The 122,244-nt window shown below is 39.5% G+C and overlaps 3 protein-coding genes across 4 annotated transcripts; 2 read left to right on the top strand and 1 right to left on the bottom strand.

Moving 5' to 3' along the window:
• The first annotated feature begins 18,670 nt into the window (after window positions 1-18,670).
• vsig8b (V-set and immunoglobulin domain containing 8b) lies at window positions 18,671-29,377 on the top strand. The gene is made up of 8 exons (XM_028457731.1): window positions 18,671-19,338; window positions 19,600-19,675; window positions 20,946-21,106; window positions 21,279-21,480; window positions 21,712-21,861; window positions 21,949-22,071; window positions 28,547-28,685; window positions 28,776-29,377. The coding sequence occupies exons 2-8, from the start codon at window positions 19,606-19,608 to the stop codon at window positions 28,999-29,001; spliced, it is 1,071 nt and encodes a 356-aa protein (XP_028313532.1). The 5' UTR covers window positions 18,671-19,338; window positions 19,600-19,605; the 3' UTR covers window positions 29,002-29,377.
• Window positions 29,378-49,850: 20,473 nt separating this feature from the next.
• tas2r202 (taste receptor, type 2, member 202) lies at window positions 49,851-51,374 on the top strand. The gene is made up of 2 exons (XM_028457053.1): window positions 49,851-49,929; window positions 50,290-51,374. The coding sequence occupies exon 2, from the start codon at window positions 50,397-50,399 to the stop codon at window positions 51,372-51,374; it is 978 nt and encodes a 325-aa protein (XP_028312854.1). The 5' UTR covers window positions 49,851-49,929; window positions 50,290-50,396.
• A 4,501-nt stretch (window positions 51,375-55,875) lies between these two features.
• On the bottom strand, window positions 55,876-112,771 carry dock5 (dedicator of cytokinesis 5). Of its 2 annotated transcripts, XM_028456827.1 has the most exons (51): window positions 112,418-112,771; window positions 98,715-98,798; window positions 98,480-98,520; window positions 96,306-96,361; window positions 95,949-96,045; window positions 95,670-95,818; window positions 95,398-95,533; window positions 95,128-95,285; window positions 93,179-93,260; window positions 92,774-92,903; window positions 92,043-92,115; window positions 87,614-87,756; window positions 87,344-87,469; window positions 87,089-87,213; window positions 86,455-86,553; window positions 86,165-86,237; window positions 85,962-86,065; window positions 85,543-85,723; window positions 85,270-85,367; window positions 84,894-84,983; window positions 83,812-83,912; window positions 82,699-82,833; window positions 82,510-82,621; window positions 82,126-82,196; window positions 81,831-81,937; window positions 80,232-80,368; window positions 79,311-79,406; window positions 79,052-79,150; window positions 77,377-77,547; window positions 77,154-77,254; window positions 77,006-77,064; window positions 76,625-76,779; window positions 76,413-76,498; window positions 75,998-76,154; window positions 75,844-75,884; window positions 75,672-75,762; window positions 75,430-75,549; window positions 72,742-72,831; window positions 72,255-72,359; window positions 71,851-71,992; window positions 70,887-70,968; window positions 70,708-70,792; window positions 70,463-70,549; window positions 64,967-65,143; window positions 63,231-63,314; window positions 63,016-63,153; window positions 62,639-62,811; window positions 62,396-62,519; window positions 57,491-57,650; window positions 57,190-57,308; window positions 55,876-57,064 (listed from the first exon to the last, which is right to left on the bottom strand). In XM_028456827.1, the coding sequence occupies exons 1-51, from the start codon at window positions 112,458-112,460 to the stop codon at window positions 56,963-56,965; spliced, it is 5,595 nt and encodes a 1,864-aa protein (XP_028312628.1). In that variant the 5' UTR covers window positions 112,461-112,771; the 3' UTR covers window positions 55,876-56,962. The 2 variants fall into 2 exon arrangements, with proteins under 2 accessions (XP_028312628.1, XP_028312629.1); XM_028456828.1 differs by lacking the exons at window positions 92,043-92,115; window positions 92,774-92,903; window positions 93,179-93,260; ... (6 more) ...; window positions 98,715-98,798; window positions 112,418-112,771 and adding an exon at window positions 89,877-89,976.
• Between the last annotated feature and the right edge of the window lie 9,473 nt (window positions 112,772-122,244).

The raw sequence follows: 122,244 nt of genomic DNA, 5'->3' as shown, positions 1-122,244 counted from the left end.
AATAAGTCATAATACAGTATGAACCCCAAACAGAAAAAATATGTTTAACTCTGGTGAAACTGACAGTGAACGTTTCTGGATAGGGTTAGAGAGAAAACGATAAAAAAAAAAAAAACAGGGCAAGCGGTGACACTCGGCTTGTCTGGAAGAAGGTGGAAATTACGTGTGTGGAGAATGATGGGGGGATAGACTTGGAGGAAGGCCAAAATACAGTAAGAAAACAATTCAACTCTGACCCAGATAGCAAAATAATAATAATTTTGCCACAAAAAGCCCGGTCTCAGTGTTGTTTTAGTAGTTTTTTAGAAGGAAACTAATGTTGAGGTGTCCCTAAAGCAGAAACAAAATTGCTTCAAATTCACTATTAGGTTTTTTCAGAAAAAGCCGTTTTTCTCAGTTTTTTGTCACAAACTGGCAATTTGTGTGAAACTTGCCTTGATTCAACTGCTGATTACGGAAGAACGAAACAAGCTAGAAACAAAATATTTTTTTCTGATGAAAGTAAAGGGTCAAATCTTTCAGAATCTGGTTTTAGGTGTCAGATTGTCATAGGAAAAAATATTCTGTGGGTCTTGAAAAATCAGTGAAAATAATCTAAAACGCCTGGCAATTAGGGGTTGGCTGCTCTGAAAATGGCTGGCAGTGAATGATATTAATATTAATATTAACCTAACCACTAGGAACGAGTGTATCATATTGTGTCATGTTTTTCCTGCAGCCTGTGCCTTCTCCACGCCCCCTAAAAGGGCTCTCTTTTCTGTTTCTGGTGTCTTGTTGTTGGAGCTGGCGGTTCCTGATCGATGGTTCGCAGCTCAACTACTCTGAAACACTCGGATGGACTGATCAGTGGTCCACTGCTCAACTAGTCTGGGACATTCAGATGGACTATCCTTCTATCCTATCCTGTTTGCCCTTCTGTTCACCTACCACAACCAGTCATAGCAGATGGCTGCCACCTCTGAACCTGGTTTCCGCTGGAGATCTCTTCTCATAAAATAGAGATTTTTCTTCCCACTGTCGCTAAATGCTTGTTCATATGGATCTTGTTGGGTTCTTTTTCTTACTATGGACTTTATATTTTGTTAAGCGCACTGAGATTACTTTGTTGTAATTTGCGCAATACAAATAAAGTTGAGTTGAGTATATTCAAAATGTTCTGAAAAAGCTGTTTAGGAAAAAAAAATACAATTCATCAACTAGACATTGTAGAGTCCATGGGAGGTCCATAGTCTTGAAAAGTTGAAGTAGCATTGCTGTACAGGATGTACTTGAGTATACTGCAGGGCAATTTCCATCATTGACTTTTGCGCTTGCACTGTGGAATTAATCACAGAAAATTATTGATTAAATATAATCTTTTTGCATTAGCATGCATCAATCTGATTGTTTCCCATTATGATGATTTTTTTTTAATTTATTTAAAATGTATATTCAGTATGGATCTGTCAAAGATATTGTCTTCTAGAAGATGAGTTCTAAAGAGACAGCGTGGGCTTGCTGGGTATGGTTTCTCACACATGATTATGAGAGATCTTTACCAAACCTGGATATGCAAATATTAACAATAACAGACATTTAACTAGCTCATCAAAGCCTCTGTTACTTTGTTACAAGTCCGACCTTCCCTACAGCTACAACTTGGACTAAGGCTGACTTCTGTTTACGTTTTGGTTTTCTGGTCTGCATGAAAACATATGAAATACAGTTGTTGTTCCAAATCCTGTACCACAGTCTGAAAAGTCAATCATTCATGAAAGCATCACTGGTGTAGGTTGTCAGAGAATGCTATCAGGCCAAGCAGTTTCTGACAAACCCTGCTTTGTGGGGAAAGGCATTGCTATGTTGAAGGATTGACTTGAATCCAAGACTGATAAAACAGAATATTTGAAAGCCAGTAGCTATAGAATTGCGCAATCTGTCTGGGTACCCATGTGTTTCTTTTTGTGAGTATGAATGATTTAAGGAATTAGTAAACCTTCATGGGTGACCTGCTATGACGTTTTGTCACATGATAGAGTTCAGACATTAAAGCATTATGTTGTTTGAATCTGCACAAAAAGAATATATTCAGTAAGAAACCAAAAAGGCTAAAGCTTTTTCATTTTAATCAGTGCTCACTCTGCACTACAAGCAATCTTTAAGGGAGTACTTTATACGCTAAACCCAAATATTCCTGTAAGTGTAAATGACAGCCTAAATTAGAGCAAACCCCAAATAGCTCCTGGTGGGCTTGCTTTGCATCGTTTGTTGCCAATGAAGTGAGTCTGTGATAAATGCAACATTTGTTTGAGGCAGTTTCAAACACTTTGAGGTTGTTGTGGAGACTCATTTTAAGAAATTTGCTATAAAGAGATGATGAAATGAAATGTCTTTTTTTTACCTAAATGCTGGAATTTGTGACAGCTCCTAAAAGGAGATGTAGCAAGTGAAGGGTTAAAGTTTTATGTAATGATCACAATATCAGGAATTAAAAAAAGCCATAATGTGTCTTTGAGGAAATTACTCCTTAAACTGTTTAAAATGTTTCAATGCAAACTGATACATTTAAAATATGTTCAATGTGTTTAATGGAAAACCAACATACTGTAGTCTGAGCTTGTGGCGCTACATCCAAAATTCCAAAAACGTGAAGACAAAAGACACAAAGGGGAGTAGTAAAAAGTTGGAAGAGAACCTTTAAAGGCCATTCCCAAATGAACCCAGCCAACACTTCAGCTACCCAATCAGGAGCAAACACTCAAGACATTCATACACAAACACTCATGAGAGATCATCAGAGAAAATTTAATAGAAGCATTCATTAACACACACATAAATAGTATTATTATTGTGTATAATTGGATACAATCAATAATTTTTTTCTGAATGTCACTGAATCTATATAGATGTTTCTTCGTGTATTTAATGGAGTATTGGAATTTACACCATTTTTTACCCAAACAGTTTTTCAATGCATAAAAGAGAATTTGTTTATTACATCAAGGCTTTTTGACTTTGTCAGGAACCTCTATTTCAACAAAATAAAAAATAAAAAAAAGTTTTAACTAAATTATAAAATGCGCTGGTTGAAATGATAACCTTTTTGTTGTTAGGGTTGGTTTCAACCCAGTTATAATAATAATAAGAATATAGCCCCTCATTTTTGTTGCGCGTCGGGGAGATATTTGCTCCACACACACAGGCACGCACACATCCACACAGATGTCCCTTGCTTTTATAGGTAGATAGATAGATAACAGAAAGCTAACACAAGAGGAAGGTTAATCGTTTCTCATTTTAATCAAGTTTCCTAGTGTACCGGTTGTGTTATATAACATTACAATAATTTAAGAAACGGTTTTGGCTTTACATGGATAAATGTTAAATAGGTTGTCTCACTGAAAATTCAGATTTTATTGTATTGCTTCCAGAAGTTGTATATTGATTGGTGCACTTCAGCTACCATAACGTATTTTTGGTTTGAGTTTAAATTCATTTGTTCATACCAAATGACAAAAGTATTTTCTGAGAGCTGTGGTTTGTAAATGTCAAAGTGGGTGCAGTTCTGTTCTCGATTGCACACACAGGAGAGCTCTTCATCCTCCAACTATTTATCTTATGTTATGATTCTCACTCTGCTCTAATTTATGGCCTGTTACCCACAGTTAAAACGACAAACAGCTATTGTTTTGGGGGGAAAATGGCAGAATCCATTCAACTGAGGAGCAGTTCTGCAGAGATATTAAAAATATTTTTAAATGAATGAAGAGACAATGAATGATAGGCAAAGCATACCTCGCCTTCAGACTTTTTCACACTTCTCTGTTGGTGGGCTCCTTCTTTTAAAGGATCTTTTTCTCCCGGGACAGATTTTTTTTTCTTACTTAAGAAGGAAAAGCCAGCGTTAGCTATCAGAACAATTCATCAGATATGTGTCAGAAATATGAGCTGCTCTAGAAGAGGGCTGGATGAGAGATCTGAGGTACTTTATCTGAGAAATACAGTTTCTGTCTTTGTCCCGTGAGCAAGGCTTAGGGGACTGTGAACTTCAAGGACGCTCGGTATGTGCCAGACTTAATTTGGTTTAGCACAAGAAGCCCAACTTATTGGATTATGGAGTCCAATGTATGTTCACATAGCTGCCGGTTATGTGTTAACTGTGTGCGTGAATGTGTATATGTTTGGTGTGTATGTGGGGGTAGCTTGTGAAGTGAGGGGGGGATGGAGAAGTAAATACATGCTGGATTTTACATTACTTAAACACATCATATGCAGAATTCTCTATCACAGAGTCCTGCCTTTTTAAGTTCTGAGGTGAGAAGTTGAAGATGTGGGGTGGTATACAGCAAAGCAGGAGCATCACGGTCTTCTTTCTGTTTCATGTGGGCTTCACTGGACCTGTCCAATTTCAGTCTCAGAAAGTGTTATGTGTGCATGGCAGGGATAACGTTCTGGCACACATCTTTTGTTGGGTGCAATGCTGATGGCGCTGCATAATTGCACAAACGTGAACAGACTCGCCATTGAAGTGATTTACTGCCGTACTTTCTGCATCCTTGGTGCCTATTCAGAGCCACAACCTTGCACACCCTTCACTTATTCAAGCCTCATCAGTGCACGGTGCTGTACTGTCTCTCTCTCTCTCTCTCTCTCTGTGTGTGCAAGAAAAATACAAAATAAAACTCTAATTGCCATGTTTCTGGCTGCAATAGTTTCAATATCATTAGTAGAGGAGAGTGATAGCATATTAGGCAGGCAATGGGATGTTGCCCTGCTGAGTCCAGCATCACCCAACACATTTGATGTGTAGCATCATAAAGGCTACCCTAAAATACAGTTCCAGACCACAGGAGGAAAATCTCTCACCAAGGGCCAAATTAGACCAAGGAATTCTCTCAATTTTTAAAGCACATGCGAACGAGTTGGCCTTTAACCTCTTAAAGGGGGCCTTCACATCCATAACCTGAAACTAAAAAGTGCAATACAATCTTTTGTCTCTTAGACTTTTAGAAGAAACAGTAATAATTCATTAAAACTGTTTTATGTTGTGGACAGACTGAAAAATCCAGAAGTCTTAAACCTGATATATGGTTCTGTGTAAAAATCAGCGCTCTACGTAGGCATAGACCATAACCTGTTAATACCAATTAATTTTTTTGGGGGGACTGATTTATTAGGGTTCTGCTGTTGCTCCCATAGAAATGTGCAAAAGGTCACTACGCATGATGTTATATGTTGGGGTACATCTCTCCCCATGCAATCAGGAGTGCGTCTGATCTACACACAATCCATTCAATATGTTTGCCTCTGATGAATATAATGTGGGAAGACAAGCTATGTGGAGTGCAAAATATTCTGGGGAGTAAGAGCAAGTACATTGTGTAGCATGCACAATCGGACTCTTTTTTAGCGCAGTTGAGAGGCAGGTCTTAATAGTGACAGCATAATGAAGAGTAATGGCTGCATTAATTATTGCAATAGTGCAATAGACAGCTGAAACAATATTTTACTTGGTGATTCAAGCACCAAATTTGGCATACATATGCTTCACAACCTACTCTTCAAAAAGTACGCTTTCCACCTGAAGAAACAAAATGGCCTCTGTTTTATATTTGATCTGGATCTTGATTGTATAGCCCCATTTTCAAGATTTATACATCAAAATATATGTTTTTGAGCATGAGAAATCCAATTCTGCCTTTAGAAAATTGAAATAGTTAAAAATTATTACTAAATAATTTAAATTAAAGCAAAAAAAAATTGTCTGTCGGGGATGTTTCTAATGGGATATCTAAGGTATTTTACCACCCCATGCAGGACATGTTTCAGGACTGTAATAATGTGCATAATGCATTTATAATAGTAGAAGATGTAGTAAGGCTTATCTGAGATAGACCAGAGCATTCAAAATCGAATTAAACTTTACTGATACACAGGACAAGCTACATTTCTATTCAATGTACAATTCAACATGATTAAAATGACAAGTTTGTTTGAGTCAACTTCCTGTTGATGCACAGGTTGCAGGTTGGAATAAATGTTGTTTTAGTCCTCACATTTACAGACACACAACTGTGTGCATTTGAGACTGAAGCGATAGCATTGGCATCATCCTCGGCATTCAGTCTTAAAACCGCATTTTGTCAACTGCTGACAACTCTGGGCAATTGGTGGAGGAGGGGTTCAGAGACAACGAGTCTCTATGGGCAGTAGGTTGATTGCCTGAAAGAGTAGTATAGTTGCGGCCAACTATCAAAATTACACTCATAACGGGTGGGGGTAGACTTCAATCCTCTTTTGTTTCTGTCTGCGCTTCCTCCAGTCAGTTTTAGTACCACAACTCAATGGATTACAAGTGGACATTTTGTTTTATACAGTTAAAGGCCGAGGAGCCATCCTTCTACAACCCAACCATATCAAATATCAAAGCACATTGAGATATGAGATACAATTAAGTTCAAGCATCGTGCTCTTCACCTAGTTTGATCGTTCATCCAGTGCTATTAAGTCCTGTGCGATCTGCACACCATCCAGGTAACTGAAGCCCCATTAGCCTTGGCTCGGCTCTCCCGCGCTGATACATCCTGTCAATTCAGGTGCGGCTATCTAACTACAATACTACATCTAACAAAACTTCTAGTTGAGATATATACAGTGCTTAGTAGATAGCATTTGGGACACTAAACTATGCAACAAACTACAGAAGAGTATACCAATACGACAGTTAGTATACTACAAAGCTCTCAAGTCTCACACATTGGGCATGAGACACACACATTTCAACCTGTTCACACGCTCACAAGCCACACTAAGTATATCTCATGCAGAGAAATTACTCGGATAATAGTGATGTGTTGGTCGCTAACAAAACAGCTCTAAGAGCTGGCTCTTTGACAACGGGAGCCATCTCTTGATCAATGTGTGTGTGTTATCTCTCTATGTGCTAAGCAAAGGGAGGAGCACAGGGAGTACTACAGTTTTTGTCCCGCAGCAATCAGTCAAAGTAGAGGAGATGCCATCGTGGAGCATAAGGTTCAAAACTAAACCAAAATTTTGAAAACTAAACAAAAAAAAAACAACCCACCTCCCGCCCAAAAAAAATAAAATAAAAATAATTTAAAAAAACAAATAAATTACAAAATAAAAATTTCAACTAATGGATGTTTTAGCTCGCAATTCCACCCCACATAACAGTATTTTAATTAAATTTGATATTCTAATATTTTACAATACAGAACAAAATTGTAATGTGGGTCTAAAGCAGACATAGTGAACATGAGAAACTCGGTTTAATATATTGCAGCCCCCAAAGTAAATGTACAAAATTATGAAGAAATACACAAAAGAGCGAGAATACATTAAAAAAATACAAAATTGCAGGAAAATACAGTAAAAGACAAAATAAAAACACAGAAAATACTCCAAAAGCACACAAAACTACTCCAAAAATGAACAAAATGACAACAGTAATACGCAAAAATACCCAGAAAAATATAAAACATTACAGAAAATGACAAGAAAAGTACACAAAAAGACAAGAAAAACACAAAAATTTACCCACAGTACTAACAAACAAGCAAAACAACAATAAAAATACACAAAGATTACTCCAAAAAACAAAAACTAGCAGCACAAATGCACAATGTGACTGCAAAAAACATATTTTACAGGAAAAATACACAAAAGGACAACAGAAATGCATAAAATGCCTCTCAACGAGTAAGTCAACAAACACACAGAATGACAGAAAAACACGAAATTGCTACAAAAACATTTTGTTCTTTCCTGTATTAATGCTCAGATTGGTCATTATTCTAAACTAGTACAGTGCCCATCGGAAGTATGCATTCATGTGGGAGCATAAGGGGTATATTTGTGTGTGCAAAATGTGGGTGCATTTTTCCTGGTTTAATTCTATGGGACATGTGCATGATAATTGTGTTTGTGGTTTTGTTTTGTTTTTTACTCACTTTTATATGTCTTTGCTTGGTGTATTTTTCTGTAATGTATGTTTTTTGGAGTCATGTGTATTTTTGTATCTTTCTGTTGTGTTTTTGTGCATTTTTTTTGTATTTTTATTGTTTTTGTTGCCATTGTAGTGTGATTCAGGAGTCATTTTGTGTATTTTTTGTGTAAATATTTAGTTTTGTGTATTTTTTGTATAAATATTTAGTTTTGTGTATTTTGAGCCATTTTCATATTTTTGTTGTATTTTTCTGTAATGTATGTTTTTTTAAGTATTCATTATGTGTATTTTTTATCTTTCAGTTGTTTTTCTGTGCATTTTTTGCATAATTGTTGTTTTTTGTTGTCATTGTAGTGTGATTCTGGAGTCATTTCGTGTATTTTAGTTTTTTTTTTGGTGTAGTTTTGTGCATTTCTGTTGTCATTTTAGTGTATCTTTGTATGAGTATTTAGTTTAGTGTATTTTGAGTCATTTTCATGTTTTTGTCATCGTTTGGTGTATTTTTCTGTAATGTATGTTTTTGGAATCATTTTGTGTGTTTTTGGTATCATTTTGTGTGTTTTTGGAATCATTTTGTGTGTTTTTGGAGCCTTTTTTTGTACATTTTTGTGCATTTCTGTTGTCGTTTTATGTACTTCCTGTATTAATATAGTTTAGTTTTTATTTTTACGTCATTTGTGTATTTTTTTGTGTAATTATTGTTTTTTGTTGCCTTAAGTAGTGTGATTTTGGAGTCATTTTGTATCTTTTTTTAGTGTAGTTTTTTGCATTTCTATTGTCTTTTGTGTATTTTTTGTGTAAATATTTATATTTGTGTATTTTGAGTCATTTTCATATTGTTGTTGTTGTTTGGTGTGTGTGTGCGTGCGTGCGTGCGTGCGTGCGTGTGTGTGTGTGTGTTTGGGAGGGGTGAATCCATTCTAAATTAATGCACACCAGTCCATCCACATGTACCTGCCTGCCAAACTTTCACTAAACTTATCTATTTACAGTAGTTAGGTGTAGTGGCAGGTTGTGTCGTGAGTGAAGCTGCAGTAATCAGGTGACCTTCACTATGTAGCACCATCTATGTAACATGTAAACACTTAGATCTGACTCAGAGTGTAATACCACAGTCACTACCACCCTATGGATGGGTGTCGTGACACAGACTGTAACCGGAATAAATAGTGGTCCTTTATACACACAACACACATACCTGCACGCATGTCACGTAGACGGTGATCGATAGTGAAGCGCACCTGATCGATGTGTGTGTGAGACTCTCTACCTGGGACTCTAATCTCCTCCGTTGGTTCTCTCTCACACACACACGCTGCTGAGAAATGTGCAGCTTTCAACACAGCAGCCATTGCTCAATAACTTCCGGGTAAATAGCGAACGGTCAAACTAACATGAAAATAAACGTTTTGAAACGTCATCACCAAATAAGGAACAGTAAAAAAAAAAAGTATGTTTCCTCAAAAGAGAAGTCCACAGGAGCTCTGGCACACAGTGAAAGTGAGCTGTGTAGTGAAATAGATATAGATGGTGCGCTAGCGCTCCCTCACACCCTGAGGTCAAAAGCTGAATAGGTTTCTTTTCTGTGCCGTCCAGAAGTGAAATAAAATTTAAATAAACAGTTTTAAAATGACCAAACTACTCCAAAATAACAGATGCACAAACTCAGGGTATTTGGAAGCCGTTGACAAAGTTGCAGGTCGAACAGGCACCGCGTCGGGGAGATATTCGCTCCACACACACACACACACACACACACACACACACACACACACACACACACACACACACACACACACACACACACACACACACACGGACCTTCCTTGAATTATAGATAGACTAGTACAGTGCCCGTTGAAAGTATGCATTTATGTGGGAGCGTAAGTAGAGTTGTCAATTATGGCCAAATGAGTATGTGTTTGAAGGTTGGATGTAAAAGAGGTGTACATAGTCTGTACTCTGTAGTGTTATAAAGGGGTTTATTTGCGGTAAGTAAATAGCGTGTGCGATTTTCCTGGTTTAATTTTATGGGGCATGTGCATGATATATGTGTTTGTTGTTTTTTTTTATACTCATTTTTATATTTTTTTGTTTGATGTATTTTTATGTAATGTACGTTTTTGGAGTCATTATGTGTGTTTTTGTATCTTTCTGTTGTCTTTTTGTGCATTTTTTATGTAATTATTGTTTTTTGTTGCCATTGTAGTGATTCTGGAATCATTTTGTGTATTTTTTTAATCTTTTTTGGTGTCGTTTTGTGCATTTCTATTGTTATTTTGTGTATTTTTGTATAAATATTTAGTTTTGTGTATTTTGTAGTTTTGTGTCATTTTCATATGTTTGTTTTTGTTTGGTGTATTTTTCTGTAATGTATGTTTTTTGGAGTAATTTTGTGTGTTTTTGGAGCCTACCTCTGCTTTCTGTGACGTGTCTTGTGATAACTTGTGTTATGAATTGGCGCTATACAAAAAAAGATTGATTGATTAGTGAAGTTATTTTTAGACGTAATGGCCTCTTTCAATGGCAAAATAAAAAACAAGAATCAAAAGAAGAAAGTTCATTTGTAGTTTACTTACTTTTCATCTCTCCCATGAGGTTATTCTTCTCCTGCATCGTCCATTACAATTAGATGCAAATGGCCAATTAATCAAATTAGGCAATGACGTCATTTCTCCTGTGCTGAAGGCCTCAAAACCTGCCACTAATACTTACATTAAACAACACTAACCATAAACACACACACACGCACGCACACACACACACGATAAGCACCCCTGCACTAAGAAATGTTAAATGCTAAATAAATAGTTTTTATTTGTATTTATGTGTGTTTTATCATATTTGAGTACCCTAACTGCCACTGCAGCCAAAGTCTCACGCTGAACTTAATTCAAAACTTGAGAGCCCTGATACTACAACTACAGCTAGTGCACTACAAGCCGATACGAATCGCATGCTGAGTCTCACAGCAGTGATGTCACCAGCGTGCCCTGGTTGTTCTTTGACATCACTTTTATATAGAAAACATTACTGAGAAAGCTTGACAAGAGCATGATATGACCGTGAATGTTACCCTGCAACTTGATGCAATATTGATGATTAGAAAGTTAGGTCGAAAACATTACATTTTGAGCTTTGTAATAGCCGCCATCTTGAAAACTGGCAGCCATATTTGAATTTAATTGATACTATTGAGTTCTTTCCCTCAGAATACACTCATTCCAATAAATGTTCATTTATTGGAGTTTTACACTGAACATTTTATGAAACGGCCATTTTGGATTTTGAGGTGGAAAGGTACTTTTCTTGAAATATATGTTCTGGACATCATTTATGCCAAATTTGGTGCTTGTATCACCAAATGAAAGAGTATTATGGAATATTAACTTAATCTGCTGCACCCTGTAGAGTGCAAAGTGCAGACTACTTTCTTAGTTGCAGCAACTCAATATCAATGTCATCAATAGGATGGTTTCTGGCCTTTGCCAAACAGCTTTTTTTGGGAAGATTTGAGGAATGGGACTGGGACGGACGGACATTAGAACTAGGGGTCGTTCATCAGCCCAATTTCCCGATTCGATTATTAAAGTCTCGATTCCACTACAAACCGATTTTTGATTATTAACGGAAGGGGTGGAAAGTAATGAATTACATTTACTCTCGTTACTGTAATTGCTTAGCTTTTTTGTGTACTTTTTAAAATCTGTAATTTTACTTTTACTTAAGTACATTTTGTTTCAGGTAACAGTACTTTGCTACATTTGAAATAGATTCCGTTACAGAGTCAAATGAATCCTGCACGCGGACGGGAGTCTGTTACATTTGTGCTATTGAACGTACCCTAGAGCTGTTGTTAGGATCAGTGTGTATATGTCTATGGCCTGCTCTGTTGATTAACGTGACGTCACTCACATTGGTCAGAGGTATGTTAGCAAGTTAACTTTGTTTTTGTAGCTGTGTTTATATAGACTTAGGTTGTCTTGGACTCAGAGCGGAGCGTTTTTGTGTCCCCCGAAGTTTTCTTAATGCCCCCCCAATTAATACTGCCTGGTGCCGACTCTGGTCTCCTGTGCGCCTGGTCCTCCAGCAGTGCCAGATAAGCCACTGTACTTCTTTACGCATTGTGTGTGTTTCTTTTTATAACAGCTACAGATTTGTAGTCAATTGATCAGCAGTTTTGCGCAATGATCATGTGATTTTAATTACAACTATTAATATTAATATGAAACTGTATTTGTATGCGCGCGCACATCACCCTGGGCATCAGTATAATTTTTTTCTCCTTCGGCTCATTCCACCTAGAATGTTTTATAGACTTTATAAAACATACTGTATGCATTTCTTGTTTTCAGTGGTGATTTATTGGATGCTCTGACACATTGGATGTATTGACACAAGCACTTACCTCATCGAATTGACATTTATTTTATTTAATTTATCCAGGTTAGCCACACCATGTCTTGTTCTCATGCACGTTATTTTGAAATGGTGTTCTCTGATAAATTATAATAATAGAAAAAGAACCTAGTTTGATCTGTATACACGTCTTTTTATATTTTTTATGGGAGAGATGCCAGTAGCTTTACTTTTACTTGAAGTACTTTTTTTTTGTTTCTTTTTACCTTGTCTGCACATGCTGTCAAAGGTCAACACTACAAGAAGTGCTATCATTATGAGACAGCATTGCATGTTTTGTTATTGCAATAAAAAAAATTTATTTATTTTATTGCTTAGTTGTGACCATCACCCCCCCTCCCTAATCTTTTATTATAGGGAGGCTATAAAAAGGGAGAGCAGTGTTACACCTCAAGGTAGGAAATAGAAAGGGTGGGGAACAATAGATATTTTCACAGTGAGGGTGAGATGTGAAGTTGTAGAACATATTGTGCTTATTATGTTGTGTAATCAAGCCAGTATAGTGACAAGTGTGAAGCTTAGCTATAAAGTTGGTGGCTGTGGACAGGGGGAATGAGTGAGTGGTAGTACCTAAAGCAGGTATTTGGGATTAATGTGTCTAAAGTTAAACCCACATCCCAAAGCGTGCCAGTGCATTGTATGTATGTACAAAAACCGCTACCGAAAACCCAGGAACTGCCCCGATGCAGCCAGGCCAGCAGAAAGAGCGGGGGCCAGGGAGCCCCAGGCCACCCCCGCACGGCCGAGCAGCCCCCCAGACGCCCCCAAGATCCCAGGCCAAGAGGCAGCCACCGCCCCCCACACACACATCTGAGGAAGCCCCAAGTAGCCGAGCACCCAGCGCATCCCGCCACCGACCCACCCACCCCCACCCACCCACACCCAAGCACCCAACCCCCCAAGGGGAGGCCCCAGAGAGCCAGCAGGGACAGGACCCCAGGCCAGAAGGACCCGGAATGGAAGCAGCACCGGGAGCAGCACTCCCAGGGACGACGACCATGCCCATAGTCGCCGAGGGCACCAAGGGGATGCTGCAAGTCGCCGCGCCGGCCCCCAGGCGCACCTACCGAGCACCCCAGAGCGCGTCAGATCTCCTTTCCTTGATGCCATCGGCGCAATGAGCCCTAGACAGTAAAATTTAATCAAAGTAACAGTACTTTTACTTAAGTAGTTTTTTGTACTCTTTCCACCCCTTAACGGTTACCAATTTTGTTTTTTATTATTGCTGATTATTGATCTTCCATTTAACATTGTTTGATTTTTGAGTAGCCTAACAGCACCTTCAACATTGTATAGTGTTACTGAAATATCTAAATTAACAGGAATCAATTTGAAAAAATGTCATAATCAATTTTTGGACATTTAAGAATAGTCAATATTAAAAACATAAATAATATTTTTTTATCACCCCTTATTAGAATCCTTACAGACTTTAAAAATGCATAAAGGCCATAATAAGTCTGGAAAATTTTACATTATGTTAAGTCCATTTGAGTAACAGCAATTACATTTATTTTTTAGTCTATATATATCACCTCCGATTCACATTTAATTTTGTGCTTCAGACCACTCAGCTGTCTTACATTTTCCATGTTTACACTTTAAAATGCTCATTTGCTAACCGACTTGCACAGCAATCTTAGTAAATTATGGGCCAAGGTCTGAAAGAATTATTACATTTTAAAAGAACTTTACATCCATATGGAGATTATATGGAGATTATATTTTGAAATATTTGTGATACCCCCACCTACCGGCCAATGAGAGCTGGTTATGGGGACCAACAGACCCCCGCAACCCTGAAAACAGGAAGAAGCGGGTCTGAAAATGGATGGATGTACATCTGTAATATTTATACGAAAGAAAACTGGTGGTCCCTTGGGATTAACTTTTATCGTGAATTTTCTCACTATTTGTGTAGTGTGTACAGATGTGCCCTTTCCTCACGAGGTTACTAACAGAGATAAAGGAACACAAATGCTGTGAGGAAACTTGCCATTAATCTCTTTAATACTGTCCTCCAGCCTGGCACACAGAGTGCATTCAGGGTATGTACACTCCTGCAAAAAGAGAGCAAACTCACCACTTTCTCAGCATCAGAAGGTAACAGTTGGAGGACTGACATAGATATACAATCTAAAGCTTCTCTGCCTTCTTCTTAAACTGGAACCACCCAGGCCACAGCACACACATTTATGATAGGCAGGGTTCTTTAAAATGTGTTTACTCTAATGTACAAGAAAGCCCTTTTGTCATATTTATTCAGGTTCATCAGTCATGCATAAAGTGTGTTGAGTGCTTAGAAACTCCATCTCTGTCTTTGTAGCATTCCACCTTACAAAGACAAATGTATGTCCCTAACTGCCTCCCTAACATTGACACACCGTGAGTCACACTGCTGTGTGCTATTTCAGGATAGCTGCTAGCAAAACTGGTGTTTCTCAAGCATTCTCCTCCCCCTTCCTGCTTTGGTCGTGTTTTTTGCTTAGTTGAACATCTGTCAAAACACTAATGTGTGTTGCCCCGTAGTGTGATCAGAACACTTTAGTCAAACCTGGGAAGACAATTTTTTTGGAAACAGATTTAAATTAAAAACCCGAAACAGTTGTTTGATCAATTATCAGTCATTTTTGAACCAATAATTAGTGAACAATTTGTGGACAAAAAGGTTTCTATAAGAATTCCCCATCCGCCAGTCCACATGGTCTGCTGCTAAGGTAATAGTGATCCAGGGCATTTCTCTCCATTTGATCATTTACGTCAGATTGTCAAACAGTCTTTGAAACCCAGATTTCCTGCTCAGGAACGGCTCGTTGCGCCAGGGGGTGGAGACATAGCAATTAAGCACCTGCTGCGATGCATTGCCTCACACTAACTGACATGTGAAACATCACACATCGACATGTTCATGCACAGATTGCTAGGTGTGGTGTCGCTTGTGCTACATGCAGCACAGGTGTCACACCTCACAGGCACCAAAAAGTGGGGGATGGTGGTGTAGATCTCAAATGTACTACCTGATCAGCATTTTTAATTTGTTCATCACTTAATGAACATGAATAGCAGAATTACTTCAACCCAGCATTTTGGTGTCCTAAGGGAACTTTGCACTTTCAAGCGATCAATACTGAATCATTTCCGCAGCTCATTTAATGCTCACAGAATATGTAAATTGATAGTCTTTAGTTCATCAACTACAGGGAGATTTTGTGTTTAATGAAATGATGCAAATCACAAGGACACATCATTCTGTTGTTTTAAATTAGATCTGAACATGTCAGTTCAAGTAATAATAATTCATGAATCATAAAAAGGTCAAACTGCTTGTTATTTGTCATTTCAAGCTTAATTATCCAGTAAAAGTTTTATCTACCATCTGCAAACCACAACAGTGGTTGGGAGTGCTGGGAGTGGAACGGGTGTGTTCAAAGAATGATCGGAAGGAAAGCAAAAATGTTTGGCTCAATTTGTTCACCTGTTCGTCTCCTGACCTCATTGCAGCTGAATCATGTTTATTCAGGTACATTCAAGTTGAAAACAGTTGCACATTCAGCCCCACCCATTCTTGAATAACAACTTGCATTGTAAGCTTTGTTTTTTTTTTTTAAATCCCAAGACAACAAGGTTTTTTAAACTAAGTAAAATACTTTCAATGAAGTACAGATGGATACTGTACAGCACATAGGGGTCTATTCTCCTGTCAGGACTTAAAGCTGATATCCGGAGGATGAAAAGAGAGACAGAAAATTAAAAAGAGAACTTCTCAATGTCCCTTCCTAAACAGCTCCATTTCCTCCCCCTGCCTCTGCCAGTCTACCAGAAGCCACGCCTCTACTTTTGTGCATGCACATAGCGGAACATAACAAGATTGCATCGGGTCGCATTGATATAGATCTATGGGTCATCGTTATTCTTTTGGCGATAGACTTTTCTGAGGTAAGAGCTTTGCTGCTCAGAGTGATACCTGTTTGCTGTTCTGACGCCTTGTTTCTGTGCACAGTTTACATGCGGGCATCACTTTGATTGACGGTCTCCGCTACAGGAAGTCAAAGCCTATTGGCTGGGCGATCGTGGCTCAATTTTCAATTTGTAGAAGGCTTTATATAGGACAAAGGCGGGACTTACATACATTGACGTATATGAATGACTACCGGCAGTCGACCATAGTAAAAAACTAGTGAGGCATTTTTTCGCATTTCAAAAGAATGATACATAAACATAGATTTCTCAGAAACTCTTTAAACTTTAAGCACTTTTTTATGCGCCTGCAGTTATGCGCTTCTCTCCTGCGCATAATCCGGTCCAGGCTCCTGACACGCCCACCACGCGTAAATAGACTAAAAGCACGTAGTCTGTCAAAGAAGGCGGTCTGAAGCAAATGAGGCGGACGGAGGCATGATGTCATTTTTTTGGGGATATCAAGAAATCATGTAACATGGATTTTTCACAACACTTGTAAATGTCAATGATAAAGCACACTTTTAATTTGAAATGCCTTCATTGATAAACAATGTAACAGGTTGATTTGATAAGATTATTGATCAGATTATTGTAGTGTGAGAGGATCGGCCGCATTCTTCTATGCGAGGCGCAGTTAAAATCTCTCCTTTTTTCCCCTTATACTAATGACAGATTAACGTTTTTTTGTGTGAAAAGTCTGATTTTATTACATTCTTCCATTCCAGAAATTATCTGTGCATCAATCAACATCTGTCATCAATATGGTACCTGCTTAAAGCGTGATGCGCTGGATGTTTGAGGAAATACTCCCGCAGAGCGTCCTCCTTTAATACATGCTTCCTACATAATACGCATTTATAAATTCTTTAATGCCTTATGGAGATGATGTGAGCGAGTCTGAACTGAAGATCTGCCTCATTTAAATACGTGTGGGAACAGTTTCTGGTATCAATCCTCTCATGCGCATTTCACCAACCTCTGCATATTACAACTTGTTTCACTTATTATGTACTCGGTAGTGGCTCAAACTGTGGCTTTACGTTGTACATAGTATGAAAATAGTTGGACAGAAGTTTGCATCTGTCAGAGTTGTAATTAATTGAGCAGCAGCAGCCAAGGTGCACCTCGGGTGCGCACAGCTATCAGCTCCACGATGCACGACGTACCGTCTCCGCAGAAAAAAGGTATGGATAAAATATAATGAAATGAAACACATTTTGTCGCGTCTAGAACTGGTAAATGTGAACATATTAGAAATGCTGATGGTCAATCATTTGGCATGCTTGTGTGACTCCCCCTACTCCCATGACAGCGTGACAGTGTTACTTTGGATAGATTCTTTCCGGGACTCTGCAATACGAGTCTCATGAGTCCACGTGGCTTAAAATGTATGACTTACACGCATGGGAGAATAAACCCCATAGAGAATGCACAGACTGAACATATGTGCTGTTGCCAGTTGCAGCTTGCCCACTTGCAACTAGCAAGTTAAAGTTGTAGTATGGCAAGTTGTCATCATCCCTAATCTGTGAGATCTGGCAAGTCCATGTCAGACTAGCCCAGCGGGTCCTGTGGATGTTTCATGAGCTCAAAGGTCAGCTTGGTGATTGGTTGCATTGAGCTGCTCGAGACCGATGATTTTGATGGTGTGAGGCCAGGAGTCAAAATCTGTCACCCGTTAAGTTGTATGAGCACTGGGGAGACGTTTCATGTCAGTGTGTGTGGTCAACAACAGCCATTGAAAAGAGAACATACATTAACAGCATACACATTGATGTATAACAGTGATTCCAAACCAGGGGTGCTTCGATGCATTTATTAGTTAACAAATACATTTATTAGTCAAGTTATTAATATTTTCTCTTGAACTGTAGACATACATTTTATTTACATTTTAGGCTTAAATGTCAGGAAAACCTCTTACTTTGCTGTGTAACCGCTGTACCAAAAGCCACGATGGGGACTTCTGCTGGAACTTCTGCCATTGCATTTTCCCTATTCTCAGATCATGAACGCGCATAGACTTTTGACAAGCAGCTCGAGCAGCCAATAGTAATCGCTCTGTTGGTACTGTAGAAAGATTTCTGACTGGCTGAAGTACAGCGTCAAGCTCCTGGATTTCTAAACTTCATTTACAGGGCCAGGAGAAGGAAAGGAGAAAACTTTGGATTGCAATATGCTCAAAGATGATTATGGATTTTTGACCAAATGAAGCTAAGAAAAACCTTACATACTGCAGCTTTAAAATTACAAATTTCCATCCATCCATCAATTTTATGCTTGATCCTTTTTAGGATCGTGGGGAGCCAGAATGTCAGGACAACAATAATGTTCACATTCTTAGTTGCTGTATACACCAGAAAGAATGAAGGTGAACCTGCTGACACATTTAAACTGAATACAACAAACATCTACTGATAACTGAACGGTGTGCTATTTCATGAGTATTTAAAGCGATCTATAGTTCACTTTCCAAACAAAATCTTAACTTGCCATGTGGTATGTAGATTAGATGCCTTAAGTGCCCAATATGACAAGTGACCTTTGAAAGTTAGTGTTGATCCTGATAAGTCCTGGTTTTTAGTTAACTGATGTCATATTTGTTGATCTGTAGAAAAAGCAGCACAGCAACATTGTTGTTGAACTACTCAACACAGGCAGGTAATTATTAACCTGAATCAGCAGCAGCTACTGTGTCAGTTTTGCAATCACAGAATCTCAAAGAACAGGGTGACAAAAAAGTTCAAATCATTCTTATTTTCATTTATTATTAACAAATATATATATATATAGATAATTAAATCAGTAAATATTGTTATAAATTTGAAACAAAACAAAGCAATGAGAGGAAACTGACAGGTTCAGAAGTTAAGGAGTGGCCAATAGATGCACTATGGACAGAGAGGGTGTGGTCAAACTAACTGCTGCTGAGTTTCACCTGAGCAGAAAATAAGCAAACCACACCAGTGCTGACAGAGGAGGACCCTGAGTCTGGATTGTTTCCTCATTCTCAGGTACGTTACAGCTCCTGTATTTCCCTTACTTTATTTGTAGAGATGTTTCCTCTTGTGTGTGCTAAAAATACAAACCATGATATAAAATAATAGCCATACATAAAAGAGCAAATAAATCAGCTTAAAGCCTGTCCTTCACAGTTGGGCTTCATTTTAAGAATAACTACACCAAAGAGAAATAGAGACAACTGTACAGAGAGATCTTTGCACTTGAGATGAATTAGAGACAAAATATATAAACATCTTCTTTTTGCTCTCCAGGATATAATGGAGCCTCTATTCACAAGCATGTGGCAAAAAGTTGTTTTGATGTTTGTGATAATCCAGCTGAAGACAGGTGAGTCTGATTTTATACCTAAAAGTGCATAAAGTAACTCTGACGAGCCTTTGATGTCTATTTTCTGCCTGCTGATAGATCATTTCACTGAAGCCTACATAATCAGCCTGTGAATAAATCTGAGCTGCTAGAGCTGTTTAAAGTAGTTTGCTCTGTGATTCCCACACAGCTGATGAAGTTACATTTCAGACAGGCATTGAACCACAAGCACATACTGTGGGTGGCTGTTGCACCTTGCATTGCATTCATACCACCTACATCACATATACCTACAGCTGTTTGCAGACGGGACAATGGGGAGAAATCAGCTTTATTTGAATATAGAGATATAGGTTGAAAGTGAAATCAAGCAGCAGGTGAATAGCACTTCTCCTACTCTAATACTCTGCTTCACAGACTTCACATTGCGTCACAGTTTTAAAAGATCATGAGGTGCTAAAAGGCTTCATTAAATCTTCAAATGCACTCAGGGAGGGTCTGATTCAAGCTTTTTGTTTGGACCAATTAGATGTTATTCCCAGCTTTTTCATACCAAGCAACAAGATTTGGCCTACGAAAAATTTAGCTGAGCTGTCTCCTCTAATGGGAAACGCATCATCTGCAGATCAGTGTTTTGCCTCAGGGGCTTTGACAGTGTAAATACTTGACTGACTAATTTAGGCTTTTTTCAGTCTCCCCTCATCACATCTCCTGCTTACATGCTCTCATAAATACTCAGTTTTGTTTCTTCGTCATGTTCTTGTGAATATAATGATGGGTGATTGTCAAAGTTTGGTTTGCAAATAAGTCATCACACATCCAACTAGTGATAAAGGCAATCAGGATTAATTACTTAAAGTTGTGAAAAAACATCATGCCATGCAGTGCTAACTGACAGCCCACTCTACACATCAGGCAATAAGAAACAAATCAAATCCACAGCTTAAAATGATGAGTCAGCCGGCTGTGCACCACATGTCAGATGTTTTCATATTTGTTCCTGTGCTCAAGTTTTGTCATCGCTTCCAAATATGTCATAATTTTTTATTTTTTTTTAACTTCGAATAGTAAGCTTTAAATACCACGTTTATGTTTTTGTGCATTCCAGCTTCAGAAATGCACTTCCAAAGACTAATTTTCAACATCAGTGCTTTTACTAAATAATTTCTATCATTAAATGTAATTACATCTGCTGTATTATTTTATAGCTTGACTGATGTTGTCAAAATCAGAGGAAGGGCATATTAAGAAAATTGACAAATCTGACTTTCATTTACTGGACTTTCAACAGAGGCAATGGAGGTGACATCATCAGGGCCAAAAACCATCCAAAAAGCTCAGGGGGAGACAGTGATCTTGGGATGCACTTACAGCCCCGGCTCCCAGGACACAGGAGAGCTGGACATCGAGTGGACCAATCTGAGCCCGGATATGACACAGAAAGACAAACTGGTGTGTTGATTACATGGTTTTAAAAAAGGGAGAAAAAAGTAAGATTGCTGGAAAACCTTTCATTGGCAGTATGGTGGATGACTCAAGCAGACTTTGGGAAGTTATTAATTACCTCTAATGGGAAAAAGCACTTTAAAGAAAATCATCACTCAATATCAAGTTTGCTTCTCAGATTTTATCTTATTCAGGTGGGCAGACACATAACTACGCAGACTACAGCCTCTCCAATAGGCTCACTTTCATAACAAATCCCGGTCAAGGTGATGCCTCCATCTCCATCTCCAACCTGAAGTCCACGGACACAGCCACTTACCAGTGCAAAGTCAAGAAGACGCCGGGTATCGACTCCAGAAAAGTCACTGTAGTGGTGCTGGGTGAGGAGGAATTTCCTTTTACTGGTTTTACCTGTTTAATTTTTTCAAGGCACATCTTATGAATGTAGCTTTTGTTCATGAGGAATTTCTCCGCCCATCTTCTTGAGTCTAGGTTCACAAAGTTTCTCTTTAGCCATCCACAATGATTAGGTCTCAATCTTGTTCACTTTGCTTGATTACATAGACAATTAAATGAAAACCTTTGTGCCCAATGTTATTTTACTTTGTTAGTTCCTCCCTCTCGGCCAAAATGTTGGGTTGAAGGTGGCGAAGAGAAAGGCACCACAGTTTCCCTCCGCTGTAATTCTGCTCAGGGATCAATTCCACTCTCTTATGTGTGGCGGAGAGAAGGAGGCTCAATTCCAGCCACTGCAACCCAAGGTGGGGACTTAATTTCACAAATTTTTATCAGCAACTTTACATTAATTTCTTTAACGCTTGGACTAATAGCTTACATCTGACATTAAGACCCACAGACAGGGGAGCTACTGATAAAGAACCACACAGACGGCAATGTTGGAACTTATGTGTGTGAGGTGAAAAACCCTGTCTCCAAAGCAGAGTGTAAATACTCCCTGCACGCATACAACCGTAAGTCTGTGATATTATCCTCTGATTTTACTCTCAATGTTTATTCTTTACATCATGAGGACACATTTTTGTTTCGCTGATGTGTTTCCTGGAGCTGACTGTGGAATGGTTCCCTGTCATGGCCTTTTCAAGGATAGAATGTTTTCGAAAACTGTTTAAATGTTTGTTTGTTTCTCTTTACATCATTATAAAGACAGGCTTCATCACCATGAAAACTGTTGCTGTGTTATCCTTCATATCTGTGTTACTCATAAACCAACTGTCTTTTAAAGGAGATGGGAAGAAAGGAAACAAGAGAAAATTCTTTGACATAAGAACTTTTGTGAACGATTACTTTAGTAGTTTAATATGTAGCCAGACCTGGATGTTTAATCCTTTTTTCAAGCAGTAGTGCCTCTGCAGTCTGAAATCTGTAAGAACACTGCACTCTCATGCTGTTTTAAAGCATAAATGGTATATGTGCCAAACTCAAAGGATACAGGACCAAATTTGACCCATTAGAACCATAGGTGGAGTTTGAGATTCTGACCGGGGGGGCAGCAAAAAAAAAACAAAAAGACACACACATATATATATATAGAACGTCTCAAGTTTCATTTCTCCAATAAGGAATGAAAACAAATGTACCAATCTAACTATTTTTTTATTATTATTTTTTATTTCTGTAACATAAGTTTCTAAAGCTGTATTATTGACCTGCCAAAATAAATCCAAAATGCAGCTTGAAAAGTTCAGCCCCCACTGTAATTTAAAGAATGAGAAGGTAAAGTTGATCAAATTAAGCAGTTGTTATTTATTATGTTCATACAAAGCTGGATACATGTGCTTTAATATGTGAAATACACTTTAACATGGAGGGACAGACTTATGGGTCTATAGATCACCCGCGGTGTCCGCCATGTTGTAAACAAACAAAGCCGTGGGTACGTTAAACGTAGACTGCCACTTTATGGATACGCAGCGCCCCTTATTGGCCAGTTAAGGTCACGTGATAGGTGCACCACGTAACTTAACTCACTCAGTGCCATTGACGAGATAACTCATCATTTCAAATCCAAACGCTCAGTGCCATTCACGAGATAACTCATCATTTGCCTTTTTTGCACCGTCTGCTCACGCCCAGGACGCGGCTCATGACCATGGGGGACAGGGCTTTCGAAGCTGCCGCTCCTCGTCTGTGGAACGCCCTTCCTGACCACCTTAGGTCCCCACAGACGGTGGATGCTTTTAAAAAAGGACTAAAGACCTTCCTTTTTAAAAAAGCCTACAGCTAATTTTAACTTGTCCTGCTTTTATTGTTGTATTGTATTTTTATCCTGTTTTACTATGTAGCACTTTGAGATTTTATTTGAAATGTAAAGTGCATTATAAATAAAATTCATTATTATTATTTTCACGGAGATTACTAGAAAACACCCTGGCGGAATTCCCTCATCAATATCTAAGCTGTGGGGTGATGTAGTGACCAACTGTGCCCTGAAGATGGCAGCAGTACACCTTTAGATGAGAGATTAGCCACTGATGCTACCCAGCAAAGCAGGAAGAAGCAGGAAAAAGGGAGATTATTGCGCTACAGAGTGATATTGTGACGTATCCAGCAGCTCACAGCTCCACATACTAACACAGAACGTGTGTGGACCTGAGTAGATTATTGATAATGTTGTGATCGTGAGATAAAACCATCAACTAACCGGGCCAAACATGTCATCCCTGCGTGTCGGGAGGAGGGAGGTGTGGAGGGAGGTACAAAATACCCCCAGCCTGTGAGCCAGATAGCAAAATAATAGGTGACATGTAGGAGGTTGCAGCGCACCTTTGGATGAGAGATCATCCATGCTCAGCAGAGCTCAGAGGGAGAGAAGAAAGGCGTTTATGAAACAGAAAATGGCGCTACGTACGAGAGTTGACATTCCCAGCAGCGCGCACACGACCAGAGCATGTGTGGAACTCATGGATAGTGTGGCAATGGTGAGATAAAACAATAAAAAAAAAATGGGGCAAGCAGTGACACTCTGTATGTCGGGGAGGAAGAGGAAGTTACGTGTGTGCAGACTGACGGGAGAGAAAGCTGGAGGAAGGCCAAAATACAGTAAGAAATACATTCAACTCTGAACCAGATAGACAAATAATTATTTTGCCATCAAAAGCCCGGTCTCAGTGTTTTGGTTTTTTTTTATATATAAGCCAAAAATAGCTTTAAAGTCACTGACAGGGTTTTTTTTACAAAAAAGCTTTTTTCTCAGCTTTTTGCTCTGAAACTGAAGATTTGTGTAATACTTCCTCAATTCAACAGCTGATTACAAAAGAACGAAACGAGCCAGAAACAATTTTTTTTGATGAAAGTAGAGGCTTTCAGAAGCTGGTGTCAGTTTTCAAATAGTCATAGTAGAAAATGTTCTGTGGGTCTTTAAAATCAGTCAAAATGCTCAAAAACGGCTGGCACTGAGGGGGGTAGAAAATCTGAAAATGGCTGGCACTGAATGAGTTAAAGTCCCGTAATTTGTATTTCCGCTCATATTTATTTTTAGCTACCCCGCTAACCCTTTTATTTTAGTTCTAACCCTAACTGAATTTGTTCAAGTAATCTGGTTGAAGAACATATAAAAGATTTATGTAATATTTCATAGCACATCCCCAACAAAAGGAAAACTGAAAGCAATGGAGAAAAATTTCCAGATCGTCACACACTCACACTTGAGCAGTGGTTCTCAACTGGTCTCACCCTGGGACCCACATTTGGCCACGGTCATTAAATCACAACTAATTTCTTTTAGAATTCAACAAACCAAATTTAGTTTTTCAAAAATAGCTGTTGAAAACACACGAATAATATTTTTTAAAACACAAATCTATATATTTTCTTGTGCAACATGCATTTCACAGCATGCTCGTCGAAAGAGTAGTTATTTTCAAAATAAAAGTCAAGTCCAACATAAGAGAAATTAAGTATTTATTTTTGACCAGCTGTCCGGGACCCACCCAGTACCGGTCTGCGACCCACCAGTTGAGAATGACTGCACTGGAGTACATACAAAGTGTGGTGTACACTGCTCAAACACAAACATGCCATATTGTGTGCGCAATTACTCGCAGAAAGCTAAAATATGCAGTTTACACTAACAGATTTGATACTTATGTTGTGAGAACCTCCCCACACACTACAAGCATCCATTCACAATTGCTGAGCCAGAAACTGTTTTAATTTGTCTGATATTGTGACCACAATTGTCACTGGAAACACGTCCACGCTCTGCGTGAAACCCTGACATTTCTATTGATTTAGAAAACCTCACCGCCACCCCAGGTAGAATGTTAAAAGTTGTAATGTCTGTGTAAAATGGGACATTTGTTGACATTGTGTTACTTACGGTCATGGAATTTAAAAGTTAACCTTGAGAATTTGCATTTTTTTTCCCCTGGGTACACTAGCTTCCTCACATACTGTTAGGTTAACTGTAGCTTATATATTACCTGTAGATGCAGGAAGAAGCCGTTATGGTTGGATCATAGTCAATCACTTGCAAATCACAAGCATTACCAGCAATAGTGACACAGAGGCTGTAAAACAGTGGTTCCATTCATAGGCATTGGGAGAAGGCGGACAATTACTTAACCAGGCTGATTTAAGTTTACCAGCTTCGGGTTTTGCCAACTTTTCATCATAATAACTAGCTTTTCCCAAAAAGCCTGCTTTGAAAATTGATTTTTAGTTGCATATAAGACAAACCAACCCCAACTCGTCCTCCAGCCATTGTGTACAGATCGATGCAAATATGTCTTTCTTGTAAAAACCATGGCAATATGTTTTCATCTGAACATTTAATCAGAGATGTAAGAATGGTGGCATTATTGCAGGCCAGGCGCAGGCCCTGACAGGCAAATGTGAAACCTGATGGGTTAAAGCAGGGGTCTGCAACCTTTACTCTCAAAGGAGCCATTTTGCCTCATCTCACCTGGATTAAAGTCCTCCTGGAGCCAGAAAAAAACCTTCTCAATGAAGACAATACAGTGAATGAAATTTTATACAGTTAAAATGACATAGAATGTTTGATTTCATGATTTGATTTACATTGATCATGTAAATGGCAACTTAAAAACAGATTAAAATAAAATGAAATAAATTAACATCAAGAAATAACAACTAAACAGTATCTTGCATCTTCAAATTCTTACCCATCTCAGTTTACATGAACACAATGTTACATAAAGATTATTTTTAGTTAATGTATTTAAAGGGCTACAAAAAGTAACTTGAAGTTTGATAACACATGATCATGTGATCAACATGTGCTAATTTCTCATTTCTTGCCACACATAAAACATGCATATTTAACCAGCACATTGGTGGTTAAATGAATCTGTCCCCACACAATTAAAATCTCTATTTTCTTCCAGAATAGTGTTTTTGTTGGTTTAGTTTCTTACCAGGGATTTAAAACTTAAGATTAGCCACAGGTGCAGGAAAGTTGATGGTCTGTAGATGTTGCAGGAGGTGAAGTAGGAATGTGCCGAGTCATTGCACAATGTGATTTATTTTTAGGTTAACAAATTGTTATATCTTTATTTTATTTGTCATTAATCAATAATAGCCTCTGTAGGAAAATAACAACTCTTTATTTCAATAGGTTTTTTTTAAAGCTATAGGGAGCCATTGCAAAAGAGTCAAAGAGCCACATGAGGCTCCAGAGCCGCAGGTTGCAGACCCCTGGGTTAAAGAGTGACTTAATCCCCAGATTTTGGCTGACCTGCCACGAGGGGAAAATTTAAAAAATTTGTTTATGGGCAAGGCTCCTGCAGCAGTTATGACAAGCCCAGTCTATACTATAAAATCTCCAAAAAACAATCTGTTATGCTACTTACTCAATACTCACTATGCCCATCTATTCACAATTATCTCAGTCAAACCTGCTCACCTCAGATTGTAGAGTCCTTATAGGAGGGGCGGAGCCAACAGTGCTTGTACTTTGACTTAAATGTTGAGAGTTGGACCAGGATCAATGAACTTCATACCCAAATGCATATGTATTGAGCGGAAAAAATTTGGTTTGGGTGTTACTTTAAAAAAAAAAAAAAAAACAGTTCCACTTCTAATTTAACAGTTTTTTTTTGCTGTTTAAGATACATCTGCCCTCACTACTGATCCTGAAGGCTCTGGGCAGATTAAATTGTCCCTGGCAACACATAGAGGCTAAAACATCTAACATTCATATGTACGTACTGGAAGAGTTGCAGCCCAAAAAAGCTTTCCCAAATTAATAAAATAGATAATGGGGAAAAGAATAATTCAGCTTCATGGAAAAAATATTATGATCTTGGCCGTAACTGTAGATCAGATATTTTAAGTTTTTAGGCCAGCAAAGACACCCTTCCTGGGTTCTGAGCACCCACCACTGTCAAAACATAAACATATTCACTCGTGTTTCAATGTAGATTCAATAATGATGAAAAAAGGATACATAAGGGACAGTGTGGGCAAAGGAAAAAGGAACAGGAATGTAAATATGTCTACAGACGGCCAATCATTGTTTAAATTAAATTAAAGTGAAGAATATCCTGAGACAGTACCCATTTTATCAATGGGAAAAAAACACAATTCACCAGCCATTAGACATTGTTCATCCACAAACTCACAACTGTCCTATGCTAGTGAAGACAATGGAGACAGAGTAGGAAAGAGTACACAAAATTGAATTGTTTACATCAAATGGGGGAAAACATGCATTTTCATTACTGAAGAAAATAACCTTTTTTCCTCTCCACATCAACACAAATGTACATTCTTCATAATGTTATTGTGGTGTAACTGACTTTTTTTTGGGTGCTGATTGGCTAAAATCTCCAGTAGTTAATGCCCACATATTAAAGAACAATATGTGTTGATATAAATATACTCTAAAGACATTCCTTACAGGAATTAGTGATAAAGTTTTAGACTTATCATCTGAAGTGCATTGATGTGATGGTTTGTGTATTGCTTAAAAATGAAGATGAAAGACTAAGATTTGTCATGCAAGGTGAGTTTTCTAAACCTTTGATACACTTCAGACAAAATACCGCTCAGCACTTTTAAAGTCGATGGCTTACGCTCAGCGTTGCAGTAGACATTTGAAAATGTTTATCCATGGAAAGGAAAAAGAAGACGGATAAGCCACAGAAAGCAAAGGAAAGAGAAAATTATTTATAAAATACAACAAGTCTAAGTTAAATCTTAATATTGGAAACAGGTTAAATTTAACAGACCAAAAAAGTATCAAGATAGTCAGTTTTGAATATGGAGACTTTTATTCCAGGTGTCAAACAGCCTCACATTTTTCCACCAACAAAGGATTTCTTAGCTAATCTTTTCATCTTGGTACAGATAACACTACTTGAATACAAAATCATATTTATGAACTTCCATTCAGAGGCTGTAGGTAATAAAGGTAAAAGAGTGCTGCATTTGTTTGATCTGCAAGCACCTTGTTCTCTTTTCCAGCCACTAATAAAGTGGGAGTCATCGTGGGAGCAGTGATTGGTGCCCTCTTGGGGCTCCTCCTCCTCCTACTTCTTATCTGGCTTCTTATCTGCTGCTGCCACAAGCGTCGCTATGAGAAGGAGGTGGCTAATGAAATAAGGTATTATCATAGAACTGAAAATCATTTCATGCTTCTATGAAGCAATCTCACGTCAATTTTTTTTTCTTTCTGACCACTATTTTCAATCAGGGAGGATGTGCAGGCTCCTGAAAGCCGCCCGGCCAGTCGACAGTCCAGCCTTCGCTCGATTATGGGATACCGCACTCACCATGGGGTTCACTACAGCTCAGTGAGGAATAACCTGTCCAGCATCAGGGAGCCTGGAAACAGCTTCAGAAGTGGAAGTCAGGGGCCAATAACCCCAGACAAACCCACCACGCTTAATTATGACCACCGCTATGGATACCCTGTGTAACATGCCCAAACCAGACAGAACTTATTTTTTTAAAGAACAAAACATAACTTTCTGGTAAACACTGAAGGATATTCTATGTCAAGTTTGTGATAAATGGTGCAAAGTAATATTTAAAGGAAGAACAAAGGGAGTGCTGGTATTACAACTTCTGCAGACTACTGTCTAACCTCAAAGGTTGCCAGAGAAAAAAAACAAGAGCTGATGCATTGTAGCACATCTGTGCCATTAACAAGAACAAGGTCTCATCCAAAGTATTATCACTCCAATTTTTCTCAAACTGTATTTACCAGTATATTGTAAATAGAAAGAAGCTGTGCTTTGTTGAAGTATTTCTATATTTTCAGTAGTCCTTGTGTATGGGATGATTTATTGCTGTTTTAAACATGTTAAATCATTTTATCATTTCTAATTTCTAATTCAATTTACATTTTTTTTTCAGCAAAGCAAAAAGGATTTAGCAATAAATCTTTTGTGCTTGCTAACAAAAGCAGTTTTGTGCTTTCGTTTCTTGATTTCACTTTGTGTTATTTTAGGGTAGGGTTAGGGTAACCCTTATCTAGTGTCCTTGAGTGGTGAAATAGGTACTTTTAAATAAAATGCTTTGATATTAACAAGAACATATGTTTAGGTTGTTGACAAATTCTTCAGATGTGAATTTCAATTAAGCAACAAGAGCAGTCAGAGGGCAAACCTGCGCAAAGCAAATGTCTTATTTGCCAAATATCTGCAGTTATTTGGATCAGTGATCCTGATCATGGTCCCATGATTCTTCACACTTTAAAGGCTTGGAAGAAATTTCTATCCACATTAACAATATAGTAGGTTGAAATGTATGGGCATCCCCATTTTTTTGAACAATCACAATAACGTGCTACTCAGATTTGATTCAGATTAACTTTGAGGAACCAACCAGACATAACTAAGTCAAACTTCATAAAAATCTGTTATTTAAAAATTAAGATTTTCTTTTTTTTACATTTTTCAAACTGATTTGCATATTGATTCAGAGCTCCAACATGTAATGTACATTGTGTAAAGTCTATCTTAAGTTATAATTTTGTCAAAATCCATTAAGTACTTTTGATGTAATCCTGCTAACAAACAAACACCGGTGAAAGTATTACCTTCTTGGCGGAGGTAATTAGGTTATCCTCTATTAATCACCTGAGTAAAATTTGTCTCAGTTTTTTAACTCATTTTCCCTGAGGGGTAATGGTGGGCTTCCACTTCGGTTGAGCCTGGGAGCAAGTTTGGCAGTTAAAGGTCTTGCTCAGGGACCCAACACAGACCTCTAGTCCTCCAGACCTAACCTCTGACCACTAGAGCTCCACTTCCCTTTCACAAGAATGCCTGTGTGAGGTGTGGAGGACGTTGCACATCCCCACTGGTTCGCAAATACTATATCTGGTATGATAGTTGTGCCTGGCACACACCAGGTTGGGGGCCACTGTACTATATAATAAGTTAATGAATGAGAAGTTTCTGTCTCCGTGTTTATTTACTTTTTTCGCTTAACAATAGACCAATTGCATAACTGCCATGTTGGATTTTGACTGGCGCAAGGTATTGTGGGTGGTGTGTGTTCCGGGACGCGGTCAAGACAGGAAACCTCTGAAGAGTGAAGATGCCGGGATCACTTGTTTTCCTCTCAAACCAAGTGCACCAAAACCACCACGGAGGAAAATCCACAGGATTGTACCAGCACCTTTAGTCACTGCTCCTCAAAGTAAGTAGCATGTGTATCATGTAACTATACTAACTTTTGTTCGCATTGTTGCCTGCCCTACAACAGTACACAAAAGGTTTTCACAAGAAGTTGTCAGTCTTATGCTGTGTTCCAGGCAACTGGGGACTGAGATATTTCCCATCTCCCACTAAGGAAATACCAGTTTCAGCAGCCTTCCAAGGCATTTTTACAACTGGCGAAATACCATTGTACTCGTATGTAAACAAAAATGGCTAATGCTAATGTTACATGTTGTAGTGTAACTCCTATCAGAAGTGGGAGCAGTCCATCAGCTCACAGTTCACATGGGGAAAAAACTGTTATAATTATTATTTTTATTGTGTTAGAATCACTTCTATTATGCACTGTTGTTTAATATTATGAATGTAATCTGGTTGAGAGGATCAGAAGACATTAAAAAATGCCTGACATTTCTTTTTCTTATGGGTTTACCATCCCTTCCACTTAATCTTACCTACAGTCTGCCAGGATCTTTGGATGAACAAAATACTCAATAAGGACAATGTGATCACAGCAATGCAAGAGCAAATTGAGATTTTAGAAAGTGAGTTGAAAGAGACAAAGACACAGCTGCAATCCTCTGAGGAAGACGCTTCCTCAGAGGATTGAAAATCTGTCACTAAAATGGCCCAGGCATGTACTCAACATGCCCGGCAAGTTATGGCTTCAAAAACCTTAAGTATTCTTAGTATTAAGTCACAGCCTGCAAAGATGATATTCTACACTGGTTTTGATTCATACAAATAATTCCATATCCTGTACTGCTTTCTGGAACCTCACTTCAAACACCTCATCTGCTGAGGTTCAAAGCAGTACACAAAGGAAGGGGCAAATACCAGACACTGTCTCTTGAGGATGAGTTACTACTGGTCCTTACAAGGTTACGGACCGGAATAGTACATGAGCTTTTGTTTTTAGTTGTTTTTATCAAATCTAATCATTTTCTCATCTTCCATTCATTAACAGTATCTAAGATCTTCAGGACGTATGTGGACTTGATGCACAGGCGGTTTAAGCAGCTGCCTATGTGGCCTTCCCGCTCGTAACTTCAGAAGAACATGTCTGAAAGCTTCCGTCTCTCATATCCCTCCACTAGAGTGATTCTGGACTGCACTGAACTTTTCATTGAAACCCTTTCACATTTTCGTGTCCAATCTGAAACATTTTCCTCTTACAAAAATCACAACACAGCCAAAGGTCTAATAGGCATAAGTCCAAATGGTTTTGTCAGCTTTGTGTCAGACCTTGCCCCTGGCAAGATGTTGGACAACGACATCACAGAAAACAGTGGATTGATTGACCTGCTAGAGGAGGGGGACTCTGTGATTTCTCATTGATGAATAACTAGCAAAGTAACTGGTCAGCCTGAATATCCCACCATTTATGGGTGGGAAAAGTCAGTTATCAGCCAAAGAAGAGGAAGAAACCAGATGGATTGCATCTGTGCAAATACATGTGGAAAGGGCCGTCAAAATGGTGAAACATTTTATATTTTGAAATACATTTTCCCTAACTCAATGGCAAATGACATGAACAAGATATGGCTTATATGTTATATTGTTAACTTAACCAATATTCCTATAGCAGCTAATTAATGATTTGTCCATCTTGTTATAGGGGAGTAAGGAGTCCCACATAAAACTGTAAAGGACTTTTTACATGTTAGCCTATGTTCATTTTTAAACTGAGTTGAATAAACAATGCTGCAATGAATTATTTGTATTAATATTTGTCACCACGTGCAGAACAGAAAGTGTTTTATTTCAGAATCAATGATTTATTGTCAGTGCACACAGTTCACAAACTGGGAATACTTTGGCTTTATGGTGCAATAACAAACAGTAAAATAACAGCATGCATAAAGAATCAGAATCAGAGAATCAGAATCTTTTATTGGCATTGTAGTGAACAGGAAAATCACAAACTAGGAATTTGCTATGGCATTTATGGTGCAAAAATAAATAATAAATTAGTAATATATAGATATAAGGCATGCATAAAAATCTTAATAAAATTCTAAAATATATACACACAAGAGACATATTACAGTGCAGGTTATCAAGTAATAAAGTGTCCCGAGTTATGAAAATATAAAGTTAAAAAAACTCAAATTAAAATATATACAGCATGCATGTAAAATATATACACAACGAAAGTCTTAACGGTGTAAGAGTGATGCAGGTTATCAAAATGACATGAGTTAAAGTGACCCGACATGTAAAGTGACATTGTACAGTCCGCCAAACAATTCTTTTCAGTTTTCTTTGTTTTTGCCGTACTTGTATTGTCTAGATTGAGGATCTATCTGTCCTTTCTGAACTCTTTTAGTAAAAAGCTTTACAACATAGATGTTGGCAAGCTTACACAGTATATTCTCATACACTTTAGGCTTAAAGTTCACACGCGTCACCAAAATATCACAAACATTCTGAGAATCCACTTTGTAATACACTATAAAGTCACACCATTGCTGTTTTGTGACTCACATTTGTGTCTGCATTTGGTCGTAGTAATCGTGGCTCGTGTTTATATGCCCGTCAGAGGTTTTATAGAATGACTATCGTTGGGTTGGCAGTTCTATGACAGTCCTTGGAAGTTCAGTCTGGAATGGGTTGACATATGGGCACTTCATTTCAATAATTCCTGTTCCAGCACTTCCCTCCACTCTACCATCTATGCTGGCAGCCAGCCATGGGCAAACCTCATCAACTCTGAGCCCTATTTCAATGACAGATACCTCACACTGTCCTTTCCCCTTGTATTGTCTGTAGGCCTCCCTGGCTTCAGTTTCCTACGCACGATCTGCCCAACAACCAATGCTGTAATCCTCCGTTTAAAAACAGAGCCATGAGTAAATCATATGCACCAACTATAAACATGACAATCATAATTATCCGGCATGTACATTGTGTCTAATATGGTGTAGAGCTGCAGCTATTGCTTATTTTATTAATCAAGTTATCTATTACAATTTATTAATCGAGTAATCTATTAACTTTACTTTCCACAAACAATCTTATGGGCTTTATGAAATAATATGAGCAAATACATCACTGAAGGAAATAACATTTGGCCTTTAGTGCGGTGTGGCACCACACTGGAACTATTAGTGCCACTATTAGTTTTGTGCGCTCTAGTTTCACCTAATTTTAGTAAATATCAATCAATCAATCAATCTTTATTTGTATAGCGCCAAATCATAACCAATGGTATCTCAAGGCACTTTACAGTAGAGCAGTCTTAAGGATGGACTCTTCATTTTATGGATACACACATATGCATATATACGTATATACACATACATATGTATCCCACACCCAACATGAATTCATCATGGCGGCAAGGAAAACCTTCTGTTAAGCAGCAGGAACCTTGTGTGGATCCCATTCCTATGATGAACAGCCATCCACGTTATGCTGTGTTGGGTGTGTGCAGAGGAAAGGGTGGAGACAGAGTTGTTGAGTCTCTGTAACTCCACACTAAGGATCCCACGGACCTGCAAGACAAAAGCCAGAAAGAGTACAGGAGCAAACACACAAGGGAAGAAGCAGACATAGAGGGAGTGTTTGAAAGAGGAATGGGACCCTCTCCGGTCCCTCTCTAACCTAAATGACCTCTCTCTTAACGCCCTCTCCAACCTCTCTCCAACCGAGCATGCCAGACCCCCCCCCCCGGCAGTCTATGCCTATTGCATCTTAATTATGAGCTATGAGCTGGTTCCTAACTAAAAGCTTTATCAAAGAGGAATGTTTTGAGCCTAACCTTAAAGGTAGAGAGGGTGTCTGCCCCCCGAACCGTGGTTGGTAGATGGTTCCAGAGAAGTGGGGCCTGATAACTGAAAGCTCTTCCTCCTATACTACTTTTAGAGACAAATGGAACAACGAGTAGTCCAGCATTTTGAGAGCGTAGTGCTCTGAGGGGATTGTATGGCACTACAAGCTCCTTGAGATAGACTGGTGCCTGTCCATTTAGGGCTTTATAAGTGAGAAGAAGAATCTTGAATTCTATTCTATATTTTATGGGAAGCCAATGCAGAGAGGCTAATACAGGAGTAATGTGATCTCTTCTCCTAGTTTTAGTCAGTACACGTGCTGCAGCATTTTGAACCAGCTGAAGTGTCTTAAGCGAAATACAATAATTCACCGAATAATCGAGACAATGAAATTGTAATCAAATAATTTGATTGACTCATTTTATCTACTATCATGTATAAAAAAAGCTCACCAGTTTGATGTTTGAACCCTTCTGGATTTGAAGATTGCCCTCTGGTTGCTGCTTCTATAGCATGCCTTTCTTCATAGGACAGTGGTGTCTGTGCTGCTGCATACTTTTGGCACATGTCCACAAATACTAGGCTTTCGACATCACAGATCTGCTCCCTCTGTCAAACAACAAACAATGATACAGGCATTATAGGCGAGTGTCTCAAATGTTTAGTATTGGTTCTCCAGCAGGGTTGGACAAGTTACTTAAAAGTTGTATTATATAATATACAGTATACTCAGTTACTTAAAAAAAAAAAAAATGTTACAGTAACTAGTTACACAAGAAATTAGTTACTCCCAACACTGTTCTCCAATCCAGATATCATACATATTCACTTTGTGTGCGATATCACATTTTTTTGCTCAAAATAAGGTTTACATTGCTACTTAGATTTGCACATTTGCAATAAAACGTATGTGATTTCTGAATCTTACCTGTAAAGTGTTATAACAAGGAGCCAAACCCTGGGGGATCACTGTAGAAGACAATGGTTCTGTAGAGATAAGATTTGGTGCCTGTCATTTTCTTTGGCAGGTTCAGTAACACTTGGTTAATGATATGGGGATACATCGTTTATATCATCCTGAAGTAAAAGAAGTTGAATTACTTCTAAGAGGTAACATTGTTCTGAAAGGACGGAGTTTCTAAGACATATCCACAATTCTACTTTTGGGTAGTTGCATACTAAAATACTTAGATAATCCTGGGGATGCTGGGTGTTCTCAACTTTGTTGCGTTTTACTGGGTGCGTACTTCACAAACACAAGACTGTCAAAAGTATTTGAAACCACAGGGGCTTTTCCGTTCTTCACACCCCATCCGTGGCTGCCCAGTGCAGGCGACTACCTCAGGTATTTCCTCAATACTGCATTAAGGTGATAAAGACTTGCAGCAACATCTTTGCACTTGCCCAGTGCACCTGCCTTACATGTGCAGCTACCTTTGCTGATTTTTCCAGCTAAATCCAATGAAGTCAATGGTGACTTTGTATCTATCCTTGCTATAACTTGCACCTACAATGGATTTGACTTGATGTGGAGGTTTGTTTTACAAACATGTTCTACACCTTGTCACATTTAAACATTATGTATCCAGCTGATCTATGTTTGTCAGTAGCACCACCAGTGTTGGGAACGTTACTTTAAAAAAGTAATTAGTTATAGTTACTCACTACTTGTTCCAAAAAGTAACTGCATTAGTAACTAAATTACTCTATAATAAAAGTAACTAATTACCAAGGAAAGAAACTATCTGTGTTACTGTTAAAAAAAAAAAGTTGCTATATGTCAAAGAATTCAGATTTTTAGATGCGTGTCGTTGTGAGGTGCTTCATTAAATTTGAGTTGCTTACAACGGATGTCGACGAAGTCTTCACTTCTGGACATAATGTACACTTCAGACTGCTCCACGCTCGCCATCTCTGCCACTTCATCAAATCTGTAGTGGTTGTGTGCGTGTGTGTGTGTGTGTCGCGTGTGTGTGTGTGTCTCGCACGCGCGCGTGTGTGTGTGTCACGTGTGTGTGTGTGTGTGTGTGTGTCTCGCGCGTGTGTGTGTGTGTGTGTGTGTGTCGCGTGTGCTGGCATGTTGCCTTAGCCAATCATAATCGCTCACCTTGTTTTTAACCCACCTCCTCACAACAGCTGAGTAAGAAGCCAGGGATGCTTTCGGATAAAAGTTTGTTCAATCAATACATGTAACGCACCGCATTTAACGTTCAGTAATGATAACGGCGTTGTAACGGTGGAAAAAGTAATTAGTTAGATTACCCCGTTACTGAAAAACAAACGCCGTTACCTAACGCCGTTATTCCAAACACTGAGCACCACCAACATCTCCATAAATCATATTTTGGCAAAAGTTGGTTGGTAAACCTTTCAAAATCTTGCTCCATCCAGTCTCAAGTGTTGGTGCTATTGAGACTTCTTTATCTGGAAGTGATGGCACATGGTGAGGATCTGCAGTGTACGCCTTGCACCTGTAAAGAATTAGAAAAAACATTAAGAAGGAGAATAATTTTGAGAGGACAATAATCTAGGTGAGTATAATTCATTATAACCCAAATATGACTTACTATGAATAAATAATAATGCATCAGTTTTTTATAGCGCTTTATCATAGACACTCAAAGTCGCTTTACAGAATTAAGGCATTATTCTTTCACTCCACACTTAGTGGTGGTAAACTACTATTGTAGCCACAGCTGCCCTGGGGCAGACTGACGGAAGCGAGGCTGCCATAGTGCGCCATCGGCCCCTCCGACCACCACCAACACTCACTCACACACTACATTCATACTAGGCAATGTAGGTGATCCTCCATAAATTGATATTATACAAGAAATGCATTTACTGATTGGCTCAATGATCTGTTAAGAAAAACCTTTGTAAATACTTTGTCCCAAAAGTGGTCAGGTATATAATATATCTGCCCCCTTATTAAATATACATTTGAATCACTAATGCACTAAATGTGGGGGTGTGTGTGGGTATGGGCAGACTAAATAGTTAAAGTAAGTGATCTTTATTTATATAGCGCCTTTCACACTGTCACAAAGCACTTTACACCTTTCTGACTCTTATGTATTTTTTTCCGATGAAAAAATATTTAATAGCGGATAGTTTAATCCCTGTACTTGAGGCTGCACAGATGTAGGTAGATAACATGCGTAGCAACTCACCTCTGGATCAAGACCTTTTCTCCCCTTTAAACTGCCATTTCTACATCTCAGACACCTCTTCAACTCTGTGACTGTTGCGGCCTCAAATGATGTGGAAATTACAGCTCCTGGTACATTTTCTGGTTTTAAGAAGGGACCTATGGTATCTGCTTTCTCCATATCGTTACATGACGTATCACGGTGTTGGCATACAGACGCATTTGGCGCAAGCTTCTTCTGGACATGCGAAGTGAGTTATGCAATCGGTCTATTTGTGGGTTTCAGAATCCCTCCCACAAATACGTCTGCACTGCATCGCTTTATAGCAATTGATAGAATATGATCAATCAATCAATCTTTTATTTGTATAGCGCCAAATCATAACCAATGGTATCTCAAGACACTTTACAGTAGAGCAGTCTTAAGGACGGACTCTTCATTTTATGGATACACACATATGCATATATACGTATATACACATACAGTGAAGAAAATAAGTATTTGAACACCCTGCTATTTTGCAAGTTCTCCCACTTAGAAATCATGAAGGGGTCTGGAATTTTCATGGAAGGTGCATGTCCACTGTATGAGAGATAACCTAAAAAGAAAAATCCAGAAATCACAGTCAAAAAATCATAGATTGTGATTTCTGGATTGTGTCTGCCCCCCAAACCGTGGTTGGTAGATGGTTCCAGAGAAGTGGGGCCTGATAACTGAAAGCTCTTCCTCCTATACTACTTATGGTGGAATCATAGAGTAATTCCAATCAATTATAGAGTAATTCCACCCAGGAACTTTCAAGAATCCACTTATTAAAGCCTACCTTCTTCGGAAACTTGAAACCCAACCTGGCAATTCAGCTTCTGTTGACTTTCCTATCTGGGCTCCACTGATTGTTACTTTTCTCATTTACACCCATGTCTTATTTCTCCAGTAAAGGGCAATTAAGATATATTATTATATTCAAGGTTTACTGATTTATTTTTTCTATAGGCTTTATACAGTTACATGAAAAATATTTTAGAGATAATCTCAAAAGGTGGACTAATAAGCATCTGACTTAAGACTGTGATGAAAGGCAGACATAACCCTGACTGTCCAGAATAATGCTGGACGTTTGTTCACCCTACCAACATTCTAAGTGAGGAGAGTGCATTGGCATACAGTAAGTCCAAGGTCCCACTTTATTTGGTGGGAAAGTAAACAAGCAACTGGTAATTGGGGAGGACAGAGTCCAGATGATGACTGAAGTCCCCACTGATGAAAATTTGTGTAGTAAGATGTTGTGTCTATACTGTGGATGATCAAAATTTGCTCAACGTTTTGTGCACTGCACAACTGAGAATATAATACTAACATTGGTTCTAATGCTGGTTCTTCGCAGTGTTTTTAGCAACAGCTAACAAAAAAAGAAATTGCTTTGGGGCAGATTTATGCACATATTTTTAGGGAAAAACAAATAAAAAAGGCAGTGCTCCATAAGGTAGAATGGGTTGTCTTGCAATTAAAACATGAGCCATTAAATTTCCAGCTTTATAATATTTGGCACCTTTCATATGAATGTGATGCATACACACAGAAACAATTTAGCTGTATGATGTACTTAAGGACTAGATGTATCGTGGAAGGCATATTTTTTATTGAAGTATATATTACAATTATATATGCAAAAGAAAGAAATTTGGTGTGTTGTGTTGTATTTGCTTCCTTAGTGCTGGTTTTTGATGTGGTTTACTGGCAACCTTTCTGTAGTGCAACCCACTGCATACCAGAGTATTTAATTAAATGCAATCTATTAATACTTCTGTAATTAGGGGTAGCAATAATATAGTAAAATTTTCTAAAGCACAATATTGTTCAGTATTTATATACTGGGGCCTTGTCCACATGTAGCTCGGTATTTTTTATAAACATATATCCACCCTCCTCCATTTAAAAAAAAATTACATCCACACATTATCTTTTTTTAAAAAAATCCATCCACACAAAACCACATAAATGTGCTATCCACAAATGAATGGACATCACTCTGTGTTGTTGGAAGCTTTATATATTGGGGTCCCAAATGCACCCAACTGCACACCTCCCAAACAATGTTTGAGACCTGGTCCATGTAAGAGGCCTGTCTGGTGTGAGCCCGGCCCGTCCATACAGCAGGCCACAGGAGAGGGTAGATGGCAAAGACGACACGCAGCACTGTGGGCCTCAGGGACGCGCCGAGCAGCACAGCCGGAAACCCACCCCGTGGCACCCCTCAAACCACACCAGCCCCGCTGAGCAGGGCGGCACCCCTCACTCCCCAGGCACAGCTGGGAAACCAGCCACACCACCCTGTGTTCCAGCGGGCAACCTCCACTACATGCTGGCCGCGAGCGTCCTGGTCCATCGCAACAGAGAGCGACCACGCAACAGAGAAACCCACGCCCGCACCAGGACCAGCACAAACCCACATGGCCCTATGATACAACACCGTCCACAGGGAGGCAACCCCAGTCTACCGAGGAGAGAGGACGCCATCAACTGCCCAAGCAGAGTCATACCACCCGAAAGCCGCCAGCACAGTCCCTGTGACGTTTGGAAACTTAAAACTCTGGTTAACAATGTCCACACACAAACGCAAAACCGGAGTTTTTCCAAATCTTCACTTTGGGCGGAGTTTTCCAAAAGCCACGTTTTTAATGACTTTATCCTGCATTTTTTTGTGGATGTGTAACTGGCTACTGGACTTTCTGACGGGGAGACCACAGGCAGTAAGGGTAGGCAGCAACACATCCAGCACCATCATCCTGAACACAGGGGCCCCCCAAGGATGTGTGATGAGCCCCCTCCTCTTTACCCTGCTGACCCACGACTGCTCACCAAGGCACAGCTCCAACCTCCTTATTCAATTTGCGGATGACATAACCGTGGTGGGTCTCATCAACAACGGTGATGAGACCAACTACAGGAGCAAAGTGAGGCACCTGGCTGGGTGATGTAGTGACAACAATCTCCTTCTGAATGTGGAGAAGACCAAGGAGATTGTTGTGGACTTCAGGAGAGCACACACCCAGCACCCTCCTCTGGACATCAACAATGCTGCTGTGGAGAGGGTGAGCAGCACCAAGTTCCTGGGTGTGCACATCACGAAGGACCCCTCCTGGACCACCAACATCACCTTACTATCCAAGAAGGCTCAACAGCGCCTTTTTTTTTTTTTTTTTCACTTGTCTGCACATGCTGTCAAAGGTCAACACCACAGGAAGTGCAATCATTATGAGACAGCAATGCATATTTTGTTATTGCAATAAAATACATTGATTTATTTTATTGCTTAATTGTGACCATCACCAGCCCTCCCTAAGGAAGGGTAAGAAATCTTTTATTATAGGGAGGATATAAAAAGGGAGAGCAGTGTTACACCTAAGTGGAGGGGGAGGGGGAAGGGGAGGGGAAAGGGAGCAGGGAGGAGAGACTCAAGACAGGAAATAGAAAAGGTGGGGAAGAAGAGACTGTTTTGCAGTGAGGGTGAGATGTGAGGTTGTAGAATATATTGTGCTTATTATGTTGTGTAATCAGAATCAGAATCAGAATCTTTTATTGACCAGGTACAGTTTAGAACAATACGAGGAATTTGACTAGGTAGTTGCAGTGAAAGGAGACACATCAACACACCGGAGCAGCCATTTGCGGCGCCCACATATTTAGGTGAAAAAGGGATCAATAACAGGAGGAGAGGAGGGGTGAGGGGAAAAAAAAAACTGCCAGTTTGAAACTGATTTCCCTAAACAGAGAAAGCAGTGTGAAACCAGGAAAAAAACCGCCTCTGCAAACATAAATGTAAGCATGACACAGTCAAACAACTCGAGACAAGGCATGTAGGAAGGGTTGGGTGGGAGGTTGGCTGGGGGAGGGGGTCAGGTGGGAAGAACAACAGGAGTCCAGCCGTTTGGGGACATGGGCGTGCTGCCAGTCGGCGCTGCAACCACGCCTCCATGCAGCTGCGGTTGGGAGGTGGGGAAAGATGGCCGACGAGGCATTTGAAGTTGAAGACCTGTAGCTGCGTTACTGACAACCAGATGACGTGTGGAAAAGTTCAGCATCAACAGTTCCAGGAGGAATGTAGGGAAGGAGCGGGGGGAGGGAGTGGGGGTAAGAGCCGCCGTCTGCAGAAACTTCCTGGTGATAAGAGTTGAGACAACCTTGGCTTTAGCCTTGGCTAGCTGGGGAGCTGAAAGGGAGATAAGCAATGTGATTTGATACAGGCTATGTTAATTTCCAATAGCCTTCTGTCCTGGGTCTCTCTGCTGTAATCCAATGAATGGCCTAGTTTCCACTTCCAAGCCGGGCCTCAAACTTCTCCCAGTTGTTATCCATAACGCGTAGACGATCCAAAAGCAGCTCTTGCTTGCTTTTGATATCGATCAACACATGAGTCTGAGTGTTCAGAGCCCTGCTACATCCTTCAGAAATCACTGGCAGCTTTTCCAAAACAGTCGCCAGCGTAGTACGGACTTTTCGATAGATTAGGAAGCCACCAGCTCCGATCAGCAGCATGCCTACTATCATTATTCCAATCATGTAGATGTCCTCCACGTCTTCCACGGAAAGGATGGACAGACACACAACTCGCCACTTGTTCCAAGGGTCAAGTGTGTATCCAGCCGCAAACGTCCCGCTTGGACATGCGAGGTCACCACCCCTGGTTCTTTGCGTCGAAAAAATCTGATCGATAGCACTGAGAGACCAACTAATTAATTCCATTATTCCGGTTTTGGATGAGTTGCAGAGAGAGGCTCTTGTTAGTTTCACAAGACCTGACAAAGCAGCAGCTGGGAGAGAGATAAGACGGAAGGGAGGGAGAAACAGAGAGTGCGACTGACCTCGTCGAGAGAAGCAAGTATGGTGACAAGTGTGAAGCTTAGCTATAATGGTGGTGGCTGTGAACAGGAATGAGTGAATGGTAGTACCTAAAGCAGGTATTTGGGATTAACGTGTCTAAGGTTAAGCCCAGTATGAGTTTTATCCCACATCCCAAGGCGTGCCAGTGCATCGTATACCAGTATACTGTATGTGCAAAAAAAAAAAAAAAACGCTACTGCAAGCCCAGGAACTGCCCTGGGCCCGCAGATGCAGCCAGGCCAGCAGAAAGAGCGGAGGCCAGGGAGCCCCAGGCAACCCCCCCGCGGCCGAGCAACCCCCCAGATGCCCCCAAGATCCCAGGCCGAGAGGCAGCCACCGCCAGAAGGACCCGGAACAGAAGCAGCACCGAGAGCAGCGCCCCCAGGGACGACAACCACGCCCATAGTCGCCGAGGGCACCAAGGGGATGCTGCAAGCCGCCCCGCCGTCCCCCAGGCGCACCGACCAGGCACCCCAGAGCGCGCCAGATCGCCTTTCCTTGATGCGTCCTTGGGCGTAGGTGGCGGCCCCATCCACCCCCAGCCCCACCATCCAGCCCCCCAAGGGTTGGGTATGTGAGTGTGGTGCAACAAGTGGGTGAGCCAGACCAGCTGGGAGTGAGTGATGTGAAGTGTCCATGTAGGAGGCCTGTCTGGTAGGAGCCCGGCCCGTCCGCACGGCGGGCCACCGGAGAGGGCAGACGGCGCAGACGGGCACACAGCACCGCGGGCCCCAGAGACGCGCCGAGCAGCACAACCGGAGACCCCCCGCGGCAGCCCCCCCGAACCGCGGCGGCCATACGGAGCATGGCGGGACCCCCCCCCAGGCGGAGCCAGGCACCAGCCACATCCCCCAGCAGTCCAGGAGGCGACCCCCGCCGCCAGCCGGCCCAGAGCGGCCCGCCCCGCCAAAGCAGGCGGCGACCGCGCAGGAGAGAGGCCAGCTCCCACACCAGGGCCAGCACAGGCCCGCACGACACCACAACATAGCACCCTCCACAGGTGGGCGGCCCCGGCCCCCCCGACGAGAGAGGACGCCACCAACCACCCAAGCAGGGCCACCCTGCCAGCCACGGACCGATAGGTAGGCGAACCCATGCCCCCCCAGCCAGGCACCGCAACCCCACATCAATGTCGCCAGCAGAGCCCCCCCCCACCCACGGAGACCACCCCCAATCACCCCCCCCGCGCCGACATGAGACACCGCCGACGCCAGCACAGCCCGGAGGACAGCAGGCCCCAGCCAACAGCCCCACCCCGCCCAAAGCGGCGCGGCACCTCGCCGAACCGCAGCCTGTCCCCGGGCAGACGGTGGGAGAGCGCACCCCGAGACACCGAACCCAGAGACCCACCCCCGGGGCACCCCCGCCCAGACACGGCACCCATGGGGCCCGGTGCCCCCAGCCAGCAGACCAACCACCCCCACACACACCCACCTAGCACGGCCCAGAGGAGGCCCCAGCGTGGGCGAGGCCCCACAACTCACCCTTCCCTCCCCCCGAAGCTACACAAGCCGGCCCCTGCGGTCCCCCAAGTGAGCCCCCGAGGAGGACGGGGAGGGGGCGGCCCGGCCCACCACGCCAGCGGCACGCTCCCCGCCACCCAACAACCCAGGACGCAATGCCGCCCCCAAGAGCAGCCGCATCACGGACCCCCCGGTCCCGAAGCCACGAATCCCACCACCCCAGGCCCCCAGACGAGCCAACCCCAGACGAGCGTCTTTACTCAACAGCGCCTTTACTTCCTCCACAAACTGAGAAGGGCCAGAGCCCCCACCCCATCATGTACACCTTGTACAGAGAAACCATTGAGAGCATCCTTTCCAGCTGCATCTCTGTGTGGTAGTTGGTTCCTCTCTCACTTCCCTCCAGGACATTTACAGCACCCATCTCACCCACAAAGCCCCACCCATCCACTTTCAAATCTCTACAGGTCTAGTACATGTGGTGGATTTGACAATAAAGATGACTTTGACTTTGACTTAACTCTTTTTCAGCACTTACAGACTTTTATTAAACAGGTGTTAGACAAAGGGCCTTTATTAGGTGGCTGTGGTGGGATAAGGAAGCCAGCTTATAATTGGAGGGTAACAGGTTTGAATCCAAAGTGAGCCATCACTGTGGGATGTTGGGTAAGTCCCTCAACTCAAACTGCTCCCTGGGTGCTATATAGGACATCCCGCGTGACGTCACGCCATTTGGAGCAGCCATTTTGACGGTCTACAGGTAGTCGCTTTCATGCCGGAGCGATATTGTGCTATTGGATGCTATCAGATTTGTGATCCTACTAAAATCTTAATACCATATCCCAAATAAAAGCAATGAACAGGCAAAACATTGATGGCGGTGGCTTCTAACTCAACACAGCAGCTTTGCAGTCTTCATTTTGGATCAGGTAAGTGGTCCCCTCAAAGGCTAATGAATGATTTCACTGTGAGTTGGGGATTTAATGTTATAAATTCACTGTTACCACAGAAATCTGCAATGTTTGTGTGTAGTATCAAACATTCAACATAACGTTAGCTTGTCGTTAGTTGGACACATCAGGCTTTCTGTTTTCCAATTTTTTTAAAATTTTAAAGTTAATTTAAACATAAAACCAATTGTTAATCAAACGTTTAGCTGTCGCCCTTTATGATAAAAAAAAGATTGTGCATTTTGTCACGATTCTAACAGTGTATGGTTGACTACTTTTTTTTTACATTTTTCTTTTTTTTGTAGCAGTGGAAAAAAACTAGCAACATTAGCTAGAAACAGAATGAAGAGTAGAGAAGAGAGCCGTGAAACAGCTCAGTAAGCTACAGAGTCACTACTGGTAAGTTGGTGGATGTTTTGGTCATTGAATTTTCTGTTCAGAAAAGGAAATTGAAAAACAAAATACAAGTGGTTATTTGACCCGTTTTTTAAATTCAAGGCATATTTCTTCATCAGGGTCAAAAAGGGATAAACAAACAATTAAAAATCGGTTGATTTTTTATTCTAAAACCAAACCAAAACTTATCTTCCTCTTGTAATTAGCTTTTTCAGATGATAAACAGTGCGACGACATGACGTTGTTGTTGACCTTCAAAATGGCTCACACTCGGCTAGGGCTCATGTGACTGGGAGGACCCTATACCAGTGGCTGCCCACTGTTCTTCAGGGATGGGTTAAAAGCAGAGGACTCATTTTGTGTATGTACCTGTATGTGATAATAAAGGCTGATATATATATATATATACCAGGCACTCTTTCTCCATGGTGTCTGACACTAGCTCCACATGACAGATACTAACATGCAGATCACTCTGGTATCTGGTGTCCTGATCACACCTGCTCTATGTTGCAGGGAATCAATCAATCAATCAATCAATCTTTATTTGTATAGCGCCAAATCATAACCAATGGTATCTCAAGGCACTTTACAGTAGAGCAGTCTTAAGGACGGACTCTTCATTTTATGGATACACACATATGCATATATACGTATATACACATACATATGTATCCCACACCCAACATGAATTCATCATGGCGGCAAGGAAAACCTTCTGTTAAGCAGCAGGAACCTTGTGTGGATCCCATTCCTATGATGAACAGCCATCCACGTTATGCTGTGTTGGGTGTGTGCAGAGGAGAGGGTGGAGACAGAGCCGCTGAGTCTCTGTAACTCCACACTAAGGATCCCACGGACCTGCAAGACAAAAGCCAGAAGGAGTACAGGAGCAAACACACAAGGGAAGGAATGGCTTGAAAAGGAAAGCTACCAGTAGTCTGCAGGACGCAGACAGGACACTCTTTCAAAAAAAAAAGTGAACAGTACAAACTGACCAAAAAAAAAAAAAAAAACACCAGCAAACTGAAACTGTATGTGTGCAGAAGTCCTGAACCTTACCTGATCTGCAGCATTGCTACAACTGCATTTCTACATAATACTGGTACAGTTGCTACTGAAATGTATTTGAGTACAAAGTAGTGATTGACTCTCGGCCAATGGTTACTACAATTACATTTTTCTATTGGCGGAAAATAGTTATTTGTGACGTTTTGGTGACTTCTTACAATTGTTGGCTCCACCCTTTCGATAAAAACTAACACCAGTCGACTTTGTAAACCGATGAGTAGGTTGAATTGTGAGAAATGTGAAGAGATGTACTGTGAGTATTGAGTAGGTAGTTAGCATAGCATCAATAGTTTTTTGGAGATTTTATGATATAGACTTAAATGCTCCTGGAACCCTGCCCAAAACTAAGGAATTCCTTAATTTCACACTTGTGGCAGGTGAGCCAAAACCTGGAAGTTAGTTACTCTTCAAGTGGGAAACTTACACAATACTAAACAATGGGTAATAATGATATGAATGATCTGCATATTTTTCTATCCATGAATTGTGACATAGCAATTGGCCATATTTCACCCTGATTCCTGTGTGCCTTTCAAAGTCTCTATTAAAGCTGCAGAAGGTAGAATCGTGATGCTCTCCATGCCCCCCTCCCCTCCTGGACAAAACTCATGCATGCCCGCACATGCACACTGTCAAACTTTTAGTGACTGTTTTCTCCATAGAGACTAGTAACAAATGTAGTAAGCAAATCATGTAAAAAAAAAAAAACATTAAAACATCAAGTGATTTTTGATTGAATGAATGTCTTAGCAGCAGACTCAAGATCCAGAGAAATACACTATTTCATACAAAAATAATCAATTAAGAACAGTTAAAATGAGCATTAGATTAAACAAGGCATTTGCTTAATTTACTATGTATTTATGCTGATATAACCTACAAGTGCAATTCAGCTACTAGCACTGTTCATACCACTGCTAGTAGCTGAATAAAAGTTTTCAGTCTCCCTTTTTCCTCTTGATTTGCTGTGTAACTACTGTGCCAAAAGCCGCATTACAGACTTCTTCTGGAAGACATTGCATGGGGCCGTCCCTACAATCAGATTGTGAACACGCATTGACTTTTGATGAGCAGCTCGAGCAGCCAATAGTAGCGCTTAAAACAGCTCATTGATCGCCCTGTTGGTAGAAAGATCTCTGATTGGCTTAAGTCCAGCGTCATGCTCCTGTATTTCTAAAGCTCATTTACAGAGCTAGGAGAAGGAGCAGAGATTCACTGTCCACTCATTACAATATGCAATACAATATAATAAGATGATTATGGATTTTAATAAACTTACCTACTGCAGCTATAAGCCAGCAGGTAAACCAGTTGTGAGTAGGGTTGGGTACTGAAACGTGGTGCCAATATGGCACCAGTTCTGTCATAAACAGTACTAACCAGGCCGAATAAGATCGAACATTTCGGTGCCTCACCAGATTTAGAAGGCACAATTTTGCATTTACACAGGAATGCAACAGATAGGCTAGCTAAAGATTGAACATAGGCTAGCTTAGGGGTCTGCTGCGACCTGTGGCTCTGGAGCCTCATGTGGCTCTTTGACTCTTTTGCAATGGCTCCCTATAGCTATAAAAAATATATTGAAATAAAGAGTTGTTTTTTATAGAGGCTATTAATGATTAATGACAAATAAAAGCATGATATAACAATATTTATCTCTAGTATTATATTGTTTGATACAGTATTGTTTCATTTGATATTATTTAAATGTTGTTTATTTATTTTTTCCATATGTTACTTGGATATGGGTTCAATTTGGCCCTGAAAATAAAAAGGATATTGTTTTTTGACAGTGTTTTTTAAGTACCTATTTAGAATCAGAATCAACTATTGGCCAAGTAATGTATGTTATACACACGAGGAATTTGACTTGGTGAACTGTGCACTCTCTAATAATGTAAACATTAAATAAAAACAATCAACTAGAAAAAATATAAACATAGATATAAACAGTAGTTAGACTAATATGTGCAAAACTAAATAAAATAATATAACAAGATAACAATAACAAGACAATAATAATAATAATAATAATAATAATAATAATATAAAATTGCAGGAGTAGTAGTAGTAGTAGTAGTAGTAGTAGTGCAGTGATGAGTAGTGCAGGTGAACATTTACATTAAATAGTATACGTTTATGTACATGAACATTCACAGTGACAGTTTGTTCCAGGGTTGTTATGTTTAGTTCCAGGGTTATTACACAGCAACAGGTCTGACACTCTTTGACTGTTTAGCATTAATCAGAGTGACAGCCTGGGGAAGAAACTGTTTTTGTGGCGGGTTGTTTTGGCGTACTGTATTTACGCACCGGAACTGTTTAAAAAATAGAGTATGCACCTGTATTGCATAAAAAACCCAACCGATACCCAACCCTAGTTGTCAAACTATGGGCAGCTGAAAAGATGACCTCCAGATAATCTGGACTCAGATATAGCACGGTGTCTCAGCCTCATCTTTCTTCAAAACACAAGCATGATCACATCTTTAGTATAAGTTGAATTGATACGAGCCGCTTATTGAGAGACAGGCTGAGCCGACTGTCCCTATCACACACACGCACGCACGCACACGCACACACACACACACACACACACATACATACACACACACTTTCTTCCATTGGCTTCTACTGATTTCTAAGACCGCACACAGACAACATACCATCTCTGTCATGTTTGACTTTTTGTCATGTGTTTGCTATCCATGAAGACAAACTGAATACTTTCACTATCTGTGGATTCATGTTAATGCCTCTCTGTCTGCTCAACCACATTCTTCAGCAAGTGTGTCTCCATCAGGACTTTTTGGGTGCAAGAAGACGTGTGTCATCTGATTCATGCATTAGGGTCACAATATTTGAATACAAAAACTATTCTGGCAACCTTATGTGGAAAACCAGATAATTTATGTTAAATATTGGATTTACTTAGTTTAGGCTTAAACTAATCTGCATTTAAAAACACCTTTGAGTTTTGTTTTGGGGTAAAAATGTTTTCTTAGACCAAAATAAATTTGGCTCAGAAGATAAGATTTTAGAGGTTAAAGAGAATAGAGATTAAAAAAAACAACAAAAAAAACAACAACAACAAGGAAATGTCTTCAAAGAGATAACATGTTACATAGGCAAAGCTCCTGAAGGTGACGGGAAGGTGATTGGCTTTTCTTATCAACCCAACATGAGGTTCAGTTTGTAAATTTGTGGCAGACCTGCAGGAAATTTCATTTGCATGCGGGAACTCCGGTATCGTCCGTTCAAGTCACTAGATTTCCTTAATGAGTGCATTTCCCCCCTATTCTGTGTCGATGCAAATAAAACCACCATCACCACAACCTGTGGTCAGATGGGATGCAAATCATACACAGAACTCCAATAAAAATCCCAGTGCAGGAGTGTTTAATCCTTCACCTTGGCGTCTGCATCCTGGAAATGACTAAAGGCAAGGATTGATGGTAAATAAACCAAACAAACGATTCTTCACCCGGAGCCAAAGGTATTGCATCAGACGAACATATTGTGATGACAAGAATACAAGTAGTGAGAGAATAATCCTCAGTAGAAATGTGAATGATAAAATGCCTCCTCTAACTTGAGGCAGCTGTGCTTGAGGTGAAAAGGCATAAAAAAAGATATCTTCCACTTTCTCTGACACATGATTGCTTGACTTTTACAAAGATTCTTAATCATTTTAACTTGGCTTATCTGTAACTCTTCTCTGTATTTTCAAAGCTTAATATGAGATTCTCTTTTTCACAGGCACTCACTGGTAAACTGTCACGTTAATGAGTAATTGCCTTTGTGTTGTGTGCATGCACATTTTTCACCTTGTTGTCATATTTGTCTTTGTTTACAGCAAAAATAAAACCCTTCAGAGCTCCATAAAGACTGCTGAAATGAGCACAGAGGAATAAAGTTACACTCGTAAAAAGTTATCTCTGCAGATGTGTTGAAGACTGGATTATGATAGGCTTGAATAAAGTGGCTGTGTGGGTAATGACAGGTCAGCAGGCTGTCCTCACCATCTTCTTTAATGTCTATATATTTTTGATGAGCTTGTGGAACTACAAGCAAAAAAAGAAGAGGAGCCCCAGTGAGACCATCATTGTGGCTCTGTCCATGGCCAACATGGCTCACCAGCTGGTCTGCTACTTTTGGATGACCATGGATGAAACAGACACAGAATGTCGCATCAACCAGGTGTTTTACGGCTTCATCCTTGCACTTATCTACAGTATGAAGTTCACCGTCATGTGGGACACTGGCTTCCTCACTTTCTACTACAGCACAAAGCTTGTCAACACACCCAATCACTGCTACACCCAAATACAGGCTTTTATCCTCAAACATGTGACCTTAGCAGTCGTGCTCATCCCTCTGTGTGGCTTGGGCATCTGCACGCCCATGCTCGTCGTCTTTCACTCTGATAACTATACCAGAACAAACGCTGACTGTGGGGTTTTGTTCCCCGATACCACCCCAGGCCTGGTGTACGAGGTCATGTATCTGCTCCTTGCTGACGTCCTGCCCGGACTGCTCATGGTGAAATGCTGCATCTCCATCTCTGTCCACTTGGCCATTCATCTCCGTAACATGAAAGCTAGCACCAACGGAGCCCACGGCCCAAAGCTGGGCTCTCAGATGAGAGTGATCCAGATGGCTTTGTCTCTAGTAGCCATCTTCATCATTTTCCTTGTGGTTGATCTGTATGTTAACTATGAGATAGTGGTGAATCATGAGAATGCCATTGTGCTCACATTCTTCTTTACATCTGTCTACACGACTGTTGCTGCCATGGTGCTGATCTATGGTAAAAAGACTCTTTGGAAGGCACTGATCCACGAATACAACGTCTGTCTGGATGGACATTCATGTCTGTCCTGTTTGAAAGTACCGCAGCAAAAGTCCAAACCCAGCAATTCTGCAAAAGCAAAAAACTGAAAATTTATTCAGAGGTAAACTGCTTTGTTCTTTTCTGTTAAAAAAAAAATGGAATAAGTAACTTGGTCCCAGTTGCTTTACTATACTATATTACATTTACTAAGACAATCAATGGTATAATATTTGAATAATTGCCTGTAAAATGTATTTATATAAAAACTTGCTAGGCAGCATATGTATAATAAGAGCACAAAGCATATTAATTAAAACATGATGCACAACGTGGTGGTGATTTTTCTTCCGATCATGCCTCTGCATCATCTCATCTGTGTGTGTGTGTGTGTGTGTGTGTGTGTGTGTGTGCGTGTGTGTGTGTGTGTGTGTGTGTGTGTGTGTGCGTGTGTGTGTGTGTGTGTGTGTGTGTGTGTGTGTGTGTGTGCGTAAACTAGAGACTGGGTGTTTCTGAAAAAGGCATTCACGCCCCACAAATCAACTCTGAGTAAATATCGGATTAAGAATAGAAGACTTCTTTGCTATGCTACATTAGTTTACACCCTCTGGCTCCTCCTGGTGAGGTTCAAAGCAGAGCTACAATACAGCTAATCCTGCTGCACCGCTCTGATCCCTCCAGCAAAGTGAAGTGGACAAAGTAAAAAATGGCTACATTTTACTTTGATGCAGGGAGTTTGAACCAAAGATCCTGCTTCCTTCTTTGAAGCCTTGCTTCCTTGTGGAGGATTCAAAATGACTGGGACAGCTCAACAGGACAAACAGCAAATTGAAAAGGTATCTTTCGTACAACTTTTTCCACCTGACCCAGGGTGAGTGCAGGTATGGCATGTGACCCTGTTAATTTGTCGATATGATTCAGCACATTCAATTATCTTGGTCTAATTAACACCCTCAGTCAGGTGCGTGTTTACTGGTAACTGGGAGGCAAATATAAGGGTGACACAGGGATATGCAAGGGGAAAGGTTTGCAAGGTTATCCCAAAACAGTTTTTTCAAAGTGGAGCAGTGACAGGTCACCAGTTAGTCCTTTCACACCTAACCCTGCACGGATTATGAGCTTGGAATATAGCGGGTTAAAGGCCTCAAGGGTTCGATAATGGCTATGGCATGCTTACCTACGCTTACCTATGTGTGCCTTCTTCACAACTTTGTCTGAAAAACATTAACTGTGAATAATTTTAGCATTCCTTAGACCCTTTCTTCCCTATTCATTAGTAAATGAATATCTTGAATATCTAATCATAGTTTTTGTCATGATGTCATCATGTTTTTGACATTATGGTCATTTCAATTGAAGTGGTCTGTTTCTGGAGAAGCAGAACTGATTAAGAGTAGTGTTCAACACAGACACAGAGAATAAAAAAACGTAATCCTAATCAGTTAAATGCATATTTGGGAAAGTAGAAGACGTGTTTTCTTTGTAAATTGCAGTCATTTTGTATTTTTTGAGAGAGGACATGGGTAATTCTGGTGAAATAGGGAGACAAAGCAAACTCCACTTCGATTCTCAATCCATGAGCTTCTCGCTGAGAGACTACATTACCGACCTCCTGATTGGCCCTCGGTGGTAAATATGCTATTTTAAAGGGGACATGCTATGAAAAATCCACTTTTGCAGTGTTTTTGAACACTTATGAGGTAACTTGAGTTTCCACCGACACACAAAATGTGAAATAAACCCATCAAGTCCTTTGTTTGTGGTCTGTGTAAGGGTGTAATCATACTGCCAGCTCGGGCCGTCCCAAGCTCACAGCAGGAATCCACCCTCCCTGGCCCTTTTCTGGCAAGGTAGAACGGACGTGATCACCAGCTCAACTTGGTTCCCACAAACAAACACGTCAACATGTTCATTTACAACACACATATGGCATTACATCATCATTAAGCAACTTTGGCTTTGTTGTTGACCGTACATGCTGTTAATTTCTCATCTTCTGTTGCGTAGGGTAACTATACGTCTAGATTTACCTGGACACGTGCTCTTTTCACAGCTGGATTATAAGAACGGACTGGGTTTCCCAGGGCCCCAGAACGCAACATTAAAAATGACCGTAACTCTGCTCATATTTGATCGGAGAAATAACATCAGTTCATGAAAGATTGCTCTTTACAGCCAGTGTCAGTACATTTAATTTTACTCACATGTGATTGAAACATTAAAGATGCTGCTTTGTTTTGCCAAAATCAACACGAGGAAAAGAGAGAGAACCAAAGTCTGAGTGAGAAAGAAAGATAAATTAAAAGAGACCAAACAACGATGGATTTAATTGAAAATGAAGACTCTTGGATGATAAAAACCACCATGAATAGAGGTTCAAAGGGATTTGAAAACAAAGAAGCAAACTGAGCCTATGAAGGTAAGATCAGTTCAATTTCTGGATCAATGAATGCTTGTCCTTGTGTATATTAATATAAGATTAAATGGTGTAGAGTATATTTATCTCCATCACTTTCAGTTTTTCTTTTGCTGAACATCCAATGTAATGACAATATCTAACTCCTCTTTCATTTCTTCTTCTTTAAGTCCATGCAGAGTGGACACACCCCTTAATTAAAACCATGAGCTGACCCTAGTTTCCATCATCTGGTCTAGACCCATCACTTCCACAGACAACAGACAGAATTTCACTTATTGAGAGACTTAAGGAAGAATTATTTGATGTTTCAAGGACATATTTTTGTAATGCATAATAAAGGTCATGGTCATGGTCCCCCGTACCCATTACAAGACCAGAGGAGATCGCTCCTTCCAGGCGGTCGCGCCAACGCTCTGGAACGATCTTCCGTTTTCCTTGCGTTTGCTTGATTCCGTTGATGCTTTTAAGAGCCAACTGAAAACCTATTTGTTTCAGAAAGCATTTTAAAATTCCAGTGATAAAGGGATTTTATGACCATCATATTTTTGTGACTGTAACTGTAATTTGTATTGTATTGTATGCACTGTATGTATTGTGAAGCACTTTGTGACTCCTGTCTGTAAAAGGTGCTATATAAATAAATATTACTTACTTACTTGAGTCACCACTAATTTCAGATTGTTTTTAAGTCTTGGTATAAAGAGACTTTAACAGAACAACAATGATGTGCAGGGAGAAACAGTTTTATTAAATACAAAGCAAACAACATGTAAACAGAAAAACAAAGGTAGAAATAGTGTATTTAAATTGTGAAATTAGTGAGTTGGTAAAATGTTGAGGTGCACAAATCATTTGTGGGCAGCAATCATGCTCACAAATGCATTCAAATCAGTCTTTTGATTAGGACCCATTATTCAGAATAGAAGCACTGTCCGACTACTCTATTTTCCTTTGACAAACCCAGCTTAGTTAGGTGGTTTTGTTTACCTGTATCCAACAGTGATAATTTTTAAATAACAGTCATTTGTTCTTACTGGTTTGCTATTTCATCTATGGTTTTCATGCTATTCAAATTAACTTTCTGTGCTGCACTGCAACAAGGACAAAGTCATGAGTTCTTTTTGATGAGAAGACAGTAGGTAAGAAAGAAAATCCCAGTTTGAAATATTCAATATCAAGAAAAAGTAGGGGGTGTCACAGTTTTCCAAAACGTTTTTGTGTTCAGCAGACATCAGTGTATTCATAGCATCTTCCTTTAAAGAAATGGAAGAAGAAGAAAAAACAAGTTTGACTATAAAATGTAATGCTTTATCAAAGATTGTAATGTTGAAAATCAAAGACCGGCATCAAAAGCACTGATTTTATTTCATCATCACTCTGAAGGCACAGAACTTGATTTTTTTTTTTGAAAAAGTAAACGCAGCAAAAAAACATTGCATTTAAAATGAACTGCATACATGCTGTGTCAGAAAGAACTATTAGAATAAATCATACAAATGTATTTAAGGAAAAAAGCAATAACTTAAAATCTCAAAAATATATACTGTATATACCTACATCTTAAAATGTATGCACGTACCGTTCAGCATTTAGATTTCAGGTAACAGCTTAACAACTGTAAAATTGTACTTTTTAACTTTCTTATTGAGAAAATATAAGGCATATTTGTGTAATGAACAAATGGCTGGAGATTGACTTAGTATCTTTGAGAAGACCAGTTTTGCTCTTTTGAAAGGGTGTTTCTTAAATCTTTTATGACCGGGTTCACTTCACTCATAAAACCAATGCTAAATGGCCTGCCTAAAAGCTAAATATCATTGACAAATTTATACTGATGGAAATGTTACAGAAGGTTAGCGATTAGCTTAGCGTAGTTTCTTTGAGAAAGCTGGGTTCACACAGCAGTGCTTTTTTTAGACTTCAGGTCCACACAATCAACTCTGATGAGCTACTTAAAAAAACTAATTATAGAATTAAAAACTTTAAAGAAGTTAGAATTTTCACTAGTGATTTTACAAACACAACTGATGTTACCAACAGTTTGAGAACCATGATTAAAAGTGATGTAAGGTGATGAGGAAAATACGGCAAGGAAATCTGTGTTGGCTATTTGGATGTATGATTGTATTCTTGGCCTGTTTGTGTTGTATTTTACCTTTTATCAAATAAATTGAACAGCTACGAATCATACAGCCTTTTTTTCTTTGTATATTTAATGTACCGTAATTGTTTGCTTTATTATTCAGGTAGTATATTTACAGTTTTAACCTTTTTTTTTGAGGTTGCAATTAGTGTGGGTTTTTATTGAGGTGAGTGGGTGCTGCATCGTCTCTGGGCTGTAAATTGTTAGATCTGGCAACCCTGGACACAGCATATTAAACTAATTGGAATTGGCACTAATTAGTGTGCGGTTGTACCTTGACCTGTTAGCGCCAGCTTTATATTCACAGCACAATTACTACAAAACCATCACATCTTTCAACAAGAAAGCTAAAAGCTAACATTTTCACAATGTCAAACCATTTTCTTAGTAAAAGGAATAACCCTCCCATTTACATGATCAGCAGGAGGTTTGGAAGCATTGGTTAAAATATTCAGCTAAACATAAACAATCTGCAACACATTCAATGATGCCATCCAGTGTTTTGAGACATTGTAGTTTAGGAAACAGAAAATCCCTGACTTAAAAAACATCTCTATACACATTAACAATAAAAGGTGTTCAAAACACATTATGAACCACATGGTAAAACCTAGTATTGGCAAAGTTGTTTTGTGCTGAAACACAGTACACTATGGCGGCACACAGCGGTCAGCCTCTTGGAATGAAAACCTGTTTGGATGTAGGTAAGCTAATCAAATAACTAACTAAGCAACATTAATTATTAAAACCTGGTCCTGTATATTTATGGAATGACGATAAAAAGCAACGGGAAATAGTTTAATCACTTTCCAGTGTGTCTCCATGCACACATTAAACAACTTTTCATAGAAGCTCATGAAATCCATGGCTGTGCTAAAAATCACATTTTATGTGTAATAGGAGTACCCCCTTGTTACAGTGTCAGTACATGTATGCGGTCCAGCAGCACAATAATCAACAGTTAAAAAAAATGCACAAAGTTTGGGAATCAAAAAAGATTTGCATCACCAAAAAATAAACTTGTGACAGTCTTGTATAGCTGTGTTACTCCTATGATGTTTCAAGTGAAACTGTGCTTTCATATGATTGAAAAAAATTAGTCCAACTTTCGATGCTCGTAGGCGTGTCCCATAGCCCTACTGTGGGGGATGTTCATACATGGGGAACATTGACTTTCGAGCTTTGGGAGGCGGCGGAGGAGGCTTGCTTTCAATTTTCATTGGTAGCGGGGGAGTGAACTGTGGGAGAACAAGAAACGTTTCTGTTAGGACTTCAAATGAAACTAAAAACAGAATATTTTGGCATTTACACACTAATAAATATGCATTGGAGGGGGGAAGCTGCTTTTCTTCAGCACACACACCTCGAAAGGGATTCCTGGGTTGTCAATCTCGTGCGGGTGTTTCTTTGGTGGCATGGGTGGTGGAGTCCCTGGGGAGTCAACAGTATTGACATCATTGTCACTGAGAAGTGATGAATAGCCTAGAAGAAATAAAATAAAAATATTTTTCGATAGATTTGTCAATAAATAGAAATGCAGTTGTATGTATGACCATATTAGGAGCTTTCACAAGGTTGGTAGACATGGATTTTTTCTCTTTTTGGTGTGAAAGGATACACTTTAGGAGAATAAAAAGCATGTTATGATGTGGTCAGGTACATACTGGAGCTGCGTGGAGTGTATGGTGTGTGTGGGGACCCAGGAAGTCGGCTGAGAGGGTTGGACAGGCTGAACTGCGATGAAACACCCTGGAACAGTGAGAGGGTGAGCCGTCTGTCTCCTAACTGTAAACTTTTGGGTCTCTGATGTTTCTCTGGAGGATTCTGGAATAAAAGCAAAGGCACAAAAATGAAACACCTAAAAAAAAAAAAAAAAAATCTTTTTTTAACCCCTAAACTACAGTTCTCCTCAGTATTTATCATCTAGTCTGTCAGAATGGGACACAAAGAAAAGCACCAGCTGGAGGCCAGCAGCAGGACTTGAACATTTTATCTCCTCACTGTGAGGCAGCCATACACTGCTCAACAATTGGCCCTAAGAAGAAAAAAAAAAATGCAATTCAACACTTTTTAACAGGATTTTTGTTAGAGACCCAAGGTCATTTTTTAAAATAAAATCAAAAAAAGGTATGTGTGTGCGTGTGTGTGTGTGGAGCGAATATCTCCCCAACGCGGTACGAGTTCAACCTGAAACTTAGTCAATGGGTTTCAAATAGTGTGTGCACCTGTTATTTTTTAAGTAATTTGATGTAGCAAAACGTTCAAAACGTAAATTTTACGATTACGGCCATCTCAATAATGAGCGCAGTATTGAGCGCGCTACTTCCGGTTCCGGGTTCATGATGTCACTGTATCGCAGTTTGTTTGGGTTAAACAAAAAAAAAAAGAGTCAATCTTAAAAACGTTTTTGTACTGATAAAAGTTATTTAAGTTAATATTTCATGGTTATTTAAAATTTTCCCAGTGATCCCAAACTTCCTTTAAGTCGCGGGTCACGAAGTCCACTTCCTCAAAAAAGTACACTTCCTTTTCCGTCTCCATCTTTGTGCCTGCCATGCTGTCGTTGCGTCTCAAAAACGTGAGCTCTCTGATTAAGTCATTTGAAACCGTCAGCCACTGGTGAGTCTTTTACCGACAAGTTTCTTATTGTTTAAACAATATAACTGTCTGTGTAATTGCTCACGCGCTGCACATGGAAGTTAAGCCCTGAGCACTCAGTTCGAAGATAAAAAATTATTTTTGTTTTTAAAAAAAGGCAGCCAAATTGTAGATAATAATTTAATTTACTTACTCACTCATGTAGTTTGGAGCTATACATTTTGTTTTGCGCAATTTATCTGTTTTTCTGATTGGCGCTACAATCACTATGGAGATTTGTTATCAGCGTCTCAAACATTTCACGGGAACACACACACACGGTATTTATTTATAATAAAAATATTCTAAATGAGTCAAATAAATAAAAAACTAAACAATATTTATACAAAAAAAGCACAAAAAGACAACTGAAAGAAAAAAAAATACACTAATGATGACTCCAAAAATCATACATTACAAAAAATACAACAAAAATACGAAAATGGCTCAAAATACACAAAACTAAATATTTACAGAAAAAATACACAAAGTGACTCCAGAATCACACTACAATGGCAACAAAAACAATAATTATACAAAATAAATGCACAAAAACACAACAGAAAGATAAAAAAAATACACGACTCCAAAAAACTAAAAAAAAATGTAAAAATTAAAAAAAACAACACATTTTGTTCAAAAAAATGCAAAAAAAAAACACAACAGAAAGATACACAAATACACATTGTGACACATTTATCATGCACATGTCCCATAGAATTAAACCAGGAAAATTGCACCCACATTTTGTACCGGCAAATAAACCCCTTTATAACACTACAGAGTACAGAGTATGTACAACTCTTTTACATCCAACCTTCAAACACATACTCATTTGGCCATAATTGACAACTCTACTTCCAACGGGCACTGTACCAGTCAGGTAAAATAAATCTTTTTTTATTTTTTTACACAAAAGGTTTAAGGCAACCTTTGCTAACATTGAATAAAAAGCCCTTGACAACACTGGCAGTGTCGGAATCTCCTCCTTGTGTGTGTATTGCAATTTTTTGTCGTTTCGTCCCGATAATGCATCCAATTTCTATTAGTGCTGAACGATTTTGGAAAATCTAATTGCGATTTTTTTTTCCTCAATATTGCAATTGCGATTTATTCTTTCAAGGGCCTCTTGTCATGTATTTTTCAATGAACGCAAGCAATAAATCAATCTGTTTCATAATAAACAATTTCAGATTTATTTAAACTTTAAATAATTATAAAATGTACATTTTAAAGATTACAACAATAAAACAAACAAATCTGTGGCTTTACCTCTTCAACATTAGGGATGGGTATACTACTACTCTTATCGATACCTTACTTTTTTTAAATCAATGGAAAAACACAAAATACATTTTTTAACATTTTTAACAATATGGCACACAAAATAAATGAAAAATACAAAATAAATAGTTCTAAATAAAACACCATGAATGTATAAATAACATTTTTATATTAACAAAACACTAAACCAACTATCTAAACAATACAAATATTCAAATCAAGCATATCAAACATAACTTAACTGAAAAATTGTGCAAAAGGAGAATTATGGGGAGTGGTGGCCTAGTGGTTAAGGACGCTGGGCTTGTAATCGGAGGGTTGCCGTCACTGTGGGATGTTGAGCAAGTCCCTTAACCCTGAACTGCTCCCCAGGCGCCGCAAAATAGCTGCCCACTGCTCCTCAGGGATGGGTTAAATGCAGAGGACAAATTCCATTAATGTACTAACATTACATGGCCAATTAAAGGCGAAAGCCCCGATTTAATCTTTATTGAGCTGTGCGGCTGCACTGGCTCCTGACAACAAAGCTAACTATTTTGATTTATCCCTGTTTTACCATATTAACTCACAACGTTTTAGCTGTAAGAAAATGTATAATCGTAAGTCACTACACCAACTAAACGTTGCCGGCAGCCGAGACACGATAGCGGCCAATGTGAGGGAAAACCTACGCAGCCCAGGAACGCTACGGCGATACGACCCAGTGGGTTTTCCTGCTAGTACTCGCCGCCACTAAAGCAGACGGAGGCGCCGCGACAGTCTTCAGCTGGCACGGAAGACTATCACCTAGGCTAAAGGCAAACCCCTCATGGCGCACACACACATCTCATCTGGTTTTGCAGCGACACACACTTTTCTGACTCAAAATCACAATAGCCGCTTAAATAGCCATGTGTTTTACTGTAGTGTGCAGTTTTTTAACTGAAAACAATAATAAATGTGTAAATAGCTTCTACAGACGCGCCTACTCATGAAGTGAGGAGCACTCTCTACAATAGCTCCTCCCATCAGTCAGCTCCACATGCGGGTTCTTAAGGAGGACTGACAGGCAGACTGAGGCTTGAGGATTAACGGCACCTTAAAATACCGGTGACGGGGCCGAAAAGGATGTAGAATGACGATCAAAAAAAAAAAAAAAAAATCGTAGCCTTTGCGATTAGAAAATCGCGTTTTATGATATCGCGAGAATATCGCAAATGTGATTAATCGTTCAGCCTTATTTTCTATCAGCTCTGTTTTTAATGAGATTTAAGTAAATGCTTTGGGCCAACAGATTCCAAACTAATTACATTGATTCTTTCCTTTAGATTTTAAGAAACATTCTTTATTTAATATGATACCACAGCACATTGCAGTACGTATGTGAGGTCCCAGTATGTGATCACAGTCTGAGGATGATTGTAGCTTACACGTAAATGCTTACCATTAACATTAGTCTTGGCCTTTTTTTTTTTAATGGTGTCATTATTAACCCATAAGCTAAAAGTTCTGCTTGGGTTACCATGCAGTCTGTGGCGCTAATTACAAGCATCGGTCCAAACTGCTTTAATGTAGCCAGAAGATCTTTCTATTTGTTTCTAAATTTAGCTTTTTTAAATTGTTCTTTTGGTCAGAATTTGGAAAGAGGGAGTCCCAGGTGTAATTTGTTTTGTTTTTAAGTAATAATAAGAGGTGAAAAAACAGCAACCAATATTTAACATAACATTATTTAAACCTAGTGATGCATGCAATGTCTAATTACACCGTATCCCAAAGCATCCTTTGGAATTAAGAAGATGACATTCAGTCATCCTTGTCACAACCACAGCGGTACTACATGGCCTTGAGACAAACTTAGTCATGTATGTGTTTTTTTTTGTATCCTTGTGAACTTTTGCTTGACTGATTCACATTTTTCCTCTGGCTTTAGGACCACGTTTGCTCACCAACTCATCCACTGCCCCTCTTGGACTACTCCTTAAAATAAAATATTGTTTTCAAATGCACCTTCCAGTCTCAGAGTCTGTGCACATGTCCTCAGGGCTAATCTAAAATGTTTAGAAGTTCACTAAATGTTTGCCTCTCCCATCCCAGACACAGATGGTCTTCTGCAGGCCTTTTAACAATGAAATCACTGATGCCTTGCTTTCTCATGAATCCATCAGTCCAATGTCTTCTGAAGTCCGACACATACGTACATTTTCCCTCCTCACACTGGATATTCTGTTTTTTATGGATTTCTCTGTGGATCTTAGAGAGGACTGTGGGTAAAAATCCCTTTAACTCAGCAGTTTATAAACACTTACAGCAGTTTGTCGGAATTTAACAACCAGGTCATGTTTAAAGGCAGTTCAATCATCTTTCAACCCTTGATGAAATGCTCATTGAACAAGTTTGCCTAATGTTATGGAGCATGTATAAAGCCTGTTGCATCAGGACTACGCATCAGGACGACATGACACCACATTATTGTGGCTGGCTGATGGATTTGGATCCCATCCTCCACCAATGACAGAAAGGCTTTTTTAAATATTTGGCTTGGTGCCTAAAATTCAAAAGAGCCCACATCTTTGATTTGGGCTGAATAATCATCCTCCTAATGACAGATGTATTTATATTTTGAATTTTTAAATGTAAAACGTGTCAATTTTCTAAGCACGGGTTTGTACCTCATCAACGTCTGACTGCCTTTCCAGGAGAACCTGAGATTTGCTCACACTCCACTCCTTCCTGTTCTTTCGAGCAATCCTGTTATCCTCTTCTGAGCGTGAAATAACTGAAGTCCTGCGATCTCTGGGAAGGGATTACAAAAGGTCAGAGGCTAAAGAAAGGACACGGTAATAAACAGACTGAAACAAGAGTTCCCAGTGGTTAGAAGACAAAAGAAGCTAAAGTGCGGTGCAGGGACTGACTCTTGTGATGAAAGGCAGGAGGGTCCGTCTGAAGACACAGAGCCGCTGGAGAGGCCAGAGGAACCATTGGAGAGGGTAGAGACAGTCGACATGCGGCGGAGGGTGGAGGACAGGATGTATGGCATCACCACTGACCCAACACGACTCTTTTTCCCCTCAGTGAGGGAACAGGGCTGGGAAATAAGAATGACATTAAGCAAAATCTAAGAACCTTGGAGCACAATGATAGGCAAAACACAAGTCAAAATAGAGTGGCTGAACAAAGATTGATCGTCTTGAACTGGCATAATGTATTCTCTGCTTTGAATGAGAGGCGTTTGATGGAAGGCCAATAGCTTAAGCTGGTAACATTAAACTATGTGTTGCTGCCAACGCACCAAGGTTATAACACCGTAATGCTTCTCCACTTTATCCCGGAGGTCCTGGAAGCAGGTAACCAGACGATTATGTAAAGGCTTCAGCTGCTCGGTCGCCTTCTCCCCGTGGATGCGGATCCCATCTGCCAAGAGTGGGATCTGGAGGGCAAGTTGATCATTTTAGTGTGGAAAGAAAAAGCTTGATGTTTGTGTCAGTAATGGCAGAAGGACTTTACCTGCAGGGCGATTAGGTGTTTAAGGACGTCAATGCGCTCTTGATCTTTTGGGTGCTCCAGCATGTATGTATCAGTGAAGAATGCCTACAGATGATAAATCATTAGAGCAACTTTTTTATGAACAGACATTATAAATGAGCGGTTAGAAAGGTCAACCAGATACATAATTAGATGCCAAATAAATATGACTAGAAAATTTGCATTTCCTGAGGCAAATGCAAGTGAGGACGCAGGTGCTGGCTGCCGCATTATTTTGCATAACAACAGAATTCTGAACTTTGACGTAGATCGAACTTTTAGCTGCTTATACTTAATCCTGAAAGTACAAAAAGTAAGAAATAGTAGATCCGGTCAGAGTCCGTGTGTGATCATGGTTTCACACGTCAACCTCTGAAAAATCATTGAGGACGGTCACGGTATTCCGTTTTCCAGTCACTTCTACAGTTCAAGGGAGAATGAGGTGACTTTTTGCAAACGTTATTGTGTTCAATATTGAACACTTCATTGTGTTCAACATCAAACCAAATAATGTGTTGACAGGATTGTGTTTTAAATTGTGCTCAAAATCTTTACAGTGCATGCGCCAAGAAGATAACCTTGCCTATAGCTGCGCTGATCGCCATCCCTCTTGGAATGTTTATCTGATAATCAGGTGATGTTTTTAAGTAGCGACCGTTTAAGAAAATATTTTCGTTGCAGGCCGGAACAAACTGAATGCTGCATTAATTCACTCCGGTCTGTCAGAAGGGAAGTTTTGTCTTTTAGGCTACATTTTGGGTTTAACGCAGCATTTAAGGACTCGGTATTGATGAGAGACGTTAGCCATATAATGTTGGAGTTCAGGGGAAATTTCCGGCTCCAGAATGGCTTTGGATTGGGTGACTGTGTCCATTCTCATCAATGTTGATCTGGGTAAATGGATAAGAGTTAGAATTGTATGCTGACTCTAGTAGTTCTAAATGATGCAAAATTGGTATAAACAAGAGCACTTCAGCGCTCGTTCTGTACCGTGCTCTGTGAATCCTGATAAAGTTTTATAAACTTCAATCTTGAGCTTTGATATTGTTGTGATTTGATGTACGTTCTCAACCGATCCTTACTGTACTGGATACAGGGTTGATCATGGTATCGGTACTGGGTATGAGGTTTGATCACGCTATCGGTGTTGGGAATGAGATTTGACCGCTCTATTGATGTTGAAAACCAGCCCTGTACGGTATCGGTGCTGGGAGCGAGGCCCGGTATCGGCCCTGTATCGCTGCAAAACCGATACCAAAATGTGACATCGATGTTGCACGTCCAATGCTAGTCTTTTTTTTACTCTGTGGAACAGAGTCATTTGACTGAATTCTCAGGAACGTTGTAGGTGCTATTCAGCACTGAGACATTCCACGGGCCTGGCTGTAGTTCATCCAAACTTGTTTAATCAAGACTCACTATTACATGTACCTATGAAAATCATTTTTTTAATAGCAAGATCTTAAGGTAACAAAAACAATGGAGCCAGGAGAAGACTAACAACATTTTTGTATCGAACACTCACTTTGTACAAACATACACTAATTTGCACTTAAATAATGTATAAACATTAAAAACAGCCACTGCTTCAGGTTGTGTTGTGGATTAAAGGAAAGAAAATACCTTTATGACTTCAAATATTATAAAAACACAACTATGCAAAGCCTACATAAAGAACGACAGCAAAATAACATTTCTGACATTGAAACTAAACAAACCTTTTCATAGTTGGAAAAGCCACCCATGACTGCAGGATCAACAATACCACTGAGCATCATGGAGAGCGGGTTGATGGACAGTGAGCGATCACAGGCCTGCTGTTGCACCAGGTTGCTCAGCTTCTCATTGGCCATTTCCATGGTTTCTATGGCGTTCTCTAAAGGACTGATCTCTACCTGCACATTAAGGAATACATGAAAAACAGATCAGAAAATAACCGAATGTAGAAAAAAGTCAGTGACCTTTCCATATTGTGATTGCATCTCTATCCATCACACAGTTAAAAAATTGATCCAGTCACGATACATTTGCCATACAAAGTTACATACATCCATCAGATTAAAGATGTTGGAGGATTTTTTTACCAACATACTTCATACCTATATATATATATATATATAGATATATATATATAGATATATATATATATATATATATACACACAGTATATACACACTATAGTGTAGAACATTAGACAACAACTTTATAACAATTAAAAGTGGGAAAATAATTCTATATGCTAAAAAAGCCAAGTGAGTAAAACTCAAACCCTTAGAAGGTCTGAATTAACAATCAAAACGCAGAATAATAATGAACTCAAACTTTGTCAATGCAGCAGCTTTACTCCCCACATCTATCACTGAGTAACTATTCACTCTTGACCTTCACCCAGAGGTCACCAGCTGCGTACTTCCTTTCTTGGACATCTTTTATTAGATATTGTCAACTGCAGTTTAGGAACACTCCACGAGTTTTGTGATGCTCTGACCCATCACGGATCATAATAATAATAGTCATGAATCATGATGATAGGCCAAAGACAGTAATATCCTAAAACATTATTTGACTGATCTACTGTGCTCTGGTCATTGGGTTACCTTCCTGCTAATATTGACGAATTACAACTCATTTGCAATTCTGCTATTAGTTTACTCACTTATATATAACGAAGAGGATATATATAATAGCCCCTGTATTACCCTAATTAAATTCGCTGCTTGCATCTTTTACGATTGATTTAAAGACTATTTAACCTTTTTATCATAATTAAATGGAGATGAAGGTTCATTTATCTCAGAGTGACTAAAAGGATGTATTACTTATCCCACTTTAAGGCCAGCAAGAGGTATTGCATTAAAAGTCCCCACTTAATAATATGACGAATCAGCTTTTTTTAATGCACTATATTGTTAAATCTATATTGTTGTTTTCACATTCAATCAATAATAATGGGCAAGTTAAAACTGCTTCATTTTGTTTTACCTTCCCTATATACTCCTGACAAAAATCCTAAAACTAGGGGAAAAAAAACAAGTATTATAATTTCAAATCTGTTTGTGTGTAAAATGTAATGTCCTACTTAGTGATCATCCTGATGGCTCCCAACATCCCTGCTATAACACTGAGGCTGCACTGGAGAGTTTTTTTCTGGTGGCACTGAGGAAGATCGTGATTGCGGGTGCTCTTTCACTTCAATGTGACAGTGAAACTTTAGGTTATGTAAAGGGTCAAACCACAGCCTCTCTCTGACTGAAAGCCCTCATCAGAGCAGTGCTAACTGACTCTTTCAGAAGTACGATGGTGCAGATCACAACATCCACCAGACAAAGAAGTTATTTTTAAAGGTCCAGTCTTATGCTATTTTTGACCCATCTCCATTTGTTCTAAGAACCCCAACAACATAGTGTTTGAAGTTTATTTTCCTAAACTCGCCTGTTTTCCGGGGTTTTAGCCTTCTTAAAAGTCACTTTCATGACGCTTCTAAAAACAGTTTTGGGGCCTTCATGCATATGCATGTAGATGCAGACTTCATGCCTCACTCCTGGGCCCCATTCCACAAAGACGGGTTTTAATGTAAATTGCAGTGGAGTGCACAGACATTTTGGGGGCAGGTGCTGAGTGAAAAATAAGGGCACTTTATGCAGCATGTAGAACTGAGATTTAAACCTTACATTTGAACTGGTACAGTTTCACACTATAGCACTCTCACATACGGTACAGCTGCTACATCATGCTTTTCTTGTTCTCCCTCATTTTGGTCATCAGACAGCACTTCTGATTCTGTAACTGTGCATAGACTTGGTGGTGCTATGGACTCTGCTTTATCTATAGATGAATCTGGAGATTCATCTATCTCAACTTCTTTGCTGGTAGATGGCCTACTGCGTATCTGCTGTAGCTTCCTAGAATAGAATAATAATAGTTTTAGTAATAGCCTATTTTTAAGGTTGAATATAGCCTATTAAGGTACAATACAAGATTACTGCAAGTCTTGTAACATAGAAATAACTTATTGGTACAAAATAATATAATTAGCTAAAATAGCTTAATGCCTACTTTAGTCCAGCCAAATCACTTAGTGTGGTTAAAATAAAATGTGGACAGTTTTTAAAATATTTCAGTAAAATTAGAGGAACAGTTCAACTTTAAAATCTGAGCTTTAAAATGCTGTAAACGGTGAACATGACTCTTGACTCTGACCTTTCATCTTCATCTTCTGCTGCAATTGGTGAAAAAAAGGAACCAACAATATGAATAAGACTGTTTGGTTATATTTCAACAAGGCACAGGGCTACTTTTTTTGCAGGCAATTGGGAATGGCCTGTTTGTCATTTAGCAAATAAATTACTGCAAGTGTTAATTATGTAGCCTAATGTAAACCTACACAATAGCCTACTAAATATTCATGATAAGTAAGTATACTGATAGATGCACATGCTGTAGGATACCAATGACAAACTCTACCGGTGGTCATCATCATCATCATGCCGCATCTATTATTGATCTTGGGTAACATCTAGCTTGTTAAGCAGATGAACAGTCGGCTAATTTATGCCCAGCTGTGTGGCGTTGAGATAAGCTACTTCACAACAGAGACAAATAAATGCAAGTCATAGCTTGGCAACTGAGGTTTAGGGGGCAAACAACACACTCGACTTGGTTCATTTATGCGTTACCAGGCTGGTGGGCAGTGGAGGAGGTGTGTTTGGGCTGTCGCTGTTCACTGACTGCTGCTACAGCAACGCACCTCCGTTTGTGTCTGCTCTGCGCGTTCACGTTGACAGAGGTGTGTGCGGATGGGGTGGGGGTGGAGGAATTATTAATTGGGGCATTATAATCACATGCTTTTAATCGACGAGCACTTACAGATGATCATGTCAGCATGGGCCACAAAAAAAAAAAAAAAAGAACTTTCAAAAGGGCACTTGCTTGGTCCAGAGGGCAAAAGGCAGGTGCTTTAGCACCACCTAGTGTCTACCTGTGCACGCCACTGGTGAATTGTCAAGTTTTTTTTTATTGTTTACGGCTTGCGTCCACAAAGCAACAACGATTTAGAAGCCGAATACAATAACCTCTGAAAACGGGGTCTGTGAACGCCACCCGCTGGGTCACCGTGCGGACGTCTACGCATACTCTGCAAACGATGCATGCGTGAGCCCCCACAACATCAGTAACAATGGCAACAAAGCAGCAGCTCTACCTTGTTGTTGGTCCACAAGCATATCTCCTGTCTTATCTTTGTCTTCATCTTCTTCCTCATTTCTTTTGTATGTCTTGTTTTTTAGTCAGTTTTAAGCGCATCTTTGGTATTTATGGCAAAGTGGACGCCACAAGGCGTATTACTGACCTTCACTGGTCTTTATTTTAACAACTAGATCCTCCCATACATTCCAGTGTCATGAAGAAACTGCAGCACAGCCTTGAAAATTATCTGGTGATTCTCATTGTGACAAAATTATGAAAAAGAAGAAAAAACCTCCACTCCTAATCCAGAAATGCGTGCAAATAGATGCTGCCTTTCTCTCTGTATCTTCTTCCCTGTTTCGATGTATTTCTGTGGCAGCAATACAGCGTCACATAGAGGTCTGGTATGTTTATTACTGCGTTTTCCACATTTTCGTGTGGACGCACATATAATTATTCGTTTTAGGGGAAAGCGTTTTTGTTTTGTCTCCATGTGAACGGGGCCTTAGAGAGAGTGATCAGTGATCACCATAATGGTCGTCTTTTGCTATCCACACACTCTTATTATCATTTTCAGCCAAAAAACTGAACATTACAGTAAAACACATGGTTATTTATGGGGCTATAGTGATTGTGAGTCCGACAAACGCTGAACAAACGAGTCTGTCAGCTGTTTCAAACACTCACCAGAGCTCCTATATCACTTTCTTGTCATCCTCACCTATTCTGACCACTGAAATAGTCCATTAAAGATGATAGTCCACTTTTTGTTCAATCCTTGCATCGCATTGGGTCACAAAGACATCAGATCATGTCAAAGGCAATACGAAGCAGGGTAACGCAACTAAAAGTGGAACTTATCTATATACTGGATTATCTATATACTGAATGTAAATATGTCACCTGTGGATAAAGGGACTAGTGGTTAAGGGAGCAGGCTTGTAATAGTAAGCTCACTGGTTTGAATCTCCCTGGTCCATCACTATGGGATGTTGATCAGTCCTTAACCACAAGGCTGCTAACTGCTCCCCGGGCGCGACGCCGTGGCTGCCCACTGCTCCTCGGGGATGGGTTACATTTCGTGTATGTAGCTTTACATACACGAAATGTATGTATAGCTACAGTAAAGTATAATGTATATTCTATATCAAACCGCAGTGTTTGTTTTACCTGTGAGGTAGTTTGAGAGGGAGGAGCTCACTTTCTTATAGGGTAGAAGGAGAGAGGATTGTGAGTAGTTATGACGTTACAACGTGAGAAAAATCCAACTCGCCCGTTTGGGCTGACTTTTTACAAAATGCGGAATAGCAAGAGAGGGGGGAAATAGAACTTTTTCAACTTTGGCCCTCTGAATAGGGCTAAAATAATGTATATCACTGTAGCAAAACCATTATAAAGTCAATTTTTCATAATACTGTCCCTTTAAGGGAATATTGTTGCACTCCTGGACCTTCCCCCAGATTAAAAATCTCAGTGAAAAACAAATAGGAATAGAAAAATGGCAACAAGTGACATTGAATGCCTTTAATGAAGCTATTTTTACCACATGGAGCACTACTTTCATTAAGCATGACTTTCTCTAGTTATCAACAAGAATGGGAAGATTAATAACCAAGTCCTATTTTTACACTCTTAGTCCTGTTTTGACTTGTTAGTGCTATTATCAAAACTTTTGGACAGCTAAAGAATGAAAGAAAAATTCCTACATCTTTTACAATTACAAGCTCTATACACCATACAGCCCACTTACAATCAACTAGTGCAAAATTAAAATACTTAATACAACTTTCCAATTGGTTTTAAGATATTGCTCAGGAGTGTATATTATTAATGCACATCATCAACCACTTTTCAGTTCTTTTTTGTTGTTTTAGTTCATTTTTATGATCCATCCCTTCTCTTTGTATCTTTTATGGATATTTTGATTCTCTTGAGTTTTTAAGTGCTTTGAGCTCCATTTTATGCTTAAAAGTTGCTGTAAAAAATAAAGTCACAATTTTTTATTAGAAATTATACAGCTGCTATCTTACCACTGAGACAGATTTTACTTCAAACCATTTGAGAATCCCTGGGAAGCGATAGGCCGTGATGTAAGTAGTTCTCTCGATCCACATGGTCTGTGGGGCAGAATAAATACACATTAAACAACAAAGGTAAGCAATAAATTCAGTGTCAGTATGAGGTATGACATTCACACACATTATCTTCATTTGATAAAAAGTAATTTGACTGTATCTTTACAAATGAGTTAAAAATAAATTTAAAAGCTGCTTACTGCAAATTCATTGTCCGGGTCTTTTTCACCTTTCCTAAATGGACGGGAATACTGGAACTGGTCCACTTCATTGGTTCTGTAATAGCTGTGTGAAACCAAGATAAGACGTATTTAACGTAACCATAAACCATAAATATTGAAAAGAAATGAAATCTTCCTTTAAGTGTACAGTTTCTTACTTTAAGATCTGCTCAGGAACCCCCTTGTCTTTAAACTGGCAGGGCACAGTAAGCACAGGTTTGACAGTAAAGCATTGGATGTCTGAGGAGTTCAGATAAGGACAAGACATTGATGTGTGGAACATAGCTTAATATAAGCTTTACTGAGTGAGGCTTTTCTTAAAAATGAAATTATATATATATATATATATATTTCTGTAATATAGAGCTGATCCTCCTTTTGCAGTAATATCAGTTTGCACTCTTCTTGGAAGGTTTTCTATAAGATGTTGGAATCATTTTCTAGATAATTTGTGAGGTCAGGCACTGATGTTGGAAGAGAAGGTCTGGCCTGTAAACTCAATTCATCCCAAAGGTGCTGGATGGGGTCAGGGCTGTGTGGGCTTTACGTCTTTATGACCCTGGCTTTGTGCACATTCATAACATTGTAGAATGTCTTGATATGCTGAAGCAAGAAGAACTTCACTGGAGAAAAGAGGCCTAAACCCTGAAAAATCAGTGTTGCCAAATATGTTTGTCCATGATATGTAGATCCAGTAGAGGATTTTTATAAAAAAAAAAAAGTCCAAAAACAGTATGCAACTGACTTTGTATTCAACAATTTTAGAAAAACACAATTTTTTTTTACATTCTTATAAGATTTTGTTGGCATTTTTTTCTCTCCAGAAACACATTGTATTGAAAAAAATTCAATATCCTTTTTGCTTTTTCTTTTTTAATGAACTACAGTTTAAATTTTAGGGCAATATTATTTGCTTACAGTATTTGTAAATATCAACCCTAAAATCTCACAAAATATTTTCATGAATGAATGTTCAATGAATCACAAATATGAAACTAATTTTAAGCCCCATAAATGTAATCTGATGACACACCTCAGTGTCACATTAGGTCTAAACACGCACGCACACTCGTCGTTGCAGTTGTTAAATCTAAAAACCTTTACTGTCGTATGTGAGGATACACTGTCCACCAGAGTTACTGATGTTGTCTCCAGGGGGTGCTGTGCTGGTCATCCGGACAGCATTTGGGAACTGCGAGAGCAGCTTTAAACTGAAGTCTTCTAACCACTCATACTCTTTGCCACGGTAGATGAACATTTTGTTCTGCAGAGGAAAGATTGCATCATATAAACAAAAAGATTAAATGTCAAAAACAGTGGAAAAATGATGATCAATCTGGTTTACCAACATTCAAGGTCGCCATGCAGGCATAAAGATGTAACTGGGTTTTATTTGTTATCATCATAAAGCCAGAAGCCTTTACTGCATATTTCTCAAAAACATTTTTCAAAAGGACATTGTAAGTATGAGTTTTAGCACATCAGGGTTTCACCAAGTTCCTTTAAACAGAAAATCATGTTCTTACCCGCAGAAAGGAGGGAAATCCAAGGCCATAATATCCAACAGCAAAGTACTCCGGCTGTGGCCGCATCGCATGCATTATGTTTTCATAGAACTGGGCTTGTTTTATCTGAAGCAAAGGACAAAGTTTATAAGAACGTCGCTTTGTATGCACAGTGGGCTGCAATTAGCCTGTAGGACATTATAAAATGAATAATTAATGACAAACTTTAAAAGGGTATTTGAAAGAAATTTAATTTACAGTACCATTCAAATGAATGAGTAACACAGTCAGTCTTTACTAATAGCTTTTCAATATCACATTTAAACCACATTCCATCAGCAGATGCTTAGATGCAGCACTCAACCAGCCAGACTTCATCAGCCAAAATGAGATGAGTATGAATGAAGCACAAACAAAGAAAACATTTTCATTTCATTTGTTGTCATCATTTCTTCAAGAATGATTGTTTGGTTTGCAGATTCAATCTTTGTTCAATGATTCCTCTTACCAGCAACTGGCTCAGCTCCATGAAATCAAATATGTGGCCCTCGTGCATCTTGGCCAGTTGTTTTCCCAGCTCAATGGCTTTCTCCCACATCTAAGAAAACATGTGCATTATTCAAGTATTTCACAAATGGGGGTACGTGTAACCCTAGGGGTAAACGATGGCACTACAGGAGGTACGGAGTGGAAAATTAAGAGAAAAAAATTAGAAAAATATGGAGATTTTAAAACGTCTATTACTGGTTACAAAAGATTATCTATATATTAAAGCAATGAATCTCTGTGTGTGTGTGTGTGTGTGTGTGTGTGTGTGTGTGTGTGTGTGTGTGTGTGTGTGTGTGTGTGTGTGTGTGTGTGTGTGTGTGTGTGTGTGTGTGTGCGCGCACGCGTGTGCGCATGTGTGTGTGTGAACGTGTGTCTGTACCTCAAATATCTCGGGTGTTCAAGGACAGACAGAGCTCATACTTGCTACATAGCTGCAGCTTGGCTCACAGCTGTGAGACGTGGGATTTGTTTGGACTGAAATAGTCCACTCAATGAACAATTTCATTAAAAAAATCATCCTTTGCCGGAGCCTTTAGTCACGTGGCGCACTACAGCCAATCACTGCACACCGTAGTCACGTGTGTGCACTGCAGCCGAGCGCGCACCCGAGCCAGCAAATACTGCAAGTGTTTGTGCGTGCATGCATCAATTTGACTGTTTATAAACCTTTTTAGCAGCTTGCACATTGTCCCAGTGTGTGCATCCAGGCACCGTGGGCGAAGACACACTCGCACACGCACACACACGGTATTTATAATACAATATACTAAATGAGTAAAATAAAACAAAAAAACTAAACAATATTTATACAAAAAGTACACAAAACAACAACAGAAATGCACAATGACATACAAAAAGACACACAAAATTACAACAAAAACAGACAAAATAACAGTAAATATATACAAAAAGGCTCCAAAAATACACAAAATGATTCCGAAACATATACATAACAGAAAAATACACAATACAACAACAAAAATATGATAATGAGTAAAAAACTAAAAACTAAATATTTATACAAAAAATACACAAAATGACAACAGAAATGCACAAAGCTAGAAAAAAAAAAAATGACTGAAATGAAAACACAGAAATGGCAACAAGAAACAATAATTATAGAAAAAGCACAAAAAAAAACAAAAGAAAGATACAAAAATACACATAATGACTCCAATAAACATACATTACAGAAAAACACACCAAATGACAAAAATATAAAAATTAGCTAAAAAAGAAAACTACAAACAAATTTATCATGTGCATGTCCCATAGAATTAAACCAGGGAAACCACACATGCTATTTTACTTTGAACCTGCAAATATACCCCTTTATAACACTACAGAGTACAGAGTATGTAATATTAATAATAAATAATAATGTATACTTTATTCATCACCGTAGTAAAATTTTGTCTCTATATTTTATCCATTTCCCCCGAGGGGCAGCAGTGGGCTGCCATTGCAGGCGCACTGGGGATCAGTTGGATGTACACCTCTTTGTACATCCAACCTTTAAACACATACTCATTTGGCCATAATTGATAACTCTACTTAAGGTCCCACATGAATACACAATGTGCTTATGTCAAGCCAAAAGTGTTTGTTTTGCCTGCATTCAGATCTACAGGCCCTCTCTGCCTTCTAAGCTCTGAGGCTTTAGAGAAAATCTACGTGAAGAGACACAGGAGGGTTACAGTCAAGGTTCCAAGCAAACAGGTGATAAAACAAAAGAAGCTTTTCACATGAACTGAAGCAGAAGTATGTCAGTAGCTGCAGTCAACACACTATCAAAAGGAAAGGAGCCTGGAACACATAGGGAAATGCTTTGTGCTAACCTTTTATGATTGTCTTTAAAGGTTGATTGTTGTTTTTTGTATTGTGGGTATTACACCTTTTAATAATTAAAATAATAGATTTCATAAATACATTAAATAATTCTCAGACACAGTTGTCCTGGGGAAACCTAATGGAAGTAGTATAGAAAACTTGCGCTAATGTGTTAAAATGTTGATCATTTCAAAACATCATCCACCAGAACTCCAAATGTACATATTTTTAATGAACGTTGAAATCTTACTTTGCAAGTATATGTTTACAACACAGTTTACAGTCAAACATTTTAATACAATGTAAGCTCAATTTTTGGTAAATCAAAAATCTGTGTGGATCATTTGTGTAAGAGTCAAATTGTGTCAGTTAAGCAAAAATTGAGGGAGAAGATAAGTTTAATATGTTTTACAGTTCATAATAAAAACAGAATGATATATTTCATAATTTACAATAGGTTTAAATGAACAAAAGCTTCTTGGGGCTACATTTTAATGAATGTTGTCAATCTGCAGCACATATGGTTGACTTGTTACAGATTTTCAAAATGTTGAACTTTAGCAATACTAGTGTATTGGTGATAATCTGTGGCATGGGACTGGACCTTTGTGTGAGTGTGAGTGTGAGTGTGAGTGTGAGTGTGAGAGAGAGAGAGAGAGAGAGAGAGAGAGAAAGAGAAAAAAAGAAAATGAATAGGCCCCTACTTAAATATTGTTTTGCATGTCAGTTTTAACCAGAACCAAACATTGCAATTACCTTTGACCAAAACGGTACCTCTGTTGGGTTCATGCTCTCATAGAGAATGGCTAATGCTCACCTTTCCCTTGTCCAAGTAGCAGATGATCTCTTGAATGAGCCTTTCTTTGAGCTCTTGTTGGGTCCAGACATGCTGTCCGTCTCGAGGTATGAGATGAGGCGCACAGGGTTTGTCGGACCACTGGGGTGAAAAATGGTCATAAATTAATACAGAATGAATGTGTAAAAGCTTGGTTTTATTGGTAGAGGTTAACCAGTTTAAATGTAAAGTAAATTATTTCTGCTCTTTAACGTGTCAAAGACCTCCAGTAATTCAGCATGTAGCAGGAGAGTGTAGGCCGCCTCTGTGTAATTTTCACAGTCAAGGTGTAAATCTCGCAGCTTGTACAGGTACCTGGTTAAAAGAGCAGAGCAGTTAGTGGCCGTCAGCCAATAATCCAGAAATCCGTTGGCATAATGTCTCCATCTTTATTACCGAATGTAAATGTCCTCTCGCTTCTTCTCTTTGTAAAAATTCTGCAGAAAACAAGACATAATTGGTTCTTCCTGAAAGGATATTTTCTGATGATGCAATTTGAATGACGTTCAGTGCCCACACAGTCTTTGGAAATTAATGGTGCAAAGCATACCAGCACATTGACAGTGCAGCTCATGCGATGCTCTGGACTTTCATCATGTGTTATGGTGCGATAAGCCAGGAGGTTTTCCAGCAGGCTGCTCAGCAGCAGGGCCAGCTCCTCTCCGGACTGGGACAGGTACCTGTGGCGTCTGCAGTGTTCCAGTAATCTGCCACCAAAAAACAACAATCCATCACAAAACAATGTTTTTGTTTGATCAGGACAAAATCTGAAATAGACTTAAGCATTTAGTATCTTTTGAGAGGTAGCACATTCATCAGGCTTCACTGAGTTTTTTGGTGAGAAGTTTATTGCATCTGTTTTGCCCCCTAGTATTTGCAAAGCTTTATCAAAAGACAACCAGAGGAGTGTTTTTTCATTTCTAAAGCAGATCACAATAAGCTGAATATTTTATGCCCGATCTTACATTTTCTCCAGCAAGATCTTGTACTGTTCATCCCCACGGCCTCCTTCAACTTCTTCATCCAATTTTGTTATCAGTTCATTCTCAAACTGCAAAAATGACAAGAGGATTTGAAATCAACTGCTTGTGCCTTTAACAAAATTCCTTATTGTAATGCTAAGCCAAAGGCGTAAACTTCACATGAACTGAAACCAGAAGAAAAAAAACATTTTTACTGTTTCAAATGTGCGTCCAGGGCTGAAGTTGTGCTCGCACTGCATCATATCAAAGAAGATTGGGATGGTAGCTTTACGCAGCTCTGGCTCAGGCACTAATGTGACCTCCAGAATGGGTCCGACCATGGTGGGGATGAACCTCATTTTGTGTGGGCCTGAGGGACAGCAAACATCTCAACAATATTACACTATGCTTTGAGAAAGCAATAAGCCTTATCTTCGTATCTGAACAAACAATAGACAAAAATGTAATAACAGTTAAAAAAAAACCTGGAGACTGGACGATGAATAATATTTTCTTGGCATTCCCTTTTGCATCACTGGCAGGTGATGAATAAACAAACCCACTATGGTTTTAGCAACATAAGAAAAAATACTCACCAAGGTTGTACCACATGTCCCTCATCTTAAATCCAATAGTCTTTCTCATATCTCCATATCTGTAGAACATTTATAAAAAAAAAGACCAGTTCAACTAAGGGATCTCTTGATTAAAATGCACTTCTTTAAAGGATTAAAATGAACCTACTTGTTCAGTATCTTGTTTCGTTTCTCTTGAGAGAAGGACTCCAGCTGGAGTGTCTTGTGAGTGAGAAACGCCACGGTCAAATGAAAGTAGTTATTCCACAGCTGCGAGGAAGGCAGGGCTTTCAAATATTAATACAGTAATTACCTTTTCATAGACCTTGATTTAAGTTTGGCATTTAAGAAGAAATGTAACCCCTAGTGAGGCAGCCGAGGACAAGCCATACCTGTATTTCGAAATGTGCCTGATCCAAAAAGTACATGTTCAAGACCTCCGAGTACTGGTTGATGGCCCTCAGAAAGACCTGCATCTGCACCAAGTTCATGATTATCCAGTCAGCGGGAAAGACATTTCCCATCAGGTCCTTAAACATGATGAATGTCTCCATGAGGAAGTCCTTCAATTCGAAAAAAAAAAAAATGGCACAAAAACTATTATCTATTATCTATTTATCTTAAAATATACAATTTTACATCCTATAATCTAATCTCAAAAGAGTTTTATATGATTTCAGTTATATTATTTACTTGATTATCTTGTACAATTTTATCTAATACAGTATCAGCCAATTTCATCCAATTATCTTGCATTTTCTATATTTTATCCTATTTTCTGTCCCCTTATAATATATAATCTAATGCCAACCCATCTTATTTTATTCCATCATCTCATTTCAGCCCTCATCCAAATATATTTTTTCATCTCATGCCCTATTCTTTAAACTTACACTATGTCAACACACACCATCTTAAATATTGTTAACTCATCTTACCTTTTCTTATGACATCTCATTCTACAACCTCTCACATAACCCCATTCCATATCATCCAGTCTTCCTTTGCCACATCAACTAGCCTACGGTAATCTCCAAATATCTCATTTCTTTCCGTCAAATGTATTGTGACCTCATTACTGTCACAGCATCTCATCCCATCCTTATTTCATGTCATCTTTTCCATGTGTTTTTTTACAGACACCACATCTCAGTTGATTACATTTTACCTCATCTCATCTGGTCACTTTGTCTCTTTCTGTAACTGCTTCAACATCTCATATCAAATCCTGTCATCTAGTTCTGTGGTTATTTGTTAAAGCTTCAGGACCCCAAAAACATTTTATTACAAGCTGCAACCCAAACCAAGGAAAATGTTGAATCTCGATGTACCCTTAATGAATGGCTTTAGTCAAGAAGTACAAATTGCTCCTTGGGATCACAAGAAAGCAGCAATTTTCATCCAAACTTTGAAAAATCAAACTTAAAAAAGCCATTTCAAAAGACAAACGAAGAGTAAAAATACTATTTCGTGTCACAATTATGAATGGGTAAATGATAAAGAGGCACTTTGGAAACTGAATGACTAATTTTAACTGTGTACTGCGCTCTCCTTTCCCTTCAAAATAAAAGCATAATATATCTATTTTTTGGCCTGCAACCTATTGAAAAAAAGGTTGCGACCCATACGTTGAGAACTTCTGATCAAGTTATATGTTACTTTTAAAAATATTCTCCCCTCCTGATGTAAACTACAACTGGTTAGAAATAATTATTAAAGGATTAAATTAAAACGTGGGGAGTTTTTTGTGTGATTGCAACCTGTGGTTCTTGCTATATTAATAAGTGGCAGTGATAAACCACAGGGTGCTTTAATGTTTTTATAGGGTTGGAGTTAGTAAGGAAAGTGAATGAATATCTGAAAAAAAGAAGGATGAAGCAAACCAGTCGCATCTAATGTTCAATAGCTTAATGGAAGGGCTATCATGTCAGTTCAATCCACCGCATGAAATGTCTATAATCAATAATCCCTTGAAAAGCACTAAGTGGCCCTGGATGTCCAATGTGTGTTATTGATGGTATGTTTCAGAAGAAGATGTAACCTCAGGGGAGATGCTAGGACACTTACAATGATATCCTGCCTCGTCTTGAAGGTGCTGATGTAGTGGGCATAATGCATGTCATCCATTTGCTTCAAGATGGCTGTCATACAGGCAAGATAGTAGCCCTGCCACAAAAGGGATAACTATTATTAGCTGGTCCTTAAAATGCATTTACAGCAAATACACAATATACTTTGCTGATGTCAGTTGTGTTATTATTAAAATGAGGGAAAAGGTAGCCATTGTTAGGGAGACATTTTAGTGCCACCTCAATGTGAGCCTTACAATAAGTGGCGATGACCTTTCCATGCTGATGACGTTCCGATTAACTCTGCGAAGAAGCCGTTCCATTATCAGCTGAACATGGCCTCTGGTCGGACCCTGTACACACAGAACAGGCAGTTCAAACACAGCAACGCAGATGGATGGAGAACTGTCAGCACTCCAGGCCTCACTCTCACAAAACACAGAAATTATTAAATTATTATTATAAAATCTGGGCATTTTTGCCTTTTAATCAGACAAAAGAAGATAACTCAGACACAACCGTTAAAGAACTGAAGAAGAGTCTTATTTTTCAGAAGCTGTTCTAGTTGCAAAGAAAAATCATGAAGTCTGGTGAGTAATTCCTTCACATTTTGTTTGCAAGAAGAGTTTCAAAGCACTAAGCATCAAAAGAAGTATTTGATTCATCCCATCTGTATAAAGATGAAGTAGAAATCTGAGAGATGAAGCTTTCAAATCTGAGGCAAACAAAACCCAAACTGTCCAGAGCACAACAAATTTCTCCATCAAGTTTAAACCGCTTATCTGGGTGTAGGTCATCGTATTAACAACTTAAGCAGAGCAGCTAGGGTGTTTCACTGCTTAATAACATCCTCCAGCTGTTCCAGGGAGACCCCCAATGTCTCAAATTCTCCCTATTTGGATGAGATTTGTAATCCCCCACTGCATCCTCTGGGAATCCCTGGGAGGTTTCTCGCAGCTGGACAGGCCCCCTTTAAAATGAGGCAGGGATCATGCACATGAGCAGCATTTACACTTTGAGGTTCGCATGAACATTTGAGCTCTTAACCCAGTCATTTGAGGTGAGCAAAGTCACCATGTGGCTAAAACAGCTGCTGCTGGGTGTACCACTACCAAATTTGGAGCATCACTAATTAAATGCTAAACCATTGAAGTGCTCAGCTTTGTCATTCTCCTCACCACGTCTTTGCGGTCCAAATTGTCCAACACTGTGCTGAGGAGCTGAACACAGGCCTCGTAGTCTGGTTTGCTTGAGTGATCATCCAGCTGTCCGCTCAGCTGGTCGGTAACAAGTGGCAGAAGCACATCCCGGCAATCTGGAGCAGTAAACATAAAGAAAAACAATGCTGAGTGGATACAAAGCCATATTTCCGGGTGGCAGAGCTGACCTTACAAACTAGTGTGCAACACAGCAGACAGAGCTCTACACTAACTTTTCCAGTGGTAGACCAACTTTTTCAGTTGGTCGCACCAGCACAGAATTTTTTTTTTGAACGGGGGAGGGGGGGGTGTACTGTACAGCAATGCATGCTGATTAATAGTTAACTTAAGTACCGTAGTTTTGTATGAAGTTAAGATTCACAATGACTTGAGATATTTGCAAAATGTTTTCATGTTTTAGTGTCAATATTTTTGGCAACAAGCAGTGGCTAAAATAACAGGTCATTTATTTTAAGTAATTTTAAAAGACAACGTAATTTTTTTTTCAAATAACAGCAAAGCATAACAACAGGTTACATGTATTCTGTTTTTTTATTTAGCAGAAAGGCTGTACTTGAATTAAATTAACAGTAGCATAACCAACTTAGCATCTGCATTGCTTCACCCCATGGAATTAAATTTAGAGGGTCCAGCTCTTATAGTGGGGTCTCCTAACCCTCTTCCCCTGGTCAGGGGTCTGCAACCTTTACTCTACAAGGAACCATTTAACCTCATCTCACCTGGATTAAAGTCCTCCTGGAGCCAAAAAATTACCTTCTCAATGAAGACAATACAGTGTATTAAATTCTATACAGTTAAAATTATATAGGATGATGTTTGTATTGATCATGTAAATGGAAACTTAAAAACAAATCTTGCATCTTCAAATTCTTACGCATCTTAGTTTACATGAACACAACGTTATATAAAGAAGATTTTTTTTAGTTAATGTATTTGAAAGGCTCATTTCTTGCCACACATAAAGCATGCATATTTAACCACACAATTAAAATATCTATTTTCTTCCAGAATAGTGTTTTTGTTGGTTTAGTTATCTTACCAGGGATTTAAAACTTAAGGTTAGCCACAGATCCAAGGAAATGTGATGGTCTGTAGATGATGCAGGAGGTGAAATAGGAAGGTGGTCGAGTCATTGCACAACGTGATTTATTTCTAGGTTAACAAATTGTTATATCTTGATTTTTTTTTGTCCTTAATCATTAATAGCCTCTGTAAAAAAAATAAAATATTTATTTCAATAGTTTTTAAAGCTATTGGGAGCCATTGCAAAAGAGTCAAAGGGCCACATTAGGCCCCAGAGCCACAGTTTGCAGACCCCTGCTCTGGGAGAACCACAGCTGAACATCTGGCCTGGCATCACAGTCCATCAGTACTGGCTCCTTCAAGTGCACTCTGTGGACAAAGCGCTCAGCCGCTCCGTCTCGCACACACTGAAAATATACTCGCATATGCGACCATTTTGGTCGCAGTCCCGAGTCCTGGCAGAGGATTTTTTTTTTCCCTCTCTCATCTTTTGTAAAATGTCATTATGTGGTTTTAAGGCTGGAGGACTCCTACCTGGTTGCCTGAAAAGGTCACTCTCCACCATTTTACACATGCAGCTCAGCTTCTGACGCACGAGCTGTAAATCAGGAATGCTCTCAATGAACTTCGCAAGGAGAACGCTGCAAAAACAATGAAAGAGAGGAGCTGGCAATTTAAATGCTATACACATTCTACATCAAGTAGAGTTAGAGTCACAGGACTAATGAGCAGCAAACATGGGGGGGGAGGGGAGGGGTTGTAGAGGGAACAATAGAAAATCTGAAAATGTTCTCAAAGACAAGCAATTATTGTCTCTGAGTAGAGTTACCTGAGCTCCACGGGATCAAACACAGTCTGGATGTCATTAATGATGCTAGGGAGATATTTCAATATTGCCCCCTGAAAAAGTAAAGAGGAAGCGTCTCATCAGGCTGAAGCATTGGGATGTTTGTTACCCTCCACCAGCACAACAGTTTTCGACAACCTTACTCAGACTGGCTGAGAACACAATTATTTTTACAGCTTTTCAAAAAAAAAGTGCAGCGAATTATAACCGCTCATTTCCAGGAACCATGTACAGAAAAATGTATGACTAATACTTAGTGAGGATAATAAATTTTTTCCAAAAACTGACTCGCAAAGTATGTACTTTAAGAGAATTTGCCAAATTGCGACATTACAGTCAGAAGCAAACATCTGATGTTCAGGTTACCTTTATCTTGACTCCCTCATCCAGAGGTCTGTCCATGAGTGTGTTGAAGGACAGAAAAAGGCTACGGATGGAGTTGAAAAAAGCATCGCCATCTTCGCTGTTCCCATAAAATCTGAAGATGACCAGAGAAAGTACATAAAGTTACTCTGACAACATGAAACTGACATGGTGACTTTGTGACTCCGTTACCTCAGATAGAGTACGCGGGACTGCACAATAAACCTAAAAAGGTATTTGAGGGCTTTCAGTGCTGCATAGAGCCTTTCAGTCAGGGCGGGATCCTCGGCATGGCCAACATAGAAGTTTAGCACCCTTGTTAGCTTCCTTTAAGAGTGAAGGAATAACACATTCAAGGTTTGCACATGATGATTGCATGGAAGGAGAACAGAGAATGGATTTAGATTAGAAATTAGCCATTACAAAATGTAATATTGCGATAGAAATAATCAAATGTTTAAAGTGTAAGTACACCCCCAAGTTTTTGCTGATCTGTCACTAGGGGGAAATAAAATAAATGTCTTTATTATGGGCATTACTCCTAGAGTAGTTAAGACATGCCCAGTCAGAGCAGTCCCACCCACACAGCGCTGTGCATTTCCACATCCAGCTGTCAATCAATGCTCATTGAGGGCTGTGAGAAGTGAAAACCAGTTCCTCCTCCCATCTTTTAGAGCAGGGGCAGGGCCAACAGTGACGGTTAGTGACGTCACTGGTCTAATCTCTGCAAACAGCAAAATTCAATTGCAATAGCAGTCGTTCAACCCATAGAGGGCAGTCACTCTGACATTTTACAACTAAAAACACTAAATTTAAAAACTTAGACTAAAATGTGAAGAGAAGAAAGTTGTTTTAGGCTGTACTTACACTTTAATGGCCCACTTTGACCTAAATTCCAAAATTTGACCAAACAATGACCCAAATACTGCAGTATTAACATAGCCAAGATTTAATCCCGTTTAAAGGTAGCAAGAAATCCTGTCTGTTTAGGTCTGGCAAAGAGTAAAGTGTAGTTTAAATTCAATGGTATATACCTTATGAACAAAAGAATTTGACAAAGCGTAATGACAATGTTTTCAAATCCATATACTTTAATGTGGAGTTGGTCCCTCTTTTGCAGCTATAGCAGCTTCTAATCTTCATGGAAGGCTTACTGTAAAAAAGTGTTTTTGTGGGAATTTCTTTTGTAGAGCACTTATGGGGTCAGGCACTGATATTGGACGAGAAGGCCTGAGCAGCTATCTCCATTTCAGTTCATCCCAAAGGTGCTCGATGAGGTTTAGGTCAGGACTGAAAAAAACTCACATGTAAGCCAACGTAGCACTAAAGTGCTTGTTGATGTAGGTTTCCAAGACTGGATTAAAGTGCTGGAACTTGATGTCACCGATTAAAGTGATGATAAAGACCTAATTAGGAAAAGAAAGAAAAAACATTAAATATGGAATAAGTTTTTGAAAAATCTAACAATTTTAGTCTTATTTAAAACTGTTTTCAAAAACTGTCCAAGTATTTTGAGTTTGTCAACTAATATGATGCTTGTTCTTGTTTTCAAAACAAATCATTGCCATACTACTACTAAAACCTTTAAAATGGAAGAACTGTTTCACAAATATTGATTTGTTTATTTTTTGTCAAGAAAGTCTATAATCAAAAGGAGAATTCAGAGTCAAATTTACAGATAAAAAATGCCACACAGGCACTTGCTGCATAATATCAACGTATGCCACTTTTGGCTTTTTCATAACTTGGCAGCATGTGTAAGTAGGTTCTGTAATGTGGCTTTTTCAGGGCACGTCTGTGATGCTGAGTGCATAGTGTGATTAATGCCAATGGCTGCTTGTGAGGCTCAAACAGTGTTTGTAACATTACAGAAGTAGACTAAATGTAGTTTCCACCCATGTTGTCTCAGTGTTCAGAGAGAGTTATACTAGTGACAACTGGACATCTCCCCTGTGCCTCCAACTACAGTCAACCAAACCATAGTCCGCTATCCTCCGCACTGTATGAGTGAGTGAGTGAGTGAGTGACAGGCAATAAAGAAGGAGCAAAAGCAGTATTTTGAAGCAAAATAAAACATAAAATAAAAAAATATACCATTTTATATAGCCTAAAATAAAATCTTGATACATTGTCCACACAATATGTATGCAGCACAAGTTTGATAGTGTCAGCTATAAAAAGTGCAAGACCAGTGTAGTGTGAAATGAATTGGACATTTGATAAGAGATTTTAATGTTGCTAATCCCAGTCTTGGCCCTATCTAATCTCTTGTTAGGACCCTTTTTTATTGAAGTGGGTGAGTTAGGATGGTCCAAGGGATAAACACCACTGTTAATGATTATTCCTAGCCTTTATTTTGGCTTTTGTGGAATCCTTGGGCAACTAACCAAAGCGTTGAAGACCAGGGTGTCATACGTCTCTTTTTCTGAGGTCTCCATCATGATGCTGAACAGAGCATCGAGAGTGTCCTGCAGAAACTAGAAACAGCAGAAACAGCATGAGACAACACTTGGACACACGTAGTTTGCGTATACTATTGTCCTTAACGCCATTGGTAATGCATATTATCAACTGAGTGATGAAGATGTTTTGAGCTACACTGAGCAAGATAATATCCACACTTTCCCAGTAAGATCATATCTGTTTAAACTACATCCAACTTAAAAAAAAAGGATTTTATTACAATTTAAGGGGAGATTACTGTTGCTTGGACAGCAATGTGCTGTAACATTTAGTGAGCTTCTTTACTGCACGGACACTTACCTTGACAATCTCTCCTCCTTCCACCTCCATCAGTCTCTGTAAAATCTGTTCTAGATCTTCAGGGTTTGACCTCCAGTTTAACAGGCCAAGCAGATCCACTTAAACAGAAAAAACGAACACCAAGCAATTTTAACACATCAGAAAAACATTAGCAATACAAATCACTGCCACTAAACCTGAAACCTGTTAACATTCTTTAAAGCTACTCCGGGTAAAATATGCCTCAGTCATCATTCAGTAAGAGGGACATAAAAAAGATGAGTCGTTCAATACCGTTCTGCGTGAGTTTGGTAGAGCATGTGAGCGTGGCGATCTGGAAGCTGTCTTTGGTCATGGGAATTACTCCTGAATGGTGAAACTGCTTCCCCGTTTGCTTTTCCTTTTCCTCCACCTCTGCCCAGGTTGCTGGCAAGGTGAGATAAACCTTTGCATCCTCAGCTTTTTTCACATCTACCTAGGAATATCATGACAAGGAGAGTGAATGCAGAAGCATATTGAGCGCTGGAGATATAATTTCATTTTTATTGACTGACTAGAGATTCCTGCATAACCCGTCCACCACCCACTGTCGGCTATTAAGGGCAGATTTTTTTTTTGTCCTATCAAATTAAAACGATAAACAATGTCCAGCAGATTTCCAAGTAGAGATAAAAATGAATTTGACAGAAAAATTAATACATTCACAGCTCTACCTTGTACACAATAAGCTCATGTCTGCCATCTCTCAGTGTGGTTCCGTCTCCTCTCATCAGCCGCTCGAAGGCCATACCGAAAGGCTTCTCTGATTTGTCCCTGGCTGAAGGATACAGCAGGAACAAATCCACTCACTCCAATTGTGTTTAACATGGTGGCAGATTACATGTGAAGGTTTGTCATATAAGTCACAGCAACTCACAGTCCTGGGAAGATCTGTGTCGGAACATCACCCTCAGGTGGCAGCGGCACACATCTTCAATGGGAATTGTCACCTAGCAGGGATGAGGGAAGAAGATTAAGAAGCGTGTTAATACAGGATTACCCATGTGAGAAAAAGTCTATCAGCAGGGAAATTTACATGAGAACCACAAAGTGTCCAAGCAGATTACCTTATTTTACAGAGCAGCAGCAAATCCATTTGGAAAACTAATTAGAGAATATAAAGTAAGACGTTTACAGCACAGAGCCAACTTCCTAACATCATCTTACCTTCACTGTTTCATTCCAACAAGGCTGCTTCACTTGGTAATAAATAACAGACTTGTACTCTGTTATTCCGTCATAACCAGCTCCAGGGAAAATGGCTTTCTACACAAAAGCAAAATAATTTTTAGGATTATTTTATTTATTTCATTTTAAAAAAACACACACAAAAAGGGTGAAATACAGACATAAGACGCTCCCAACAAAGTCTGAAGGATTTCTGAAGTGATTTGAAATATCCAAACACGCATATGAACCAATGACATCAAACAATTTTAAACTCAGGTGAACATTTATTTTGAAAAAAAATGATAGTTATAGAACACACCTTGTGATTTAGATTTGCAGTTATGTAACTATTAAGCAGTCTCACTGACTTTGTGTTCGTTTCAGATTTCATAAAGGAACAGATATTTGGAACTGAACAATGCTTTCTCTGTGATTTTTACTTTGAGCTAAATCTTTTTGTGGGCGGAATTTGATGCGCCTTAGGGCCAGATTTGGTCCGCGGGCCTCGAGTTTGACATGCCTGATTAAAGGTTTCACAATGAATGAGCATGAAAATATGCATGTAAAATAAACTTTCGGGGGAAAAATGATAAATCACATGATATTTGGTTTAATAAATATAAAACTTTACCTCCATAGGATTGCCTTCATCATCATGCACACTCAGTATGACCTCCACATTTTTGGGAGTCTTCTTTTTTCCACGGTCAAACTCCCCCTGTAGCAAGGTGACATAAATATCATTCCTCACGTTTCCTGGAGAAAGGACAAAAGATGATCAGGTGGATGTGTTTGGATTTAGTATGCTTTTTTCCGGCCGTACAAACATTTGACAAGCACTTTGTGTCATGTGGAGCAGTAAACAACAACAAAAACTTCCATCCACCTGGGAGGATGATTTCTGGGAAACCCATTTTCCTCACGATAGCTGTGCTGCGGTCCACAAAGTGGGGATAGTCCTTTCGGACTTGGGCCAGGTCCCCTGCGAGGAGCTTGAGCGTCACAAACAAGCCTGCCAGCATACATAAAAAGAAATTCAATGTGGCAAACACTAAAGGCCATCATTTCAGTCTTACTCTCTCAAAAAAAAGGATATTTTTAGAGCGCCCCTTTAAATTCCCAGGGGAAGGCATCATCTGTGAGCTCCTCATTTTACCCTGGCCTTTGTGATTGACCTCCCGAGTGGCGATGACTTTGTTGAAGACAGCAGTGAGCGGCTCATTCTCGCCTATGACGCGAGAAGGAATGAGTGGAGACATAATGAGCTGCCTCTGGCGGATGTACGTTTCCATTGCTATCCTGAAAGAGCACAAAACAATTAGCTGCCACCATTTCTCAAAGAAAGACAGAAAAATCTGTAAAAACAGTACGCAGTTGTTTGAAAATAGATGATTGGCTGACCTTGACTAACCAAATAAAAGTTTAAGATGGTAGGTTGCTGTGACATACAAGTCAGTGTAGTAAAAGAAGAGTCTGTGGGCTCAGAAGCGCCTCCTAAATGAGGGAAGTGTACTTTGGGCCTTTTTACAGCGACTTTATGATAGATCAACCAGACTAAACCAATTACAGACATAGATTATAAACATCATCTCGATTATGTGTTGCCAACCATTCTGAAGCTGCGAGCTACTTCAAAGGTAGCAAGTAGGGCAACCAGTTTGAAAAGTAATTCTTAAATACAAATTTTTCACAGTTTTACTTTAATTAGTGGGTAAGATAAGGAAGGAAGACTAGAAGAAACTTAAAAAGCTAGGGAATGTTTCATTCTACTCCACTAAGGCTTTGGCTACATTGGTCATCTGAGATGACTCTATCTGTATTTATCTTTGTGAGTGTATCAGATTTTAGACGGAGTTCATTGGTGACTAGTGCTCCCGTTAGAACAGGCCTGAGGTTAACTTACATGTTCAACGTAGGCTACCTGGTGTTACCATGTTGGTAACCCCTGATCTAGACTATTCAGCCCACAAGGTAATAGTTGACCTCTTTCAATATTGGCCCACTGGTAATTTGGGAGCATGCTATTGACACTACAAATTCCAGAGAGCATTGCAACAGCTGACCTCATCAGGAAGTATTTGAGTTTTTTGGTACGCCCAACTTACTGACAAAAAACACCACAGTTGCATTATAATAACCCATCCAAAGAGCTTTACAGATGGTGTACTTTGAAGCAGAGAGAGGCACAAATCTGTGGGAGAAACATTTATCTGTAATAAAATATTCAAAACATCCTGCAGGAGTTTCACACATTCACAGTGCACACCTTCATGCTAACTTGTGAATTTCCTCAGAGTTCTTAACTCCAAACATTGATGAACTGATAGCAAAACAAATATGCCAAACATCTGGTTTGGGCTCATGTAAATTAGATTAGAGTGTACTTGAATGTTTTCACATCTTCACCTGTAATCCTATTTTTAAATGAACTACAAAAAGCATTATTGATAATAGTATCAAACAGGTTTCTTCATATGTCAATGTTCATGTAATTTCTTTTTTCATGAATCAATAATATGGTTTTCAAATAGTATAACAAAACATTTTCATTCAAAATGAGAATGAAAATCCATTCAACACAAAAGAAGCTACCTAAAAAAAAGTTACATTTATATACCTGCAAGAATAATTTCTGATAATGAAGTAAGGCAGTCAGCTCGCTGCCTCTCTGTGTGTCTGTATTAAAAAAATTAGACACGGGAAACACCAGCAAGTTGTCAAGAAATAAAAATCTAAATACTTGAAATTATGTGAAGAAGAAAAAAAAAAAAATATATATATATATATATATGTATATATATAATATTCGGCTTTAGGGTAAAATTTCAGGATGAACCTAATATGTGTTAAAACAGATTAACTTAATGTGACATTTTGTAAGCTTTTTGAACACACATGTCCAACTGTTTAATGTTTCAGTACTTTATGCACAAGTTGCTGTTCTCTAACAAAAAGCTTAATGACAAAATTCAGTAAACAAAACAGGTGTTTGATTCATGAATCGACCAATAAATGTCCTGGTTCAATTAGAATTGCTATTTAAACAGTCCACCTCATCATGCTGTTCACATTTTGACATCATGAGGCCAACACGACACCAAACAATTGATCAACAGGCTTCAAAACAGGATGTTCTCAGACGGAAGTGGCCACTGAGTTTAGAGTGTCACAGAGTGTCATCTGCACGTTGCAACAGAGATACAGAGAGACTGGAAGAGTTACAGAAAGGCCTAGAAGTGGACGTCCTTTGGCCACATCCCACATTGATGACCGCCTCATTGTGAATAACGCCCTGCAAAACCGGATGATGAATACCACTCAAATCCAGGCACATTTCAGGGAGGTGAGAGGTACACAAGTGTCATGTCACCCATTCGAAACCATTTACATCAGTGTGGTCTGCGTGCTAGACGACTTACAAGAGTATTCGACCACACCACCAGGAACGAGTGTCATCGTCTTGCATGTGCTAAGGAGCAATTACGCTGAACGAGGGACTAGTAGGCATCAGATCTCTGATGAAAGTTGATTCACGCTGAGAAGAAATGATGGCATGTCCAGTCAGTACAGACTTGCTCTACACTTTGTGAAAGGTACAGTGACAAGCCCATACTACCTGAATGATACCATTAATCCAGTCCTTGTGCCCCTGCCATAACAACATCACAGGCCTAATTTCATCTTCATAAATGATAATGCTCCGGTTCATCAGGGTCACATCATTAAGGAATGGCTGCTGGAGACTGAGGTAACTCAAATGAAGTGGCCCAAACTGTCTAAAGACCTGAATCCCATAGTAAACCTATGGGATCAGCTGAGTCGCCGTGTAGAGGCTCATAACCCTGTACCCCAGAACCTCAATGACCTGAGGACAGCCCATCAAGAACAGTGTAACTTGACTCAGGGACAGTATGAGATGTGGTTGTCAAGCTGTAATTGATGCTCAAGGGCACATGACACGTCATTGAGACATTGACATTTTTTGTTGTGATATACTCACCACTGTTGTTGGCTTTTCTTTCACTAAATTATTTGAGATGAGGAAATCACCAGTGCATGCTTCTACTTAAATGTCCTACTTTCATGGAATAATGTCACTGTAGCCTGAACATTTAACATTTTCCTTAAATTTCACCTGAAAGTCAAATATCCCTAACTTTTTCAGAGTACGCTATTGGACACAAACCACGTCACTGTATCGAGACAGACAGTTGTAAACATTTCATGCAAAAAACACAGACAATAAATTTAAAATGGCTTTTAAATGGGCATTGTTTGGCTTTAGAGGACATGAGATTGTTTAATTGGCTTTATAGTTTGTAAGTCAAATGAAAGAAAAAAAGTACAGAAGTAAGTAACTCAGGGATTCAAAAATAAAAACAATCCATTTAGACTGAAACCCCCACATGTGATTGAGTAGTGGATGCATGATGTACAGAATAGAAAAATCAAAAGACATATACTGTCTCTACCAGGATACATAAAAAGACTTATCTACAGTATATGCCAAAATAAATTGTTACATCATTTTTTTAAATCTCCCATAATTAGAGCTCAGCAATATGTGAAAACAAACTGAAACAGATTTTCACTAAGGTTGGGTTTACACGTCAGAAATCTGTGGAGATATTTTGGGTTTCTTCCATCCAAGATTTCTGTGAACGTATTATCGTCCTCATCTCTGACTGTGCAGGTGCATGGCCTTGAAGCAAAGCTTTACCAAGAGCAAACACTCAGAAATGCTAAACGTTTTATACATTTATCCTTAAAAACAACAGAGAAAAGATTGATTTGCACCCATGCAAGAAAAAGGTGACTGTAGACACTAAAGTACTAGTCATGTATAGAACATATCTATTTAAAAAAAAGACTGGCTTAACTGATCGCACAGCACAATATGCACAACTATAACACATTTCACTCTCACCTTAAAACAGTTGACTCTTCCCCACCCCTTCCACTTATCCTACCCTGACTCCCTCTTTCCTGTTCCCTTCCACCTCGCCGAGGTGCCCTCTATCTTTAGTCTCCCTTTAATAAAGTTTTTCTTACCCATCCTTAGGGAGGGCTGGTGATGGTCACAATTACGCAAAAACAAAACATGCATTGCTGTCATAAAAAGATTGTGTTTCATGTAGTGAAAAACAAAAACACACGCATTTGAAGTACCTTTTAGCACAATTTGATAGCTAAATATACAATCCATGTTCGGTCGGATGTGACGACAAGTTGTTGGTTTTTGCACAGTGTTTACATTGGCTCCTACCTGCTCCTACCGACTTTAATACAATCATCTGAGGAGATCAAAAATGGTGGCGATCATGTCCCTCTGATAAGCAGGTTTTTTTTTTTTTTACTCCTGTATGCTCAAGGTGGACTTTTAAAAAATGTTTACTCAACTAAACCTCTGGCATTATATGTAAATGACCTTTTCACATGCAGTGAAAATTCACTACAGCTACTCTTTAAGTGCAACCCATGACCTGCCTTCATTTCTCATCCATTATTCTTGTTCGTCTCTTTGCTGTTACAAAAAAAGATTGAGCCGATTAACAGCAGATGTGTGACAGGATCAAAAGACTTACTGCTGAAAGGGAATAAAATGCTGTTTGTCCTCATCATCGATCTTGCCATGGGCGATATCTGTTATGTCCATCACTGCAATGACAAACACATTTGGATGCTCACGTTGGGAAAAAAGACTCATGTAAAAAGATTATTTAATATTCAGGAAAGAGTTTCTGTAGCCAGAGATTTTTTTTTTTACCTCTTTCAATACCATGAAAAGGTAAAACTGTATGTTCTTTAAAACTAAGGCAGCCCTAGGTTTTAAACCTCATTTCACATGATGCCTGGGCTGGCAGATAGAAAACCATAAAACTGTCTGAAGGTTCTTTATCTCGAGCGTGCAAATGTTTCTTCATTGTTCAGCCCCGTTTTACTTTTCTTTTTAGGTTTTTTTTTTTCTGACTGAAAAAAATATGCAGTAAATGTTCTTTCTGGATGTGGTTTCAGTCCATTTGCTGCACACACTAGAGCAAACCATTTCTCATCAAATCCACTAATCATCCGGCCAGAAACAAAAAGACGACCGCTAAACCAATTTCCACCTACTCCCCCGACAAGGCAGAGTGAAGGCATTTTCTAGGTCAGGAGGCAGGTGTTTCTATTTCGCTCGACACGTGGATCCGTAATTTTCACACCTCAGTAGATCTGTTCAAGCCGTTGCACCACAAGAAAGAAATGCCTTTTCCTCACAATGAATTGACTTTAGCATCGCTTTAGCAAATATTGGGACATGAGAAAAGCTCCTTACCAGCCACACCAAAAGGCCTCCTCAGTCCGCCAGTTTGTTTCTTGCCCTCTTTGAGCTCCATGCAGCCCACTCTGATGATCTGACACACCAGAAAGAGCCTCTGCCTCATTAAGTCACTGCTACTCAAGTCCTGGAAACACACAACCATAACGTCTTAAATAATTTTCAGGAAGGAAGTCGGGGCTGCAGATGTAAATTACCCTCAGCTGACTCTGCATAAGGTTTCTCACACAAACAGTGATAAGCCAACCTAATAAATAATTCTCAGTGAAGTGCAATTAAGTGAGACTATGAATGGATGAGCAGAAATCCAAAGTCAAAACTGTCTCCCTTGTCACATGCTTCAGGCAGCACTCAAACACAAAACAGAAAAAGCACACTGAGTGGTTGTTACAATTGAGTTACCGTAAACAGTGCAGGGAGGTTGTTGAGTTTTTCAATCTCTTTAGGCATCCCCATACTGTCCCAGCGCACCAAAAAGTTTTCACTGCATGAATATGAAAATAAATCACAATTAGATATAGGACATTGTCAGAGGGGTTCCACAAAAGATGATCTTTTTTTTTCAATCCAAACACATTCCTTCCACAGAAGATGCTTGGCCATATGAAGCTCAGACACAGCTGCATCAAAGCCTAGTTGTGAACAGCTTTAACTATAAAATACACTCCTATCATTACCTGTGTCAGCTACACCTAACACTTACCAATGCCTGCTGGAAAATGGTCTAGTCATCATTCCTGTCCTTTTCAGGAGACTCGCACCTCTTGTGTTGCAGAACATTAATCTAAGAGCTTGAGTTCATTAAATGTTTTGAGTTTTTTTTCCACCATTAACATTCAAGTCAGCCTGCCATTTCAATTTCACTCTCCATTTTTAATGCTTGGCACACTTTTCGCCTCAGAAAAGAATAGTTAGTTTTCTACACCAGCAAGCAGACGGAGTAGCAGCAGCTGAGCAGTGCATGAAAGGAGTAGCCTTCCAGCATAATACATACAATAATACATAACCTATAGTGATTATTATTTTATTTATGCTTTTTCTAAGTGCTGTTTTCTTGTATTTTTTGCACTTTGGCTAGTAAGCTGTTAAAAAAAAGTGAAAACAGCACTAAAGTACATGACTTCAAATCTATCAATAATCTAACTTAACTTGATTATGTAATCAAATGGTGTCCTTTTCAAAGCAGGCTACAATAAATTTACATTTAACATTCCAAACTCGATACACCACAAACCGAAAGGCTATTAAGTCTGCAGCCCAGAGTTTACATGTTCTTCCTGTTTGTGCAAGACTTTTCTGAAGTACTCCTCTTGCTTCCATTGTCCAACAAGTATGTCGTATGTTACAGTAGGTTAATCAACAATGGATCACTCAGGCATTGGAAGCCAAACCAAAGTGTTTGGATGGAGGTTAACGCAATATTGAGCAGCAAAATGGTAGTTCTCAAGGATTACCTCGTCATTTTAAATATTCGTGGTTATCCAACAATTTATCTTCACCAAATGCTGGAGTAAATACTATGTAGAAAGAAGTGTATGTGTACATCATATATAGTCTACAAATATGACTATATATTACATAACTAAAGACCAGCATAACAGCCTCTTTTTCCATGATAAGTCAGCTAAACTTGACACAGCTAGAATCCTAATTCTTTTTGCGTCTTTTGTATCCTTTGGGTCTGAACACATCTAACTTTTACATATTGGATTCAGAAAGAGAAAAAGAATACCACACCAAAATGTATGTGAGTGCCTGTAACTGTCTATCTGTGAGTGCAATCTTTCCAGGGTGTCTCCTATTCGTTAGTAGGGAAAGAAAAAAAGCTGATTGATAAAGGAGGAAACTTTTTTCAATTAATTTTTCATTTCACATTTTTGCAATACATTACATTACAATACTTTTTTTTCATAAATCTGTTGAGATTTGATGCCAGTCTGTTATAATACCTGCAGCTAAATGTAAAGCCCAGGATCATTCAGGGTAAAAATTCCATTTTCTTAGAGTTTAGTCAGGAAGGTAATTCTACACTTGAAATAGAAATCTGATTTCTGGAAGCGCTATGCATAGCTTAGCACCTAATATGCTTGGCAGCAATGACTGACATGGCTTCTGTTTTCCGTGCCATAATCTAAATATCAAACATGCATGAAGACCAACTCAACCGTTGAAATATGTCATGTCACTTACAATGAAATAAACAATTGTGATAATCTGCTGTATGGTGACTGGCTCTGAAAATTCACAGGGATCAGTAAAACTGTGCAGAAACCAAAGATAGCATTTTAGAATTTCACTGAATATTTTAACCAAACTAAAAAATTGTCTGAGTTTGTCTGAGAAAAGCTAACCTGATGAATTCTGATTGGTCGGGATCATAGAGAGACATGAGCAGCTCAGCGTCTTCTCCAATGTTACACACAAAGTTTTTCAAATTCATGAGGAGACTGTAGGTGTGCACAGTGCTGAACAAGGTCTGACGCCTCGTCTCCAGGTTTTGAAGTCGCGTCTATAAGGAGAAAAAATTGACACAATACAGACAACAGGCATTGGTGTTAACTGAAGCGAGCAGCTAATAATGAAATTAGGTGACTGATTGTCATGAAGAACCAAAATGTTACCTTTTCCTCTTGGATCCTGTCATCGACACTGCGGGATGCTGTCTCGTGCGCTCGAAACAGGCTGACAGTGCTGGTGTGGTCAGGATCCAGCGTGTTTCCTGCTTCATCTCGCACCACCAAATCCAATCCCAGAATCCTGAGTGGCAGAGAGGAGTACACAGCATCCAAAAAGCTTAAAGAAACTATCTGCAAAACATGACTCACATAAGTAAAACATTTACATGTGAGCTTGCTGTAAACAAGACCTTCAATTTAGTGACCTACAATCATACCGATTTCCGTAATCAATCTTTGCTGTGACCTTCTTTTTGAGCTCCACAAGGTCATCCTTGGGCAGCGTTCCTGACACTATCTGGGAGCGATATTCGATGAGGCTGTAGGCCATTTGCTGCACACTCCTGAATAGCGTTGTTTTGTTTGCCTGTCACAAAAAGTATGTCTTGTAGTAAACGAGTAACAATGAAACTTTTTGACAAAAAAAAAAATAGTGTCAGAGCAGTGTCAGAAACTGTGAGGTGCACCAAACTGTGTGTCAGATGGTCTACACATACCACATAGAGATCCTGCCATATCTGTGCCCATTCCCTCAGAGTTGCCCCAAGCTCCTGTACGAGGGGTAAATCTGCAGGAATGATTATTTCTTGCTGGCTAACAGCCACAAGAAAAAAAGGAGGATATATTAGGGCCCATCACTCACAAAATGTGTCACATAACCTGGACAAAAGAATACTGCTTTTTAAACATGATGAATAGTTACACTGCACAGCCAAGAAAAGCATTACTGAAGCCTCACTTACGGTAATTACAACTGTACTGTCATATTATTAGCAAATGACAAAGCAGGACTGTAAACCAAAAGGAAAGAGCCTTAATATTGAAGAAAAATGTAGGCTGATATATGATCTCACCCGATTCCCTCGACAATGGCTTCTTTTAGGTGAATGTAGGACACTGGGAAAATACCCTGAGAAAAAAAGGAGGGTAAAAGTCAGGGTTGGGGTCAATTATAATTAATTACAATTATGACATAATATATTATATTTGTAATTGTAATTCAAAAAATCTGTTACTGTCGTTATCGTAATTCAATTGTAATTGAGTTTAGATAATTTACTTTGTAATTGTCATGAAAACTAAATAAAAATTGTCAATAGTAATTTACCGCAAAACTGGGGAACCATGTTACAGTTCTACATATATTTAGTTAACTATTATTAAAATATGTTTCATATCAAGCTTTCTCACATTTTACCAATTAAAATCATATAAATTTAGGGGTATAGTGACACAAAAAAGCCTTTTTAAAACCTATATTTTCATTGATTAGGAAGCCTAACGAGGTAACCAAGATATGAGAAACAAATTAGATGATATATAATATTGTATTTTACAGCTGTAGTGTGTTTTACAGCTGATTTAAGACCTTTTTTCATAAGCGATGCTAACAGAAAGCCAAGGTTAACTTTTATTTGGTTATTTATTTCAGGCACAGTAATTGTGATGGATTGTCAGTGACGTGCCGTCAGGGTAGGAAAGGTAGGCTACCCAAGGGTGAATCCATATTTTGTTTATTTGTTTTAATTATAATATAATTATGAATGAGTTATTTTTTCATTTCCGATTGCCTACAGTACCTATAAGTTTGAAAGTGTCCGCATTTTGTGCTTTTCATAGCCCAAATGACTAAACATCGCTATTTCCTGGTATGGCAGAAACGCTGCACAGTCTCACTTCGCTGTAAAGCAGGAGGAGGCCACACCCCCTCCCAAAAGCACATTGCTGCTCTGCCTCTGTTTCTAAAGCTTGTTTTTATGTGTTTGCGCATGCGCAGTCAGTTCCCCAAGATGAAAACCATTTAGGTAAAAAGGCAGCTCTCTACGGTGCCTTTGGACGTAACCAGTCAATGCTAAATGCTATACGTACCTTCAGAGTGCATTAGTGAATTGATACAGCGTGACTGCTGTTACGTTCTCTAGCTAGTGAGCGGGATAACACTAGGCAGGATGACAGCGCTAGTGACGATAAAGACACTTTCTTTTGAGGAAAAACAACAGCTTCGAAAAGATGGGAGACCAACACCTGAGCTACCAGACCTTCAGCAAAGGTAAAGTCAGAAAATTGTTCGTATTTTCCACAGTGAAAGGTAGGATTGGCTTTGTGGATGCCCCTCACTGAGGCTGTTCTGAGTTGTTGTTGTCATTTTCTCCGTGTTTCTGTGTTTCCAACACAAACAACGGAGGCGCTGCCGTGTCATGATTTTGCTGGGAGAGTCTGGAGGCTATATTAAATAATTGTTTGTTTCTTTATTGCTGTTTTACGATCTTGATTTTGTTAGATGGCTAAATGCTTGTTCATGTGGATCTTGTTGGGATTTTACTCTCTTATTATGAATTTTATATTCTGATAAGCGCATTGAGATGACTTTGTTGTAAATTGCGCTATACAAATAAAGTTGAATTGAATTGAATTAAAATAACACTTGCCAGCAGAAACATATGGAATTGTTTTTGGTGTTGACATTGGTGGTCTCGATTCGCAACGCCCTGCTTACCCAACTCTAGTGCTCACGGCATGTCACTGTTGATTGTAATTGAGAAACGTCATTGTAATTGGCTTTCTGAGCATAAAAAATAATTGTAATTTAATTGTAATTGGGGAAAAAAAGCCAGTCACTGTATTTGTAATTGAACATGGATAATTGAAAATATAATTGTCACTGAAATATGTAATTGACCCCAACCCTGGTAAGAGTACACATTGTACCATCAAAAGCACTCCAGTGTATTATTGTGTAGAATAATGTGTAGTATTATTTACTGCTATCTTGACCTAACGACTACAATCATGCGTAATGTGCCCCAGCACTAGTTTTTACTCTTTTGATTAAACAATGTACAGCCTTGTATAGTATAGGCTAATTACAAAAATATTTTAAAAATTGCATTTCTTTTTTGTTATTTAAAGGCTCTATTTGCATTTCAGCTACAATCCAGCAAAGTAAAACTAAAACAATAGTAATTGTTCACCTGGTCTTGTTCCTTATATCATATCTAAAACTAAAGCATTAATAAGTACAGCTTACCTTCTGGGATTTCTTGCGCAAAGTGTAGCCTCTATACCAGCCTAAGGAGAGAAAAAAACTGTTATACTGAGAATAAAAAAGTGTACAACAATTCTGTGGTGTCAGTTTTATTTACACATTTATAGAGAGCACTACGAATAAAAGTTAGTTGGACATGTTGTTTACGTGTGTGCTTCAGTCTCACATAGAGAAGAAGGGATGTGTCGAGGCCTGTCGTGTGTTCAGGATTGCTTACCTTCCAACTTCTCAAGTATGTGCACGGTGTCGCCCACCTGTAGACACAGCTCCTGCTCTCCACTGGGATCATAGTTGTAAATGGCTGGAAGACAGAGTACACACACACTAAACGTGGAGAAATTCTGCAACAGAAAACACAAAGGTTTCCGCTGACAGTTTGATGAGTATGAATTTATTTTCAGGGTTCAATGAAAAAGACTCCTAATCCCTTTATAAATCTCTTGCAGCAAGTCTGTGCAGCAAGTTTTGGATGAGATTCCCACTGCGTAAGAAAGGACTGCTCCATTGTCCCTGAAGTTGGATTCCCAGCAGGACTTTTTTGAGCAGGCTTTTTTTCTACATGTCACTAATTATTCAAAAGCATGCTGTGTTGCACACATCCAAAAGCAATTTGACTATTTCTAATTAAAATAGACACTTGAAAGAAGCAGGTGGCATTGGTGTCATCACACGAGTAAACAGCATCTAATTATTCATTGCATGACTCTTATCTTTTCTTCTGCAAACACACATCTTAGGTTACCTTCCTAAAAAAATGGCCAAAACATTTTCATTTGACGGTTTGGCAGGATCACATTTTCCTCTATATTCTTCATAACAAGGAGGACATACACTTGTGTGGCTATGCACATACACACTCACTCCTCTATTGACACACCCAAAACCAGAAAAGATTGCAAAAAGGAAACCTTGGCAAACAATACAAGCATTAAAAGGTCTTTGCCATGTCTCGAGGGAGCTGCAACAGTGTGCAGCCACTCATTCTCGTGGGGAGATAAGAGGCACCATGAGCACAGCTCTGCCCTGACTTGCATGGTGATAATGCATGTTGCTTCAGGCCAGATTTCACAGCACGCTCCAACTGGCTCAGCTTATCTCACCTCAGAGTGAATACCAAAACTAGACAAATCGCTGAATGTGACTACCCTTTCTCATCGGTGACTTCCCCCTCATTTTAAAACTTGACTTTTCTTCAAACATTTACATTTTGGAAGTGAGGTAGAAGACCGCTAATGGAGTATATGACTAGAATGTTGCCAATTTGGTTCTTTAGGGGCATCAGCACAGGTGAATAGTTTCTTGCTCTGAAATCCCTTGTTGAGGCATCAAAACAAAAACAAATAGAAGAGCCAACACTGGAAGAGAACACGGCTCCAAAATCCCTGAATTAAACACAAGCGTGCCCATAATTGCATCGCATTACCATGCCCTAAATGAAGAAACCAAAGCCTAGATCTGACAGTTAGGTGTTGTTTTACTTTTAAAGAAGCAATAACTTATGAATGCTTAAACTAAAATGAAGTGCATAGTCATGCTTAATTTCAAACAAAAACAACATGAAAATCTGATCAAAGGTCAAATGTCAAAGTAGGGCTGGGCAAAAAAAAAAACAATTTAAACGATTAATTGAGTTTGTAGATCAAAATATGTGCATGCTGAGATGCTAAGAGAAGAGTTTATTTTTTTAACTGTAATGTTGTAAAATATTTAGTTTAAGTTAAAATTTAAATTTAAGCTACTGTGAAGTTGGTGTTGCATTTTTGCTTAAACCTGGGTTAAAGCTTGAAATTGTTGAATGACAGAAGCCTTATATACTTTTTATTTTGGGATTGTTCTATGCATTTTAACTCTTGAGGACAATCACAGCAATAAATTTACACTTTAGACAATATATCTGATGTCTGCAGTCATTTTTAAGTGTAATGACAAAAAAAATTAAAAAATCGAATTGAAACTCAAATTTTTCTTGAAAAAATCTGAGCCCTAAGTCAAGGTCACTGTAACCCCAGTAGTCTTGCGCTACAGTCTGGCATTATTCAAAATTGACTACTGCGCCTGCGCAACGTAAAATTGCATTCAGTGCAAACACAGCGGATGCAGACAAAGCTCTGTTGGGTAAGCCGACCCAACATAAGTCTGAAGTTAGAAACCATCTTATTAATATTCAAGTAAAATTTAGAAGATCAATCAATCATTACTGATCTGAAATCGAATTGTGATTAATGAATTTAAAACCTACTTAATTGTAATCGAATCAATTCAGGAAATTGTTCATGATACCCAGCTCTACGTACTGCAAAATTTTGTATAAATACCAATTTTGTATATATACCAAGTAAACACAGAGCCAATATCATCAATACCAATACTTTCTAAATACTAAGGTTAAATTATTTTGTGAAAAAAGTTTATAAATGATTAAAAAATACTTTATTATCCTTCACCGTCATTCTTGCCAGGCTCCAGTGATCTCCACTGCTTTTTGGAAATGGGCGAGGTGAAATAATACAGTACCTTGTGTGTAAATATTCAGTATTTCTTTCATAGTTAACGCAAAATGATCAAAATCAGAATCATCCTTTATTAATCCCAGGGGGAAATTGCTTTCGTTACAGCCACTTGAAAAAAATCACAAATAAAAGAAAAAAACGTTTAACAAAGACCAAAGAAAGAATAAACATGAAATAAGTGTATAATTAAGTAAAAGACTGTTAAAAATAAGGATCAGATACACACACATTGCAGTAGTAAAAAATTAAGTAAGATTATTATTATTAATAACAACAACAACAACAACAATACAAATATACAAATTATATACAAATATGATATTTTAAAAAAAAATACAAAATGTACAAAATGATCATTATAATCAATCTTCCAGGGCCATACTATAGTCAGTATATTTATTTGTGTTAATTTCAGTAAATTAAGCATTTTTTATTTAATTTTATGTGCTTTTTTTAACCGCTGTTATATTATCAGTACACATTGTATGGCAGTATGGTCACATACACATTTATCGGAGTTAAATTGTTCTGTACATAACCGTTCTCTAGTTACACTTGTTATATTATTAGAACTTCATATATCATTCCTGTCTTTTTGTACACACTGTACATGTATACACACTGTACTGTAAATGTAAATTTCTCCGTTGCGGGATAAATAAAGGATTATCTTATCTTAAATAATATTTTCTAATGAACTAAAGCTATTCGGTTTCAGGCCATCTCAAAAACAATAAATAATGATGAGTAACATATGACCAGTTGCACTTTTAAAGATAATATTAACTGATAGTGAAGACGACTACTCTTATCAACCTGGATATTCTGGGTCTGTCGGAACAGGGAATGGGCGACGCCTCTCCTCCTCCGTGTCTGTAGCTCAGTGTTTTGTGCCGCATGATTTTCCATACGCTTGCCTTGTATAAATTTGTTGTGTTACCGCTATATCTTACAGCCTTTTATACAGCTTACACTTGAGCAGCAGCCCTGACAGACAGTCAGGTCGCCTCTTTGTTGAAACTGCAGTGGTCAGTGCGCACAGGAGAGAAAACAAAACTAGAGGATCGATCTTTTTACACTGGTATCATTCAATACCAATATTGACGCTGGTATCGAATCGATACTATAGATATTTTTGGAGAGACTCGCACATCTCGTGCACACATGACAGAGAGAAATATCCCATCACAGCCACAGTTACTGCTTGCACCTAATTAAGAGTGATAGATCAGTCATAATACCATAATGACCATCTTCAACAGCCAAATACCTACAGCAATAATTTCATCTGAACAATCACTTCTCCCAGTACTACAAACACTATTATGGGACTATTCACTAATAGTGATTGAGTATCTTACAAACCAGAAGTTATTACATTAGAAAGTGGAACTCTGGCTAAAACAGCAATACAGGTGCTTGTATATCATTATCTACTTTATCTAATTTAAAATAGATTAATGTATATTTCATGTGACTAATTGGTTAATGTTTGGTTAAAAAATGAGTACATCCTGAAAGTAACCCTTAAGAAACACATAGCGTGCAAGTATATACATTTTTAGTGAGCTACTATAGTGCTACAGTAACATTGTAACATGGCAATCACTAAAAGAGGCATAGATACTGTGATACTATTTTAAGTTTGTATCACCCAGCCATGCATCTGCCTCTAATCATGTCAACAGTGACAATGGTCCATTCACCAACTTGACACACTTGACCACTTGAGTCCAAGCCCAGCAGCAACATGGCAGGATGCCAATGATAACGAGCCGTGGAACGTGTTTGGATGCTTCTCTGTCTAATCTAAAAGCATCCGTCTGCGGATCCTCAGCACAGCTCATCTCATTGGAACAATAGCTTTCTATTACATTTATGACACTGAGCTTGTAAATTGCAGGGCCAGATGTAAAGTTTAACAAAAGCTCATTGACAAGAGCTGACCGTAATGTGCATATTTACTATTAAATCAGACCAAGCTTGAATGATTTACCATAGAGGATGATTAACCAATAAACAAATACCGAAAAGTGTAGAAAGCTGCCTTAAAACATGGAGTAGCTTCTAGTAACTCATCAAAATTAACTTAAAAAAATGTATCAGCACTGTTACAGTGAATCTCTCCTGTGTTATGACCAGGAAAAAAAACACAAAATGATGGGGCACCAAATCTACTGAAATCAATGCACAAACAAAACACGTTTACAGCAACGCAACTTGCTCTAGAAGACAAACAGTTAGACCCTGATCCAATCAGCTAGCCGAGTGGGAAATATTAACTCTAACATACAAAAAATTACTTTGAACTATCTAATGAAGAGAAACACATACAGATAATGACAACATAAAGTCATTAGTCTAGACACAAGCAGTTCATGACATCACAACCTCTCAATAATGATCATCTTCTTCCATGAAAATTCCCAAAGTGGGAAAACCTGCAAAGTGGCATTTTATTGGTTAGGTTAGGTCCCAATCCAGAGGCAGATCACAAAGAAGCAATTTTTGTACCTTGTTGTACCACATTGTATTCAGTTCTTCCACTTTTTGCCATTCTTCATCTACATTCCCTTCTTGTTGGACTTTACGTTAAAAATGAAGTGTGTTCTCTATTTCTGTGGATTTATTCAGCACAGCTAGTGTAACACCTACAATCCCAGGACATTTAAGACCACTTTTGAAACTGATTTGAATCTGAAGATGAGACAGTACTACACTTTGCATGACTGAGAAGAACCTCCATGGATCACAACTGTGTTGGATTGATTTTCACTGCTCTCTGCGACCATGGCTCAGGTGGTAGAGGGTGGTCTACTGATCGAGAGGTTGGGGGTTCGATCCCAGTACCTGACTATGTGTCGAAGTGTCCTTGGGCAAGACACTGAACCCTAAGTTGCTCCCAGTGGTCGACTAGCGCCTTGCATGGCAGTCCTGTCCCACTGGTTTGTGATTGGGTGAATGAGCTGATATGTAAAGCGCTTTGAGACTGCTTCAGAGTGGTGATAAAGTGCTATATAAATCTAGTCCATTTACCATTTTACCATTCTTCTGTTAGAAAGTCCTTCAAGCTCATCCATCAAATATGCCTGTTCTCAACTTTATTACTATTAATAGTTATTAAAAAAAAGACTACATTAGGTCCGTTTGGGTTGCCAGTGGAAACTGTCTTATCGGACAGGGCAGATGCCTCACTTCATGTTGGCAAAAAAGTTAAGTAACTTTTCGGGTTTTTTTTATTTTATTTTTTTTTTTTAAATCAAAAATCTCAAACAATCAGGTTCTTCAGAAGTGGAGCAAAGTCACCATTTCCTGGTAAGCAGCTCTAATCATGTTTGACATTGACAAGGTTAGGATCTAAAAGAAAATTAAAAAAATAATTGCATTAAATTGTGCTCAGGAGAATACCAATATAATTTTGTAAATACTAAATCTTGAGCAAGTAACACTCATGGAAAAATACATTTTTCTGCTCATTATGTTAAGTAGGAGCCACTCAGTGATTAGTGGCCATCTTTCAGCTAAAGTATTTGTTTGAATTCCGTCCTTCTGGGTTAAGTTTGCATTTTATTCCTCTAATATATATATATATATATATATATATATATATACTGTAGGGATGTGAATCTTTGGGTGTCTCACAATTTGATTTGATTCAAAATCGATTCTCGTTTTAACCAATTTTTGTTTTAACGGATTCTCAATTCAAATGATTTTCGATTCAAAAATGTATACAATGCATACTGTGTTAAGGCAAATTACGGCATCAAAACATTACAGTTTATATAAGATAATTTTAAATAATCTGATTCCAATGATGTTATCACACAAAGGCAAACTTAAGACAAAAGGTAACTGGGGTGCTTGGTCGGTGCGCCTGGGGGCCAGCGGGGCGGCTTGCAGCCCTCGGCGACTATGGGCGTGGTTGTCGTCCCTGGGGGCGCTGCTCTCGATGCTGCTTCCGTTCCGGGTCCTTCTGGCCTGGGGTCCAGACCCTGCTGGCTCTGGGCCCACTGACGGGCGCCCGCCGGCTGCCCATTCCGCGCGGCTCTGGCCGTCTGCTGGGCGGGGGCCTTGGCTCCCCTGCTGGGGTCTCGGGCGGGGGGCTCTCTGGGCCCTTCCCTCGGGGGGTTGGGTGCTTGGGTGTGGGTGGGTGGGGGGGGCTGGATGCTGGCGGGGGGCCTTGGGGTTGGGGGTTGGGGTCGGTGGGGGGATGCGCTGGGTGCTCGGCTGCTTGGGGCTTCCTCAGCACCTGGGGGGTTGCTCGGCCGCAGGGGGGGTTGCCTGGGGCTCCCTGGCCTCCGCTCTTTCTGCTGGCCTGGCTGCATCTGCGGGCCCAGGGCAGTTCCTGGGCTTGCAGTAGCGGATTTTTTTTTTTTTTTTTTGCACACATGCTATTCTTCTATTCTTCCCCACCTTTTCTATTTCCTGTCTTGAGTCTCTCCTCCCTGCTCCCTTTCCCCTCCCCTTCCACTTAGGTGTAACACTGCTCTCCCTTTTTATATCCTCCCTATAATAAAAGATTTCTTTCCCTTCCTTAGGGAGGGCTGGTGATGGTCACAATTAAGCAATAAAATAAATCAATGTATTTTATTGCAAAAACAAAATATGCATAAAAAAAAATAAATAAAAAAAAAAGACAAAAGGTAACATTTATTCATGTTAAACAAATAAAAATGTACTTACTACATAAAAATGCCTAAATAAAAGCTTAGGCCAGCTGCCCCTTTCTTCCAGAAGTATGTCTCAATTCTCAGTGACTACAAGAATACGTTAAGGCCTACAAAAAATAAAGCTTCAGTTAATAAATAAAATTGCCTAAATAAAAGCTTAGGCTGGCTGCCTTTTTCTCTCTCATAAGTGGCCCATTTCAAAATACACAACAACAAAAATGGTGTTTTCTTTGATATTTCAAAAATCAAATTGAACAAATAACACAGCAAACTTGAACTGCTATGTTATGTGATTTCTCAACAAATCACATAACAAGGGTAGACACATCTTGGGCTTGGTGTATAGGATTACACAGTCCATAATTGTCAATGTTGAATTACTGTCCTTCAGGAACATCTAGGTTCATTTGCAGAAAAAGAAACTGATCTACGTGTTCTGGACTGAGATTGCCTCGCTGTGCTGTCACAATATCTCCAGCGGTGGTGAATACACCTTCCGCTGCAACACTAGTACCAGGGAAGCATAGGTAGTGTTTAGCCAATTTGGCTAGTAGAGGGAAAGCTGTGTCATGGTTCCTCCGCTAATGAAGGGGGTCTGAGAGAGACAGTTATACAGTACATATATATTGTATAACTGCTTTCGTCCTGTTCTTTGTCAGTTTTTTTGTTGTTGTTTTAGTTTTGTGTTTCTACTGTTTTTTTTCATTAAAAAAAAATGATTTTTGAAGTTCATGAATCAATTGAGAATTCTGGATGATTAGAATCGCAATTCTTATGTGAATCGATTTTTTCCCCCACCCCTAATATACTGTATATACTCGGCACTTGAGTTAATAAGCAAATCACAATGCGCTAAAGTTTAGCGACGCTGACAATGTTGTTTCTTTTAGCATGGTTAGCATGGTTAGCAGGGAGCAGCAGCACCAGCTTGAGAAAGCTCTGCAGTCTTTAAAGTCAGCGGTGTGGAAACGAGAAACATTGTTTTATACGTATGGTATATTCAAATGAAAACATTTCCAACATGACTTCAAATCTGTGACTCCATCACCCAGTGATGGAGCAGGGTGGCCAAACAGGTAACACCGTCATCTAAAAAGCAACAGTCGTTCCTACGTGCCTTTGTTCAGACATACTTTACTTTCAGAGAAACACAAAAAATAACAAAGTCAGTTGTGTTCATCGCCAGGGATTTGCAGCCATTTTTGGTGCTTGGAAATGTGAGCTTCATCATGTTTTAAATACTCTGAAGGATGCACGTTAGAAAATAAATGGCCAGTTTAAGTTTACTGAAGTACAGGTTTATTTATTGAAAGTAATTAATTTTTGTTTATTTGTATTTTTGAATGAATATTTCCCTTGTTTGTATATGGGTTGCCAGAGTTAAATATTTGTCCTTTGGAATGGTTATTTTATTTTATATGTATTTTATAAAGTTTTGTTTATTTTAAATCATACAATACACAGGAATGTGTGTAAATCTTGTTTTGCTTCAAAGTAAGATTAAAAATGAACAAAGTAGGCGTAGCTCTCTTTCTCAATCCCTTGCTGTTCTTTAAAATTTACTTAAAACACTTTTTAATGACACACTTTAACGGCCCGGGCCGTCAGAAATAAACCGAACTGTGAACCATGATCAAAAAAGCAAGGTACGTATTGAACCGTAGGCTGACTGTTGCATCCCTAATACAGTATATATATATATATATATATATATATATATATGTTAAAATTATTTTTACTAAGAGTTAGTGGGTATGTGTGCATGCATATGTGCATGCGTTTTTAAACCGTGAATAAACAGGGTATGTTTAGGATAAGTGGGTAGAGAAGTCTGATAAACGGATAGATGAAAGTTTTGGAAACATTGGTCTGGCTACAGTGACAACAATCCAAAGCTCCGGCCTCAAATGACTCCCATTTAAAGAAATGGCAGTAAAATTGCTGGCGAACAACTGTAAGGTATTTGTAATCTTATGATTATGTCTGCATTAACCAACACACCATCACAAATGCTACCCCAACGGAAGCTGCCATAGTTTGCTATAATGGATTGAATCTTGTGAGGAAAGCATGTTTATTTAATGTGTGTGCGCCTGTTACTCTGGTACTTGGATGCACCCTGCTGTGTGGCTAGAATAAGCTGAGATATTTAAACCACATCTGGATAGCTGGATGGTTAAGTTAATATTTTGGAAAGCAAACCTAACAAAAACAATAGTACTGCATGTTCATCTGTTCTAGTTACATTCAGGCATTGTTTTAAGTTCCATTCTCAACCATTAGTTACATTCGTTGTGCTAAATATTTACTTTCACACATAAAGATTCTATAAGTATAAGACATATATTTGACATAGTAATGTCTGAGTAAAGAGTGTTTCGCAACAAAATTATTCTGCTACGGTGCCTATGTGCCTCAAATGTGTCCCAGCTCAGTAGTTTCGAGCCATCAAGTGACATAGCAGGATAAAAAAAACTAACAACCATGCTAAAGACACTTTTAAGCATTGGTGCTCTAACAAGTCCTAATATAAGGTCCTTTAAAACCTATTATAAACTAAGTCAGTTAAAAGTACTAACAAGTAGGTTGAAGGTTTCAAAGTCTTGATGACATTGTCCTTTTCCCCCTTGCCTTCTTTTGTTTTGTTTTTTTATAAGTCGTGGCCACAGTAAAAGTCATCTGCCACCACCTCTTATCATTTCCTTTATTGATGCTGACACCATTTAAAAGCTTCAAAGTTTTATCTTTTCTATTAATATATTGTCAAGATAGTTCTGTAAACAACCCTAAAATTGAATTCAGGATCAGAATATTAGGTCGGCAGCAACCCCCAATGTGTGCAGTGTTCATATTCTGAACTTTTTCAGTGAGCCGATCAGAACTCATACTCTGGGTGTGTTACAGCATTTACAACTAATGTAGCCTCAAGCAAGAACTCTCCAACACTGTTATGAAACAGTTTCATATTTCAATCCTTCAAATCTAAAAAGTGCTTTCTGTGAAACCATGGTACAGCTACTCTCATCAGGTTATGACACCATTACTGCCACATCCCAATCTCCAAATTAACCACATTATCCTGTTATCTCACATCATATATATAAGATATGATCTGACATACAACATTGTTGTGTGCGGTCTTTGAACACCGCCAGGGTTTACTAATGGAATTAAAACCGTGTAAAAGGTGTGATGACATTTCAAGGATTAAATGTGATGTTTGTGATTCTTGCCCTGTTATTTAGGGAGAACAGCAGAAGAATAAGACAGTCTTTGCTGGATGACTTTGAACAGCACACTGGAGTCTGAAAGGATTAAACATCAGCAGTTTAAATGTCATATAAAACTAAAGAGCACACATTAATGTTGCAGTACCAAACACATTCCTTGTTCAGTTTAATGTGATTTCACACGTGACAGCGCATAAACGTACATTTCAAACCAAAACAATGATTGGGTCAAGAAGCACAAAATGGACAAGCAAGTCAAGGTAAATGCATTTTTTTAAATTGTGATCACTAATTTGTAAAAAAAAAATAATAATAATTAAAAAAAAAAGTAGTAATTAATGATGGGTCACTAAAGGTAAAAATGATCACAACCCAAAATTAACATTTCACCAGAAGTCGTCATAGCAGATTTGGTTTGAATCTCACCTGGGACATGACTGAGGGATGGTGAGCAAGTCCCTTAACCCTAAATGCTCCCCAGGACCCTCCAATTGGCAGCCCACTGCTACCCCTCAGGGAAAATGGGTAAAATGCAGAGAAAGTATTTTATTACTGTGATTAACAAATGTTACATTATCATTATTATTCGGACCAGGAGAGATTCTGTAATTACATATCAATTACTGTATTATTATTAGATTACAATTTGCATGACAGACAACAAAGGCCATTACTGCCACAACTGGGAATTGAAACCATGTCCCTAAAGGTGTTTCGCAAACAATTTACCCCTGCTCCTCCAAACTTATCGCATAGATTCTCCAACTATAAAACATTTGTGCACTCAGGGCTTAGAATCCTTCCTACAGCAGAAAAACAAGGTGAATTCATTTTGCCCAGTTGCAGGACGTTCCTTCTGGCCAACAATATATCCACTTTACAGCAGGACATGATGTTGGGAGAAGTGCCTGTAGCTTTCAGCACAGTTTCAACAATGAGTCAGAACAGAAACTAGTTGATAGCTGACCTGCGCTGGCCATAAAGTAACCGCTGTAAACTTGACAGGCATACTTTATGAAGGCCGCCACATTGTGGATTTACATGGACAAAAGTATCTGATAATATTAAGTGGATTGCATATTCTCAAACACAAATGCAGGTCAAAGAACCACACCTTTATGCCTTACACAACAGTGGGATTTGGTAAATGGTAAATGGACTAGATTTACTGTATATAGAGCTTTATCACCACACTGAAGCAGTCCCAAAGCGCTTTACATATCAGCTCATTCACCCAATCACTCTCACATTCACACACCAGTGGGACAGGACTGCCATGCAAGGCGCTAGTCGACCACTGGGAGCAACTTAGGGTTCAGTGTCTTGCCCAAGGACACTTCGACACATAGTCAGGTACTGGGATCGAACCCCCAACCTCTCGATCAGAAGACGATCCTCTACCACCTGAGCCATGGTCGCAGAGAGCAGTGAAAATCAATCCAACACAGTTGTGATCCATGGAGGTTCTTCTCAGTCATGCAAAGTGTAGTACTGTCTCATCTTCAGATTCAAATCAGTTTCAAAAGTGGTCTTAAATGTCCTGGGATTGTAGGTGTTACACTAGCTGTGCTGAATAAATCCACAGAAATAGAGAACACACTTCATTTTTAACGGTAAAGTCCAACAAGAAGGGAATGTAGATGAAGAATGGCAAAAAGTGGAAGAACTGAATACAATGTGATACAACAAGGTACAAAAATTGCTTCTTTGTGATCTGCCTCTGGATTGGGACCTAACCTAACCAATAAAATGCCACTTTACAGGTTTTCCCACTTTGGTAACTGGTTTCTAAAAGCACATTTTTAGAGATGCAAAATCCAAGTACAATGGTTCTTAACCTGGGTTTCATCAAACCCCAGTGGTCATGAGTCGCTCTGAGGGGTTTGGTAGGGGTCAAGACAGTAAAAACGTGATACCAAAAAAATGTCCATGATAAGCAAGTTTATTCAAAGATAAACTACCATAACTTGAATTAATTCTAAATATTAATACATAAAATTATAAATTAAAAGTGTTTTAAACAAATCCAAGGGCTTACATGTGTGTGTCCGAATAAGATGCATACAAATAGTTATATTTTGAGGAAATTGTTTTTCTAATTACAAAAGGTTTGGATGATGCACCGATGAAGCCTGCAGAATTTCGAACCTCCAATAAGGGTAAGAACCACTGTCCTAGTATTTTTGTGGAAGGAAGGCCAAAACAAAAGAGACCTCACATTGCATCAGGATGTACAAAATCCATGTGGATGTTATTGAATGTTATAGCAGACCATAGACCCCCTAATATGTCCCCATCCAGCATTTAAAGACATCCAGCCTAAAATGCAAATGAAGCAGAAAGAGAAGCACTCAACAGTTATTTGGTGTCAGCTTGGCCTTGCATTAGTGGAATATGCTGGGCAAACATGACTGATCTGTGCCGCTACCACCTCACATGATGCAGGACTTAAATGTTAGTGAGTCTGACACACACCTCTATAGCAGAGATGTTTTATAATACCTAACCTTTTAAGGCAGTGTTTCTCAAATGGGAGTATGTGTACCCCTAGGGGTACACAATGGCACTCCAGGGGGTACTTGAGAGAGAGAGAGAGCCCATGTGGGGTCCCCTGAAATTTCTGAAAAATGTTACAAATTGTCATTTTTATGTTTTTTTTTATTAATACATCACACAATCTAAAACAACTGTATTTCTATATGTTCACTTTGTGAATATCGTTGAACTAAAATGCTGTAAAGAAATATACATATCTGAACTCAAACATGATTGAAAACTGATAATAAAAAAATGTCTTTGGGGTCACCAGAAGTTCTTGATTTCAAAATGGGGTCACGATCCAAAAAAAGGTTGGGAACCACTGCACTTAATACAGTTTCTTTCTACTTACAAAATGAGATTCTTTAAAATGTGTGTTAGCACTCGTTCATTCCATCATGATGCTCTACAGTTGTTTTTAAACAATTTTCTAAGCACAATGTTGTAGTCGACAAAGGTGGTACTTGGATTCAGCCAAAAAAAAGTTTGAGACCCACTACTTTAAGGGTCTGGTTTCAGCATGGATAGTGGGGACTACAGCTCTTGGACCATTGGTGTTTATAACTATGATATATTTGTGCTTAAACAATGTCAAATGTATCTGTTCCAACCTATTTTGCCTTTACGTAAATATAAATGTCACTGAGCAAATTAGACCGGAGTCCATGAAACTCAGGAATGACTACTATGCTCATTTAACTTTGCTGGCTCTCTTCCACTTTTCCTCCCCACCACCTCCTTTATTACCCCTCATTATCCGATTAAACACGTATTCAAGACAAACTGGTTGAATGAGTTAACTTGGACTCGAAATGTGAAAAAGCGTGAAGCTGAATGTGAGACGACAAACAGCGGCAAGGCTGTGGAGCAGCAGACAACAATAAAGAGTTACTAAACTTCTTCTAAACTGGGTTGAAGTTACTGGAAGTTTACGAGGCCACTTTTCCCAGTGTAAGACTGAGCACTCACCCACTCCGTACTTCTCCTTCTTCGTGGGAATCCAACGGGTCATAGTGAAGAAGTTTAGCTACGGGCTAAATAAATAACTATGTACACTTGTTAAAGGCGGACGGGTCGTGTTGTCCTACGCATTCCGAAGCCACAGTTCCGCCATCATGCCTTGTGAACTGGGAGGGGAGTGGATCACACACACACACACACACACACACACACACACACACACACACACACACACACACACACACACACACACACACACACACACACACACACACACACACACACACACACACACACACACACACACACACACAGTAGCTTCAGGAACTCACTCAGGCTCCATCGATACCTGCAGCCCTGTGTCGGTGTCAGTGAGCCGCTCGCTCCATGACTGACCACAGACACGCGAAATATTCATTAAAGTCTGCCAGATAAACCAGCGACGTGTCAAAGCTTTTTCCTGTTTATTGGAAAAAGCAGATTTATGACTTAACGTTGTATATGTGAGAAATTGGACCACACTGTGCAGACTAGTTAATTAAAAACACAATTATTACGATTAAAACACAATTATTGCGGTAAAACCACCAAAATAACGAGCTTAAAGGAGCCAAATTATCCATATATTAAACCAAAGTAAGGGAACACGTTCACACTTTGCTCAGGTAATAGATATTTAAAAAACACACACACACACACACACACACACACACACACAAAGCAACGTCTTCACTTCCAGTCCTCTCTCAGATGTTCTCAGGGCATCATGGTAGGTCCCTAACTTTTTTTTTTTTTTTTTACCTTGTCTGCACATGCTGTCAAAGGTCAACACTAGAAGAAGTGCAATCATTATGAGACAGCATTGCATGTTTTGTTATTGCAATAAAATAAATTGGTGACTCAAGGTAGGAAATATAAAGGGTGGGGAAGAATAGATTATTTTACAGTGAGGGTGAGATGTGAAGTTGTAGAACACATTGTGCTTATTATGTTGTGTCATCAAGCCAGTATAGTGACAAGAGTGAAGCTTAGCTATAAAGTTGGTGGCTGTGGACAGGGGGAATGAGTGAGTGGTAGTACCTAAAGCAGGTATTTGGGATTATTGTGTCTAAAGTTAAGCCCAGTATGAGTTTTATCCCACATCCCAAGGCGTGCCAGTGCATGGTAGACGTAGACCAGTGTATGTGCAAAAACCGCTAGCGCAAACCCAGGAACTGCCCCGGGCCCACAGATGCAGCTAGGCCAGCAGAAAGAGCGGGGGCCAGGGAGCCCCAGGCCACCCCCCTCGGCCGAGCAGCCCCCTAGACGCCCCCAAGATCACAGGCAGAGAGGCAGCCACTGCCCCCGCACACACATCCGAGGAAGCCCCAAGCAGCCGAGTACCCAGCGCATCCCGCAACCGACCCCAACCCCGAGGCCCCCTGCCAGCATCCCGCCCCCACCCACCCACATCCAAGCACCCAACCCCCCAAAGGGAGGCCCCAAAGAGCCCCCCGCCTGAGACCCTAGCAGAGGAGTCAAGGCCCACGCCCAGCAAACGGCCAGAGCCGCGCCGGACGGGCAGCCGGCGGGCGCCCGCCGGTAGGCCCAGAGCCAGCAGGGACCGGACCCCAGCCCAGAAGGACCCTGAACAGAAGCAGCACCGAGAGCAGTGCTCACAGGGACAACGACCATGCCCATAGTCGCCGAGGGCATCAAGGGGACGCTGCAAGTCGACCCGCCGGCCCCCAGGCTCACCGACCGAGCACCCCAGAGCGCGCCAGATCTCCTTTCCTTGATGCCACCGGCGCGATGAGCCCCAGACAGCCCCGCCCACCACCCCCCGCCCCCCAGCAAAGAGCACCACCCCGGAGCGCCAAGCAATCCCACCCCAACCCCAACGTAGACGCCAGCACCTCCCAGCGCGTCCACTCCCCACACCGGCGCGGCAGGCCGCCCCGGACCCACACACCCCCAAGGCAACCAGGAGATGAGACAAGCTCCAAGCAGCACCCGTCGAGAAGGGGCACCTCCACGTCCCACCAGGCCGGCACCGCCCGGAGAGACCCTGCAAAGAGAGCCCCAGCAACACCCCTCCAAACCCCCCAGAGACCCACGCCACGCCCGATCGCACCCCCCCGATCTCTACACAGTGGCCCAGCCATCAACAGAGGGGCCGGGCCCCCACCCTGTTATGGTGCCTCTCCATTCCGCAATGGAGAGGCACTTCCCTATCCCCTGAGTGAATGTGTGTGTTTAGTGAATGTACGAAGTGCTATTAAAAAAAGGTGGCTGGAGTGTAGCGGTGCTCCCCATTCAACCTATGTGTATACAGTATATGTGTATGTGGTGCAATAGCTCCGGAGGGTGGAAGTAGTGGTCCCACCCTCCGGGGGGTAGTGTGTTGAGGTGTAATTAAAATTGGAGGGATTAGTAGGGCAGCCAGAGGTGGGGGTGCCGCCCCCCGCGCCACTACTTAGCCCGGCCAGCGGAGCAACCCACAGCAACGCCCGCCACCCAACAACCCAGGACGCAAGCGTCGCCCCCAAGAGCAGCCACCCCCACCCCGGAACCCCCTGTCCCGAGGCCATGAACCCCACCACCCCAGGCCCCCAGACGAGCCAACCCCCAGGCCACCCACCCGGTGCAGCAATGCCCACCCCCAAGCGAAGGCCACAGCCCCCCCCCCCCACCAGCATCCCGGGCTGACAGGAGCCCCCCGCGCCAAACCCAACGGGAGAGCAGGCACAAAGCGAAGGTGGAGGAGGGGGGAGGACGAGACAGGGGGACAGAGGGCAAGAGGAAAGAGAAACACGCAGGCCCCCAGCCTCAAGGGCCACCCAGACGTGCACAGAGGGGGCAGGAGAGCAACACCAAACCGCCCAGGGACCACAAGAGCACCCAAAAGGGACGCGCGCCCGAGCGGAGGCACCCAAAACACCCTAGCAACCCACCCAAGCCACCCAGGTCAAGGCCACCCCACAAGGCCATGGAGGTCCAGGACTACAGTTAGATACATACATAGACTGTAGAAAATACATACATAGAAATGCTCACCTTTGTGGGCGTGTCTGTTTACATGTTAATCACGGCAGAGAGCTTCCTGAAGGCGCGGCTTCTCCAGCTCAGTGCTGCTCAAATTCGTCATCTAAGTGGGAACACATCATCAAATAGGAGCGAGGTGTTTGGGCTCGCCCTGCAGTAAGAAAGGAGCAAATCATCCTCTAACTAACGATTGAGGGAATCAATGAAAAAAATACATTGGGCATCTAATGTAATTGCGATGCCCATATCAAATCAACAACACATAAATAAATACGTGGGTTTACCTCGTACACAATCCAGAAATGTGTACGAGGTAAATTGGATTCTTTAAAATGTTTGCAGGAGTGAATGGTAGTGTGAATGTGGTGCCTCTCTATAAATATTTTTATGTATTTGCCTCGCAGCCTTGTACAATATAAAGCATGTTCACAAGATGAATGATTGAATAGGGAATGAATTATATTTGGGTCTTGTTTAGTAATAGGCCGGGGGGGGGGGGGGGGACTCTACAGGATGTTTGATGTACAAGAGGTGGATCAATGCAAGTTTCGGTCTACATTTGTTCATATTTAAAACAGGTTTGTTTGGGATATAAACTTTTGATTTGGACCTGCAGAATATTTTGGATTTCTACTGAACATATGTAAAGAACTTAATCTAAAAATAATACCAGGGTGCAAGAGAGTAATTGTAACTACCAAGACAAATTCCTTGTACTGTCCTTAAAACTGTACATGGCCATTAAAACATTTCTGATTCTGATTCTGAAATAGATTTAAACATAGATAGACTTGTTGAGTTTACAACAGTTTGATATGTGATCAGACTTCAGGCAGTTCCCTCCACCCTTATACAGTGAATTCATCAACAGCTGTTGACTTTGAAATCTGGTGGCCCACTCATGTCATATGTGTTTACTTATTGCTGGCACCCATCAGCCACATGTTGCTGTCAGTTACTTTTACCCATCCAGTGTTTTTAGTGTCTGCCGCTGTCATGGCCATGTGGCCCTTTTGTTCCAGCTAGAGTCACACTAGTGCTAACCTCACACTATAAAAACTGTTTTTTTCTACTAAGCCACGGAGAATATGTCAGCAATAAAGACACAATCTGTGACCAGCTACACTTCTTTTCATATCTTTATTTGGAAGTCAAATGTTGTACTTATGGCTTGAGTATATCTGCAAGTCTAACCTTGTACATTTTCTATGTCTTTCCCGCCCGGCAGAGCTTTTTTTTTCTGCAGCATGTTAAACAAATCTTTTTTCCAGCCAGTTATTCAACTAAAACTGAGACAAAACAGCATATCTGGAACAAGAAAAGTAGACTTGTATGAAGAATTTCCGAGATTTAGATTTGAACCGCTATGCCTGATTATTTTAACCTACTTCTGACTAAGCTGCTGGAGCTGAGTGTTTGAATCCAGTGCAAAAAGTTCTGGAATCATATTCAGGTCCTTTTCACTCCAATTTCTTCCATTCACTCTTCTTTTACAATATTTCTTACAATAAACCTCAAGAATTCCTCAGGCCATGCAATGGGTATAAATTTATTTATTTATTTTTTAAAAAGGAATGCAATATTGCCCTCACCTGATTACTTTGTGTTACTGCATACATTTGACTGACAAACGCAGCTTTTAGTATCTAAAACCTGTGCGGCTTAGTGGACTTAGTGCATCCTGATGTAGCCTTGGCAGAAATCATCTGATGCAGACGAGCAGTTAGATGGCTGTGGATGCTGAACTTGAAAGGACTTTGATAAGCAATGTTGAACTCTAGAGTTCACCTGAAGTTGAAAACACTCCATAAAGCACCAGGAGTTGACAGGCTGAGTAGAAATCTCCCCCAGCTCTCATCTCCCAAGTTAGATCAAGTCGTTTTAGGCCTCAAACATCCTAAAAATAAGAGCCCTTGACACAAAAGGCTCCTAAAATGAAAGAAATAATGATCCATACTCAAACTGTTTCCCAAAAGATTAAAAGAAAAGGCGAGGGCAAAGACTGTTTATTCTTGTTTACGGCATCAAAGATTAGAGGCAGTCCTGTGGGAGAGATGACAGTGATTGTAGTTATTGTAGAGGAAAATGGAACCTCATACTGTTTTTGTCCTGATTTATAGATATAGCCTACTCCGCTCTGTTTACTTTGCCCTATAGAATTTTCTCCCATTTCCCAAAAATATATATAAACCTACTAAAAACAATTCGGTTGATAGTAAGCACAACTCCTATCTACTCACCACCTTCAGGATTTCATTATTGTTTGTGAAATGCTTGCCTGAATGTATGCCTCTGGGCTGTTACTTGCATAGCACAAAGTTCCAATACTTTCTAATGAATACAGCTCCACTTGATATGACTCATTACACTAGTAGGTGAAGCCCCACCCTCCACAATAATATCTATGCCAGGTTATAAAATGTTTCGTAAAGAGAGACAGGGTTTCAAGGGAGGGGAGGTCATGATTTATGCCAATGACACTTTCAATTGTAATAAAATTCAGGTTGTAGATGAGAATTATTTGGATGTTCTTGGTTTAAATGTAATGTTTAAATGTTTGTCACAGCAAATGTCCTTCATTCTTGTGGTTATTTATAGACCGCCTTCATCAAATGCAGATTTTTATGAAAAGCTGGACATCTGCAAAATAACTTTTTATATTGGGTGACCTAAATGTTAATTGGGAAGTGAAGCAAACTTGAAAAAGGTTATGGATAAAATGGATATGGCTCAGATGATTAAAGGCACTATGAGAATTACAAACTCTATAAGCACTCAGATTGACTTAGCTTTTATAAACTGGCCAGAAAGAAAAAAAATAATAATTTTAAACCTTTGCCAGCCACAGAATCCTTTAGGATACCAAAGCAGGAACAACAAATCTTCATAGATTTAATCCATGATGTAAATTGGGATGAATTACTCTCTGGCATAAACTTGGACAAGGATTGTTCTCAATTCTCTAACAAAATACAGCAAATTATTATACAATTTACATGGAAAATTAAATTAAGAGCTAAGAAAAAGAAACGGTTTTCCCTCATTAAAGGAATCTATTCTGAAATTGATTTGCAGATTTGAGTCACATATACAAAGTAACACATAATTTGGCCCCAGCTCCTCTGGCTGAATTCATTAGCCAAAGAAACAGCTCTGAGAGTGTCAATTGAGGGTCTGCAAGAGGGGACTATGTCATCCCTCTGCGCTGGAGAGCTTTCAGTCACTCGGCTTGCATGGTCAGTGAGGGGCGCCGCTGGGTGGAACTCAATTCCCGAGGAGGTGAAACAGCTAACGACTTACAAGGGCTTTACGAAAAATTGAAAATGTGGCTCATTAACATGTACGTCTTCCAACATTAAAAGACAAGCCTGTAGTGCTGTATTGTATATTTGGATGCCGTAGCTTTTGAAAATGTTTGTTTTGTTTGTTTAATATTGTAACAGGTACTGTGTGCCTTTAGCTATTTTAGTGTGTCACTTATATTGTTGTTGATTTGTCAAAGACTTGTAAATTGTTGTTGATTTGTCAAAGACTTGTAAATGTATTATCAAAATGCTTTTTTACATCTTGGCCAGGGGACTACAGATGAAAAATAGCCTTCTGGCTAATTCTGGCTTTTTTGACCATGTATGTTCATGTGTTATATGAAATTGCACTGTCCCTTTTCAAATAAGACAATCTAATCGAATCTAATCTAGGTATACAGCCAAAGTTTCTAAAAAAAATAAATTAAAGAAATGGCAGTGGTGGCCTAGTGGTTAAGGAAGCAAGCTTGTAATCGGAGGGTCGCCGGTTTTAATCTCACCTTGGCCATCACTCTGTGGGATGTTGAGCAAGTCCCTTAACCCTAACTGCTCCCCGGGTGCTTCACCGTGGCTGCCCCATGCTCCTCAGGGATGGGTTAAATGCAGAGATTTGAATTGCCACTTGGGGACAAATAAAGTTTTTTAAAAATATTTTTTTTTAAAAGTACAGTAAAAGTGATGCAAGCAGATCAATGTCCTGAGGGAGTTACTGGTCAACTGGCAAGAAATGCACAAAATGAGATCCGAATCAGATCCACCATGCAGTCTGGATGAATAAGTTCAAAACACTACAATGCATACACTGTCCAATGTCTGTGTCCCATGCTAGTTTGTAGTGGCTTGTCGGAGGTATGGGGAGTGAGGGTTGTCAGTTTTCCCACATTTGCAGCTCCTGAAGATGTATGTAAATAGAGAAATAGTATTAAAAGAAATTGATATAGGTTGTGTTAATGTTCTTGCTGGCTGAGATTAATTTCTTCTATCTTCGATGGAAAAATTACTATTATATGTTATATATTATACCCCAACACCTGACATCTAAACTCCTGCTGGTTAGCCCTGAGATTCTCATATTTTTCTTAATTTGACACAATGAAGTAATCTTTGGTCCTCTGCAGTGTTCACATAAAAGCAAAACCCCCAAAATTTTAATGTTGGCTGCCAGAGTCTATTGTTGCAATAAGAGCGAAACCTCCAACACTGATCCCTAACACTGAGATGGCTCTTTGACAGAGTTTTTAATTAGTGTGATTCTTTCAGATCAGCAGAGGGAGCCACATCTCTGATCTCGCTTTCTTTTTCTTTGTGAAGATTTTAAAAAGGCAGGGTTCTATGCCAACACAAATACTTTCTTTCCAGCTGGGGTGATCATCTTCAAAAATTCAGAGAAACCAGTTTGGGTTTTCTTTTTTGCATGAGTCTAATGTTTTAGTTCCAATGTGGAGCCATTTATCTCAGATTTATTTCTTTATTCATCCCAGAGAGAACATGGTAGACAGTTTGTCACTCCATTACATCACCAACACACAGAGATAACATTCATGACTGCAATTAATTATGTATTACCATTTATGTAATTGATGTTGAAATAAGCCGAAGTAGGCTTAAGAAAACTGGAAACAGAAAGAGCTTATCAGTCAGCAATAGAATAGGCCGATGTCTTTTGCTGGAATAGTCTCTAGCAACCTTTGCAACCCTACAAATGATTAGCATGTACAGTATGCCGCTAAACCAGATCAGAACCTTATATAACAAGTTTAATGCTATGACTTTTAGGTGGTATGAGTGGCAAAGCATGGAAATCTGCTCTACATGGGGTCCTTGGTTTCCAAAAAAATCCAAAAAACCTGCTTTAATCTATGCTTGCCATTAACTGTAAAAACTATAAAAACATTACAAGAGCTGTTACTGCACAGTCCAGACTCATTGTGCTATTGTGCCCTGAAATTGGGTCTGCTTTATTGTTTCATAAATGTGTGCAGAAATGTCATCATCTCAATACAGTGCAGTATTTCCTGTGTGTTTTTCAAAATGAAATGTGCTCAACGTTTCATAAGCATTTATTGTAATGAAGAAATACATTTCTTTTCTTGTGCAGCCAATGTTTACTTGGTCTGGATCCAGTCTTTAAAGTATTTGCTTTTAAAGCTGAATCTGGTGAATATGGTGCTGACTTTTATGGCTTCAATTCACTGCCTTTCCTTTTCTAACTGAATACCCATCTCCTGTTCTTTCTGGGATGTCTCAGTGGGTCTTACTGATAGATGCACGTCTCTCTGACGCATTGTGTACCCAGAAAGAGGAGAGAGTCATTGTTCACAGCTCAGATGAAACACAGGCTGAAAATCTCATGAAACATGAAATATGAGTTTTAAAATAATGATACATCCCACCCTACGTCTACTGGGGACCTATCTCCCACAGTGCTCGAGATGCATACTGGCTGTACACCCACATATAAACACACACACAGCCGGACAATAATACATGTGGATTAGTGGGTGGTTGATTGTATTCCAAAGTGCTTTATTACCACCTCAATAATCTCTCTGCTGGATTGCTAGTGTAATAAAGTCCAACAAAATGACCTCTTTTTAAAACCAAACTGCAAAACATTAACAGTATATATATGTGTGCTTTTCAGACGTCCTTGCTAGATTTATCACAAAGTGGTAATTTAAACAATTAAATTGAGTGCTCTCTTGGACGAGAAAAACCTCTGCAAATGAAAGTGTCGATAGGGGCGGAGGGTGGGGTGTGTGATTGGTAGTCTGTCTGAGGACATAGAGGATGGAGGATAGACTGCACACATCGTTTGCGGCATTGCATTGATCAGTTGTATTACACCAATGTTACCGTGTCATTATTGAGAGAGAGCAAGGATTGTAAAACTCCACAGACAACAAAGTGAGGAAACTTCTTATCCCTGTACATTTGGCTATAAGCTATATTGAAAAAGAAAAATTGTTTTGTATGCTTCGGTTTAGGATTCACTTACTATAAGTGATAGTTCCTCCATCTCTGCTGAAGCCTTGAGAAAGCACTTGGCTTCTTTACCTCTTTGCTAAATATAAACCGTTTGTCCTCTACCAAGGTTTATTGCAGTGGGATATTTTTCTGCCTCTCTTCTCTTTTCTCTAATGAAATAATGAAATTGCTTCCTCCTCTCCTTTCTTGTTCGATTGGAGTTGACACTTTGCCAGATTTTTTGGTGCAGCAGAAAAGCTGAGTCATAAAGGATTCAGTGTGCAGTGATTTATGGACAGGGATGTGGAGCAGGGTGAGGCATCAGGAAAAAACAACAGTGTCAGCTCATTGATCAGAGCGATGGCTGGTTAGGATTAACACGACGGCTGACTGAGACAAAATATATCAGTGGCTCACATCTTTCACACAAAACCATATTTGCCCTGTAGCTTGAAATCTGATGATGCTTAGAAGTTTTTTTACGACAGTGATGAAGTTGGATATGTGTTTAATGAGTTGTATTTCTTGGATTTTAATTGA

Source organism: Gouania willdenowi, chromosome 9 (assembly GCF_900634775.1).
Source record: "Gouania willdenowi chromosome 9, fGouWil2.1, whole genome shotgun sequence".
Classification (NCBI taxonomy): domain Eukaryota; kingdom Metazoa; phylum Chordata; class Actinopteri; order Blenniiformes; family Gobiesocidae; genus Gouania; species Gouania willdenowi.
This window is presented reverse-complemented; position numbering and strand designations above follow the sequence as displayed.

Excerpts from the sequence above, each read along its gene's own strand:
- vsig8b (XM_028457731.1), top strand. The coding sequence starts at position 19,606 with ATGGAGCCTCTATTCACAAGCATGTGGCAAAAAGTTGTTTTGATGTTT. Across the intron at positions 21,862-21,948 it reads TCCAGCCACTGCAACCCAAG|ACCCACAGACAGGGGAGCTA; the intron begins GTGGGGACTTAA and ends TCTGACATTAAG. Across the intron at positions 22,072-28,546 it reads CTCCCTGCACGCATACAACC|CCACTAATAAAGTGGGAGTC; the intron begins GTAAGTCTGTGA and ends TCTCTTTTCCAG.
- tas2r202 (XM_028457053.1), top strand. The coding sequence starts at position 50,397 with ATGATAGGCTTGAATAAAGTGGCTGTGTGGGTAATGACAGGTCAGCAG.
- dock5 (XM_028456827.1), bottom strand. The coding sequence starts at position 112,460 with ATGACCCGTTGGATTCCCACGAAGAAGGAGAAGTACGGAGTGG. Across the intron at positions 82,197-82,509 it reads ATGAGGGAGTCAAGATAAAG|GGGGCAATATTGAAATATCT; the intron begins GTAACCTGAACA and ends TTACTTTTTCAG. Across the intron at positions 62,812-63,015 it reads ATTACGGTGTTATAACCTTG|CCCTGTTCCCTCACTGAGGG; the intron begins GTGCGTTGGCAG and ends CTTATTTCCCAG.